Source organism: Phalacrocorax carbo, chromosome Z (assembly GCF_963921805.1).
Source record: "Phalacrocorax carbo chromosome Z, bPhaCar2.1, whole genome shotgun sequence".
In the NCBI taxonomy this organism is placed as follows: domain Eukaryota; kingdom Metazoa; phylum Chordata; class Aves; order Suliformes; family Phalacrocoracidae; genus Phalacrocorax; species Phalacrocorax carbo.
Window position 1 is genome coordinate 44359216 of NC_087548.1, and position 121896 is coordinate 44481111.

The 121896-nt window shown below is 39.9% G+C and overlaps 1 protein-coding gene across 4 annotated transcripts; it reads right to left on the reverse strand.

Annotated features, from left to right (window-relative positions):
* Positions 1-55345: 55345 nt before the first annotated feature.
* AGTPBP1 (ATP/GTP binding carboxypeptidase 1) lies at positions 55346-120281 on the reverse strand. Of its 4 annotated transcripts, none has more exons than XM_064437959.1 (27): positions 120107-120281; positions 110069-110202; positions 108971-109041; positions 102145-102275; positions 101527-101594; positions 101048-101111; positions 100586-100732; positions 100184-100315; positions 98190-98283; positions 96620-96657; positions 94922-95130; positions 94250-94427; positions 89423-89520; positions 88313-88429; positions 86988-87697; positions 83422-83505; positions 83053-83139; positions 82814-82962; positions 81197-81284; positions 80351-80495; positions 77770-77923; positions 76830-77010; positions 75200-75329; positions 74702-74833; positions 72924-73100; positions 67727-67884; positions 55346-56072 (listed from the first exon to the last, which is right to left on the reverse strand). In XM_064437959.1, exons 3-27 carry the CDS (start codon positions 109000-109002, stop codon positions 55895-55897), a joined length of 3681 nt encoding a protein of 1226 aa, XP_064294029.1. In that variant the 5' UTR covers positions 109003-109041; positions 110069-110202; positions 120107-120281; the 3' UTR covers positions 55346-55894. The 4 variants fall into 4 exon arrangements, 2 of the variants coding, with proteins under 2 accessions (XP_064294029.1, XP_064294028.1); XM_064437958.1 differs by having other exon boundaries at positions 110069-110206; XR_010370510.1 differs by lacking the exon at positions 55346-56072 and adding an exon at positions 69382-69524 and having other exon boundaries at positions 67781-67884; positions 110069-110206.
* Between the last annotated feature and the right edge of the window lie 1615 nt (positions 120282-121896).

Sequence of the window (121896 nt, forward strand, 5' to 3'; positions counted from 1 at the left end):
TACAGTACAGACACCGAGGGAGGGAGGGAAGGAGGGAGGGAGGGAGGGAGGGAGGGAGGAAGGAAGGAAGGAAGGAAGGAAGGAAGGAAGGAAGGAAGGAAGGAAGGAAGGAAGGAAGGAAGGAAGGAAGGAAGGAAGGAAGGAAGGAAGGAAGGAAGGAAGGAAGGAAGGAAGGAGGGAAGGAGGGAAGGAGGGAAGGAAGGAAGGAAGGAAGGAAGGAAGGGAGGAAGGGAGCGAGGGAGCGAGGGAGCGAGGGAGCGAGGGAGGGAGCGAGGGAGCGAGGGAGCGAGGGAGCGAGGGAGGGAGAAGTAGGGCCAGTCCATGAACGGCAGTGCTGTGCCAGGCAGAAAATAAATATCAAGTACTGCCTTAAGACATCGTACCTATTTCCCTCCCACTATCTATTCTTACTCTCAAGGGACTCTGAATAACAGAGGCTCCCCCTGTCCTGAACTACAAACATTTTCATGCATTTCCACCACCGCCTTTCCTCTTCTTCCTTTTCAGGAATCCTTTAGACAGCAATCAAAGCTACAAAACAGCAGAGCTCTATCCAAGCAGAAGAACAATATTTAAAATGAATTAAGAAAACATTATTAGGCAGATTATGAACCCCTGGTTGTGCAAAGCCATCACTCCCTATCCATACCTTTTCCAGGCAGCAGCAGTAGCTTGTGTGGCCAGGGCTGCCGGCAGCACGGGAGAGCACTGCCACCAAGTGCAATCCCAGCTCCTCCACATCCTCCATGCAGGGGAAACAATTTTTAAAAGTCCATATTCAAACCCTCTCTTCACTCCCTCACCTTAATGAAACTGCCACAAGTCCCACAGGTTGTTGCATTCCTTTTTTTGGACTTTTCAGGCTATAATTACTCCACCTCTTTGTCATTTTTACTCTGTGAATTAATATTTCAACCTGTTATTTCACCTTCTTTTTAATCACCATTTTCTAAAGTAATTCTGTGTAGACAAAAGCTGCTAATATCAGAGACCTTTTAACAGCTGTTTGAATTAACTTTGTGATGGCAGGACATGAAGCAATCTGTGAAGTGCAGCAATAAGAAATCTCCCAGTGGCACTGAGAAGAGATGGTAGAATACAGCTTCAAGACTTAGAAAACAAAATTAGGTTCTCCCAATATGGGGATGCTGAAGAAAGATAAGCTGAGCTAATTCAGGGTGTGAATTTAAACTGGATCAGGTAAACCACATTACATTCCAAAGTGAAGTAAAAGAAACAGAATTAAGGCCTATTTTAAATCAAAACAAAAATGTCACTAGAGTGAAGTAATCCAATTTAACCAATATATTTAAAAGTTAATTTCATTAGCTTTCCTGCAGGTACTGTTCTTGCACAGACTACCCATGGATCACAATGCAGACACAACCAGAAGTGATTGGAAAATGGTAATATTCCCTCCTGTGGTGCTTTCTGTCACTAGCTTGCTGAAATTAATTTTGTTCTGCTCCACTCCCCTATCAAGGAAAGTAGTCTGGCCCCTGCTTCAGTTACCTGAACACTAGACAAACAGGCACAGTCTCTGTTTTCTGTTTACTCACCTGCAGAATGGGGATGCTACTGTTTTTTACAAAGACTAAATAATGAAGAAAATGCTTATGAATTACTCTTGTGTGTTCATCACTAAAAGACTAAAAAACAGAAAAAAACATGTTAAGTTGTCTAAGTAAGGGAGAGGTAATTTAGTTCTTCCACTTTCCTTTCCTCATTATGCTATTAAGAGTGATATAAATGTTTGTGCTTAGCATTACATATTTGTACTGTCAATGACATCAAGGAATCCAAGCAAAATTCCCAATAAACCAATGGAGAATCCAGGTACTTGTTTTCAGAATCAGGCAATATTTAGGAACTACAACTTAACTTTGCTCAAACACAGTCTCCTAAATCATCTTGTTCCTTCTTCAGTCCTCTGGATGCCAGCAAAACTGTGCAGAATTGCCATCAGCGGTATACTTAGCAAGAGTAATAATCAGTTCCATCCCAGCTTAGTTTCACTTCATGGTTAAAGGTAAGGGAAATAAAACAAATGAAATGTTAAAGGCTGTTAGCAGATGTTGCAGCTTGCTCCCAGCTTCATAACAGCAGAGTGGACTCTACAACGATATGCTATCATCTGTTTCTTGGCCATCAGCTGTACAAAGTCAGGCTGCTACCTATCTTTAATAAATGTATTCCCAGTAGTGTTTTTCATAATTTACATATGATACGTCAATGAAAACAAAATTTCTGAAACTATTTTCTCTGCTTCTTCCTTTTGTTCTTCCTCCCCACCTTAGCAAAAATTAAATGGCGGGGGGGGGGGGGGGGGGGGGGGGAATCACTGAGAACACAGACAGACAATAAGCTGGCAAACCCCTTGCCTAATTGAGAAAGAAGTGGCCTGGCCAAGCAGTTACACACCAAAATGGGCAAAGCAGGAAATTTCTCACAGGCTTGCTCTGACATAGCCACACGTGGCCCTGCCATGCGCAAACTCTGCGAAGCATCTGCGCCTCGCTCTGTGCCTGCAAACCGTGGCACCACCTCGTTGTGAAGGCATTGTCAGCATTAATCACAGCCAAGATATTTCTTGTGTGTTTCATGTGAAGAGCCTGGGTCAGACAGGGACAATGCTGCTGGGGCTGAGCAGGCACCATGGAGAAAGCGGGCTTGGGTCTTTTAGGTGCCCTGCCCTGGGGAGACTCTGCAAAGGCCAAATAGCCTGGATGGTTTTCAGAGAAAATAGTGTGGGACAAGTACCTGAGGCACATGTTTTCAGCTCAAGTCATCAGGAGGGTTTTCAAATCTAGATAGGATCTCCAAGGTAGGAGCTGCAAAGAAAGGCAGGAAGAGATGGACAGCGTCTGACTTTAAGCCACTTTCTGAATAAATCTTGGCTGAGTTTTAACACTAAGCCTGTCAGTGCCGGGAAGTGAGGGAGCGGGCCAGGCAGACAAACTGAGGACACGGTACTCCCAAGCAGGTGGTGAAGCACAGCAGCCTTGCAGGGGAGATCTGGGGTAAAGGACCCATCCCAAAAGGGAGGCCAAAGGCTGGGAAGTACTTCTTGCCCTGCTACAAAGATTCAGAGAAGAGGACAATACTTCCAGATGCTGGCTTTTGGGAGGGAAAGGAAAATACAGCAAAGGACATTGTGCAGCTGTAGGGAAATACCAAACACCGTTTTTAGTACAAAATTAATGATGTCAGGGGAAAGATCCTGATTAAATCTGATTTTCTAAACATATTTCTAGCCTGAAAAATAATTCAGTGGCAAAGCAAAAATAAAGAGAAAGCCAGCTCACACAGAACATTTACATTAGCTGGGATAAGCCCTTGCAAATGTGCAGTAGGGATTAATTGCACTTTGGCAGAGATGGACGAGATGACCTACCGTAACAGTTCTGGAGGTAGCTAACAGCCAGAATAACTCATCTTGAAAATGCAGTAGGGAAGCTTAGTGTTGCAAAGATTCACAGCAGAAATGGCTGTGTTCTTCTGCATGATAATCAGAAAAAGAAGAAAGGGGTGAATTAAGGACACAAGATTGGTTTTGCATTTTAATTTCCTGGATTTTGTCAGGTTATGTTATAACTTAAACATTCCTAAGAGGTACAGCAGTTTTGTTGATGGTGAAATTTGTATCTGTTTTATTTTTGCTATTCATTTTCTCCTAAGTAGGAGGGGGAAATATCTTATGACAGGTTATTAAATCCTAAATGGCTGATGAACCTTGGCAATAGGCATTTTTACAGGGAAGAATGTATGGAATTAAGTATGTTTGGTGTGTGCACTACATGGTTATACAACAATTATTTATTCAGGTAATCATATATTTTAAATAAAAAAACCCAGTCTCTATTTAAACATGATTTATTTACCCTAGAGACTGGAAAAGCTCTCAGGCAAATGTATATTTAGACATCTCCAAAAAGTGACTTATTTACCCAGTCCAATATATTAAATCTGGAGATTAGATGATTCACCTGACAGATATCAAGGCCTCCTCTGAAACTGTTTCATTCTGATAAGCAAACTGCATTTCATGCCTGCTTACCAGGGAAAAATTACTATATTTGCACAATATCGTGTAATGACTCTAAAGAAGTGTTTAAACATCACTAGCATTTTCAACCCCCTACACAAAAAACAAACAAACACAGTCAATATTGTCTTTATACAGTAGTGTATTCAGCTATGCTGGGGCTTTGATTCAGGGGTGGTGAACATTTACATCTCTGAGACATCTGCTGTCTTCAGACAGGCAGTCATCTTGTCTTCAGTTTGGAGCCGGCAGCAGAGAGTCTACAAAGAAAACACGCTTCTTAAAAATGTAGTTGAGTCCTTTCTTGTTTAGGGTATTCTGACTGAAAGTGCATGGCTGCTATTCATGTAAAGGAAAGCAATCTTTCTACTAAAGACAGAGTTGTTTATATAGGAAGAATGCTATTCCAGGCTGCCTTTTCAAGGTGGCTTGAAAAAACTATGTGAATCGCGAAAATCAATGTCTTTGTTTAGCATGGGAAGCTAGATTGCCCCTAGAGCCAGAGCTTATATTTTTCCCAGATGATTTTATTCCCCCGATGACAAACTCAGAATTGATTTTTTTCCCAGCTCTCTAGAATTTAGATGGGAAAGAAAGAAAAGAAAAAAAGAAGTGTGACAAAAAGTCATACAAACCACCATGGTTCTCTTTTTTCTCTTCGTGTGCAAAAGGGAGGGTAGCATGCCATGTAGCCAGTCCAGGTTTTACCATGTAGACCTAATGTCACCCACCAAACACAGACTTGCTTTCAAGGTTGGCAGTGGACACTTTTGCCAGGAGAATGGCATAGCATGCCATCTTCTGATGGGCTGAACCAGATGGATGTACCCTGGAGCAGGAGTTTGATAAGAATAGTTCCTCAGTGGACAACAGCTCATAGGCCTTATATATTAAACATCTACTCTGGCCAGCAGAAAGGTGAATGCCAATGGTTTGGGCACCTCCAGTGGGAAGGTCAGGAGTCCCAGGGCATTTGAGTGGAAGAGTGTGGAGCCTGATTTCAGAGGAATATGAGATACTTTTGTAAGTAGAAACAGGGTGGCAATTTGCATAAGAGACTGACGATAATATTGGTGCTGTCACTTTCTGGAAAAGGCAAACCATTTTTAGAATTCTAAGTGGAAACTATTCAATTTTTACTGAGAACATTATGGGATATTCAGAGTAGAGGCTGGAAAGAGAAAGCAGCAGGAAAATCAGAGGAGTACAAATAGGGGGGACCAAAACCAAAAAGCAAAGTAAGGATGAAAAGGATCTGTTGCTATCAAATCTTCTACTCTACAAGGCTTCTCATTTGGGACCCCTCTAGGGTCCCATAGAAAATGGTTTCAAAGAAACCACTTCACACACTGGAAAAACAGTGGCAGTGGTATGGGGAAAAGCCAGATTTTCAGCCCAAGTTGAAACACAATGAAAATGGGATAAAATAACGTGCTATCGCTCCCTTGGCTTTATGAGTACAGTAGGTAAAAGCTTTACTCCATAAGAGGAGCTCTGAATTACTCTGGTTACAGACTTACATATCCTCTGTTCCAGCATACCTCCTCTCCCAGTGAACCCTTCCTCTTCTTCCTCTGCCTCCTTCTCAGTCCACACAACCAACTTTCAACAGTGTGGATGCCCTCTTTCAAACTTCTCAGTGCTGGTGGTTGGAGTCTTCATCTCCAGTTTTGCCACCATCAATACTGCAGATGTCCAAACATCAAATATGGAGGAGAAAGAAAATCCCTCCACTGAATTATGTTTTCCAGTAGTGTAATCATAGTATTTTGCTCCTACAAAATGTAACACTTTTCATTCAAATACATCTGATCTTCTAATTGATTACTTAATTAAGTCACAAAATGTTCCTGTGATCTAGGAAAGTATTGAAATGGGTGAGTAAACTAGTATAGATGAGTAAAGTCATTAGTCAAGATGACTAACAGAGATGAGAAATGTACTAATAGAAGGTAGTTGCGGTAGAAGAAAATGAGCTTCAGATGGGTTAGCAGAGTGATTTTTAGAGAATATTTCTGAACACCTACACTCTTTCATAGCCAGCAGAAGCTGTGAAGGCTCAGGAATATCTAAAAACCAGACTAGGTCTGACTTACCGAGGGACACTGACAAGGAAAACCAAGACATTTCTGAAACAAAAGTGTGTATGTGGCATAGAAACACAGGGCTGAACAGAACCACCTGGGCTACTGAGTCCACTCACTCACCTACATGGCCAACCACAGAAATGATGTTCAGTCTAGGAGTCCCTACACGACCATACATTACTCACCACTTGTCTCAAACGTCAGTTGTCATTTTAGACGCTACTGGCCCAGAAGTCTCCCCTGAGTGGATCTCACCATCACCTGGCTCTGGTGGATGATACTGAGATTGCCTGCCTGTATGGACTTCTTTACCAAGACTGTGTGGGCAGGGTGCATTTTGACCAAGACAAACATTGTTCTATGCAGTCATCCCATGGTCGGTCTCCCTGCACGCTGTGGCCCACCAGCACCTTCTCCAGAAGTAACAAGGGAGAGGAGCAGAGAGAGACGGTATCATTTATTTTCCCCGTCGAGTAGTGAGGGTACCAAAGGGCTGGTGGATGTGGAGTAATGCTTAGGTAAGATTGACAACTATTTCCTCCTGCTTCATACACATAACCAGCACCCACCTGTTTTCCTCCCACCCAGAGATATTTTTGAAAGCTTCTTCTAGCAAATTTCTGCACCAAAATTAAACCCATCTAGCAGTCAGCCTTACTGCCGTGTTCCCACGTCAGCTGTGTGTCATAACAACAGATGATAGAAATGCTGCTATTCAGGCTTCATGGTGCGTGTTTCTTTTCTTTTTTTTTTTTTTTTTTTTAATTTTAATAGCTTTAAAAAGAGCTCTGAACAAAAGTGCTTGCTCCGTGATGCAGTGCTGAGCTAAGGCACGCAGGGCAGGTATACCTGCCCACACGCCAGTGGGCAAAAATAGGTAGAGTGGGTGAGGTTTCCTGTGGCACTGTGGGGGCTGAGGGAGAAACACTTCAAGGATAAAAAGAGATGGCAAGAGAAGGGAAGATGGAGGGAAAGGAGAGGCAGAAGCAGAAGTGCTTCCCCTTCCCTGCACATCAGGGCCCTGCATCCCTCCTCTGCAGGGTTTCAGCAGTGGGGCAGCCCTGTACCCCCCTACATGAGCATCCCTGTCCTGTCCTGTGTCCTAAAGCAGGTGAGACCACCCCGCCTTGGGGTGCTGACCCAGGTAAGCAGAGGCCTCGTGGAGACCCCAGTGGAAACCGGGAGGTTCAACCTTCAGCATCTACCAGCTGCTCAGGGACAGATCCTGTGCTCTGGAGGACAGGGCTCCATGTCCATCACCACTTGAGTTCACATGTGGTGCAAGTGCCACAAGCCACCTAAGGACCATGAGCATTAGTTTAGGACCAATAAGCCACAGCTGGGCTTTCACTGCACTGTTATCCACCCTCATAAATCTCACCTGTGGTCCAACAGGTCAAGAGATCTAAGGGTAGGTTAAGCTTCTGTTTTACCACCATTGTGATTTTATAAGAAAGAGCTATCACATGCAGAAGCAAAACTGTGAAAAATAGGACAGCTAACGTAGATTAGTAGATTCTTCATGCTAAATGTTTCATTTGCCCCATGCTATGTAAGCAGAAGTATTGACTGGCTTTCTTTGGAACAAAACCTGTCCTGAAAGTTCAATGTCAGCAGTAAGGAAGCCTGAGACATGCAATTTTAAACACAGACTGTGTTAGGGTTCCTCTCAGCCCTTCTGAATGAAATGAGAGGATAGATACCTGTGTAACACTCTTAAGGTAAAAAACCTTTACAATTTCTGGCACTCAAAGGTTTCAGCCTAAGCAGCTAAGACAGATAAAGCACAACACAAGTTAAAAAACAGCACTGAGAAGCAAAGCGCCTTGTCCAAGGTCTCACAGAAAAGCAGTAGCAGAGGCTGAGACAGGGAGTAGATTTGCAAACCAATTTGACTGTGCAAAATACTTTCCCACCTAGCTGGTTAATGAGAAAGCAGTCATCTTGTAACACTATGTATTTATTTTCTACCAGTCAAATTGGTGAAGATGGATTTAATTTTGAATTTGTTTTAAAGTTATTCTTTTCAAACCTTCTCTCATACCATACTCCTATGAAATGCAAAAGGCAACCATAAAAATCCCCCAACAAAACCCACAAACCACTTTATAACCCAATGGACAAAAATTAAAGGACAAAATAATTATTAAAAAAAAAAGATTATGAGAAGCAGAATAGCAGATCCCAGGAGAAATCCTCTTTCAAGTATCATCTTAATAAGCAGAAGTACCTGATCTCACTCACCCAGTGTAAGTCCCTTTGCATGCATCCTGGACAAGTGGTCTCTCAACTGGTTTTGCTATCAGTTTCAAGAAAGGGAAGTTTGAATTTCCAGGCAGGAAAGTCTTGCTCTGCAGACATCAGCTCAGTTACTCTGTGGGTGCAGAGCACTACTGAATGAAAGCCTCCTCCCATGAAACAGTGTTATTCTCACAAGACATAATTTCTCCCAGGGCAGACCTGCAGATACTCCTTTCTACTCAACAGCTGAACTAAAAATTTTGTATGTGTGCCTTTTTCTTTTTTATGCACCACTAGGTCCTCAAGGAAGAAAAAGAAATAAGCCCAATAAAAGCATGGTCCCTGTTACTTTGGGACCAGGCTACGCCAGGACAGTCAGAAGCTCAGAGAGGGCATCTCCAGCTGAAATTGCTGCAGTTCACAGCTCACACCTCAGTAATCATCACACTTGTTTCTGTTTCACAGCACCATAAAAGACCGCAAGCAAGCCCTGAGCCAAGCAAGAATTTAAATACATCTTTGAGGCCTTTCCCATTTAGAAAATCGCTTGTGCCTATGCTTGATACTAAGGGCTGTTCCCAAATATAAATGCTTCCCTGAATCAGGGCTACACTAGTATCAGAAGCTTACATCAAAGAGCTGATCTGTCGAAATGAGACATTAGAGGCATGATAAAATGCTGCAGATCTTCCGTTTAATGAAACTTAGTTTATGAAACCCTTTAATAAAGCTGCAGTGAGTATATCTACATTCCCAAAAGAGAAAAGCTCTCCCCTGAAACAGGAAAAAATTACCACAATTAATAATACCCTGATATTCTTCATAATGCTACTAGATTGCACGTTTTTTGTTGAGCTGTTCATCATTTTGAATTTCCATGCATCTCTTTATTCCACATCCACATCTACACCCGCTGGGGCAGTTTAAGAACTAAAATTCATTGCTGTATATTAAAAATAGCAAATTAATCTCATGATTTCTTTTGTATCTCCCCAGTTTATTCAGCATACAAAAGACAAAATCAATGGCATCCTGCCTGAGGAATAAGGTTATTTTTATTTTTGTATTTTTTTAGACTGCTGCAGGTTTTTGGCTTTGCTCTTGAAACTGTGGTGTGCTGCACCATTATATTTTCATTCTATGAGTTTTCGGATCATCTGCATTTTGCTGTGCTAATCCCGGATATTTAATATCAAGCAAAATAGTATTTATATCCCATTCATCTTTTTCTCCACCATCTCCTGTGTATCTGCGTGTTCCTTTTCCATTGCCAAGAGTCTGAGTTGAAATATTCAGAAATTATTTTCTTCTCAAGGGCACAGATCCAAGTAAGCTCTTACACCTCAGCTTACATATCACTGAAGGTAAACTTGGGCTTGAGAGGCTGAGGTGCTTCCTTAAGCTGAAAGGGACAGAGGGTAAAGGAGGGAGGGGGTGTCTCTATGGGCTCTACCCTTTGGGGAGAGCTGGGACCCATAGACACAGCATGGGTGTTGCTAGAACTGGTCTGCTTTCTGTTTTAGAAAAGCAGTGTGATATTTCCTTTCGTTTCCTTCCATCTTTCAGCACTTCCACAGTTGCCCATGATTTTCAAATATTTTTAAGTGACAGAAAATTATTCAGGAAACTGTATCTTTAACACCTAAGGATGTATGTCATCCAGGTGACCTGTATGTGCTCAGATTTCCGATATCTTGTTTCACCTCTTTTTTTAATTTATTTTAGTAGGTTATTCCCTTTTGCATTTACTGATTTTTTCCATCCACTTTGTCTGTTATTTTTCTTCAGATGAATGCAAGAGCAAGTTCAGTGTTTCAACAACGCTAAGTGTCTCTTAATTTAATCTCCATTCCGATTTATTAACAGATGGACCATCTACCAAGTACTTCTATTTCTCCAGCATACTGATAAAACCCTATTTGTCCTCATGTATCTGATGGAGGCAATTCACTTTGCTTTAACTGTCCTCTTTTCTCTGAAATCATCAGCTGCCTAATTTCTCTATCTACGTGGGTTCCTGCATTTCCCAACTACCATTTAGGAGTTTGGGTTATTTGATTTTATTATTCTTGATCCTGAACCATAGGACTTTCCATTTTATGACAGAATTCTTTTGAGTGTAACTTTTTGGACATGTTTTATTGTTTGCTTTAGTTTTAAGGCAGAACAGAAAATACAAAGAATATACTTTTTCCCGTCTTTCACCTCTTTGGTACCATTTCTTCTGGGACTTTTCCCTGAAATGTGAACAGGCTTTTCCAGTAAAGCAAAACAGATGTTTTGCAACTGTTTTCACGGCTAGAAGTCCCTGACAAGCTATATATAGTCCACGTGTCCTGTGTTGCAAGCGTTGTATGAATACCTTTACTTATAACCAGACTCAATTAAATTAATAGGAATATGTACCCCAGTAAATTAATTTCCTTCCTGTTTGGGAGAAAATAAAATTCTCTTTGCATTTCCATATATATTTCCCCCTTTAGCAAACTGATTACAATAAAACCATATACCTACTTAAAGTGCATCTTGTGATGGAATTTGCAAGGACTTGGGTTTTATTTCTTTGTTTTCTACCTCCTAACTTATGGCTCGGGTAGCTAAGAGATGTGCCTAAAGCCTACCTAAATGCTCATGAATTTGGACAAAAGTGGAGGCCTAATATGAACTGGTCCTGAATCTCTCTCAAGTGTACTTCAGATGCAGTTCTTATTTGGATCCCACCCGGTGTACCTGAAAAGCAGTCATCCTTGAAAGACAACCTCTCGACTTCTTCTTCCTTTAGAAAGCATAGACATTTTCAGTTCACTTCTGCTCCCTTTTTCCTGCCACTGAAGCAATATTTGTTCCCTCTATAAAATGGAGCCAAACAATGCGATTACATGAGTCATCAGAAAGGAGGAACAGCAGTAGACGGTTGCCGATGGTGATCAGCCTGAATTACTTACTGCCCCCTGCCAATCCCTTACAGACTTTGGCATTTGGAGGACAACTGAGACTTGTCTGGGGAGCAGCCTTGGTGCCCATGAGGCAATAGGCAAAGCCAATTTTCTCTGAGAGCTGAGTTCGTGTTCCCAAAACATTGCAAGTCTAACATTATAGACTATTGCCTTAGCTGATTACAACACATTGAATGCTAGCAACAGAAAGTGGAGGTATTCCCTCCTAAGCATAATAGAGGACACATGCCTACCTAGGTGTGAATACACCTATATTGCTATATGTTAAAAGAGATGTCACACTGCCACATAAAAATGCATTCTGTTGTCCTTAAGTTGATAGTTCAATCAACCTGTCATCAAATAGTATAAGTATCCTTCCTGCTTCCATCTCATAATGAAAGGAAAAAAAGAACGGATACATGTGGCATTAATTCTCATATCCCATGACATTTTCTTGGTATGAAGAAATAACATATTATCAAAGCAGAGGTGGGCAAAGAGAACAGGAAAAGAAAGTTCAGCCTGTTTGAGATTTTGCTATGAAGAAAAATTCTTCTTGTTTGCCTGCAACACTTCCAAACTGCCCTCTGAGTCAGAACTTCACATCACTGTGCAGTTGGGCATCTGGCAATAGTTGGAGTAAAAAGATTTTGGACACACGTCATCGACATGTATATAAAAATGTGAAAGCCTAGACAATTCCAAACAGCACAAGGAAATTACTGAAATTAAAAATTATTGGGAAATATGTTCCCTTTCTTTCATCTAATGACAATACAAAAGAAATTCAGCAGACCTCAGCGGTTTAGGCTAGAGAAAACTTATCATTCACCAATGTATTCTGTAGTTTCTTTTAGTCAGTGACAGAGTTTTGTTCATTCTGGATCACAATATTTAAGCACTTTTAGGTTCTAAACAGAAATTAAACACAGTGGTAGAGGTAAATTAGCGGTATTTAATGCACCCGAGAAGCCATAAGAGGGAACTTCATTCATCCTGCTACCAGACACGACGCAGGCAGAGGGTGGCAGCTGATGCTCCCTGCTGGAGGGTTTATAAAGGAGGAGCGGCAGAGGGAGGCGGTCGGCGGGGAGCGGCGCCCGGGAGGCAGCTTCCCGGCAAGGAGCGCGGCCGCGGAGCAGCGCGGCGGCTGCTGCGGGACCCGACCCAGCCCAGCCCTTCGCCCCGCCGGGCCACGGGGGCTCGGAGGTCCGCCTCCAGGAGACCCCCGAGGCCGCCCCTCACCCCCGCCGAGCGGTGCTTAATTACACTCCCGTTTAGGGAGGGTGGGAAAGTGCCTGTGAACTGGATGATTTTGCAGCGTGCTCTGATCTCCCGGGGGTTTTGGCTGGGTCGCATCTCCTCGAGGAGCTTCGGCCACAGATGAGCGCCCTCAGCCAAGAACATTTTGTCTCCGCGTCTCACATGCTTCCCTCTTTTCTTCATTGCCGGGCGGTCCCCGGGGGGCAGTGCTGCCTCGGGGCATTGCAGAGGGGCTGGCGGCTTCCCTGGTGGTCGGGTCCCGACCCGTGGGGAGTGTGAGGACAAAAGCCCAAGGCAAAGGGATGGGGGCAGGTCCAGATGACACAGGCAGTGGCCAAGCTCAGTGCAGCTAGCCTGCCAGTGGCTTCAAGGCCTAATAAAGAGCAGCTCTGGGAAGCAAGAGAGATTCCTGGCAATTCCCACTATCAGAGGCAAAAGCTCCAGTGCAAAAATACCAAGCACAGGATAAAGGGGCTGGCCAGAGGTTTTAGCTGAAATTTGGACCTGTTGCAGTCAAAGCGATGAATTCTGGGGGAATAGAAAGGTCTCCAGCTAAAGTCACCCCTTGGTGCAGCCCCGCACCCCTCATCAATGTAGGTACCTACAGAAGCCATAGGTATCTCGCACCTCCACGCCTGGGGGTCAGGGAGGCCCCCACCCGATGCATGCCAGGCAGCACCATTTGGCAGTTTGTGGTAGCCAGCAGAGCTGTCATCTGTGCTGGTGACGGGCAATCAACTTTTGTTGGAAGTCCCCAAGCCCACAGCGGCACTTTGGCCACACACACACACACACGCCAAGCTGTACCCTCAGTCCCAAATGCCCATCTCCTGGAGATACTGCAGCACCAGAAGCATCCCCAATGGATTCACCCGCACTGAAAGGATTGATGAGAGGGAGGCAAGGGGTGAGAGTGGGTCTATACCTCACAGTACCAGCTGGACTCAGCGCTGCTCTCTGCCAGGGCCAGCAAGGGGGAGGGGAAAGGCAGAGGTTGGCACCACAGTCACCCCACCCTGCTCATCCCCAACCCACAGCTCACACCAAGGCAGGGGGTGTGGGTCGGGCCTCCTATGGGCACCAGTAGTCTGGGAAAAGCGGCTTTTGGATGCAAACGGAAGAGCCTGTAGAACAAAGGCTATTATTAATTCCCATCTGCTGAAAGGAGGCTGCAGCTGTTTTGAGAGGTTTTCCTGCAAGCTATGCAGATCTGCTCAGAATTTTAATGGTTGTTTACCAACCAAAGTGTGCCATTGAAAGAGCAAGATGATTCCAAGCAAACAAGGTGTGAACGTCATTTTAGCCTGGAAATAAACCTCTTCTTTCTTGTGAATGTTTTTCTGGGTGTGCAAAGATGTTTTTGTATTCGACTGTATTCAGCTGTTCTTTTTTAACTCATCCTCTCTCATCTAAGAAGCATAAAGAAGAATAAATTCCTTGAAATATGCAATGCAATTTTACACAGGCAAAAAGCCTTTTTACGGGGGGAAAAAAAAACCCAAAGATACTCTCTGTGTGGTCTCTAAATTACTAAAAGAAAAGGGTAGCCCCACAGAACAGTGGTCTGCTGTTGAAGTAGCACACACATAAAACGGGTATATGACCAAAGAGCCTAGCAAGCTCTGAAGAAAAACACAGCATACAAAAGATTAAAGAAGGGAAAAAAAGAAGAGGCTTTGTTATATCTGGGGAATGACAAGACACACGACAGGCATTTTATCTTACGTTTTCTGCAGTGGCCATAAACTTCAAGAGGATTGTTATTGCTAAGAAATTAACATGTCTTTAGCCAAACTCTCTAGTGCATGTTATTTATATCAGGAATTAAGTCTCTGCAGCCATGCCTGTGCTTTATGGCTGTGTATAACTATAACTATAAGCCCTGCTTCTGTGATATTAATACATGCAGTTTTGTACATAGCTGAAAGGAGTACTAGAGAAACACCTCAGATAGACAGAAATAAACACAGATTTTTCACTTCATTGCATTTGCAATCCAAGCTCTTTTTCTTTATCCCAGTAGACTGAACTGCCTGACCTGCAGGGCATATTTACGGCTGAAATGACAGTCCCCGAACTCAGCCTAGCATTCCAGGTACCAGCGCTGCAGCTGGGAGAGGGGAAGGATCCACTAGCATCCACCATTTAGCCAAAAAGTTATGAGCATCCTGCATTTAGAGAGGACTGTGCCTGAGAAACTGAAAGGACAAGAGAGTTAAGTGACGTATAAATGGTGGCCAGGAAATGACCAGAAAATGTATATAACATTAAGGCGATGCTAAGGAGAGGGTTGGACTGCCTGCTGCTATTCCATTGGGTCATGCAACTGAAAATGTGACAGAAAATTAAACTATTCATCATTTACTAAGACAGAAAGGAAGAGTGATCTGGACAGTCTGACCTTCTAATCTGAGTTAAGTCAACACATAAACGGTAAAAATGGACTAATATTTCAAGGAATTTCTTTTTAATGACTGTAGCAGTTCAAGTTACCATGAGATATTTTCCTGTAATATAGTAGAATCCCACTAAATGGTCGTTATTTTACTTGTGGTAATGGAGACACCAAGGCTGTCTGTGTGTTGTGTGTTTCTATTACATGAGCCCAGAAGGTAGATTAGGCTACTGAGATGGCTTTCACCCTACAGACGTGAATTTATTAGCTCTTAATAAGTGGTAACCTTCAGCTTTGTATAGTGGTGGTGCAAAGAGAATTTTTACTTCATGCTAGTTAATTCATGGCAAGTAACTTCTAAGACAGCATGTGACTGCAAACAGCTGTGGACTGTTAAATATTAGGGATGATTAAATAAAGTTTTTTAGAAATATAACACTTGCCCATTCCTTACAAATACTTTTTCTGCTCTGCAGTTCAGCCTACAGCATAGGACAAACAATGACTGAAACAAGTGTTAAAAAAAAAAAGATGGAAATCAGGGAAGTGATAAACATGATAAAGTTAATGTCATGGTCAAAAATGGCTGAGTAAGTCAAGGGGAGAAATCACCTCTCACTGCAGTGTTTTCCTTATTAAGAGAGTCAATGCTCTCCCATCTTATAGAAGTTTTAAATAGGATTTATCTATATAATCCAGCCACCCCCAATCTTCTTTATGCATGCTGTCATTCATGGACATGGTCTCAAAGAATCTAGGCACTTTGATTTACTATGAGGCAGTATCAAGAAAACACACTACCTGAAAATAACATTGATTTGATACACCACACAACTTTGCCAATGCTCTGTCTGCATATATGTACAGGTGGAGAAAGAAATCACAGAATCACAGAATAGTTTGGGTTGGAAGGGACCTTTAGAGATCATCTAGTCCAACCCCCTGCAATGAACAAGGACATCTTCAACTAGATCACATTGCTCAGAGCTCTGCCCAACCTGACCTTGAATGTTTTAAGGGATGGGGCATCTACCACCTCGCTGGGCAACCTGGTTCAGTGTTTCAACACCTCCACCATAAAAAATTTCTTCCTTGTATCTAGCCTAAATCTACCCTCTTTTAGTTTAAAACCATTTCCTCTTGTCTTATCACAACAGTGCCTACTAAAGTCTGTCCCCATCTTTCTTATAAGCAGGCTTTAAGAGTTGAAAGGCTGCAATAAGGTCTCCCCAGAGCCTTCTCTTCTCCAGGATGAACAACCCCAACTCTTTCAGCCTTTCCTCATAGGAGGTGCTCCCTCTCTCTGATCATACTTGTGGCCCTCCTCTGGACCCACTCCAACAACTCCATGTCTTTCTTGTGTTGATGGCTCCAGAGCTGGATGCAGTACTCCAGATGGGGTCTCACCAGAGTGGAGTAGAGGGGCAGAATCACCTCTCTTAACCTGCTGGCCACAATTCTTCTGATGTGGCACAGGATATGGTTGGCTGTCTGGGCTGCAAGTGCACATTGCTGGCTCCTGTCCGGCTTCTCATCCCCAAGTCCTCCTCTGCAGGGCTGCTCTCGATCCCTTCATCTCCCCAGCCTGTATTGATACTGGGAGTTGCGCCAACCTCACTGCAGGACCTTGCACTTGGCCTTGTTCAACCTCATTAGGTTCACACAGGCCCACTTCTTGAGCTTGTCCAGGTCCCTCTGGATGACATCTTGTCTCTCAGGTACGTCAGCTGCACCGCTCAGCTTGGTGTCACACGCAAACTTGCTGAGGGTGCACTCAATCCCACTCTCTATGTCATTGATGAAGACTAAACAGTACTGATCCCGGTACAGACCGCTGAGGGACAGCACTCAAAACTGACCTCCGTCTGAATATTGAGCTGTTGACCACTACCCTCTGGATGTGACCATTGAACCAACTCCTCATGCACCAAACAGTCCACCCATCAAATCCACATCTCTCCAATTCACAGAGAAGGATGCTGTGGGGGACCATGTCAGAGGCCTTACAGACGTCCAAATATACGATATCCATAGCTCTTCCCTTGTCCACTGATGCAGTCAGTCCATCATGGGCTTGCTTTCACAAGGAAGTTCTCCCCTTCAGTTCCTAACAGCCAGTGCTCTGCAGCCCAGTGTGGTGGTGGTAGACTCTCAGTGCTGTGGGAATGGGTATGTAGCAGTGAGCTGGTTATCCATATCATCCCACTGAACAAACTCCTCACTTTCTTACAGAAAACTGGGCCATAAACCAGGGCTGAACAGGTTTCTAAACAAGTGTGAACCACAGGAACACTAGGAAATCTCCTTATGTCCCATTTTGGATCAACATCCTTTCCAGATGTGAGAGCTCACTGCCTGACTGTTGCAATGCCCTGGAAAATAGTCTGCCTCTCACTGCTTCTGGACCTGTCTCCACTACCTCAAAATGCTAAGCACTCACTGAGTTTCCACATCCTCTTGTTAGTTCCAAACCATACCATCTAATCTGTACATGCCACCCAAAATACGGCTCATGCACCTTGTCACTGCTGCCTCTTGGGACAAAACAATGCACCAGCATGATTCGCAGCTGTAGGGCTTTCGGACACACAAGACAGGTCATGACATGGAGAACCAGGGACTTCCAGCAATAGCTGTAGCAGTTTTACATGTGGAGCAAAGACAGTGTGACCTAAGATGTACGAGACTAGCACCCTTTGGGTCTGAAAACAAATTCTCATGCACAGTTGAGGGATTTTGTGCTCAAGAAGGGTTATAGGCCAGCACCGCCACAGCCAACCCAAAAAGAAGTGTAAGTCTCTCTACCAAATGTATTGGCAAGAGTTGGCAGAGGGGGGCTGCAGGGTTGGCTTCTGTGATGAGAGGTTAGGGGATGCCCCGTGCTGGACATGACCAGTTCCAATCAGCACTAATACGGACCCACCGCTGGCCAGAACTGTAAGCAGTCCATCGGTCAAGCTGATGGTTCCTCTGGGAAAATGCATTTAAGAAAGGGTAAAAAACATCTCCCACCAGTTTTGAGAGAGAGGAGTGAGAAAAATGTGAGAGAAACAACTTTGCAGGTATCAAGGTAAGTGAAGAAGAGGGGGAGGAGGTGCTCCAGTTACTGGAGCAGAGGTTCCCCTGCAGCCTGTGGTGAAGACCATGGGGAAGCAAGTTGTCCCCTTGCAACCCACAGATGACCATCCTGGAACAGATATCCACACTGCAAGCCATGGATATCCTACTGCAGCTGGAGCAGATATCCACTCAGTAGGTGGACATGCCCTGAAGGAAGTTGCAGCCTGTGTGGAAGAGTCAACACAGGAGCAGGTTTTCTGGCAGCACCGGTGAAGCCATGGGGGACCCACAGCAGAATAGACTGTTTCCTGAAGGACTGTACCGCATGGGAAGGGCCCCATGCTGGAGCGGGGGAACAGTGTGAGGAGGAAGGACCAGCAGAGAGGAACTGTTAGGGACTGACCACAAATGCAGTTCCTCATCCTCCTGTGCTGCTTGGGAGAAGGAGGTAGAAGAGTAAAGAATGAGGAGAGACGTTGAGCCTGTGGGGATGGATGGGAAGATGTTTTAGTTTTTGTCTTTGTTTCTCACCATCCTGCTCTACTTTTAATTGGCAATAAATTAATTTTCCCCAAGTCAAGTCTGCTTTGCATGTGTATGTGGTTGGTAGGGGGTCTCCCTGTCCTTATCTCAATGCACAGGCTTTTCCATCTTATTCTTTCTTGTGATGTCAACCCATCACAGCCAATAATTACACCTTGCATGAACCACCAGAAAAATACCTTTGGTGTTTAGATACGGGGGTGGCAACGCAGCTTTTTTCTGTTGTTCAGAGAAATCCATGTACAACTTCCAACTCTGTCTTTCAGAAATCCCTTGCAAAAGTGTCAGCAAGCAAAGATTCCTAACTTGGCTAAACCTTCAATGTCCTGTACTAGCCTGTAGATTTGTATTACTATACAGAGAGCCATATAGAGCAATTTTCTTCTCCTGTTGCCACAACAGAAATGCATGACCGTATTTCATTGAAAGAGTGTGGATTTTATGTCATACGATGATGAAAATCAGATGCTTCTATATTTCTACTGCTCATCTGACCATTAAAATCGATCACTTAAGGTAAAGCTAATCAGAATAAACTTGATTTTACAGACCATGAAAAAGGTTAGAAAATTTCCTTAGTGAAGGCAACTTATCTCCAACATTTCTTAAAGAAGGTGGTACTGAAATTACTGCAGCAATAATCTCAGCAAGGGTACAGCACTACCTAATGAGCACCAGGCAATATGACACAATTAGTTCATACACCACCCCTCTGTTTCCAGTGTATTCTGCAAGCCTGTGTCAATGTATAGGTCACTGTAAACATGCAGAAATCCTGCAGAAGTCAAAAATATAGATTACATCTTGCTGTTCTTATTTGGACACTTACACACTCAGAGTGAGATGCTCACGGGAGTAGAGTGTGATTGTCCGCATGAGTTGTGGTTTATTAGATGTTCTCAAAGGCCCTTAAGGGCCAGATTACATCTCCCGTGATGTCCCTGCAGTCAGAAGGCAAAGGGCTGTCAGCTGGGGGAAGGAAAACACTACACCATGAGAGCTGAAAAGAGTGCGATTCCCATCCTAATTTAATTAATAGGAAAGAAATACTTGGGGTTGTTTGAACAAACCAGAAATTATGAAGCCACTTGGGATGACCCTGTGTGAAACACCAATATGCTCTATCTCAGACAAATGGAAAGCTTCCTGATGCAATGGTTGTTTTTTTTTTTTGTGGAAACTGCACTTTCTATTATAAAACCATTTTAAAAATCCTGACCAGCTTCTTTGGCCAAGAAGGATACATCAGTTTCTTGCTCATGACTCTATATTTCAAATGCTATAAACATCAACTTTGCTTTGGAAGATAATACCACTTTAAAATTCTAATTAAAGCCAACAAGAGCTGAGAGTACTCAGCATAGCCTTTTCAATTTTAGATTAGCCAAGTCATCAATTTGAAACAGGAACAGACCAAATAAATATGACAAAGTAGAAGTGAAAAATTGTCTTTTAGAAATACTCTGCTATTTATTCAAAACAGACCAAGCAGAACACCTGGCTCCTTAATATAGAACAGTAGTTGGGGCAGCTCCATTAGGGGAAATTGATTTCAGCAGAGATGGTCTTGGAAAAAAAAGTTATTTCCAAAACCAACAAGTCATATGGAACCACTTGTTATTCCCTCCTCTTCCTTTTCAAATCTGCTTCAGAAAAAATCTTTCAGGAGCAAAAGCTTAAACATAGCTTCCTTGTGTCTGCTTACAACAGAATTTTTCATGCTCTACTTCTGATTAAAGGATCTGTTCTCATCAGGTGTACACAAACACCGCATTTCATGGTTTCCAGATTCTAGCTCTAATTCCTTTGACTACTATTGCTCTCCTTGTTATACTTCACCTCCTGTAAAGGAAATTACTACCTCACATGAACCACTTACTTAATGTGCAAATTCAGTTAAAAGAATTGCACCAGGAATCCTTACTAAAGGCTAGAGCTCCACTGGTGCCCTTTATATGTAGCTGCTTCTGTCAATGCAAAGGTGTTACAGCTGGGTTTTTTAACCATGGAGTCTGGTTCTGTAAAGAGCAATGACAAACGTTTTCTTATTCATTAATATTTACACCACCGATGAATTAAGTTTCAATTTCAGTGGCTGGTAAGGTAGTCCAGCATCTTGCAAGGTCAAATGTTTTCTTGGTCACAAAAGGAAGGACGAATTTGGGTAGGAAACCAAAACTGAAAGTAGGATGGTGAAAGTTCTACTCAGACAGAAAACAAAATCTCCAGCTCAGGAAAACAGAATCAAGCTGATTGCTGCCATGACATTTCAAGAAATCCAAGTTCACATCTTAGAATTGCTTGGGCTTTGTGTAGCAGCCTTCAGTAAATCATTACATTTGTCAGTAAATAAAAAAGAACTGAAGCTACACATCATTCACCCTTTTTCTGCCTTGCCTTCTTGTCTGTCTTGCCTCTATACATCATATTCTTGTTAGGAGGGACAAAGCTAATTTGTTTTCTCTGTAAGTTTCACAGAATTATAGAATGCTTGAGATTGGAAAGCACGTCTGGAGGTCATCCGGTCCAACTACCCTGCTCAAACAAGGCCACCTAGAGCAGTTTGCCCATGACCATGTCCAGACAGCTTTTGAAAATCACCAAGATGGAGATTCCACCACCTCTCTGGGCAACCTGTGCCACTGCACAGTCAGAATATATACAAACTTTATAAATGTTTTATAAGCTTCTTATGTAAGCTTATACAAAATTTATACATTGCCTAGCACAAAGAGCCCTCTTCTTGTCTGGTAGGTGGAAGCTACCTAAAATAAGAACAAGAAGAGCACAAGAGTTTGTAAACATGGGAGTATTTGGGATCCAGGGGCAACTAACAAAACACTTCAGTACAAAACTATGCATGTAATCATATTGTCATACATGAGGAGTTAAAGACAGTTTTATCTGCTTAATGCTCTTTGAAGAACTTCAGTCACTCCTGAAACTGCATGAAAATGGTCAGTGGTAGGATGGAGAGTTCTGTGCCTGCCTAATGAAGAAGGTCTTGAGAAACACTATTCCAACACTGTGCAAGGAAACTCAATATTACTCATATGAGATGGTGCATACCACGTTGCACTGTTGTATCACGTACAGATTATGCGTTGCCTCGGAGACATCCATGTTAGCTCTAAGTTTGGCTGAAAATCAGGGTGTATTTTGGCCAGGCAGAGGTCAGCAGGAAGGCAGCTCTTCTTTTGGAATACTGGGCTTTGCTCCTAGCAGCAGTGGAAAAGTCACTACTTCTTTCTAAACCTGTTTCCTTCACACATTTGCCTGTTTGGATTGCAGGTAACCTGGGGCTGAGTTTGCCTCACAGTCCAGGTGATAGCTTTTAGCAACAGTGTTGGCTGTAATCTCTCCTTTCTAATTCAAACAGGTTTTTTATGTGATTCACAAAGCACAAAGCTTTTCCAAAAGACTGAGACTTTGGTTTTGCCTCAACAAAAACAATCAATCGGGCAAGCAAACACCATTAACTGGTGGATTTGGGATAGAGGGAACAAAAACTGGCATAAATTTAGAGATTGCATTCATTTAGTTAGTCTGGGATTAACTTGTCATGGACTACCCCCAGCTGACAGTATCTCTAAGTATATATCTGCGTGTGTCTGTGTGTGTGTGTACCACTAAACAGCTACAAAGAACAAATGAGTGTCATATTAAATGATGATCATTTAATCGGTTTATATTCTGCTGGCATGCCAGTTATTCAGCTCCAATTCATTATCAGCATTATCGCAAATAGCGGGAAACTTTTGCTGGGCGGTGGCTTCTTGCTAAGGGTAGCAGAACTCCTGAAAACTAGCTTTAAGAGAACATCTGTTTGTTGGTTTTTGGTTTGGTTTGGGTTTTTTTTAACTTCAATTCAATAACTTGATCATAATCTGCTGAATATGAAACACATGCAATAAATCACGCACTGTAAACATTTGGGAGGTGCAAAACACTTAGCAGAGCTACAGTGTCCTGGCTCGGTGACTCAGAAACCTACCATGTCCCTACAGGGGTTTCTTGGTGTCATCATCATTTGCCCACCCAGGCAATACAGATGTCTCACACTTTTGCAGTGTTTCTCCAATGCACATCCAAATTAACGCTGCATTACTGAGCAAGTTCATTCTCTCTATCCAGCCCTGTAACCTCCACTCACTTTTCTCTTCTAATGGCTTCCTGCTGAGTAATCCACCCTAAAAGAGATAACATGAGAACAACAAATACCTCTTTCTCATTTGCCGGACAGGTAAAAAATGGCAAAATGCAAGTACATTTAGATGCTTCTACTTGGCCTAAATTGAAAATTATTCTGAACCTAGTCACCAATTTCATAAATGAAATGTTGAGTCACTGAACTATGCTCTTGTACAAAATCCAGTCAGCTTTGTATCATTCATATAAGCCAAATCTTTATTGATTTTCAAAAATAAGACAAGGCTAAAATAATTTTCTTGCTACCACATTTCACAATAGAAGTATGTCCACCTTTCAGTCACTGGCTATGAAACGTAATGCTTGGCACTCTCAAATGGTGAAGATAGTTTCATGAACAAAGGAAAATTTTTGAAACTATGGGAAATCATCTGCAGAAACACTTTTGCCAAGGTGAAGTTCTCAGTTCTAGAATTCTTCCTATGGAAGAAGCATTCTGACCCACAATGTGGCCTTCTAACACCATTTCCTTAAAAAATCCTCTAACTCTGTCCAAACTACTTCCAAGACAGTGTCGTTGCAGTACTTATTGCACCTTATCATCCTCAACCAAAACCAAAATACTCAGGAAATTTCTACCTTTTGTTAGACCAACATAAACCCACAGGAGAATAAAATCAGTGGTTTTTTACATCATCAGAGGTTCAGGTTATTCAGATCATGCTACCCATCACTAGCATACACATCCCATGAGTGTTTGTGACCGTATTGTTACGCAGCTAAAAGAAAAGTTTCAGAGAATGAACCTTTCTCCTGCCACTCTACATTTCGTATATACTGTCTTTCAACTATATTGCCAGAACACATATGCAAAGAAAAACAAAGCAGACAGAACTCTGATCAGGGAATGTTTTACATGCTTGGAGTTGTAATTTGCAGTCTTAGGGAGGCTTCAGAAGGAAGTAAAAGTTTTAAGAAGGAAGCATCAATATAGACTTTTCATTTTTACTTCAGAAAAAAATGCTGGCAACAAAATCAGCACAGTTCTCTGGAAATATTTAACTGTTGCCCACCTTTTTTTCAGCATAAGCACCACAAAGAAAGGCATTTTTTAATATTTTATTTTGGCTTATCTTCTTATTATTTGCAAAATATTCTGACACAAGATGGATGAACATCAAAAGAGCTGATGACAGGTATTGATCCAGTTATACAGATTCAAGTTAATGCAAAGTAACTCACATCGACACTTCACAGGACAAGTGCACAGACAGGGCAAAACCACAAAGTTGCCATTTACAGAGTTTTCAGGCAAGCTGTTTGTATCTTTATTAATGTGATAACCTTCTCTAACCAGAGAAGTATTTCCTGTGAAATATTTTATAAGTACCATAAGAAATACCTTCCTTCAGATTTAATTTACTAAGTAAAGTCCATTGTACTGCTCAAAACACACAGCTTTCCATATAAATTTAAGGTGATTTTTTTCAGCCTTTTAAATCAGTGCTGGGGAAGGAGATCACCTCTGATTTAGTCTATAATAATCCTCATTCATGGCACAGCAGCACTGAATTTTAACCCAAACCAGGTGAGGCTGTATTCTATTTTTAGATGCAGACATTTGTGTCCAATGAACTCAAGAGGTGTGTGCTTGTATCCAAGGGCAGGTTTTGGCTTTTAGACAAAAATTTTTCTTCTCATTTTGAGTCCAAATCAGATAAAGCTGGTTTTCTGTGACTTTACTTCAGTCGTTTGAAGGGAGAAAGTATTATGTCACCTTTGTGCTAAAATTAGATATTTTCTTGTATCATAGGCAGAGAGCGCACTCTCTGTCATTAAGCAATTGATAATTAACAAGTAAATGAATATCAGATTAAAGATTTAAGCCTTTTCTTGTAAACCTATAAACACCTCCTTGCCTTTTTTTGGGTAATTTTAATTTAAGTGACCTTGTGCTTATGCTTTGGTAAGGTTAGCACCGAAGTTAAAACAGCAGCAAGAAGATTTTTGGAACCTTGGACAACAGTTCTAACTTTGTGTATTTTTAGTAAGGAGACTGATTAGCCATCCAGACATGAACAAAGCATATGAAGTCCTTCTGGAATGTTGGCGAATCATGATTAAAAACATTGCTATGGTTGGAACTCCTGAAAAGATGGCTTTCAAAGGTTCATTTTTGCTAAATCACAGCTATCTTTCACTGAGACAATCAGGAGTGCTTATTATACTCATTAAGTCCTTTCTTAGAATCACAGATTCAGACTTTGGCCTCATGTGGCTTTGGCACTACCAGATGTTCACATAAAATCCCCTCATTTGCTCATTTTTGTTCATCTAGGGCTCTTCCTCCTTCCTGTCATCTCACATTTCAGCATTGTGTAGCTATTCTTTTTTCTCCTCAAACTTTCAAAAACAGTTCCACCTCAGGCAAAACCCACACTCACAGCTTCAGGCTGGTAGAGTAAGAGAAAGTTAGGAGTGAGTCACGCCAGAGACATGTGGATGAGTGACTGGAAGGCTCTGGCTAGGGTTGTGCATCAAGCTTCCCAAGTGCTTTTCCTCTGTAGATCTCACAGAAGTTCACAGATGCTAGAAATGATTAGTCATGCTGAAAGACTTGATACACGTTAGATGCATGTTGAATGTCCTTCCCAAGACCTCATAGTAAGCTGCAGCTTTACAAAGAGTTGAAGCCAGGCCATACGATTTCCAGTGCCAGGCATTTCTCTCCAGCATGTCATTGCCCTTCAATACACTGCTGCTGATTGGTTTTGAGCAGCGTAAATATTGTGTAGCGTGCAAGGATTGTGACATCCAAGACTCCTGAAGTCAGGCTTTGAAATTCATTTAATGCTATGCTTAAATAAATAGCTACACTTGTGAATACTCTACAGTAGGCAAATGCTGCCATGGACATCAGTGGAGCAGCCTTCCCACTCCCTTCTAGGTGAAACAAAAGTCACCAATAAAAGCCACTTTCTCTAACAATAATTATTTTTCTTTCTCCACTCATCCTCTTCCTTCATCACATCAGTTTCATGCTTCTTATGCTTTCCTTTAACTACTTTACTACCACATAAGCCCTTACAACTTCAGTGGTGGTATTTTGCCCTTCCATTTATAAAGGCACCAGTCCAAAATTACTTCTTCCTACCTGCAGCGACCTTGATGCTTTCTAGCTGCCCTGTGCTTTGAATACCTGCTTTAAATTGTGTTCCTTTTAGACTAAAGGAGAAGGGTCTTACCAATATGCTCTTAAACCCCTTTTCTAGGCTTATATCTGACTTGGGGCAAGATTAAATCAGTTTTCAACAGTGAGCTAGAGACTCCAGACTGGATGGCTGTTCTCCTCTTCAAACTTGAAGTCACTCCTCCTTTCTGCTGGTTTTCATTTAGTTAAATCACAAGGAAGGATTCATACTGCCTATGGATGGCATCTACAAGGTCTGTGTTTCTACCTCACTGTGACTAACTCTGCTGACCACTGGAAACAGTTAACTTCCCACGGACGTGCATACATGAGAAAAGGGGAGAGGAGAGCAGGTCTGAGTCACTCTCCAGGTACTTAACCAGCTGGGTCAGATATCCTCTGACTGGATCTGTTATGATGCCCCTAAGGATTATGTTCAGCAAAGGTCTGTGACAGCACTCTGCCAAAAGTACTCTTTGGTGTATAATAACAGAGACATGGTGAGGATGAGATAGTACAGAGCCCCTTACAGATGTTCTTCCTATTGGCAGCTCTCTCCACATGAGCAGTTCACCCAGGCATTGCATCCTGCAGATTATCATTTTCATGACCCTGCTCCCCCGGGGGAAAAAAAACAACCAGAAGGCATCTTCCCTGTGCTAAAGGAAAGGTTATAAAAACAAGGGCTTACAGTGCTTTTAGTCTTCATTAAAGTATACAAGAGGATGTGTCAGCTGCAGGGCAGACATGGGATGCAAACACAACATGGGACTGTTTTGTGTTTATATATACTTATGCAGGCTTTCCTGAAGGGCTTGGAAGTCTCTTTCATATACAAGCAAAGACAGTTTATTGTTTACAAATATTAACTTTAAAAAAACCAAGTTTTCTGTATGGCTTTTCACACATATCTAAAGCAGATATTGCTTTCCATAGCAACAAGTTCTGAAATGAAAAAGAAAGTGAAAAGAGCTCTCTCCTTCCTGTTTTCAACAATATTTGTAATATCTTGGCTGCTCTGTAAACATCGTTTATTCACTGGCATGTTCAGAAAAAAAGAATAAAAACATCCATTTGTTAAAATGGGGCAAGATCAGCTCTCATCCACTAAGGTATCACTCTCTAGCACCTGTTCTACAATGTGAGAGTATCACATTTGTGTATATATCACTGATTAAAATCATGCTAAAATTTCATCTATTAGACAAATATTTCATCTAAGGGTCTAGACAGAGAGAGAAGATGCAGACAACACCGTTCTACTACTTCAGTAAATTTTACAGGTGAAAAAGCTGAAATACAAAGATACCCACTTTACTCTTGCTCACAGAAGTCAGAGGAAGTGCCCCAAGGAGCTGGAAGTCTCCTCTTTTTCCATCCCCCTGAGACTGAAAGCTCTGTTTTGCCTCTTTCTCAGATGTTTTGATCCAGTCTTTTGTCTCATCCTTGAGGAAAAAGAAAAAGAGAAACAGGTAAGGTAGATGGTAAGGCCCGGCTTAATTAATCCTCAGTGCAAAAATATGTCTTAGTGGTATAAGAAACTTCAGACAGAGGAGAAACAGAGGGAAATGGAAATATTAACTTGGAAACTAGAGATCTAGTGGATCTTTATCCAGTGCAACCACGTTTAAAAAATACTGTAATAGCAGTAACTATTCTGTGCTGCGCAAATATTATTTTACCTTCAGAAGTGCTCAGCAGAGGGCTTTTCTTCCCCCTTGGTCAGCTGAAGACATTCATATTATTAGGAAAGAGTGTCAGGAAACGAATATAAATGTTATTGTGAGAGGAAACCTGTTTCAACTCCCATGACTACAGTTTAACACAGCTGCACCCCAAGAGAACAATAGTGAGATTTATTTCTTTTATAAGTCTCAATTTTATAAAGAATAAAAAAGTCCTGTTAAAGAAAGCTGTGAGCACAAGAACTGTCAGGGAGGATGTGAACACAAAAGAAAGAGAGGAAGAGAGAGCACAAGAAAGAAGGGATGCAGATGTACTTATGAAAGGGGAAACAAACGTGTTTCCATCTAATGTGCCATAGGATAAGAAACTTTGAGTGGCTACCTGCTCATGTCATGCTGGCTGCATGCTCATGGGGCAGGTACACATGCCTCAGCACCTCAGCTCACCCCTGAGGCATGGGTGTATGCTCAGATCAGTGGCCGAGGGTGCTGAAGTGGGGCTCAAGAATCCTGTGATGTGTTTTGTGTCTTGCCAGTCAGTACCTGGGAAAGGCTCAGGAATTCTTTCTGTCTCTTCCGCCTTTTGTGTAAAGTCTTCTATGTAAAGCCCTTCTGAACTGGTGGACTTCCTCTTACTGCAGGTGTCTCCCCAGAATGGGCCTCCTTCCTATTTACAACTGCTGGTGCTACCAGGCTGCTGGTTGTGAAGGGCTGCTGTTCCCTACCAGTGACCCAGCGCTCAGACCTCCGCCACTCATCGGCACACTGCCTTTGCAGCCAACCCAGAAAGGTTCCTATGCCTGGGGAGGAGATTAGCTGACGGGAAATCACATTCAATGCAGTGACCATGTCAAATGTGCAAGAAACCTCCTATCCCCAGTTCACTGCTTTGCAGCTGAGACCAGCAAGTCTGCTTCTCAGCTGAGAAAACAGAACAGCCATTCATGTGCATTATGAAAAATAAAAGTTGCGGAAACAGAAACAATAAAAAGCAAAGCCCAACCATCAGAAACAACCACTAAGCAGACAGTATAGCCTACCAGGAGAGATCATCCCTGCATTTGTTTCACTAATACATAACTAAATATTGTATATTTAAGGTCTGCAAAGATTGTTTCAGGTGGGTGTGTGTGTGGAGAAATTATGTTATTTTAGGAGAAATAGATAAAAAGAACTGCTCAGCTACCTTCTCAAATACTGCATTGGAAGTCAAAATTCATTCCAGCTCCTTTCATGTAGTAAATGTTTTTTCCAGAAAGTGTAGCATTTCTTCATTGCCTTCCCTAAACTACCAGTATCACAGTTTTCTCTGACAATGGTTTCTACATGTCATTTCAGACACACCAGCATTCAAAAATGGGAAAAGTTATATGTTTGGTTATAACAGAATGCTCAGTCAGGAAATTTAAGTTTTATTTCCAGATCTGCTGTGGATATAAATCCCTCTGGCAAATCCTTTGACCCTTCCGTGTTTCAGTTTCCCTGTCTATAAACAAAGAATCAGCTATTTTTAAATTGCTGTGAGAAGCCAAGATGTACTTTTCTGCGGACAAACAAAAATATTGTTTTTTGAAATGTGATCAGCTATCACCCTCCATTAAAGACTACATATTATGGTTTGAAAGACACAGATGTCTGTGTGCTTCTGATTAAATGTAAAATCGGCACTATCATAATGTTAATTTTTATATGAGACATCTGAAAAGAAACTCATATTTCAGAAAGAAGGTAGAGCATTTGAAAACACATGGTAGCCATACTGTACCTCCTAACAGTTCCCCCCGTCTTTCTTTCTATTCCTACATATATATATAAACAGAATAAAGGAAGAGGAGAAAAAAAAGACAAGCATTATGAAGGAAATTGGTACACAACTAAAATCAAGAAAGTTTCCCATTTATTTTCACAAAATCAGTTTATGACATTTTAGGTTTAATGAGAACCATTTTGCTCTAAAAGCCAAGAGAAAAAAAATCACAATTAAACATTTCAGAACCAAGTTTACTTTCTCAAACAAAGGAGCGAGTGATTTGGATTTATTACAAAGACATAATCTTATTTTCATAGCAATTTTGAAAAAAAGAAGTATCTGACTTATTCTTTGCATTATTGTCACTGTCATCTCTTCCTTTTAAATAGGCAGGTTGTATTCCACTTCATGTCATTACTAACAAACATCCAGCAATGAGTTGAAGTCAATATTTCCAAATGGAGAAAAACATATCTCATAATTTAACTTTTTCATCTCTACTTGTTTGCCACCAGTTTTCAGAGAATGAAAAAAAGAGATGATCGCAGTGTTGGCTTTGTTTCTATTAAACATCCATTCTCAGATGCTTGGCCCTCTGATTCTTTAATGTATGCAGTAGTAAGGCACTTCTCCCATAAAGCTGGAAACCATTGCAAATCTCTGGGAAAATGTTTGGTCTATGAACTTGCCACTAACAATAGTATCATAAAAAGACTACAGAATAAAATTGTCTCAGCCGTAATTCAAAGGGATAGCAATGAAATTAAATTAGGAATGGGTTTGGCTCCAGAAATTAGACCAGTCTGTTCCTAATGGATCCTGTAACAAACCCAATATCCCGATTTCCTTGTTTGGAGCAGATGTTTTCCATTCCTTTGCATACAGGGCAGCAATAAATATGATGCAATTTTTTAGACAATCTACATCAACAACACTTATATGAGCTAAGGATGCATCAGTAAGCCTGGCTACTAAATGCTCACATCTGTTTTAAAAGGTCAGTGCAAGGATCACCCACTTACACAGTGAAAAGGGTGGGCTCTGCTATCTCCATAAGACCATTCTTCTCCTTTCCCTGTACCAAGACTGTGCCTCAGACCTTAACCTGAACAAAGGTTTCCTCCACCATGGGCACACCACATGAAGCCAGGCTGAGCCCCCCTCAGTGCAGCCCTCATGGAGCTGTGAGCAAGGAAATGTGCAATCAATTTTGCCCTAAGACAGTGGCAGAGAGGATGCCAGGACGGATACCTCCAGCTGCTTCTCAGTCAGCAAGATGGCAGCTCTAGGTGTAAAAATTCTGAGGGATTTTCTGTGAGGGAATATTCTCCCTTCAGGGAATGTCCCTTATTTAGCTACCAGGCTCTCATAGGTTTTACTGAGAGAAAAACTGCCCACAATTTATTCTGTGGGGTTTGCAAAACCAAAATGAAACTTAGAGCTTAAACAACCAAAAGGGTCAAAAGCTTCTTTAAAAAAGAAAAAAAAAAAGTCAGAGCAGAAAGCCAGAAATTGGTACAGAATTATCTCTTACCAGTGGAAGATGTCTGACCTTTGCTATTTCCAGAGCACCCGGAAGAGTGACTTTTTTCCTTCATCTCCAGTCCTTCCAGTTTAGGTATCTGTATCTTTCTGGCAGAAATCACCTCCAAAAGGAGAGGAAGGAAGGAGCAGAGAAGGAAATTTCTCACACCCTACACATGCTGCAGTCAGAAACCAACTTTCCCTTCCCAATAATTCGTGGTTTGCCTCACTCTGGATAGTTTTCAACTGCCACCATAGTTTTAAAATATTTGTGCTGATTTACAAATTTAGAATGTGAAATTGTCCTATTTTCTTCTTTTGTGAGTGCTGCTACCAGCCCCAACAGAGAGAATGCTGGTGGTAACAACCACTACTTAACTGCCAGCAGCCAGCCTTTGGAAGGACTGATAACCCCTAGATAGGAAAGATTACTCCAGTTCTTTGCAGTCAAAGGAAAAAACAGACCTGCTACCATATGAACCACCATCCTCCTGCCTGCTGGAGGAATTATTCTGAGAGGTGCCAGCTATAAACTTTTTTTGGACAGAAGAGATGGCTGGTATCACACTATATAGTATCCTTGCTAAATATATAAGCATGCATAATTAGCTGCTCCATTAACTAGTTATTAACAACTTTGTTGTTAGGCACCCCTTATCAAGAACACAGAGTACCATAGAAACTGGGACAGAGACCCTCTGTTTGCCATGGTGCAATTTGGGAAGCAAGGCATGCAGAGGACAGGTATCCTGCTGTCAGAGAGAGGCCAACTGCTGTACGGGGAGAAGGTGTAGGAAGAAAAGGAGCAAGAAATGGAAGATGGCTGATGATATAGCTGATGAGGAAGGATGGAAATCCTGACTTTTGCTAAGCAATAAGTTCTACTGGGCCAAACCAAAGGTGGTCTGTAATATTCCCCAAGGAGTACTCTGATTTGTGTATTGGGTTGGATCACTGTGGGGCTGGTGATGGTATAAGAACCACAACCCCTAAAATGCAGGTTTTCTGCTGATCTCACACAAGGAACACCATGGTCAGGAGAGTTAAATTCTGATTTCATTTAGGGGTAACCACTTATGAACTATTGCTAGCCAGCTCAGAACTATGCTGCTCCACACATCACAAGTGACTCAGTGTCATGATAGCTTGAACAAATAAACAAATAACAGTTGAGGAGACAAATCAAAGGCACAGTGGAGTAATGAAAGCCATAATTCTCATTGTTTTTCATACAAATCATCAGATGCTAAACCCATCAGCCTAAAAATGGACAAAAACTTTTCTTCTCCAGGGCTTGGATTAACTTTTGTGTGGTTTGCTAATTATGCTTCTTTTAGTCTTTATTTGGTTTTTTAATTGCTTGCTATAAGCAGAAAGCAAAGAAAACATTTTGATTTTGCAAGTTATTTTCCTTTGAAGGCAAAGAAGCTGGGGGCACTTTGCAGTTGACATTGTCTTTTCTTTCTAGGACCTTTCTTTCTAACTCAGCACTGCTTGCTTTCACAACAACTTTACTCCTTGGGTGGCTTTGAGATTGCAACAGATGAAGAAACATTTCCTTCAAAAAATCATTTTGACAAGAAACATGAAGGTATATTCACTCTGCATACTAATTTGGAAACTCCCCTTTTGAATTTGGGGTGGAAGAAAACAAAGCAAAGGTCGATTTAAAGAAATATTTGCCCTAAAGCAGGTCCAGCCTGTTCAGGCAGCCTTATAGAACTATCAAGTCAGTGAAAAGGTGGTGTCAACAGAGTAAAAAGCAAGCACAGCTTACCCACATTCCTTCTTCCAACATGTACGTGGGGATTTTTACTGCAATACCACTAGCAGGAAAACAAAAATGAAGCATGTGCTGCAGTTATTGCCATATTTCTCATAGAAAATTAGCCACACCACTGGCATTCACACCAAATAGAAAGTTCCTCTGTGTGTAGCACTGTAGCAATATAGCTTGAAGTATTAGGCTGCAAATAACAACTTTTTCAAAAGCCCAGAGATAAACAGGTTGCATTAGCAAATTCAGGCCCACTTACCCCCCCATTAGTCAATACAAACTACAGGGTGAATGGATAAGGATGCAGGTTTTGCTTTGATGGACGATTTACAGTGAAAGGGGCTTTATTGTTAGCATTTCCTTTCACAGCTGGAACAATTTTAAAAATGTTTTTGTGACACAGGAAAAGTGTCGAACATTTGGGAAAGAAAATAATTTTATTCTTCATTTTGGGTAAAAGCAGCCACAGAACCCACTGAAAACTTGTCACTCGCCTCTAGGTTAATAAAGCATAGAAAAGGGTTGGAACAATCAGTTCACCAGAGATATGGTTAAGCAGGCCAAGAAGTTTATTGCCTATTTGGTGAAGGCTAGTTCATTGACTATCCTGTTGAAAACTGCATTAGACCTCCAACTTCTAAAGCAAATAGTTTTGCCTGGCAACAAGACCCTTAAGATGTACTTTTTGCTAACCAGATGCATTAGATTCAAATCCCAGGCTCCCCCTTAAGACATCTGAAACCAGGCTGCAACTTCTCTTGCATACATCTAGCCTAAAAACAAGAGGGGTCATCCACAGGTTTCTGCAGCAGACACAAGAATCCCTTCATCCTTCTGGGAAGGGAAGATAAAACATCCACAGAGCCAGCGCTCCGGGTGGATAATAATATCACCTGGGATCAGAAACAGGAGTATAACGTAAGTGTTTAAGAACATGCGATTTCCAGCAGAGATGGACATGAGAACCAATTACCTTATTTAATTCCCTATCATATTCCAAGGGATTTCTTTGTGGTCATTCTGAGTGGGATATGCAGACATTTATAATTCTAAATCTATAATTTCTTCTCTGAGTTCCCCAGGAATGTCATATAGTGCTACATGAGGACTGCATTATTGCTGAACCTGCAATGACCACAACAAACAGAATTTATTGAACTGCTTTCATTATAAACCTTTACTTTCAGTTATACTGAACTTCCTACAGTTTTTTACCTTTCAGGTAGAAATTTTGCAGGCTTGTCTTTTGGATTAGTATTACATACTTAGAACGTTTGTTGGGAGGAGGTGAGTAAAACAAAATCCTTCAACATACTTTGGAACAAATGGGAAGTAGCAAGCCATGCGCTTTCCTCAATCATGTGCAACAGTCATGGATTCATTTTACACAACTTGTGAGAAGGTTAAAAAAAAGAAAAGAAAGAAAAGAGAAAACCAAAAAAGTCTAAAAGGACAAAAGTCAACATTTAGCAGGGAGGAGGTTAAATAAATGGTACCGTCCATTTGAACACTGGGTGAACATTAGTTTAGTTTTATGATAAAAACCAAACACTCAAACCTCTGGAGCACCGTATTTCAGGCATAAGATGTATCCCTGCTTCCTCTATCATGCCTCAGCAGAGTAAGGCAGAGCATATCCCAGCTCCTTCAGCTCCCACACTGCCCCAGCTGGCCCCAGGAACATGTCACAGCACCTTCCCAGCGGACTCTTGGCCTTGCTCAGGTCCCACTTTGCTTTCCTTTCCTACAGACCGCGCAGTTTTGCTAGTGCTGCCATGCAGTAGTTATAACTTCAAGTGCAGCCCTGTTGGTAGCAGCTCCCCAGGAAATGAGGCACCAACAGCCAATTTTTATGGGGGTCCCCTCATGAAACAGGTAGGTCTCCTGGGTAGCTTACAGCTCTGCTCGCTAAAGGTGCCAGGGTATTGCAGCTTGTCTGGTGGATTTTGTTACCGCAGCCCTTCTCACTGGCATTTGGCTTGAGATTACCAATTTGCTTCCCAGCAAGGGATCACAAACAAGCCAACAGGTTATATCAACTCTTCATAAACGTTGAAAATAGCCAGCTGTCCAAACCAATGAACTGCATAAAAAGGATATCTAGTCCATTAACAATTCCCTAACTACCCAGACAGCTTATTTTGGTATACCTAAGCTAATAGAAAGGCGACACAGCTCACGTAACAGTGAGATATTGTTGATCTGTAATTCTGCTGTGCATAGATGCATACAGCTTGTTTGCATAAGAAAAACAGTAGCCAGTTTACTGCACTGACAAACAACTTTTCTTGGCCTAAAAAGCTACTCAGTATTACATTGGAGAAGGCTAGCAGTGAGGCTAGCCTTAACTAGCAATTAAGTAAAATAATTAGTAAAATAAAAGCTGGACCAAATCTTCTCTCCAAACCACACCTGAATCAAACTTCTTCCTTCAGCTAAGAAATACCTACATGGTATCCCACAAGTTGCCACTTGTTATTTGCAGTTCCTGCTGTTCAGAGATGATCCGAAATTTACTAGCGGTACTTTTTGCCATCAGAAGTGATCAATTGTTTAAAACGGCAACATTTTACAGGAGTATTCAGTTCTGACACCAGTTCTTCTAAAGAAAAAAGGGGAAAGAATTTCCTTTTACATTCTTTTGGAGAACTCCAGAACGGAGTAATTTGGGTTTTCTTTTTGAAAACGACTTTTATATTAGCCTCACTTTAAAAATTTGCTTGCAGAGCGTTGACATCTTGTTTTGATTACCACAAAGGACTTTTTTAATGACAGTTATTTTCAAAACTTTTAGTTAAACTTGTAAAATTTGCCACCAAACAGGAAGTCTGGTTCCTGTACAGTCACTGTCACCAAGTCTATTTTCTGTTGTACAAGATCTGTCTCATGAAGGACTGAACTGACTGTCAGTCCATGGCTAGGAAACACAAAGATTAAGTAACATAAATATTCTACAAACATTGTATTCATGTGACAACACAATTACTTTCACATTAGATGCAAACTCCTGTGAATCTGATTTTTTTCCCCTTTATTAATAAAGTCCTGCAAAGATGTTATTTTTGGCTATATCTCGTTGTATCGAATTAGTATGTTGGTTTGTGCCTGTGAGTCATCTCAGCGACTTAAAATTATGCTGCTTCTGTGAATGTTCTTGAAGAACAGAATAATAGGAGCCTGCAGGGAAACCTCATGTCCATAAAAACCTCAAAGTCAAAGAAATGAACTGGCAGGCACATCTTAAAGTACTTCTCAGCAGCATTTAAAAGCACAGTATTCGCACAGAAGGATGCCTTTTATTCATTGATTTGGCAAAACAGGCTAAATCATCTCAGAAGGAGCTGGTGAAGAGAGTCACACAGTTGCAGTACAAGGGGTATCAGCCTCTGTTTACAGTTATGGTTTTATTTTCTTTCTGGTTTCTCTTGCATATACAGTCATCAGTCTTAAAATTAGACATATTTACTTTGATAAATTAATACATAATTCACTACTTCCATTTACTTCAAATAGCTAGTGATGAATGCATGATATTAACTAAAAAGAGAAAAAAAAAGGGAGGCATCTGGCAGAAAAAGAGGTTATATGACAGGTGCTCTGTGTGGTTTCACACTAGTGAATGTGTTAGGTAGATTGCTAGCCAGCTGCACCTGGGATCTCAGACCTCCTCATTTGTTTTAGTGGCCAGACCCTCTTTTTATTGTCTTTCCTCACACCTGCACAGATGTTCCACCTCACCCATCCAAAAATGAGATTGCAGGCATTTCTGAAGCCTTTCCTGGTTGCCAAGATCTACAGTCCTGAGACAGAGCAAGGTTAGTGTTTGTATCTGAACCCAACAATAACAACATTTACAATCCTTTGGTTTGGGGGATATTCTCAGTGCAGAATCATAATCAGAGCAGAAGATTAATGAACTGCAGTGTACTTTTGCCAAGAAGTGCTGTCCATCCATCCCCTGGTTATCAAAAAGCCAAACAGAATGAGAAAGTAACCCGTAACAGCCATAATCTGACCTCAGGTGGAGCAGTGTATGCCATAGACAGATCAAGGTGGTGCTCTCAGGAAAATTTAAAGGCTACAGCCTCTTGAATTTACCTGTGTGGACACAGAGAGCACCTGTAGCTCCTCTTGGTCTCTGCAGGAGTTGCTTATCATCACATATGCGCAAACTACAGGCAGTTCTGCCATTTTTTTCCCAAGTTTTTGAGAGAATGTTTGGCTTCCATTTACCATAAAACAAACAAAATAATTCTAGGGAGAATTTTTGACTCACAGTAGGCTATATTTATTGCCACACAAATTTTAACCCTCTCTAACAAACCCAGCCTTGCAGTTTTTTTCAGTTGGGTTTACATATCTAAGAAGGGTGACTCACTGGGTTCAGCCCATGAGCTGACAGGTCAACATCAAAAAGGGATAGTGATTTATCTAAATGTCAGATGGTAATCAAGACTGTAATTGCATTGTCAGTTTTAGACTGAACGGATCACATGCTTCACTGGATTGTACATCTGCTTTGAAATCCTGCAAATGGTCAGGTGGAACAGCCAGCCTTTGCTTCCAAACCTGTTTGTGAATCCCTCCTTCCTGGCATCAGATATGATTTGCTCTGGAATCCCCTGCCCCAAGGGTGATATTAGAGTAGCTGCTAAATGAAGGACAGAGCCTTTCCACCCACTCACATTATCCATCACAGATAATTACAATGGTGTCTGAAAATGAGTGAGGTTTCTCTCTTTTTCATTGCTCTCCCAAACGCTTAGAGCTGCAAAGGCAAAACCAGCATCTGTGACTTTCTTATATTTACTATTAAATTAGAAGACTAATCCTGCATCTGTCAGTCAGGAGAAGAAACATTATAAAAAAGAATTTTAAATGCGTGTAGCAGGAATGATAAGAAAGAAAAGACAGGGAATTTAATGAGGATATACGTGTCTTAAGTGTTTGAAAGTATATATGCATGGTTTATGGAGCTGTGTGAAATACAGAAAATCAGATTCTATAGACCTACAAAAACTGCGGTAACCTTTATAATACTTTTCAAAATACAAATGCTTTCAGCAAGTCCTGAAAAATATTTTATTAGTGAGTCTGGAGCAAACTGAAGCAATTCTAATTTTGCAGTATGTTGCAAATAACCAATGCTGTTTTCCTTGCTGTATGCAGTTGTTTTATGAATTATGACTCAGATGGTATAGTGTCTATTAAATGATAGAAAAAAAAATTCTGCTCCCATGACAAAGCTTAATGTAGCACGGCAGGATTACAGGATATTGCTCAGGCCCAGGGCATATTCTATTATGAATATAATCATCCCTAAACCTCCAAATTTCTTCACATGCATTATTATCAAGCATTTGCAATTGAGTTTATGTCTCAGATAGCAGGTCTGGCAGTTTACTAGATTAACCAAAGTCTGCTGTTTCCTTTCTAGTCAGTCAGAGACACTGAAATTCCTATTATCTGCTCTTGTCTCAGGTCATGGTATTGCTCACATGTCAAGTGTGCACAGGTTTCACTGTGCTGTTCTCCCCATTACAATGCTAAATCCAAAAATAAGTAAACAAGAGAGTGTTTCAAGAATTGAAACAAGTAGGTACGAGGGTGTAAATTGAAAAAAAATTAAAATAATTAAAGGCCAGTCCCAAGTGCCTGCACCCATCCAGGAGGACTCAGGAACTGTGTGCCTCCTGCCAGAGCACCCCAGCTGCAGCAGCACCAGACTGTGCTCTGGAGCCACCTTCCTCCTCCTCTGCATGCCCACCTCCAGCCTCCCCAACAGCAACGCCAGGGTATTGCTAGTAATGACAGACTAAGAAGCGGTCTGTAGTTTTCATAATTCTTGAGAAATAATTAGAGTAATGCTGAGAGCCTCCAAGCACCCTTGGGGCCTGGCATGTGCCCCACTTTCTGGCCCGGCCTTGTTTTGCCAGCTCCTGGGGTGCCCTCCTAGTGCCGCCGTTTGGGTGGTTTCTTGCATGGCGGTGAAGAAGCCTGGGAGCTGCTGGCCTTCCTCTTTGCAGGGCACCGGGACCCCCTGCATAAGCAGTGCCTGCCCCGGCTGGGAGAGGAAGGAGCTGCAGCCCTCTCCGCCAGCTCCTTGTGGGGCTCCTCACGGGGGTTGCCACAAAGGGCAGCAGCCGAGGTGCTGGGGAGCTCATCCATGGCGGGACCAGGCCGGCTGCCTGAGGAGACCATGCTGGAGATGGGAGCACTCTCCGGGGAGGCAGGAGGGCTGGGGGCCACCAAAGGCTGGCCCTCCTGCCCCCTGGTAGCGTGGAAGTCCTCCAGGTGCAACAATCGGCGGGCCTCCTCGCTGCACCGAAGTGCAATAACGTTGATGAGCCAGGGGACAAACAGTTCTGCGTAGCCTCGCAGGGAGTGCTCCAGCAGCCGGACCAGTGCCTCCTCATTCAGCCCGAAGATGTGCAGGCTGGACAACGTGAGATCCTCCGCCACAGTTGTCTCCCAGCGCTCAGCCCCAAGGAGCAGCTCCAGCTCCCGGCGCAGCCAGGGCCACACGGGTTCAAGGATCTCCGGGTGGTCTCGGAAAATGGACGCCCAGATGGAGGGCCTGAGGCCACCCACAGCAGCCCTGGGCACTGGCTGCGCAGCCCGTGTTTGGGCAGCCGTGGGCCAATGGGGAATGCGGGCGTCCATGTATCCATGAGCTCTCCCTGCCTGCTGGCCGATGACCGATGGCTCTGCGGTGGGTGTGATGACAACCTCTGAGAACTCATCATCTGCTCCCACTGAGTGCACGATGGAGCTGACACACCTCTTGCAGAGGGGGCAGTTAGCTTTGCTCTCCATCCAGTGCAGGATGCAACTGAAACAGAACTGGTGGAGGCATGGCATTGTGTAGGCGACATTGTCCCAGGTGTCAAGGCAAATAGGGCAGTAGCTGTTGAACTCTCTGTCCATGCTCATGGTGCACTCAGGTGGGCTGGGGAGAGCTTGAGATGAGGAGCCTCTCGGCCTAACCAGCACTGCAGAGGCAGGTGTTACACTGCAAAAGGAAGAGAGTCCACAGTCATTTGCTGGCCCAGGAAGGGAGGAAAGCATCTCTCTGGGCTCCTCCATGGCTCGGGCATTTCAAGTTCACCCCAGGAAAAGACCAGGCTCTGGCCATGTTGAAGGCAGCTACCCAAGCCCCAGTGGCCACCCCACAACTACTCCCGAGCTGAGGCGTCCCCGCATAGTTCACCTCTGCTGCTGCAATGGAGCCTCCTGGCTGCCCTGGCTGCCCAAACCGGGCAGGGGTGGAGAAAATCCTACGATCGTCCTGAGGACAGGCACCGAGATCTGCTGTCAGTGTCTCCCAGAGCACAACCCCAGCACCAAGCCAAAGACTTGCTGTACCCTCCAGGCCTCGCAGACACGCTCAGCTGGAGTGACTGCGTGAGACACTGCTGCCACACAGATAAAAGCAGCAAAGGCTGCGTGGTCAGTCCGTTGCTTGGCAATGTCATAGGCCACTCCGTGAGGACATCACAATGGGCTGTCCTCACCCCAAGCACTTGCCGGCAGTGCTCCCGCCCCAGCACACACGTCTTTGGCCACTGCAGTGCCACTGCCCACTCCATCCCCCACATCTTTTACTTTGTGCTCACATCAGCATTTCATGCCACTCACTGAGGCCTCGGCCATGACTTCCCTGGGCCTCATCAGGCCACTCTGGCCATGGCACACTTCTCCAGGCAACTATGGCAAGGGGGTTCATTTGATAATGCCACATGCCTCCCTTGGAGGCTGCAGGACAAAATCCTATGGGCTTGCCCCACAGCCCAACACTGCTGGCCAGCCCTCTGGGCTCCCCTGGCCTCTGCCACAGTGGTCGAAAGCAGAACTCTGCCTGCTCTTGGGGATTTTCTCCTGCTTGCAGTGTAATGAAACAATACAGCTACTGCCCACCCCAAGACCTGGGTCTCCATTTGCTGAAGGGGTTTGCACCCTGCACAGAGGCACCACAGGCAACAGTCACTTTTCAGTCTGGTTTTGGTGCTTGGTTCCTGCACGTTGCTTGACTTGGGGTGGACAAAGCACTCATGACCCAGCTGAGCTGTAAGGCTGAATGGGGATCAGTGTCCACTCCTCAGTGTCTGCAGGGTGATGGGGTGATTCCTTGTCAAGTCTCTGTTCTATGAACTTATGGACAGGAACTATTGCCAGTGCCTTTATAGGACAGGAAAGAAGATGCTTACCCATGTCGGTCCCTGCAAGAAACTCCCATAAAGATGTTTTACTTGCTACAAGCAACCCAGAAGAAAACAAAATCCAGTAATGATGTCCTTTGTAAGGACTATCTGATGAGCTAAGTGAGGAAACTATTTCTGGTGTATATTGTCCATTAAGGAGACTTAAACTCCCTTTCAATATACTGTAATATATTTAAAATGTCTCAGGTGTTCTCTGGAAAAATTTTCTGGTAGTAAGGAACTGCAAAAATAAATACCTTGTGTTCTGTAACTCAAGGGTGTTGAATATAGAATAAAACACATCTATCTAGTACACCTGAACCCAAATGGCTTCTGGTCAAATATCTACTAGAAATACATGTATATGTCAGCATATATGCTTATATATATCAGAAATTAGGTCCGGTATGTTATCAGCCAGATGGGTATTTAAGCAGAACATAAGACATTCCACTAACATGACGCTGTCAGTGGTGCACCCTGGCAGCAGTGAAAGCTACCCACATACAGGGCTGCATTAGTAAGACTGGCAAAAGTTGAGGGAAGTGATTGTTAGGTTTGGCGTTTCTCTTGCAAAAGAGAGTTTGGCAAACTGGAAAAAATGCAATGGAGGCCATTCACGTCATAAGAGGGATAGAGTGTACAGCATATCATGTATTAATGGTGCCCAGGTAGAAAAGTTATCAAACTTTCTAGCTTATACAAATGGGTAACATGAAAAGTCTGCCGAGGGAAAAGTTCCAGAGGACTAAAGCACTCTAAATCTGCTATTGCCTCAAGGACATCATCAGAGGTCCCAGCAGTATGCTGTAGGGCAAGCTGAAACAGTTATTGTAGTGAAATGAGCCCACGTGTATTTGGAAGCTGTTACAAAGGCATTGGGTGGCACAAAAATTCTGTTTCCTGTATCCAAAAATCTATTAGGCAACAGCTGTATTAAAATTAATTTGAAAGGTGCCCTGTGAATTTTGTGCCTCTGGCATAATTTCTGTAGTTCTAATCTGACTATTTGCTTGTTCTGTTTTGCTTTCCAAACCAATTTCTGCAGGCAGAAATTACATACATGTTTGGTGGACTGCTTAGATCTAACAGAGGAAGGGTGGTAAAAGTCACAAAAGCGATTCAGGTTGAACTATACCATCATTTGGTACTTGGCTGGGATTTACTTGGTCTTTCCCACAAAACTGAGAGGGAAACTGGTAAAAAAAACCTCAACCAAACAAAAAAAACCCAAACCAGAGGAAAATAAAAGGGGAGACAACCCCTACCCTCAAAACCAAGTCATTGGTTTGTGTCAGACTGCTGAAGCAGATTGCATGAGAGCGAATATGAATTCTTCCTGAGCCTGAGGAGTGCGGAAAGATCCAATGATACCCCCCTGAAGGTGGCTGCTCTCATGCATTGTGTGGTCTCCAGAGACAGCTTGTGTCTTGCAGCTGGGTCCTCCTCCCAGGGCAGAACTCTGTGCAGCCCAGAGCAGTGGCGCCTGGCCTGCTCTCTGCTTTCTGCCTGCCTTCCTGGCCACAAAGGCTCACCCCGCTGCACTTCTCCCCAGGTTCCTGCTGTGTGCCTGAGGCAGGTGGGATCACCTGAGGTCCTGGCATTGGACCTCACCATCTCCAAAGTCCCTATCACAGCTGCCCAGGATGAGTTTTCCCAACACTTCTCTCTCTCCACACCGCCCATCTTGCTGTGCGTAGGACCTGACTGTGGGCAGGCAGCATTTGCCCTCCCTGCCATGCCCTACACATCACGGCCCCACTGTTGCTGTTTCCTCTCCTAAAAGGAATGCCATCTGTCAGCAGGAGTATGGCACTGGGCTCAGCATGACCCCCCTGGGGTGCTGGACGGCTTCTCTTGGAGCATCCTCGGTGTGAGAGGACAAAGAAGACAGCTTTGCACTGTGAAAACCAGCTCAGAGAGTGACTGACATCCCTCAACCAAGGGAATATGCTTCCTTCCTCTTTTTCTTTTCTTCTTTTCTTTTTTCTTTTCTCTAAGAGAGTACTAAATCAAATATCTTAAAGGAGGGAACTTGGTCAAGGGAACATTTAACATGTGAAAAACAGGCTAAGCACTTTACAAGTTTCATTATTTCAATTCTTACTTTCTGTACTGGGTAGTTTGTAACATAATCCATTATGTCTCAGAAGACCTCAAGAGTAAAACAAGAGCTATTTCTTAACACAGAATTTTAAAAGTTCTGGCCAGGACCTAAATTCAGGGCAGGCAGTTTATTCTGCTTTTGCTCAGAACACCATTAAGAAGATGTGTCCTCTGCAAAACTGGGAAAAGTTGAGGACAGCAACTGTTGAGTGTTTTTTTACAAAGCCACAAACTATCTCAGTCTTGGTTTTTAGACAAGCTGAATTGCCAAAAAACTGTGTTTCATGTTTGTATATCTTTGGTATTTCTCTGGTATTTTTAGCAATTTCTGTAGGGAAAAATAGATGGAATATAAGAATTTCATTTTGCATGTTCACATTATAAACATCCCAAGCTTAATTCTTTCTGTGTTCCATTTCTATGTTAATGAGGCCTAGAATAACCTTTTTTTTTTTTACCATTTGTGACATTCCAGAGAGCTACTTGATCTTTCATAACCTCAGTTATGATGCCAAAAAACAAAAACAAACTTCAAGCTCTCAATCCTCCTTTTACATTCTGGAACTTTGTATCTTCCAAGGTCTGTGGAAAGAAAGACTGATTAACCTTTTTTGCTTTGACATGAAAAGCAAACAAGCATATGAATAACAGCCCATATTAAAACCTTTAAAATAAAAGCAATTTATGTTCAGAGCAAGTGAGGGATTTAACATTGGAGGTAAGTTTTCTTTTGGCAAGTTACTATTTTTTATTCTGCTTTAAACATAATTATTTTGCCTACTTTCCTTTGAAAATAAGCACAACATACAAACAGGTGTTTGAATTCTTGCATGGGGATATTTAGGGAACTTTGAGCTTTTTTATTATGTAAATAAACTAATAATATTTTACAGTTACTCCATCAAAATGTCTACGTGCTCTACATATGTTACTACAAAGATAAAAAAGTTCTTGTCAGATTTTTGTTCTTTTTCAACACATATAACTTGATCAAATCATTTGAAGACAGTGAGATTGAAACAGCATTTACTGGTTGCTGGAGTGCAGTGGAAGACCTAACTGTATGCTCCCTATAAAACCGCATTGATGTAGTAATAAAGCTGCATTCAAGAACTCCTAAGTTGCCTGTACAGACTCCATTCAGCCCCTATATGCTTATAAATTATCATGCAATATTCGGGTATAAAATTTGTTTTTTCCTTGCATTTGTGCCTCATTCACTGCATGAAAAACACTGTACCTGCAGTGAGCAACTATTTGATATGCTGTTTCATTACTTTTTTTCAGTGCAGGACCTCCTGCCTTAATAACTTCACACTATTCAAAGTATTCTGAAACCAAAATCCTCAGGTTCCCTGCAGGACTCTCAGAAACAGATTTTTTTAAAATACAGTGATGCTCATCACTGTATTTCTATTTAGCAAACTCAAAATGTTAAGTAAGAGAGTGGGGTTTTTCCTCCATGTTTTTAGCTAGGACCTTGAGCGTTGAGAGTGTAGGATGCAAAACAAATACAAGTGCTCAGTGCCCTATGAGAAATGTGAAGCATTACACTACACTTCATATATTCAGAACCAGCTCCCACCGGTTTCAGCAAGTGTTCTTGTGGTCTCAAGTCAGGCATTCAGAACTGACACTTGCCAGCTGCTGAGAAGCCAGGAGCAGGGACCTGGCTAACTGCACGAGGCAGAGGCAGCAGTGGATGTGAAATCTAGATCTTCAGTCTGGCAACAAGAATTCCAGTTTTCCTGGTGATTGATCTGTACTTTATTTGCCACACACGCCCCATGGCTAACAGAGAGGAGTCCTTCCTGCCTACATCAGGCTTGCTTATGACATACTCTTTTCCACGTCACTACTCCATAGTTTTCACAGGCATTAAATATTAAAATAAGTTTGAGTCAAATTTTTAAATTGCTTCTACAATCTGCTTAAATTTAGATTGTCAAAAGTTTACATTGAATTTTAAACAGGCATATTGTGAAATGGAAAATTATGCTCAGTGAATTTTTTAAATTTCATCTAAATTAAAACTCTGCATGTAAGTCTACCTTTTGCAGGAATAGAGGGCATGTTCTCCAAGATGAGACTGCTTACCTGCTGAACACAGAGTAAATTGCAAGACTAGCTGGAGCTCACAAGTTCTCCTGAACAGAAGTTTAAGGTCAGACATCCGAAAACCAAAAACTATTCTGGAATAGTAACTATAGTTTTGGAGGACAATAACACAGGCAAACAGGTTCGAGTCAGGGCAGATAAACTATGTGAACTTTCAGCACAGAGACCATGATGTACTTGGAGGTATGGCCAGGAGAAGGCTTAGCAGAAGCAGAAATACTGGTACACCACTGCTGGCAGCATCAGGGAATCTGTGGGTGCAGTGGATGGCTACTGTAGAGTCTCTGATGACCACTGCTGAACAGGAGCTGGTGACCCAGGGGGTGCTCAGAAAAAGCTATGAGAATGAATCCATGTTTAGGAAGATGATTTACAGGAAAACAGGCTGATTAAGTGCAGTCCATTCACTTCATCAAAGAAAAGATTGAAGGATGACTGCCTTGTAGTGATTTCTGAACTGTAAGCAGGCAAAGGCAAAGTGAGATCAAGAACCAGATAACAACAGATAGGTACACTAAAACTAGAAAATGGGGTTTTTCCTTGTCAATCGTCAGAAGTAATTAGTAATTTAAGAAGTTTCCTCAGAATTCAGCAGTTGTCAGAGTCTAATTCAGAGCTGACGTACAAATACTGCTCACAGCCACCACTGACCAGCCTGACAGGAGCTGCCTGATGACCCCTTAAGCAGTATTAATGAAAGTAAGGTGTAATGGTGCCTCTTGTCCTGAAAATCGATAAAGTCTCTGCTAATATGAAAGCAAATAATATTAATTATATTCAAAAGCAGGTTCATGACCAGCTTCTTTGAAAATTTACTGCATTATCTCATGCCATTGTTCCAAAAGTTACAAAAAATGGAGTAATGCCAATCTTTCCGGCTTCACAAAAATTGGAAACTTGCAGAACATTCAGGCATTTGAAGAGAAAGGAGAGAAGGGCAGGACGGATTTGTGGTGTTAGGTGTCATTTCTTTCCATGAGAACATTACTGCCAGCTTGGAGGTCAGACTATTCAAGTGCTCCTGTCCTGTTCTTCCATTGTTTGACCTGCTTAAATTCCTACCTCTTAACTCAATTCAGAGTGACAGTTTAATGGCATCATTAGCACACCTCTTAAGTCTTAACAGACATCCTGCATTTTCAGTGGATTGTGACTGTAGCTATTTCCACCTAGAAATACAAGGTGGGGACTGTGGCCATCTATGGTCTCAGACAGAGCAAACAGGGAACATTCAATAGGACAGAAAAACTGTAGCACAAGACTCTTACAGGGATGAAGCTGATACAGCTCTTCATTTAAATGAAGATACTAAGCAATATTGAAAATAATGACATCTGCATACACAGGATAAGCATGGTCTGTTAATAAAGTGGAAAAAAACCCTGCTCTTTTGCTGCAGGGTTTTAAACAATCTCTGGCTGCTAGGGGTAATTGTTCTGGCTAGATTAGTCAACAAATAGCTCCTGACATCTTTCTCAGAGCTGTGGCTGATGGCAGACATGGCGTTACAAACACTTTCCTTGTTCAGTAGCACAGGTCCTATGTCTCTTCCAGTCTGTGAGGAAAGAAAATTGTTAACTTGGAAATTGTGCCAGGATATAGGAACATACTGGATATTTTTTCTTCTAGTATCACCTTGTTCATAGGTTAAACACTGAGTATTCAACAGATAAAAGACAACAGCATAAATTAAAACAAACCAGAGGATGAAGGTACAGGGAAATATTATTTTAATGATTGCTGGTAGCATTTCATGGTCAATACCTATTGAAGGGCATCACCTTCCTCATTAGAGGCACCCACTTCAAAAAGAGTGGTCACCAGGGAAACACAGTATAAATATGACCTTCAGTTGCCACTCACAGGACTGCCTGGAAAGGCTCCTGCCCACAAACAAGGAGTGATATTTGCTTTTCTCCTCCAACACTTCCACGGTTATGGTGTACAATTTTCTGCTCTTTACTTGGTTTTAAGATATTAACTGGCAGCCAGATGTGTACGGTGAAAATAATGGAATTTAAGATGCATAAACAGGAACTCTGTGTAAAAATAAGATACAGCTCCTTCTCTGAACAGTCTTGCAGCTTTGAAACATGCTACACTCTGCTGAATGCCATATGGACTGCTTTTTCAATTCTTTACAAGCTTTCTCAAGGGATTATTCTAATAACTGGCATCATGTGGGGATGTGAATCTTTTACATATGTGATACTATCGGGCAAGGCATTCTAAGTGTACTACCAGTCATCATAAGCTTTTATTACAGCAATCAATATTTTATACCCGTACATGATGTAACATAACTGCCCTTGCCAATTTGCAAACCTTGGGCTGGAAAACGGTATCTTTCTTCCACAGTATTGACCGACATTATGGATGAAGCTTTAAAGAACATGACTAAAAAGAAGTGGGAATGGGCTTGGGTTTGTGCTATATGTGGCTGTAGCCCTGATGTGGCAGGTGGTCTTTTGTGGGAAACAGTACTGCCTCTTCTGTCAGTATACCAAGAAAAATTTCTTTCCTATCAAGACAATACTAAAAATTAATTATCTTAAAAATTAATTTGAGAATCTGAATTTTAGAAATTCAGAGCTTTAGTGATTGCAGAAATAACAGTGAATTTGTCGCACCTAAACTTTGTCACATCCCCCTCTCCCCTTTTTGTCTTTTGCCATCTCCTTAACTTGCAATACCACAACCTCTTCTCTTCATCTTTTGGCAGTTTAAATCCTTAGCACTTAGAGGCATATAGAGCCTTTCAGTTGGGAATAAGAAAATGCCTTTCCAACTTTCCTGAGAGTTACTCAGCCTCCAGCAGACACATTTGGCTTAAATGTCTCTTCCTGCAAACCCCAGAGCTCAATCAACACATAAGGCTTCCCACATGTAAGGCCGGGGTCTCAGACACATTCTTTCCACCCTCAAACGTGACAAATACTTCTAAAGTTTTGTTGAAGTACTCCATTTATATTATTCCGTTCACATAAGCACCTGCTAAGGGTAAATGTAAAACCTTGTGAAGTAAATCACTAAATTTAACAGGGATAACTTTATAGGTGGATCCTGGGTTTAAGGTGATGATTTTAAGTTATAAGGGAATACTTATGTCCCACTATTGTGGAACAAAATTGTTTTCTCAGATTGAGATATGATACAGATGGCAATAATTAAAGATCCGTGTGAATATAGGAGGGAGGATGGTAGAAACTAAACATGCAAGCCATATCCTAGAAATAGGCAATTACTTGGGATCCCTGGCCCTCCTGCTATGGAACCATATGCCCAAGGATCCTGTGGATGCAAGGTTCCTGAAGGGCCAAAATTTTGTATAATTCACCCAAGTGGGTTGATCAATGATTATAAGACATGTTAGGACCCTTTTTTTTCCCACACATCTTATTCTGGGAACAAAGAGATGCTGCAAGCAGGACTTACACAACATAAAAGAATAAAGCAATTACTCACTGGCTGGCAGCTGGGATTTAGTGAGCTGATAGGCAAAGCACCAGCATGCTGACCACCCCAACAAGGCTCTGCGGGCCAGGTAGGCATTGGTCCCACAGGCAGGGTGGCCTCCTGTGGGATGCTCAGCCCCACAGAGAGGCACCTCCCACCCACGCAGTGGCACTGGAAGTTCAGCCCAGTCACTCCCACCTAGCTGCCCTCTGGTTTTCCCCTAAGATTTCTAAGCTGGTGTTTTCTTCCTTGAATCCTTGACCCATCAATGATCTCATCTCAACTACCCTGCTCTTGCCTCCAGCAGGAGCCTTTGTATTGCTGTGGGGATGCTCCCACAGGTGTGCCAGTAGCCTGGCCACCAGTCAGGCAGGAGCGCTCCCTCAGGGCCCCCAGCCCTCTGCCAGCCCTCGCCATGACATGAGGGGAAGCTTACGGCAGGGATTTCAGAGAGGGAGTTCCACAGGCAGCCAAGGAGTTCCTCAGGCCCCATTTGCCTCTACTGTCCACTGTCGAGAAACAAAGGAACTCTTTCCCATGCCTACCTTTTTCCATTTTCTTTCACTGCCAGTAGGTCCATTGCTCATAACCACCTTGCTCTGGTGAACAAGTCATGGATGAGCACTAGCCTTTGTGACCCTTAAGATCAGCAAGTTGTAATTTATCCTTCTCTTCCTGTCCCCATACCACAGCTTAAAGGTAGAGGAAAATTTGCCCATAAATCTCTAAGGTCTCTGAGACAGATGAAGCCAGGTGAATGATATTAAAGTGAAGACTTGTTCCTCTGCTGCAAATGACAGCAGTTGCTCCTTAACAGAGGAAGCTGTATGAGAGGGAATGCCAAGTGACTGGGCTTCCTTATAGAATTAGCTGACCAGGAGCCACCCCTGCCTGAGTACATCAGATTTGATCTACTTCCCTGTTAAAATTTGGGTCCAGGTGCTTAGCATAAAGGGATTTGTATCGTTAATATCCTCCTGAATTCACTCATTCCAGTAGCATAGATCTGAAAAATTATTCCGTTACTTCTAGAAGAACAGAATTACTTCTGTTCTAGACATTAAGTCTTTGGACAAAAGGAACAAGTACCTGACATTCTGAGTAATGAGCTACTGTCTTTAAATAGGTTATTTGGGAACACACTCAAGGTGTACATTTGATAACAGCACAGTTTTCAAGCAGTTCTGACTGATGGGATTCATAACAGAAAGCTTTTGTCAACAGCAAGGTCAACTTAAGCTAAAGAACTGGTTTGACCAGACGGGATGCTTTAGAAGAACAAGGTAACCCAGAGCAGATGTGGACTGAATTGAATTCGTGTACAGGTGTATGCAAGCACAAGATCTCTGTAAATTGAACTTGTCCCTTTTGTGATAATACACGAGCTGTAATGGCAGGATGACCGCTGCCCAGAATCTGCAAACTTTGCAACAGCCTTCACAGGATAAAAAAAAACGCCCAGGCATACGTTATTTTGGAATACCGTCTGATCCAGTTTAGGACTTTTCATTTGGCAGTGAACTGTACTAAATTAAATTAAGTGGGATGTTGGATCAAAGCCAAGTATTACGGCAGAATGTTGGCTGAGGGTTTGTGTGAGACACCTCGCTCCAGTTTGTCTTCACAAAATGTACAACTGAGCCATTTTAATCTGTGGGGTCAGCTGGACTGTTTGTATCATTCATAAGGTTTATGTAAATATGGTACAATTACGCAAACAGTATACAAAATATTAAAGATCATCTGTCTTCCTGACTCTGTGCTTCATGTCTTGTTTATGCTGAAACATTTTCATGTTCATTTTCTTTTGGGAATGAAGTGAGGACGAATACAATGCTGTCATCTGAGAGTGGTTTATGTTGCTTTAATAATTAGCCAGAGAAGACAACAGTTCTGATTTAAGCCTGAAAGGCTAAGTGAGGCTTGCTAAAGAGAGCAGTCTGCAACCAATCAAGTGATGAAAGACCACCCCAGTGCAAAGCAATTCAACTCCAAAAGTCAATGGCCTCCCAGAGCTGTTTCAGGTGCTAGGGTTAAACAGCGGAAGACTACAAGCTGTAAATAAAACATGGGCTTGGTGGCTTGGGTTTTGGCTTTGGCCTGCATCCCCCTTCCCAGCTGCCTGGAAGGCAAATAACCTTTGTTTCACTTTCAAGTTTGAAGGGATGCAAGACTGTGTTCTGTAAAAGCTAACCCCGTCTTGGCCATTCCTCGGCTGTGGACCTACGTGTTCTGGGGCAAACCTCATTATGACATTGACAGCTTTTCTAATATGTTTAGAACTTACCTTAAATTGAGACATCTTATGCAGATTAAGCTGTATAAAGACTTCTACAATAGCATTACGTAATTTTTAGACTCCTGTTGCCTTTTTCAAGGAGAAAAAAGAAAATTGAATAGTAGAGTGAGTTATTCTCTAAATACACAGCAAGCAAATCTAGACCTTTTTCTTTTGAAGTGAGTAGCAAAAAAGGTAAGGGTAGGCTGGGGTTTGGAAAAAAGTTCTTATTCTCTACTAAATTGTGGTGATTCTTTCACGCATTTATTATCTTACATTTGTAAGTCTGGAGGGACAGTACAAAGAAGAGTCCTATTTCAGGGCATCATATGTCAATCCCCCCACTCCATGTTAACAGCAGTGTTTCATGTATGGAAGTACCACTGTGGAATTTTGTTAGTCAGGTTCTTTTGTTATTTAACATTCAGCCCAGTGAAAATTTACAGTAGCGCTATGTGGTGCTGCTAGTTTAAGTATGTATTCTTCCAATCTACCATGAAAAATAGTGCATGTTAAATAACCCTATTCCAAGAAAGAAGGCAACACACTAAACACAAACATCTTGTGGCAAGAATGCTGCATAGGCAGCAGCAGCTGGTTGGTATTTGGTAACCACGTAATTTGGATCAACAAATCCTATGGTGTGCTGTTTCCTTTGCTGCTAAACCAATAATTTTCAGCGATGATTCTTTTTGATTTGCATTTCAAATGCTGCACTAACAATATTATGCTTTTTACCAAAAAAAAAAAAAAAGGCACCAAACTGTTTCTAATAACATAAGAATTAAGAGGTTGTTTCATAGTTATGAAGTATTTTACAGGGACTAAACAAATTATCTGTATTTTACAAACACAGCCAAGACATCCATAATCTTAAGATCATGTATTCTTTACAAGGTGTCAAACCTGTTTAGCATTTCATATGCAGAAGCCCTTCTTCCAAAGCAGTCTACAGTTTATGTAAGCAAACAAGATGCAAGGTCCCATCTCAAATGCTTTACATCCTCATGACTTTAAAAACATTAAGATCAAAGACAGATATCCTTTGACTAATTTAAGAGTCATTGTGACTCTTCTACACCTTACAAAAGTTTGGAGAACAGAGCCTGTAAAGGAAGTTGTTCAACTTAAATAAACAAGACAGCTGTAGTTAAGTAAACTGCATGTGTATTTGCAAAAGTGACATTGATAATTCCTAGTAACCTCTTGCTCTTTTCAGACAGCTCCATACAACTAGATCAGCTTTTACCTTAACCTCCAAAAATTGTCTCAAATGTTAAAATTACTACTGCAAAAATAAAAATAGTGAAAATAAGTTAGTCCTCTACTGCAGTCTGAGTTGAATTGTAAAAGGATGACTTCCTGAGGAATAAACTTGTGCCTTTCCTAACAGATGAAGTCTGTTAGCAGTGTAGGAGGGAAAGACTCTCACCAAAAGACTCTCCTCTTCTGTGTGCTCTGCAATGGCCTTCATTGTGGTTCATCCAAAGTGTTCATAAGTTGTACATACTTTGATGAATATTAAGCTTTTTAAGAGTTATAATTCAATGCATTAATATGCAAATGGTACTCAAAGCCTGCAGCACACTGACTTTAACTTGACAGAGAACAAAAACAACCTCCTTTTTGAAAAGCTAAGCACACCCCAATTCTTACAGGTAGGTACACTGCTGCAAATGCTATGATGAGAAATCCTTTAAACATTTCTAACCAATAATAGGGAAGCAAAATTATTGTAATTAATTCTTTATTATATATTTTATTAAGAATTATTGTTACTTGGGGCATGCATAATAACACTGCAACAATTATATCTATCACAGCATTACAATAGAAACTATCTGAAATCTTGAGTTTTTGCATTTTGTGAACAGTGTTTACTGCTACTGCAGTTTTATTTGAGATTCAAACCAGTTCTCCCTGATAAGTCAGGCTAATAAGGCAACCCACCTCCAAAAGCGACCAGGCAAGATTTTGGCAAAAACTGCAGTCTTCCCTGTAAGTTACATTTTACCCCGGGATGTCACCAATGAAGACACAATACCAAAATTTGTGCTGCAACTTGAACTATACCTGGAAAGGGAATAAAGTAATTCAGCATCCAGCAATTATTTAGAAGCAAGGCAGTAACACAGATGTAATTATTGTTTATAACCTTATTTGTTGTTATTACTGGAAAAAGATATATCTTCTTTTCCTATACAGAATCAGTCACGCTTATAGCAAAGAGAATCATTTAAAACCAGAAACACATTGGAATGCCAATGCATAAAATAAAGAGTCAATTGTCTGGGACAGGCCATGCTAGATGACTGATTTGTGACAGTTAAAGAAGCTGCCATTCTTTGCTATCCATTTGACCATTTATTTGGGGTGAATGCCCTAGTAACAGAATGGAGCATGTGCCCAAGCCTCAGCTATCCCATTTTCAGCTAAATACCAAACTTCCGAAAGAGATAAAAACGGATACCGGCCTGTGTCTGCCAACACTGCTGCAACAATGGCAACATGGAGTAGGGAAGGGACAAACAGTGTGAAGCAGCTACCCTCGCAGCAGTTCTTCCCATGACCTGGCATGCCTGTGAGCACGAATGGAGACTCTGCCTTCCAGAAGGCACGTTAAGAAGTGCCACAAAACGTGTGAGAGGTAATGGCCTTTGCATTTTCAACACAGTGTAAAATAAGGACAAAGTTTCACTCTTGCATAGGAACCGCACTAGCAGAAGTTCAGACCCACAAGTGCCAGACTGACATCTCATCTAATCAAATGCATACATCTATTCTAATGCATACATCTACTCTAATGCGTAAGTGCATTTGAATCTAACATAAATGCAACATTATTGTTTTAGGAAAGTGCCTGTTATCCTGAGCCACTATGTAAGTCACTCTTAATTTCTTTGCACAGGCCAAAAGCTATAGAAGACATGAGAACATATATGCATATTTATTCAGGATGAAAAGATGATTTTGTACTATTAAGCCACAATTCTTTCTAAATGGATGAAGTGTAGTTCTAGTCTTGCCTCTATTATGAAAAGTGTTCCAGGATTAATACAGATTCATATGAAAACTAACAAAAATGCACAATGGGATTAACTAACATGTTAGTTAGGCATCCTGCACCCCCCTGAAATTTAAGTAAAAATTATTTATGTAAGGTACTGAAGTATGAGTCCATAAGGTTGAAAAATCTATTTATGCAGATAACAAGTATAAAATGGACACAGTAATATGAGCATCCTGCACTGCTCCCACTGGGCTAACTTAAGGATTGTTCAAATTCTGTGGCAAGGTTAATCCTTCCGTTTGGCAGATTCTCAAATTTTTCTACAGTTCCAGTGCAGAGGGCTCCTCTTCAACAGGGTATTAAATAAACTTTCTCAGTTACAGTATGTAGTTCTCAGAACATGAGGAATGATAATTTTTGCTAGAGAGATTTATAAAGGGACAAGAATGTAAATGTTTCAATTATACCCTTACATCTCAGAACTGTGTGATTATTAATATAAATTTAAGCCTTTAAAGAAAAATTCAGTAGCATACCACCAGGTATCAAAAACCCTTCTCCAGTTTCAGTATCAGAATGGTACGGAGAGGTATCACTGAACAATGCTGCATTTGAAACTGCAGATCCTGGTGAACACCCGTATCATGACCAAGAATCATTGATACAGTTAATTCTCTTCCATTTTTTTAATCCTTTTACAAAAGGCACCCTTCCTGTCCAAAATAGTTTTATTTGCAACAGTAAACATACACAGAGTTCTCATCAGTTAAAAGCCTGCTGAAACTTAGAAATGTTATTCTTCATGCTCTTAAAGCCCTTGCACATGCAGAAGAAAATGAATGCCACAATCGAGTCACATCAAGTAAAAATCATTTTCAAAAAAAAATTTTCACTGCAAAACACGTCAGTTCTGTAAACAACAGGGTAAAACTTCACTTCTCTACTAGATCTTATTCTAAGCAGAGGCGAGAGGCAGTAAGAATTAGCAGATGGCAGGATTAGATGAAGTGTAAATCCCATGCCTGACAGCTTGACTTCGAAGAACACAGAATCACAGACTAATTACTCTGGCTGGAAGATACCTCAGGAAGTTATAGTCCAATCTCTTTCTCAGAGCAGGGTTAACACTTGACTGAGACCAAGTAGATGATGTTTAAACCAAAATCCACCTTCCCTCTTAAAGCGTTTGAATTGGATATGTAGTTAATTTGCCTTCAGTAAAGTCTCTTTTTAACTACACGCCTACTGGACAAGAAAAATTGATCAACTGGGTAGCTGAACATACAGTGTACATATCTAATGACTTCTTGTGGTCATGTACACTTAAAAAAACCATCTCCATATTAAACCATTCCTCTTTTATGGGAAAGAGTTTTATACGTTTTATACAAGTGTATAGTTCTTGTAAGCAGAGGCTGCACTGGTCACTGCAAAATCCCTGAACTGTGAACAGACATTATGTATTCTCACATAGTACTGTGGCAGAACAATATAATCCTCAGAAACAAGAAACAAGTGCAACAATTCATACATTACTTTTTAATTTTTAATTCAGTAATTATTCAATGGTTCCAGAGCAGGCACTACATTACTTCAAACACAGTCAAGTTTCTTTGAAATAATGTTGAAAAATAACCTCTTCACCTCAGTATACACACGCGCATATACACACACATACACATATTAATTTAGAAAATCTGTACATATATATTTTTCAGGAAGCAACTCAAAGAATCATAACACAAAGAATTAGTTTCTGTACTCTTACACACGACAAATTATAATCCATTTTTCTGAAGACAGGGTTTAAGGACACAAAATGCCATGCGGTGCTATTTAGTAGAAAATGAACCAGTAAATAAATTTATCTATTTAGTGCTAGAAGAAAACACAAAACTCCTTAAATAAAACAAATGCCAATTTATCAGAAATCAGAAATATTTATTGTCCTTAGGCTAGGCAAGCCCCAGTTATTTGTGTTTTCTTAAGCATATCCCCTTAGTAGACAAGAATGAGGAAGTATTTGAGTATGAAAATCCAGGATACTTGATTTCTTATTACTGGCTGCAAAGACGGTTCATGAAAGGAGTATCCTTGTTGAATCTGAGTCTGAAAGTCCATCTTCTTGATTAGATGCTTCATAATCACCCACATTATCAGCTAATTCAATGTCTTGATCATCATTACTCTCTGCGCTGTAATCAACTTCTTCAAGGAAGCGAGGCTCGTCTTCATCCAATACATATGTAGTGGGGCTATAATGAAGAAGTTGCATGAATCATGTCAAATGTTTTACCAGAAACAATACATTCAGATCATGCCCTGTCCCTATCCTGACATTAAATAATCCAAAAATTACCTCAGGAAAGGGGCAGTTTACCTGAAATATTATCAATTTTTTAATTGCACATAAAACAACTGAAGCCAAACCCACTTTTGTAAGACCCTGAACTAATTAGTCAGTCATACACAACTATTTATCCAAATGTGCCATAACAAATTAGCTACACATTATAGACCTATACTAATGGCCTGTAAGAACTTCATATAATTATAGCAGTATCAGTTGTTGCAGAAGGATTGCACTGGGTTTGCAGGCAAGGTTTTGGTAGCAGGGGGCCTGCAGGGGTGGCTTCTGTTAGAAGCTGCCAGAAGCTTCCCCTCTGTCTGAGAGCCGATGCCAGCTGGCTCCAAGGTGGACCTGCTTCTGGCCAAGGCTGAGCCCATCAGCAATGGTGGTGGTGCCTCTGGGATAACCTATTTAAGAAGAGTTAAAAACTGCTGGGCAACAGCCACCATAGGGGAAAAGTAAAAATATGTGAAAGGAACAACTCTGCAGACACCCAGCTCAGCGAAGAAGGAGGGGGGAGGAGGTGCTCCAGGCACCGGAGCAGAGATTCCCTTGCAGCCCACAGTGAAGACCATGGTGAGGCAGGCTGTCCTCCTGCAGCCCATGGAGGTCCATGGTAGAGCAGATATCCACCTGCAGACTGTGGAGGAACCCATGCCACAGCAGGTGGATACCCAAAGGAAATTGTGACCCCATGGAGACCCTGTGCTGAAGCAGGCTCCTGGCAAGACCTGTGGAGAGAGGAGCCCACGCTTGAGCAGGTTTGCTGGCTGGACTTTTGAGCCCGGGGGAAACCCACGCTGGAGCAGTTCATGAAGAACTGCAGCCCGTGGGAAGGACCCATGTTGGAGGAGTCTGTGGAGCACTGTCTCCCATGGGAGGGACCCCACACTGGAGCAGGGGAAGAGTGTGAGGAGTCTTTCCCCTGAGGAGGGAAAAGCAGGAGAGACAACATATGATGAACTCACCACAAGCCCTATTCCCCATCCCCCTGTGCTGCTGGAGGGGAAGAGGCAGAGAAATCAGGCATAAAGTTAAGCCTGGGAAGAAGGGAGGGGTGGGGTGTTTTCCAGATCCTGTTTTACTAACCTCCCTTGGGACATAAACTGCTATCTGCTTAAAAGCACTAAGTATTCCTAAATATTTAATAAGTAATTTTATATTCAGATGAAATCCTAAGAAGGTTTTGTAATGCATTTTATCTAATGATCAAATCATACGGAATTCATACAAAACGTTGAGAATGTTCTTATCGAGAAAGATCACAGGGTACTTGTAGAAAGGTTTGCGTATTAGTTTTGACTAATTTTCTCTTAAGGCACACAACACCCTAGCTTGGCTGTGGCTTTATAATTAAAAGGATTAATCACTGCTTCTTTCTAGAGGTCTTTTAGGAGCTTCAGTGGACCACCTGAAATCTGCAATGCAATCTCTAGTCAACAAAAATAAATCTCACAGTATTCTTCCTCTACCTGTAGCCTCAATGACATGCTGCACTGTCATGTTTTGTGCTGTTGACAGTTAGTTCAAATACTGGGAGAAGAACAAATGCAAAGAATTATTAGTGCTAGCTTAGAAAGAAAAAAAAGGGCAAAAGACCTAAAATACTACAAAAATAAATTATCAAAATTCAATTCAGTCATGGTTTCTGGATTTACATTTAAAACAGTCTGTATCATAGCTCACTAAACAGTCTTACAGTCATTATGCCATGCAAAATGGAATGCTCCACAAAACTAAACACTTTTTAAGCTGTAAGTAGGGCAACAACCCACTATATTGGTTAATGAAGTGGATGTTTAAAACAATTTTGTTTCCATTTAGGAGAGACAGAGTGAGGAAAATAACCAGTATCTTTGCCAAGATGCCTCTTTCATTTTACAGGTGGGGAACGCAACATACCATCAGGATACATGTTTTGCATGAGGAACCTGTGGTAGAATGAGCAAAGAAATACAATTTGTCTATACTTCCATCCTGTGACACTTTCTGCCCTAGGAAGTCACTACTACCAATATTGCTTCTGCGGGAAAAAAATATCGGGGCTGGGGTGTGGAAGTTTAAATGTTTAATTTATTTAAAGAACAAAATGAAAGGAACTTCAAAGTATCACATTCCAATAAGTGCACAGCTTTTTTGCAACTTCTGCTTCTAATCACTTAACACAGATATTAATTTGTTAGCTTTTGTACACAAGGAATCCACACTGCAATTGCAGGATAGACTGTAATTCAGTTCACAGTAAATGGAGTCATTAAACCTGAATGCTGGCCCACTATTAACTTGTAAGTCCGAATACTGAAACAAAAAACTACAATGAGCTATGTCAATGACAAGTATTTTATAAACCACTGACAATGAGACCATAATGCATTACAGTAGGCACTTACAAAAATTCATATTAGTGAGGTATCATACAGGTACTTGCTGAAGGTGCACTCAATCCTTCTACGTCACTGATGAACATATTAAAAAATACTAGTCCCAGTATGGACCCCTGAGGGACACTACTCGTCACCGATCTCTATCTGGACACCTAGCTATTGACCACTACCCTCTGGATGTGACTATCCAACCAATTCCTTATCCACCAAACAGTCCACCAACCAAATCCATATCTCCTCACCTTAGAGAGAAGGATGCTGTGGGTGACCGTGTCTGTGAGGGATTTTAGATTATGGTCTGTGTAGGGCCACAACGGAAAAATTACAAGCTGAACACAGCTGTGAGAACACAACCTTGAAGAAGTACTGACTAGATGTTGCCGCATGCATGGCCAGCACGTGCAACAAGGCCTGCCAGGTGCGTGCTCTGCTGACTAACAGCAGCTCCCGGACTGCAACAACATATTGTTCAATAACAATCCTCCCAGTTCCTTTCTTTAGTCTTCGCTCCTCACAAAATGGTACCTGAGTACTTTCTACATTCAAAGGAAATATTTGTGACACATACAACTCACATACATTTGCTTTCCCATGGCATGTTTTCTTCTGATGTACCAAATGCTAACCTTGGATATTTAACTTCCTGGCAATCTTTATTTTATAGGTTAGCATGAATCTACAGAGTGTAATTATTACTCCACTGTTTTACTGAGGCTGGGTCACAAGACATACAGACATCAAAACACCTGAAAAAATTTCTTGCTGCTTAATCAAATTCTTTATGTGCCTCCCTGCCGCTCCCCACCCTCAGCATATCTTGTGACAACATATTTTTAGCTGCTGTCATGCTGATTCTATGGGTTTTAATTTCCTAACTTTTCCCTTGGGCTGTTTCTAATTAACTTGCCCAATAATCCCTCTTCCCCTACCCCCACACCTCCCTCTTTTCCTTTTAAAAGGAAACCATTATTTTTCTCAGGTTAGCTGAGGTAGTTTATCACACAACTACAGTTCCGTAATGTAAGGGATGCCATAATCAGTATATTTAATTTGAAGTCATGGCAGTTAAAAGAGAATACTATAAGTTTTGCAGGTTTTACTTAAACAACATTTGACAGGTAAAAAGATGAACTTTTAGATACCTGATTAATGTACCTCATAAAATACTGTGGTCTTCATGTTTATGGAGAACTTTAAAAATATCCTTTTCATTTATAAAAGGGTATTTTGTACATCACCTGCCGTGGAATACACCAAATTTAGGAATGAATACAACTTCTTTCTAGAACATATTTTTATTCTTATTTTTTAATTCCTATACAATACTATGTTTTTTCTTATTTACTTAGTGCTCCAAACATTAAAAAATAAACCTATTCACTAAAATGGTATATTTTTTGAACTAAAATTTTATCTGTGCCTCAAAAGATACACTTGGATTTTTCATTATATATATGACTCAATTACAGAGAAATTAATCCACAAGCCAGACACAACCATTACCAATTTCAATCCCATGGAGATCAGCAGTTTTCTGAGACTACAGGGGAAGCACATACATTTTAAAACTTTGGAAGAAATAATTATGAAATATTCCCTGCCAAACTATGGAGAGTTGCAGCTACCTGGGGAGCTGGGATAGGAAGGAGAGAAAAATCTGAAGAACTAATGATTCCTTTTAAAACTGCATTGCCATGGGAGGGAAGATTTTAGGGGAGTAAGACAGTCAGGAAGTACCACAAAGGAATCATTTCTCCATACTTTTAATTTCCCTTTAGGGTCTATATTCTTTTCTAGGGAACAGCAAAGCTGCTACAGTAGGCAAAGTCACACATGCAGCTACATGTGCTGTCCCCTTCAGGAGCTCTTCACCCGCGTGTTTTCCCAAGTAGCGAGGACATTTCCTCAAGGGAGTTTCTGAGGCTAAAGCGAACACGTTTAACTCTTTTCTAAGCCATGAAGAGCTGGGTATCCAAACCCCATTAAGTCTTGTTTTTAAATATCCCCACTTCTAGAGTTAAAAGATTTCACTCCACAGCTTAATAAAAAGTAATCTCAACGATTCCTTTGTGCTGTCACCCTGAAATATATTTTGTGAAACTCAAACCTGAAGTAAATTAGTTGGATTCAGCAACCATTAACTGTAGCCCACACTAATATTTGGACCATAATACCAGGCGTAGGAGAAAAGCCTGAAAAATGGTATTAAGAATATATTACCTGCTCATCACAGTGGGTTTTTTTTTTCCTCTTTTTTTTCTTCCCCTCTGAATTACTAGTTTCCTTATTTTGCCCTAGAGAAGACAAACACTACGCTGGCGCTACAGTCCACCCAGAATTAAAAGCAATCACTTCCACTTAGGCCAGAAGAGGGCATGGGCACTGCCACCAGGTCCACCAGTGAAATTCTGGGTCTCATCTTTTAACAGCTTTTTGTTCCAACCTTCTGAAAGAGACAGACCGCATAAAAACAGCGGCATAAGACGCCTTCTTTTTCACTAAGTTGTACTCCTAAGGTACTGGAAAAAAAAAAACCACTAAGAAAAGCTCAAATACTGCAGAAGAATGGGAAGGAAAAAACTTTTACTCCCAGATGAAGATGATCAGAAGTATGCAAATGTCTGGGCGAAGTTTAAAAGTTATTAAAGGGGAGGGAAATAAAGTAGGACAAATCCAGTTTCCTCTGGCAGGCTAGAGAAAGACCCTCTGCAAGGTCTTGGACACTCTTACTGCATGTACCCCTCACTCCTTGCTCCACCAGTCTGATGCCTTTTCTCAAGTGTAAGACTAAGTGCAGGAAATGGATTTTGCATCACGTTTTTTCCTTTCCCGCGGCTCCTTTTGGCATTCTACTTTTTCTACCCTTTTCTAGACATGCTGCGCCCCAAAAGCTCAGTCTGCTTCTCTGCTATAATCAAATCAAATTAACAAAAATACACCATGTTCTAGAACACATCAATGAGCCTCAAAACAATCAATGAAACCACTAGAATTTCTAAAAAGAGGTCAAGTTATTGTGCAAAAGATAATTCCAGTAAGTCCTAACAGTTATGACTGCAGCCATGTGTTTCCATTTAATTGCATACAGACCCTATCAAACCTGTCAGCATAACAACTATAATTCTTACTACAAGATCAGTATTACATTTAGTCTAATCTTTTTCCCTTTGGAACTGGGGGGAAAACATTGGCAAATGGGTTAGAAATAATTAAAGAAAAATAAAGTGTTTAATTCATCACTTAAAATGTTAAAGTGCACTGCCCAAAGGGAAATAAATCTACCTGCTGCTTTATTTTTCTTAAGTCAAATATGTCTCAGACAAGGTCCAGAATGAACTCATGGAAACTGAGCCTATGTGTAATGAAATACTGGAGGTGTATTTTAAAATATTAACATTTACTTGGTCATTTTAAGTACAACCAGTAAAACCAAAAAGAATTTGAGAAACCCTCAAAATAATTCATAAAAAGCAAAAGCAGTGCTTCTGTGTGCTTAGAATTCAATGTTTAAATTTGCCTGCTTACCTTCCAAAGCACTGAAATCGTATTTCTGTAGAAAGTAAAACCAGTAACATCCAAAAATATAAAGGAAATAACTACAATCTTATTCATTGCTCTACTCTAACATTACAGGGACATTACAGCTGTGTAAAACCGACTCTTTTATACTTCTTACTAATGAATTTTTTACCTGCATTTTCTGTAGGTAGCTTCTCATTCATGTCTAATGGTAAGTAATGAGCCAGTAATCATGTAAGTACAAGGAAAGCATAAGCACTACTTTTATTATAATAGAATAATGGGAATGGAAGTCTCGGCATATAAAGCAAAGAATTGTGTGACTCTTCTGACCCATGACTGCCTCTAAAGAGGAAGAGAAATTAGCTTTATAAATTTTACTCAATAGAGGCTCTTTGTATATTTTCAGCACTCAAATGAATAGATACCTCAGCTGATAGATATTTTTAATATCTTGTCTAGAACTATATAGAAACACTAAAACTTCAGCACTTCAGATACAAGGATTGAATCAAAGGACAAATGGACAATGTATTTCACAGATTTGGCATACAGGTTTCAAGAGGTTTTTATTAAAACTGTTTTATAACGCACCAAGAAAAAAAGAAGTTAAATTAAAATCTATTTCCTGTTCATTACAAAGGAAAGAGACTTCTGCTACACAGAAAAGGAGCTCGGTCCTTAATGGGGGCAGGGGGAGAAAGAAAAACCTACTAAGCAAACTTTTCCTCCAAACAGGTGAGGTCTCATACAGCTAGGGGGCCCAACTACCATGTGCTTCAGCGGTAACAGGCCCTAGAAATACCAGCCACAGGCTTCTCTACATTTCATTACCATTGGACTGGGAAGTGGGAAAATGAGAGCTCATGATTTTGCTGAGCTTTTTTAGAGGTGTCACTAGGAGCTGGTACTCATCATATCTGTGGAAATTAGTTGTAGCCTTCTAGCTAAATGTTCTGGAGTGCCTCTTACTACCAGGGTAAAATCCATGCTGAACCACACTTTCCTTTGGCTGTTAAAAATCTGATTTTTTTTTTTGTCTTTTTGTAAAAAGGAGGAAAAGATCTCATCAATACCTATCTACTGTGTCCTCATCTGGTACTTCCTGAGACAGTACAAAGTAAATTTCAATAGAATTCATTAAAAAATACTAGTACATTAAAATTAATTTTAAATAATGTCCAGTCTAGAGGAACATGGTATCTCCATTACCCCATAAAAAAGCTGACCTTAACAACAACCTGTTCCACAGTATGTGTTTCAGTTCCAAATATAAGCCAGTCCCTAAAAATAAGTAACATGAGACTTCCCCCTTGAGTATCACCATTGATAAACACTGCAGGTTTTTTAACTTTCTGCTGAGATATGCAGTGAGTGCTACCAAAGATAGGAAGCTTGGACCCCAAGGATGTCTGGCCCAGTTGTCCTATAGGCATATTTTTTGGGGAGCAGAACAAAATTCTTCTGCTCTAGACAGGCTTTTCCAAGTAATTGAGGCAAAAATTCTGATGGCCTAAAGTATACAGCATAGCTTGCCTTCTGAGCCTCTGGAAACAAGAATCTGACCATCTCTTAATTCCGCCTATAGTAGTACTAATCCCTTTAGCAAAGAATGAAAGATTATAATGTCAAACAAATTATTATAAGGCACTTTTATCGCTAATAGTGGTGGTACTGTGAACAAAACTATAGTTTATTGCTTATTGAAAAATGATGCACATACATGGCTTCTGTGGCACACAGCACAGCTATCAAAAAAAAGGAGTCAACCCAGTTACCCAGATAGCAAATTCCTATTATCATGCATAAAGATGGCTCATTCCTGTCTCAGAAGGATACTAGAACTATAATTTAAGAAAAAAAATTCTAGTCATATTGTTCTGGATTTACTAGAGGAGCTTTTTGCCAGGCTAAGTATTATCCACTTAAATATTTTTTCAATGTTTTTAATTACAGATCATTGCTTAGGTAGCTTTGGTTAAACAAATCTGTTTGATGATACATCAGCAGGTACAGACAAATGAGTGGCTGTACATAAGGCTGCTGCGGTTATACGTAAAGTTTAAGAAAATTCTCACTTGAAAAAAACAGCGTGATTTTAGGTCAATAGTCCAATAGTGACACAGACAGCGGTACAGTTTGCACTTTTCTCTGAAAAACATTCCCTGTTAAGTGTCTTGATTCCACTCCCACTTTTTAAAGAAAAAGCATTTCTACTGAATTCAATGAAATAAACCTCTGTATAAATAATTATTATTATCAAATCACTTTTAATATGGGGTAAGACCATATAGAGAGTGAGGTACAAATACACAACATATTTCAGTCTTAATGTCACATTTTAAAGAAAAGTTGTTGGAATTTACACACTTAAGTTTTTGCATCACAGATTCTCACATAGAGTATTGCTAAACAAGCACGGAGAGGAAAGTACCTATTTTCTCACGTCATGCTATTCTTCTATTTTAGTGTTACTTAAGTAGATTTACATTTAATAGATTCACTTTTAATATATTTAAGAAAAAAAATCCGATGTTAGAAAAATCTAAACAGTTGTTAACAGATTTCTCCAATAAATTTCAACACTTATGTCAACGTTCATTATCTGATTAAAATTGTGACTCTGATATGCACAGAATCTGATTTTTTCCCACTATCTTAATTTCTTTAGTGCAGAAGCATTTGGTTACTTTTCACCATCTGTATCTCTGTGAAACCCAAAGGTCAGGATTAGGGGAATTTTGGTTTTTGTATATACAAATTCAGTTCCAAAGCATTGAATGAAGCTATTCAATGATGTGTCTCCAACTTAAAATTTTGTCTTTCCATACAATTACTTTTGTGATTTTCATTACCTGGTCATTTGGGATGGAAACTGAATCTTCCTGTTTTTTGAAGTTCCTGAGTACTAGTCGCCTCCCTCACAGAACATGATTATAAACATTTCCATGTACAGTCTCAATAATATTAACCTTATTATGAGCCTCATGTTATTTTTCATCTATGCTCGTATGTACCAAGCCAACTGCATTGCATCTTTGCAGTAGTAAGTCTTTTATTAGTGCTTTCAGTATAAAACAGTCCTCATGCCCCTCCCTTCCACCAGCAAAATATAAATCAAATCAGAGGCAGTTTTGCCCCTGCCCCCAGCATGGTCATATTTTACATGCAATTCATTTTGGTACAGAACAGTTTTTCTAGAGCTAGCTGGTTTAATAAAGTATTTTAGCTGGAGAAGGGATTCAAACTATGCATGTCTATTCATATCCCTCCCTCTGGGATTTGCTTTATTTTGTAACATCAAAACAACCCACCTTCTCATCTGTTCCTTGTCTCTTCTAGCATTACTCAAGTTTGCTACCAAACAAAGCAGTAACAACCTTTTACTCACTGAAGGCACTTTCACACCCATCATAAACAACGTGCTTTAAAAGTCCAGAAGAGAAGAACTGTTAAGTTGAAAGACTATGTTTATGCGTGTACATACTTTCAAAGCAGCTGATCAACTTGTGTATAGACTAACCACAGAAATCCTGTTCCAGAATCAGGACTATAACCATGACCTTTACCGTAAAGTTTAGTTTCACTGAAATGAGAAAATCTCTCTAAATAAATGATTGTGCTGATTTCTTGATAGTTTCAGAAATATGAGAAGGCAGTAATCATGTTCTTAGTTTAAGGTAACATCTAGCACCAACATTTAATCCAGACACAGTTTTCTACTTCTTCACTACAACCGCATCTAATTGTCTACTGTTTGTGGATCAGTTAAAACCTTAACCAGAGTGGTAAACCATAATCAATTGCTTCTCCCCCCACTACTCTGGTAAGAAGATCAAGCACTATAGTTACATTTTTTTTATTCACTTCCTTCAAATATCTTTAGAACTGGATTTTATGTGCATGTGTTCATGCAGAGCGATATGTTAGAAGGCTGGCTCTCACCCTTTTTTATCCCATCCTGATACTAAAGTGTTGCTGACGTGTCTTTAGCGCTCTGGCAGATACTATGGGGAGTGACTCATGTATGACATTCCCCATTTCAACAGGTGCTGTTTTAAGGCCACTCCATCATGAGTAACATTAACAAACTGAGAAATCCAGCACATATTTTTTTTCCAAAGCACAATGACTAACTACCTGTGAACTGGGATGCTGACTTTCTCCAGAGAGACAATATAAAATACAGATTCTGTATCTGAGGCAGCTATTAATATAAAATTATGTGGCAATCTGGGGCTGTTTTTCAATGCCACCCTGATATTAATTACTCAAAACCACATCTTGATTCAAAATGCTGTAAACTAAGGTTTAATATTTCAAAGAATCACAGAATCATAGAATGTCCTGAGTTGGAAGGACCCACAAGGACCATCAAGCCCAACTCCTGCCCCCGCACAGGACAACCCCAAATTTACACTATGTCTCTGACGATGTCCTGAATAGCATCAGGCTTGGTGCCATCACTACCTCCCTAGGTAGTGTTCCAGTGCTCCACCACGCTCTGAGTGAAGAACCTTTTCCTAATACCCAACCTAACCCTCCCCAGCACATCTTCCTGCCATTCCCTCGGGTCCTGTCATTGGTCACCAGAGAGAAGAGATCAGCACCTGCCCCTCCTCCTCCCCTTGTGAGGAAGCTGTAAACCGCCATTAGGTCTCCCCTCAGACTCCTCTTCTCCAGCTTGAACATCCAAGTGATTTTAGCCACTTCTCATATGGCTTCCCCTCTAAACCCTTCCCCAATTTTGCGGCCCTCCTCTGGACACTCTCTAGTACCTTTATATCCCTAATGTACTGTGGCGCCCACAACTGCACACAGTACTCGAGGTGAGGCCCCACCAGCGCAGAGCGGAGCGGGACAATCCCCTCCCTCACCCGGCGGCAATGCAGCGCTTGATGCACCCCAGGACACGGCTGGCCCTCTTGGCTGCCAGGGCATGCTGTTGGCTCACGTTCAACTTGCCATTGACCAGAACCCCAGGTCCCTCTCTGCAGAGCTGCTCTCCAGCCTCTCGTTCCCCAGCCTGTGTGTACATCTAGGGTTGCCACGCCCCAGGTGTAATATCCAGCACTTGCCATTCTTAAACATGATACGGTTAGTGATTGCCCAGCTCTCCAGTCTGTCCAGATCCCTCTGCAGGACCTCTCTGCCCTTGAAAGTGTCAACAGCTCCTCCCAGTTTTGTGTCATTGGCAAACTTGATTAATATGCTTTCAAGTCCTGCATCCAAGTCATTAACAAAGAGATTAAAGACTACCGGCCCTAAGATGGAACTGTGGAACTCCACTAGTGACTGGCCAGCAGCCTGACGTAACCCCATTTACTATGACCCTTTGAGCCTCACCCAACAGCCAATTGCTCACCCACTGCATTACCTGTTTATCCAGCTGTGTGCTGGACATGTTGTCCAGGAGGATACTGTGAGAGACAGTATCAAAAGCTTTACTGAAATCCAAAAAGATCACAATGACTGGCTTTCCTTGGTCAACTAGATGAGTGACCTTGTCATAGAAGGAAATCAAGAAGGAAAGGTAGAAATATAGAAAGATAGAAATCATAGAAGGAAATCAACATTTTTGAGAGAATCTTTACATCACTTGAGAAACTGGAATTTTTGCTGAAAAAACTAAGTAAATATAATAAATGTGTAGTACCTTGTCACTTTACAGCTTGACTCAATCAGTTCATTTTCAATATCCAGGTTAGAAGGCCGATTGTATTCCAAAGGTGAGGCCATTCTTTTTAAACGCAGTAAGCCAACACAGAACTTTGCTCCCATCTCCTCCAGTTCTCTTGTCCCTATCTGCAGTCCCTAATTTAAAAATAAGATTTAAAAATACAAAATAGGTACATGCAGATGGTTCCACACATACTGCAGAACTACTATTTAAAACACATTCATTATTTTATTTGATACACTCTCTTGCTCTAAAGACAGAACAAATAAGAACTGTAGAGTAAACACTTAGCAAGAGTATCAGAGAAAATTCAGAGAATAACTACATGATTCCACTAAGGCTGAACAGACATTTCTGGACAAATCCACATTTCTTTGGAGCTTTCTAGTCTATACTTCTAGCACATCGATATTAACAGGACTTTACACAGTGGCATTGGAAGAGAGATGGAGATCATATCTAAGTTTACAATTACAAATTATTTTTAAAACCTCAGACAAAACTTATAAAAACAAATTTTAAATACTAAGATTTCAAATACAAGATTCTTCAACAGAAGTTCCATCAGAATTAAAAAAACATGAGTAAAATAACATTGTAGCTCTGATCAAGTTCATTGCTACGTTCTGATACATAAATAAGACTAAGGCAACAGTTACCCCTTGACACAAGCATCTCTTCCCCTCCTATAAATCAGAGGCTACATGTGTTAATTCTGAAAGCATTTATTCACACATTTATTAACTAAAACCAACAAAGTATCAAAAGCCATAGCTGTTTTCTAACTCGAATTATATACCAAGGCATTTTCCCCTGCAAAGAGTATTTAGGAGGTAGAACTTGCATAATATTCTCCAAGTTTACATATGTGATAAAGCCTCCCATCAGATAATTCCACACTTTTAATTTAGCCAGCAGTGCAGTATGCAGGGACAGAACCTCTGACCTCAGCTACTTTATGAAAAGAGAAAGGTATTCCAGAGTAACCCTCAACAATTATGAAATTGGTTACTACTGACTGTTTATCCACTGAAAAATTCAATGTCACAACCCAGCTCAGTCTCCCCTTTTGCAACTTCTGTATCTCAGGAGAATTTAATATTACTCTAGTTTGGATCTTCTAAATCTCTTAAGGTAAAGGGTAGTTAAAAAGGAGCTTTGACAAAACAAGCAGGGAAGCAGAAGAACCAGGAATTGGTGGTAAGCTAAGTCATCAAGTAGGAAAATACATGAAGCAAGAAGAATGGAGTATGAAATTTTTTACCAAAAGCTAAAACACACACACAGAGGCTTTGTGTATGTTGCCATATGAACCCCATATTTTAAAATGTGGGATTTAAAAGAAAGTGTTGTGATGCTCCAGAAATGGTACAGTCCACACATTCTTCATGTACTTCTGTTTTGAACATACGCACACTCAATAAAATCAAACTTTCCATTTATTTTTCTTGCGAGTTCTTCTTTTTTCCTCAGCAATCTTCATAAACAAGGTGCTTTTTAGTAACAAGAAAGCTAAAGCTGTATTCACTATTCTAAACAGTGCCATACTCCAGCCAAATGGTACAGAAACCTGTTAGCAGTGAATAAGAGTTGGGTATTTGAGTATTATTCTTAATAGTAATACTACTTACCTCTTTTATAATGCTTTTGTGCTGTAGGTTTCAAAGCACTTTATTAATAAAGGAAGAATTATCCTCACTTTACTGATGGAGAAATGGAGGCAGAGAGGGTTGAAGCCATTTGCACAGTGTCTCACAGCATGTCACTGACCCCGCTGGGAACAGAAATCAGTTCTCCTCACTCCCAGTGCAGTACCTTATCCACAGAGGCCAATTTTTTGTTTTTGTTTTGTGTTTGTTTGCACGTCAGTAACATTCGAAGACCCCAATCATACCTGGGGCTCCACTACGCTAATCACAGGAAGACACAGTCCCTGCCCCAAAGAGATTAAAATAACATTAAGGACAAGAGGCAACAAGTATGCAGAAGAGGAAGGAGAAGGGTAACAGTAATCTCACTGTTACACATTACTAACGTGCACAACTTGATGGTTCAGAAACTTTTCTGATCATTGTCTACATCTGTTGCTGAAGAAGTTATCGTTAGTTGGCAGATTCCTTATAGACAGCATAATAGGAGTGGCTCTAGGTTGAAAAAGGACAAGAGTACGGTATGAAAGAAGGTGCAAAGAAATTGTTAGAAAGATAAATAGCGTGTGCATGTTCCGTGGCTGCTATTTTCAGCACAGCAGAAAGAGGATATAACTAAAGAGAGACCTAAATGGATGAGATTGGAGCTGGCTAAATGTGAAACGCTTGATGATAAAGTTTGAACTTAGTATACTGAAGGGTCTACATACTTGCAGTAAAAGGCCATGCCAACGTCTAGATTTGCTTCTGTCATTTCTTTAAATCATAATGGAGAATGCGATTCCACAATAGCTGCCAAATACCAATTCTTCCATCAGCCAAATCTCTTGATTTCCATGAAACAAATGGTACAAAGTCTGTTTCAGGAAATAATAATAAACAGATGCCTTAACTAAGGGAACTGAGGTCATGGTCAATTTCACTGAAGCTTTGATTACACTCCTCTTCTTGATCTTCTAATCATCTTCAACTGTTGTTCTAGTACCTTTAAATGTGGCCTCTTGAAGTTCCTTAAGTGTTACAAGTATTGCTTTTAAACACAAGCCACCTGAAAGTAGCTGCTTTGCTTTTTAAAAAAAAAAAAAAAAAAAAAATGCACTGAATTTCATTCCCTTTTCTTTACATTTTATACAACTGTCTTTCTTCAAGACTAAAATCTTAGATGGCTGGTTGAAGACTTCCTTACTATGCACGTCACGAAAGTACCTTCACATGAACAGAATAGTGTGTCAGTAACAGATTTTGCTACCTGAAAGCAACGATGTAAAATGAAGGCACAATGGACTGTGGCCACAAGATAAGAAGAAGGTTCTTGTAATATGTACTTGATAAACTGAAAACAACCATACTAAGATTTGGAGAAGTCAGTTGGACAGTAAAACATCATTCTTCTGCTTTCTTATTCAGAAAAGGCTACAAAGATGTGATCATTTTTGTGAACTCAAAATCTGGACACTGAAATATCACGGTAACTGACAAAGTTTTTTGACTGAATCCTTATCACCTGAAGTCTTCTTTCTATGTGCATCATAAAATTTCCAGGTAACAAAATCTTTTTGATTAACTTAGAAGTCCCAAAGTTATTAAACTCCAGTCAGGAAGGGATTCACTTTAATTATCCTCCATAGTAGATCCTGGAGCATCTTTTCACCTGAACATTTGCTCTTCAATATCTTGAATTGCAGATGACTGAGCAATATTTGCAGCACTAATTCTCAACATACTACACAGACCTCACACAAGCAGTTCAAACAAGATTGCTTCCACAGATAACTCTGTCACCAGGGATCCTAAATTCAGGTAAGAATTTCTAACTTCAGTTCAACAGCTTCTGGATGGAAATAGACTAGCATCACCATTATCTGAGTAAAATTAAAAAAAAAAAAACAAAAAGAGAAATTATCCAGCTTTGGCACTCCACCAAAAAAAAAAAAGAAGAAGAAAAAAGGAAAAGACTGAGCCTTTTCATCTCTTTTTTATTGGAGAAATATTGCTCTTTTCTTGTTCTGTTATGTTGCCTTGGCCTTTTAGACACATTTTCTTAAAAAGTTTGAGCATTATTATAGTGAAGAAAAACCAAAGAATCTTCCAAGGATGACTAAAGACCTCACAAGCTGTTTTATTCCAAATAAAATGAATGACAGAACAGCAATTTGATCTCATCAGCTAGTTTATATTATAAAATGAATGCTCTTCGTTTTTGAATAAATGAGTTTTTTCCACAGAATTCAGCCACTTTTTTCCTCCTTTAGTGAAGAAGGGCTTTGCAGGTTAAGCATCTTTAAAGTTTGTCCACAAAGAATCTTCAATTCGGTCTTAAGAATTTTCTGTACCAGCACTTCTAAAGCCATGGATGTTAACATTTGCAAGAATATTCAGGAAGTTTCAAAATAAGCAAGTTGGATGAGTTATCATTTTTTAAATCTCCATAACGACGTCATCTGAGGAATAATGGAATATTCTGACAATAGCAGGAATGCTTCTGTTGTTAACTGACAAAATTCACCCATTCATTTAGTAGTTACAGACTTACTGAAATTCCTGCAAAAGTATCTGTCTTCTTTCTGCCTAAGGAGGTAAGCATGGGTGTTGGAGCATACATTAATACCTTGTTCCAAAATTCCTTTTTTTTTTTGTTCCTACTCTCCACCCTTCATCCCAACCTTCGGATCCTGTTTTTGTCAAGCACCTTATTTCAGGCTTACGTTCATTTTCTTGATTAGCATTCCTAAGCTCTATTTTCAAGCAGAGGAAACTGACTTCTTCCGTGAATGTCATTTTAAAAACTTGCTTCAATTTGTAGCTAAATTTAACCCAGTAACAGAAGTTGAAGATCAGACGTTAGTGTGGTGGTTCTCCTTTTTTTTCCTACGAATATTTTATACAGAGTAAGTTTTCTACTAGTGAGAAACTATGAATGCATTTTGTTTTCAAATATCCAGCCCTGTTAACCCTTCTGAAGGACACAAATTGAAAACCAGTTTTAAGTCAAGGAGTCAAACAACTATGGTTAGTTCAGAGATGTGTCATTTGTAGTTCTGATAACCTGATATGAAAGCCTGTTTCTGGAGCTACACAGGAAAATTCTGTAAGGGACATGACTAAATATCTGTTGAAGAACCACGAATTGCCATGGTGAAGCCTGAAATTGCCATGTGTAAAGGAATTTTTTATTCTAGTATTGGCATTTATTATTACCCCATTTTAATAATCTACTGGAAAGATCAGTTCTGATTTTTTTGAATACATGCATATATATGTGTTACAAGCCATAATTTAATGTTAATCGTGTGAAAACAGCCAATAAGCATAACATCCGGGGGGGGGGGGTGTTAAGTGCCAGATGAAGACTGTTATGCAATCTATAATATTGTAAAGTTATGTAATTTCACTAACATTAGTGTACACAGAGAACGAGTTTTAGAAGTTTAAAGCAAACAAGCAAGTGGAGTTATAGAACAAGATACCAATGCAAAATGAAGAAATTACAAAGCGAGGACATTTTAACCGATATATTTTCTTACCTTATATTTGCCCTGGTCACATCCACATAAGGTGCTTTCCATTGTGTAGCTCCTTTGTACTCCTATCTCTCTCCAGACAACAACTCGTGCTGTTGATTCCTTGGACTTTTCTACTACAAAGCTGCAGCTGCCCATGCAGAATGCTGGGGCAGTTTGGCTCAGGATCTTAGGGAGTGCCTGCAGGACAGCAATTTGAAAAACACAGTGATTATTTCATTTCACTTATGGAAGCAGGAGGGAGAGGAATATTCAATCACATACTGTTGTCAGAAAATTTTGCTGTAATCTGAATTAAAAGAACAAGAATGGAAACGTTTCTCCACCTTGAGTTTTCAAAACCCAGTGTATTCAAGTGACAACAGGTTTGCCATTTCCTACTTATTAAAATGCTCTTTTTCCAATTTAATCGCTAAAATTAAGTGTTAGTCATGTGGATAAGAATCAGGATACAAAAGAATTCTTCAGGTGATCACCATCTCCTCCTAAAACACTGAGCTAACTTTGCTCAAATTAAGTGTACTACATACCCCATATAATTAAATTTAGTTTCAAACTTTCAACAATCTAATTTGCAGACCTAACACAGGCAGTATTTTATTAATACATAAAATTCATTCATACTCAAAGCACTGGGTGCATATTTAACTTCAAGAACATGAATCAAACTTCAATATAACTATTTACATGACAGTTTTGGAAAAAGACAAGAAACAGTTATGCAAATGTATGTATTTTACTGATGCTAAATGACTACATTCTTTCCACATTTTATTTGTATTAGTTAAGCCAAAACATGTGACAACTCTGAATTTACTATTTCAGTAGGATGTATACCATTATTAGTATAAACTTGCCCAAACATTTCAGTGCATCTTTTTTAAACCAAAAGGCTTTTTCCCACAACCCTTATTGACTATTCTCTTTTGTGTGCTATGGTAGTACAGGCAGAAGTGACAAAACCCCATATAAATGTGTTGGGCAGCAGACACGAATGGCATCGGACTCAGCATCCAGGAAATCACAGAAGAAAATCAAGGAGCAGCAGAAATTTTATTTTTTTTTTTAAGAGAGGGAGAGTTGAGAAAAAAAATCTGAAAGCATCTGTACTCATTTACCCTCACAGATAAATAACAAGCATTTTAATGTGCACTCACACACTTTTCAAGCTTAACTCTTCATCTCCTTGAAAAAACACAGTGTTTGGACACATTAGGTTGCACAGATTTGCAGCTGCCACAAGACGGCAGTGGAGTTACACAGAAGAAACAGGTAATGCGTAATTCTTCAACTCTTTTCGAAGTGCTGAAAGCTTATACAATGCAGTAGATGTTGTCTGTCCGAGTTTATTACATATATGTATTAGGGGCATGTGCCTTAACTACACATCTTTGTAAGCAGAACCTTGCCTATTTCTGTACACAAAAAGGAGTATTTCTCACAGCAATTCAGTATTTTTATTTTCTTGTTGCTAGAATATTGTCTGCCATGCACGTAAGTACACACTGTAATGGTAACATCGAACAAAGAAAGCACGTATTGGTACAAAGACCCCAAAAAATAAAGCACTCTAATAACACTAAATTCTTAGCTGTATTAGTGTACAACATTTAAAGCTCTCAAAATACTTTGAAGTACACTCACGACCTAAAAAGAGATCATTCTAAATAAGTCCGCTTATGCTATAAAGTCACTATGTGCACAGAATAATATTAGGAAGTTATTTGAAAAGTATAGTCCAAACTCATGCCAATCAAAAAAGGTACAAACGTCAAACTTACCCTGTAACCAGGGTCCTCCATCAGGTCACAAGAGGCAGCGTTAACATTTGTGTGCCACATTGTCTCTTTGATGCTGCAGCCATACATAAACACATTCTTTTTACGAGAGTGACCATGATAATCGCAGTAGACCTACAACAAATCATTTGGCAAAATAAAGCCAAGGTATATGGAATTAACATTTTATAAAAGTAACTGAAGGACAAATAAAAATTTTTATTTGTACTGTTGAAAATTCCAAAGAATTAGGAAACTCAACTCCTTATATAATTAACTTGTGCATTAAGACAAAAAACGTAGGATTCTTCTAAGGAAGGTTTAACCTTCTACCCTAGCAAAGGAAATTGGTTTAGATCTAAGGGCTTGCAGAAGACCAGTTCTCCAAATTGAATTTAAGCGTGACACAGTTTACAAGACTGTATTAACGTGTTTACTTTACAGACTAGCTACATAGACAAGGTTAAAAGGATTCAGAATTGCTTACGCACACATACTCACCAAAGGTAAACGTTTTATAGCAGCCAGATATTGCAGTAACCCTTTAGCATGGTAAATAGTGGGATGCAGATCTGGATTTGGATTTTGCCACTGCCTGTTTAAATCTTCTCCACTTAAAGAGCAACGGTGGCTATTGTGGGGGGGTGGAAAAACGCATGATGTAGTCTGTATTATCATACTTTTACATAAGCCTCCCCCCCACCTCGAGTTTTCCTCATCACCACTGCTTCTTTGGAAGGAGTCTGGTAAGACACAAACTTCAGTTTTCTAACATGCCAAATAATAGAAGTGTTTGGGATTTTTTTAAGATATGTTACAGAAAACCTAAAAATAAATTAGAAGTAGCTTCTTATATGGAGTCAATTGTAACCTTGCTGATTTGTGGTTGAAACTGAAGGCTTGCGATTCTATTCAAATGCTAGTTCAAAATAAGTAGTTTCAAATACATGGTCTGTTTACAGTTTGGCATCTTGACTTCTGTAATACAAAGACTAATGTCAACCAGAAATCTAAGACTTGAAACATGAAGTTGTTAGGAGACAAGTAGCTGTGAGAAAAACAAGAAAGGAAAAAAAAAACTAACCAAAAAATGGAGTGAATAAATAAAGATCATCTCTCTATCCAGTCAACTATCAGCAAGATGTTTTAAACGTGCAGAAATTCATGTTCATACAGTCATCTTCAGTACATCTGCCTTTAGATTTTTGTCTGCTAGGACAGATTTCTTAATTGTCCCTGTATTAAACTTTCACTTATATTCTGAATGTTTTAATTCCAGTTGTTCTGCTATATACGTGCTTTTACATATATAAAGACAGGGTTCTACTCAAATCCGTAATTTGTTTGATTTTTATTATTTTGTTCACAGAGCCTTTTAAAATACTACCCATAACTCGGCAAAAAGGGACTGTAGATTCACCATACTGAAATCTCTTATTTCATACCAATTCCCTGTAACCAAGTCAGCACAGACTGCTGAATGCTTACTCATAGCAGTATCAAAGGGTTCTGAAAAATCCCTTAAATTTATTAAGAAAACGGGAAGTGAAATAATTACTAATAACAACTTAAATCAGGATATTCTCTTACCCTTTCTCTTGCACACCTGTTAGCCTTCCCCCTTTCAATAGCATTTGACAACAGCCAATTCCACAACATCCTTCTAAAAACTATAATAAAAAAAAGATAAAAACTACACATAAAGCTTTCTTAGATACGACTGTTCTTTTTCATGAGAACTACAAACTTGTTTAGCTTTTCCTAAAAGCAGCTGTATTCTCATATATACACTCTATATACCTATGAAGACTGTAGTTCAGAGAGACAATTAAAATGCCATGTCACAGAAAATAGAAATTATCATCATCCATGAACAACTGAAAATGGAACAATGCATCTACCTTTAAAAAGCAAAAAATTGGAAAAGTCCTAGCGATTTTCTGAGTGGTTTTTCTTCACACTAAGGATTGCATTTGTATGTTTCCAGGATTAGTTTAGGTTTGTTTTGGGGTGTTTTTTTTTGGGGGGGTGGGTTTGTTTTGGTTTTTTTTTTGTGGGTGTTTGTTTTAACATAATAGATGTAAAGACTTAGTAGTACAGGTTACATAATTGTGAGCAAACTTATGCTTACTTTCCGCTGATGACACCATCTGGATTAAGCATGGGAATAATTTTGAAAATATAAGATTCTCGTAAACATTGGGCACTTGGATTATTGCTCATAAGGTATTCCAGTGTTCCCTTCATAACCCAGCTTGCATTAGTCTCTCCAGGATGTACACGAGCAGACAGGAAAACATAAGGCCGATTCCCTAAAAGAAGTGTGCATAGAAGTTGCAAAATATGATTCAAGCCAAGTAAACAGTTTGTTAATTGAAAAACAGGCAATAGCCAGCTTCACTTATTACAAATTACAAAATACAGTATTTGGGAGTTGAGTATTATTGCGTATCAGTATTATTGATAAAGCTAGCTAGAATATTGTTATAAGGACTGCTAATTACAGAACTCTCACAATGGAGCTTTAAAATCAACCAGACAATTTTACAGCCACAACTAGTTTGAGCTGGCAATTATGATATGATGACTTTCATGGCTTTTTTTTTTTCCAATAGCCAGGAAAAATACTGGGATGGAAGAACTGTCAGGCTGTTCCATTACGACAGGAAGGCTGACATAACTAAATCGCAGTAGCTTAGATATTGACCTTATGAAAGACTTTTTGCCAAGCAAATAACCTGAGCAATTGGAGAAAAACTCAGAAGTCAGGTATTCTTTTCCAAGAAATGTTGTGTGCTAAATGTAACATACAAAAATATCTAGCAACTGATTTAAAATATATTAATATATATACTCTTATATATCCAGATTTAAATATCCTTGACTACCACAAATTAATGCTATTAAATACAAAGCAAATTCTGAATACTGACACTTCTTAATCTCATTAAATTCATTAACTTCATTTTACATTGCTAGTTTACAATGCACAACAGTTAATACTAAATATTTTTCACAAAGAGCTAGTTTTACATTATTTTCAGTTTATAAGAAAGAAAACTCATACTTACTGAACTGACAGATATGTTCATAGTAATTGGATTCTGGCATGGCTGTAATAGTGACTAAGGGACAACTGTTGCCAGCCAGGGTCTCACAGAGAACATTTTGTCGAAAATATATCTGTTGAGGATTGTGCATAGATTCCAGCTTCTGAAGATGCATCTTCATCCCAAAAATAAGGAAAAAATACTTCAAAGCTTCTGCAGTCATGTATCACAGCATATTCCACAGGTACTACTTAATCAATCTTCCATTTTGTTGTTCTAAACAATGTTTCCATCACCATTTTGACCATGAAATACCATTCTCTACATCTCTGACTGAACACTTTTTATAAAGCCTGTTTCTCCAACTGCTTTGAAGAAGATGGAAGGCACAGAGATGACACTAGTTTCTACCAGATGATACTGTAAACCCTTACGGGTATGTGGAAGCTAAGAACCTCTGCTTCATTAAGGTTATCTGATCAGGGACCTTGTCAGTGCAAAAAATGATAACAAGTAAAGGGAGACGCAATAAACAGAACAGAGGGAAATAATTCTGGTAGATGAGACAGAACAAAAACAATGGCAAAGACCAAAGTCTACAGTCTCTAACTGATGGGCCATTAAGAATCTACAGGCAAAGCTTTGGACAGGACCACCTGAGGGACAAAGAGGAAACAAGATGAACATGAGGATTTGGGATATTCAAGGAGGACCTGTGGAACTATACAAAGCTTATGTACCTGATCCCTACAGTTTGCCCTTTGCTATCTCACTGTGTAGCCTCCCTCACACTCTATCCTGTGCATGCAAGTGCTGTGTGGACCAGGTGCAACTAACAAGAGAGGTGTGAGTGGATTTGGAGTCAGCAACTTGAGTGAACAAGGGTCTAAGCATCAGTAGTTGGAGACGCCACACCTCTTGGGACCATCTCTGTGGGCACCACAGGCTTTGTCTCCAAAGTGCCAGCTACTGTTGGGATTGAAGCAAGCAGCCTTGATGCCAGTAGCTGGAGCTGTAGGCAGTGTAGGCACCCTTCAGTCTGTGGTGTCAACAACAGAATCAAGAAGGGGGGGTCTCAGTGCCAGCTACTGGACTTGGTAAGCATCTTAGTGTCCAGCCACTGGGGTAAGAACAGTGTGTGTCCCAAAAAACAGCTAGTGGGTGATAAGGGTGGATGAAGCAAGGGCGGTGTCTCAGTGCCAGCGCCTAGAGTAGGAACATGAGTTATGAGACCATGTGCCTGGTGCCAGCTCCTGGGGGCAAGTGGCAAGCATACGCACCTTCCCCAAAGCTAGCGTGCATGGCACAGTGCATGTGCCATTTGCTAGCAACCTTCAAGGTGGACTACCCAGTGAGTATGAGGCCCAAGATCGAGGCAGGGGTATTGGGTGGGCAGACAGTCCATTCTGGCGTCTGGGGGAACCACAAGTGCAGAGTGCCTGCAAGATAAGCATGCGAGTCCACAAATCTGATGGCTTGTGAGCATCAGGCTGGACTACCCTGCAAGTTGGAGGCCTGCACAGCAGGTAAGAGATCGGGATCCAGGCAGGGGTACAGCACAGATGGGCCATGCCAGTCATCCACCAATGTGGGTATGCTTGTGATTCTAGAGAGTGTGTGGGTGTGTACTTTTACTAGCGAACAGCAATCCTTACCAGCCGGAGAGATGGGAAGAGACTCAGGTGTCTGTAGATATCTTTTAAGCAAGCCCTGGTAGTGTTACCCACAGGTGCTCTTGGATGCAGCACCTTGTCTGTGCCAGTCTGTGTAGCCAGCCGTGCTGGGGTGGAGGGATAGGGGATTGCGCAAGTGTGTGTGTGTGTGTGTTCATCTCTCCCACCCTTTTTGGGATACACTCAGACTTGCTAGTGGCTGAACATACAAGCAAACAGGAAAGCAGCAGCCACATCCATCAGCCTGGAACAGAGACGCCCAGGTCCCTTGGCTGGGCTCCAGCAGCCAGCCAGGTGGAACCACCAGACCCCAGAGCTGTTGGATGTTATAAGCAGCGGCTTATAACATCCCTTAACAGGTACTTCTTCCAAAAGCAAGTACGGCTTACTAAAAGGTTTCATTCAGCGCTGTTACACACTGGCTACTGAATCCCCAAGTTCACTTTTATAGCTGTGACAGAAGCAACCAACAGACATTCTAGCCAAGACTTTTGCTTAGTACTAAAAGCTTCACAACACTTATTTAGCCAATTCATTATCCTAAAACGGTCTCTAATTACCTTAAACATAGTAACTTGAATAGGTCAGTTATTAAGAGGTATATGTAGAACAGCAGGGTATGAGACATTTGACACAAACACAAATACTTCATCCAATTAGCACATTTCCAGTCAATTATGAATTATGATTCCCAGAAAACCCATTTAGCCTGCAAGTAAGTATCAATTTTGTTTTTCCAGGGACTGTTCTTTAGAACAACCTACATTCTTCACCAATCTAAACACTGCTGTCTTATGAAAATTATTCCTTTCGAGGAACATTTTGAACTTTATAAAAAGAAAGAAAAAGAATTCACTCATGAACACTTATGTTTCATTTTGTCCAAAAGTAGAAATATTTATCTATGTAACAGATCATAATCTTCTCACCTTTAAAGTTGAGTATGTATATGGATAATGGTAAGCAAAGTAGCAGACATCATCTTTATGCTGGAAAGTCACTGTGAACGTAATTGTATAGTAAGATTTTCCTTTCTGTCCTCCAGCAGCAATTGAACTTCTTGAAAAGTGATTCCTAAGAGTAAAATGAAGGTAATAAACATATTAGAATAATTTTTTTTTTTCATATCATTGATTATTCCGGAACACATATTCTAAGAGCCAGGAAGATTTTTAGTGATGGTAATCATCTTCTGTGTACATCCAGGTTAAATACACTGATACCCACCATCTGTAAAGACACTTTATTATAGCAGTGATACACATTCATTCATATGCGGAAAAGGCGAGTAAACAAAAACAAGTAACGAAACAAAACAAAAAGAAGCGGCAAACAGTTGTCAAACACGAAGTGTAATACATGGATATTCTGCACCATCTCATCCTGTGTTCCAGGACTGATCTACATTGATTGCACAATAGAATACAGGCACCTAATCACAAGCACCACATGATCAGTATTACTGGAAGTTACTATTAAGATTTCAAGTCAGTATGCATATATACGTTCCAATAAAAGCTCCTCTGGAATAGTATGAAATTTCTGACAAAAGTATAAAAGATAAACAGCTTAAATACTGGCAGCATGCTAACAAAATCATATATATTTTGATCACTTCTGTTACTTTTCATAGTAACTCAAGAAGGAAACTCTGTTCACAACAGAACTACTAAAATAGAATTATCAGAGTCAGAAGCAAATATTTCTCCTCAAAAATTGTATCTCATACTAATCTTCAGTGTAAGATGGGCTGTATGTTTGATTGGTGTACTTACTTATAGTAACAAATATCTGTCCCAACACGAGTCCAACACGGTCGAGAATTTAATGCTTCTTGAACAGAATACATGAGGGGCTGCATACCTTAAGAAAAAATGCATCTCACTTTAATATTTAACATTCAACATCAAGATCTTAGCAGTAGTGGACCACATCAACACTTATACGTGAGTCTCCAAACTACCTGTACTCATTTACTATCATAGAGCGTACTTGCATGAATGCCTGGGTATTGTACACTCTTTCAACCAGGTGACAAAAGATTCTTTACCCTCTCCCCTCATCATGTCCTAATTTTCAGAAAACAACGAATTAAAGAAAAAAATGAATCAGACCTATGGAAGACCAAAATGAAATGTTTAAATGAAAGCTGTGGTTTGCATGAATGGTAATCTACAAGTCATCTTGGGTCTCACACCATCCAACTCACCATTACGAAAAGACTTCAAAGAGAATACAAACCAAATTACAATATCATCCATCCACCTAGATTAGCTGGAAAATAACTGACGTTGCAGGACAAATTTTTTTTTTCAAAGTTCATGTTTTTTGGAGCGTATACTTAAGTTGAATACTTAATATGAAGTTAGAATAGAAAATAATACATATTAATTGAACGTTATTAACTAGTTAGACAATTAGCCAAATACACTGACCAATTCAGGCAGTGTACTTTAAAAAAAAAGTAACTATCATACTTGCATAAGTATATGCAAATATGAGTTAAGATATAAGGTAACTGACAAATATTAGTAAATAACTTGAAATCATCATATTACTGGTCAAACTACCTGGTATGCTTGGATTCATCAGTGTGAATTGTACAGTTATGACAGAGAAGAATACTATATTACTCTGTCCCAAGGGTTTGAGGTTGGGGCAGGGAGAGGGGAGCTCCTCCTCCTCCTCCTCAAAAGATTCATTTCAGAAAAACCACCAGGAAAAAAAAAACCCTCACTAAACAAATGCTTTTAAGCTGAATGGCACCACCCTCCCACCCCAGACAAGTGGAAGAAACGCATCTTCACTAAGCCAGTACCTTTTGGACGAGGTACAAGCAGCAAACACAACTCACTGGAGACTGTAAGGGTCACCTATGAAGCCCAGCATTTCAAAGACAACTTACTTTTCCCTCTCAAGTATGTGCCTCTCTTCCCACCAATAAGACAAAAACTGTGTAAGAATTTCTCCGCTTACTTTCCCATTTGAAAATATACCTCTATTCAGAAAGGGATTAATGATGACAGCTGTCATTCTTTTTGCACCTCTGTAGATCAACAGGCTTTGGTGTTGTCCCCCCCAGATGCTCTTAGGACAAACTGTAGCTGCAGAAACCAGTACATTTATTCTGCTTTGGCCTCGCTTACAACAAAACTTCATTTTAAAAACTGAGAGCCCATGTTTTAAGATACCTTTTTTTCTTTTTAATTGAAACTTGTCAAAAAATTTTCTAGTAATACTGTTAAAAAAGAATCTGATCTGACAACAATCTGATCTGACAACATGAATACAATACTGATCCCAGGACAGGGGGAAGAAAAAAGCTGAGCTGTCTAGAAAAGGTATTTTTCTACATATTTCTTCTCAAAGCATGGGAAATGTATGTATCTTACCGTAGTTAAACTGACTGTTTGACTTTTCACAGTTGATGATGTTAAACCGGTAACCAATGCCAGTTTTCATTCCACTGACTTCAAAGTAAAACCATTGATGGTAATGATTGCTATTTATATCCGAGTTCAGAATTAGATCATACTCGTTTCTAAAGATTAAAAAAACCCAAATCAATCTTTTTTTTAAGAAGCAAAAGTAAAAGGCCTTACGTGTGAAAAGAAGAGTTGAAATATCTTACTTTCTGATCTGAATAACTTTGCGCAGGTTTCCAGATTCGAATTTTGAATTAAACTTCAAAACATCTGCTTCCTCTGGTACTGAACAACTATGAGTAGAAAAAGAAGAGACAACAAAATTAATATAACAAATTTAACTAAAACAAACTCATTAAGTTTATTTTAGCCCTCACTTAGTAATTCAGAAATTATTATGAACCTTCCTCTAAATACAGCCTGGGTAGCAGAAACAGTGTTACATCAGATGCAACATTCATTGAAGTCTGTCATAATAGCAGTACTGCTTTAAATATCTCAAATCATATCACAGAAAAAGTAGAACGGGCTTAGAGTATTTGCTGAATATTCTTTTCAGAAGGGTAAAAACTCACCTCAAATTATCAAGGTCATACACAACTCTGTCTATAATGTCATTTGGATGAATCAGTCTTTCAATATCTTGAGAGATTTTTGTCCTAAAATAAAAAGCAGAATTCTCATTTAAACTGTTGCATACTATTTCCAATTACAAAGGAGGAATTACCTCATACAATGACAAAAACTAACAAAAGTTGACATGAAGACAGCAGCACAGATTTTCAGAGAGACCTCCGCCTCCCCCGTATTTATGTGCACAAACTGTAAGTGTACTTAAGTTTAAACACCTGCATTCACAGCTGACTGAGTCCAATATTTGTATGTGAGGGAGCTGATTTTTCATGCAGACAACCCACTGGGTTTTATCTTATGGAAAAAAAAATGCACCATTTCATACTTTATAGTAGAAGCAGGAATTACTCAAACACTACTTGTTAATGTTTTAATCCAGGACAGCACTTGCTAACATTAGTAATTTACATGAGTCCTACCATAACTAAAATTAAACTGTTTTAGAGTAGGTCGTGCAGTGAGTGTGTTAGTGCACTAGCTTTTCACCTCTGGAGATTTAGGTTCATTTATCGACTACGTAACAAATAAGAATGAATTTGGTGATGTCAGCCAAATGTCAGGTGTATGTTTATCCAGATCATAAAACCATTGCACAACTGGCAGTATCTAGGTCCTGGTCTGGAAAAGTAAGTATGTGTTGCAGTTCAAGAATGAAATATAGTGGCAGAGCTGTGTGGAAAAGCTTGCACAGCACCTGCAATAAGAAGAAAAGGAGGCAGATTAACAATGAAGAATACAGGAACAGAGTGGTAAAGTATGTTCAGGCTGGGCACTCTCCATTTAATTAAAATAGATATTGTTAACAAATGAGAAAAAGAAGGTAAGTGCAGAACTCTAGCGCCTCTTATTAAATTAAAACTAACTGAAAACAAAAACAAGTCACAAGTCCAGTGCACTGACAAAATTGTAAAAAGGCTGACCCACCACAATTTATCTATTCAGATTCAGCTCAGGGCAGAACTGTAGATTTTTGATCTTACACTTTATCTTACACAACTCCTTAGATCAACAGAAGCCTTAGCTCTAAAAGGCCACAATATCTCCCATCATCACAGGATTTTTGCCAAAACAATATCCATTAATGAATATCAGACATTCAAATACCATAGCGATAACCAAATTAGACAAAATGAAAGACGACATGGTATTCAGATGTACACAGAAAGGAAAAGTAGTAGTGGATGATTTCAGGTTCCAAAAAAATCAAGAGGAAGAGAGAAACTGTTTTAAGATAATGAAAGTAAAACAATATAAATACAACATCGTTGGTGCGGAGCTCTGTATTTATAGGTCAGTTCTCTGTGGATCCCAATTTACCTGATGATCACTTCTAAGCGTCAGATGACTAGAAAATGCTAAAGTGATTAGAAAATACTAAAGTGTACACCAAAAAACAAGCTAAAATTTTAAGGAATGGAAAAAAGTAGGAATTTAAACCCAAATTTATAGGATATTGAATTATATCATAATTTTCTTCCCTAAATGGTAGAATAGAAAACACTAATTCTCAATTACATTTTTCCAAACAATAATAATTTGGTGAGAGATTTGGTGAAAATTACATGTTACTAAATGTAAAATAAAAAGCAAAAGCACTCCAAAGCACAAATTCAAAAAGGTCTCCTGGCACCTTGCAAGACTAAAAAAAAAACTCCCCCAAAACTCCACGACATGCCTAATAAAAGCAAAAAAACCAAAACAAAACAAAAAATCCATTAACTCTCCACCTCAGCCCCCTGTAACATTTTCTTAAATTACAAGGATGGATTATGGCAACCATTTGTTTTGTAAAGAAGACTTCGGTGATGAGCAGTGACTGCTTACATTAAGGAGAACATAAATCCCACTGAATGCCAAAGGAGTTCAGACACAGCTTTGTAGAAGACTTAAAAGCTTCTCCATGTCCCTTCCCAAACTAATTTTCACCACCTTCCTATAAACTATAAATTCCTAAAAAGATTAAGCCCTTTTTAAACAAGTTTGTTATGTTGCAGTAATATGACTGAGTCATTTGTAGAAAACTGAATGCTTAGAACGGTATACCTTAAAAAGGTGATGCAGGATTTTTGGTTTAAGTTTAGCAATGTTACCTGCTATTTCATTCTTGTTTCACACAAGACCTAAAAAAGTTACTTTCAACACAGAAATTCAATAAAATTAAAAACTTTTAAAGCTAAAATAAAATATATTCTATAATTACTTTCATGGTTTAGAAATCAGCTTTAGGTGTAACTACACATAACCAACATGGTATGTTAAATGTCAGAGTTACAGTGCTTTACACCCAAGAAGAACAAGAACTGGAATGACAAATTTTACCTGACTTCACTCAATTTTACTCAGGAAAATCAGAATTATTAAGTACTATGAAAACATACATGAAGATTTGCAAGATTTTCATATGATGAGGTCTTAGGTGATTTCTGACTCACAAGAATCTTCCTTCTAAATCAGATGAATCTATCTAAAAAAATAAGCTTATAGGGAAGATTAGTCTCTCAACACTGAACCCTGCTTTCTAGTAACAGTATATTCATTACGTCACTACTGTTTCAACACTCGGTCATTTCACTAGAAAGATCACTTTTTTGCAACACGTGAAGCGGCTGAAGGATTTTAATTATACAACCTAGAGACACTTAATCTCTTAATCATCTTAATAACTAAATGTAAGTATGACGAGCCTACGAAGCTGGTTAAAGCTACAAGTATAAAGCTGAAAGCATTCCATCTCACAATTAAGCAAGTGGCAAGGTCTTACACCTGCTATTACATGTTCTGCCAACACACTTATTTGTCACATCACCCTTCATCATCTTCTACTATCTCTCAGTGAAGAAATAAACGCGCATGTTTATGCATTGGTTTGTTTTATTTTTAATTCTGTGTTTATTGGGTATCACTCTGCAGGACCTAACAAACTGCATTCTCGGCATTTGTTACCTCTAAATTCTGTTATACTGCAAACACTGAAAACAAACACTTAAGTATATTAATTTTTTCATTTTTCCCACTACGCTGTCTTGAAAGATAGCTTTGCTAGCACAGCCAAGAGAACAGTTGAAGTATCTTTAAACTATTAACTGGCCTACCTACCTTTGCTAAGACCTGAAGGGAGTATCCAGGTGGGGTTTGTTTGTTTGTTGGGTTATTTTGTAGGTTGTTTTGGTTTTAGGTTTTCCTGTTGGTGGTGGTGGGGTTTTTTGTTTTTGTTGTTTTATTTTTGTTTTGTTTTACAAACTACAAGATTTAGATGTGGGACAGTGGGAAGGCAGAAAGGGAGACTATAAATTAAACTCAGTATATCAAACTTAATTACAGAATCAGATTGCGTTCTTGTTTATGGCTCTGCATTGATCAACGCCTACTCATCTACCTGCAAACTGCTTTTCACAGAAAACAGTTTTAGATGCCAAAGTAAACTTGTATGTGTGCCCATTAATCTCATCATAAAGATTATTTCTCAAGGGAATCAAAACAACAACAAAAAAAGAGTATGGTAACTCACCTCTGCACCCCATACGGCCTTTCCAGAATCGGCTCCTTAAACGGCGGTGGAATATGGCCAAAATAATCTGGATAGGCCACTTCTGAATATTCAGGAATAGATTTTGTGTTTTTTACCATTTCAATATAAAGATCACAGTCATGAACTGGTGATACATCAGAAACCTCAAGCATGACTTGTTCTCCTGATGAACTAGATTTGGAATCTTCCTCCTCCGAATCCACTCCAGCACAGCAGAGTTTTCCCAGCTGGACAGATGATCCTTCGAAGAGGCTACTACCAAAGGGTGAAACATGTTCGCAAGGTTTACTACAAGGAAGTGTGGTAAGGCTAGTTTTGCTTTCCTTCTTTATTACACACCCTGTACCATAATACTGATCATTTTTTGCACTGTTCTGCAGACTGATTCTGTCCAAGCCTTTCACAATTTCTTGGCTTAGACACTGGCATGATGGAAGCAGGTTTCTTTGATCATTTTGCTGATGTAAACTACTGTCTTTGATACTATCTTTCTTTGGTAGTTCCAGAAAGGCTGGCCTCCTGTTGTATTCTTCTGTCAACAAAGGATTGCTCTCCTTCAAAGCAACTCCTTTTGTTGACTGGTCTGCTTCAGCAGAGTGCTCCTCTCCTGCCGTAGGAACAACAATAGGTCCACCCAGATTTGCATCAGGTACAAAAGGCTTTGGTTCCTGGGAAACTAAGTCACATTCCTTAAAAAATAAAAGTGAAAAAAGAATAAAAAGGCTTATTAAAAAAATGAAAACAGTTCCTAAAGTTTCATTATATTAGAAACCTCTCTCTTTCATGTTTTGCAATAGTCCAAAATAAGCATAATTTAAAAGATTACAGTTATTAGGTTTTAAACTTACATAAAGATAGTGATGAAGTTTTAGCTTTTACAAGAAGAAAGTGTCAAAGCAATAAATAAGTAGTTCATCAGTAACAGATTATCAGGTCAATGCAACTCCCCAGATACTTTAACCAACTACTTTAAAGAGGTACACAGCATTTAAGGAAATCCCTAATGCAATGAATCTTTGTCAGAAATCTCACGTCTCTTACTGTTTTACTTTCTACTGTGTGCAATAATCAGACATCAGAAAACAGTTTTCCCTTATATCTGCCCACAGTCCCCTTCTCAGTAAGATTAAAGCAATCCATAACATTTAACCAGATAACTCACTATATAGCACTCTCATATGTAGCTCTAGAACTGCACACTCATTTTTTGGCTAGAGGAACTATCCACCCAAAAAAGAATGTTGAAGTTTATTGCAGAGTCAGCCCATCATTACAAGGAATGCAATGGGAATCACACATTTTACCTGAAAGTTTTCTGAAAGTTCTGGGAAAAATTGCTCATACATTTTCAGTTCTTCTATGGGTCTTCCCAATTCCTGTCTAGGTTTCAGTTTATTAATATCAGTCTCAATATCATCATTCTGAAAGAACACCAGAACAAATCAACCTTGCATCCAGAATGAACGAACTTTTAAAATAATTACATTCACCTTTTACTTCTGACACAGCCATGCTTTAAAAGCTGAATATCACTATTAAAATTAGCTGAACTGCGCCTTTCACCACATAGGTTTAAGCAGCTCAGTTTTATTAGTATGCCAAAGCCTCAGTTTCAACAGAATTATTACAAACATCTCGATTTTCCTGCTTTCATCCAAATATATTATGCACAGATATGAGACCACACTTTACATGAGATCTGGGCATAATCCAAGTATTGCAACCTGGAATGTGGAGATTTCCTCTGACTGCAGTGACAAACAAATAACTCCTTCTATGGAAAATACTCCCTTCAATAGCGCTAATGAGAGCCTTGAAAAAAATTTGTCATTCCAATCTGTGGACAGACAATTCAGTTAACTCCTGAATATTTGTAACATAAAAATACGGAATAAGGCAGCTCTGACCACATGTCCTTCCATGTCCTGACTGGCAGCTGCAGTGCAGAACAAGACCTTCCCAAAGTGGGAGGTCTGATATCTACCTCTACAGTTGGCAGAACCTCAAAAGTTACCTTGTTGAAACACTGACCTAGTCAATCCCAGTCCAGAATGATGGAAGAAGTTAGAGCAGCTCCCACACACTGAGCACCATAGGTGGGAAGAGAGGGCTGAGAGAAACACAAGTTGGGAACAGAATACTGCTGAAAGAATTTGCAGTTCTGCTCCACTGTACTCTGGACAAATCATGTGCAAAGCAAACAGGTTTTGATAAAAATCTTGAGGCAACAAAGTTTGGTATTTTCAAGCAGTACCCACCTTCCTTAAATTTCAGGAGCTTTTCAGTCTTAGAAATCACCCTGAAAACCTCTTCGAAATCCTTTTAACACTTTAACATATGGATGCATATATGGTTCAAGCAACTTAAAAACTGCTCTGCCTGATTTTTGCCTGCTAATTTTGTCTCATACGAACCTTAAAATGTTGGTCCTTGTCATCATCATTTTCGGTTTCAATTTCTGATTCTGTTTCAGCATCATCGTTATCATCACTTTCATCTACTACATCATCCACTATGACACAAAAAAGTTTTGTAAGGCAGATTATACCTTTAATCCAATACATACACTAAAAAAATTTCTGTGTTCTGAGTTTGTTTTCCTTTTTACTTATCACCTGAAAAAATTGTGAAAACCAACTAGTAAACACTGATTGTTACTACCAGATATACAAAACAAAATGCCTGTTTGACAATACTGCAGACTCAATTTATTACATTTGCATCCAGTTTTAAGTCAAAACAAAGATCTCTGGTTTAAACAACACAAAATAAAACCAAAAACCACCCAACACCTCTGCCCCCTAAAAAATCGCAGCAAGACAGCAGATGGCCATTAGAAATACTTTACAATATGAACGTACCAAGAACAGCTCAGCATGGCTTGAGGTCAGCACAAAATGAGATGGCTCTGACACCTTTTCCCAAAGTAAGTAATAATGGCCCCATCCAAAAAAAAACCACCCAAACAAACAATTGAGGTCTCAGCAGCTTTTAGTCATTTAGTATTGACTAAATTTAGTATAGTCATTTAGGGAAGAGTGGGACAAAGCACCCTCTTAACCTTTTTCATCTTTTCTTAAATAGGGCCTAACAATACAAAAAGAGTCAGAGAGGTATCACTGAAGATTCAGCCAGTGAGGAAAATACTCAAGGAGAGCAGTCACTGCAACTGCTTGGCATGGACAGGTTGGCAACTAAATTTTACCCCTGAAACACACAGCAAGGTGTTATTTTTTTGACATGTGGAACTATTTGGACACTAATGATTAAGTTCTATTTGAGTTAGAGACCCAGTACATTGAAGGATCTAGGACTTCCTCCATTTTTAACACAGAAAAAGAAGGGGAAGCAAACTAAATGTTTACATACAACTAACGAAGTGGGCACTAACTGTTTATTCTGGCAAATGATCTGCTTACTAGTGGCAAATTTTATCCCTTTCTAGAAATCTCATGCAGTTTGAGTGCTGGATTTTTTTGTAATGTTTTCTAAAAAAGTGCTTTCCATACAGGAAATTTGCTGATTGACAGTAAAAGGCTTAGAGGTTTACAAATTAAACTGTTTCTCTAGCGCATTCAGAATGATTACACGTATTGCTTTTAAAACACTGACTATACTAGATTATGCTTTCAATAAACTCAGACCTGTACCCACCCCAACGTTCTATATATCTTTTATAGTTTTTCCTTAAAAATAAGATTCTATGTATCCTGTCTCCTTAGGTTTTTTACTTTTTTTTTTTTTAATAGATAACAAAGCTATTAAAAAAACCCAACTATCAGTAGTCTACTTCAACAGAACAGGAAGTTTCTAAATAGGCATACCAAAAATACTGTATTAAGTAGAGGTTTAATTTCTGTGGATTTTGGAACACAGTTCGAAATCTATCTCCTACTTTGAAGATAATACATAAACAAGATCTAAACTCCTGCAGTTTGAGTCTAGGTGACCAAGAAAATATTGAATATTCTATGGCCGACAAAGAATTAATAAAAGAAATGGGGGGGGTGGGTTCCCTCAGAGGATGGGCCCATTCGAGTGATGGTCGAATACTAATTCCTGCCAAACAGATATAAAGAGAAACATAATAGAACACACTGGGGGGCAGACTCCCTGCATAACTTTTTAAATCAGAAAGTAATAAGGAGAAATTTATATACTACACTCCAGCAGGTGACTCAGCAATGTGAAATATGTTTGAAAAATAATCCTAATACAGGCAACCAGGTACAACTGGGGAATATTGGGAAGGGAAATATACTGGTGGATCATTGGCAAATTGATTTCTCAGAACTTCCAAGAGAAGGAGGGTATAGCTGCCTATTGCTACTCACAGACACCTTTTCCAGATGGCCAGAAGCGTTTTCTTGTAGAACAAATAAAGCAACGGAGGTTACTAAGGTACTATTCAATGAAAAAATAACCCGATTTGGGGTACCTACGATAATTTGATCAGACAGGGGTACACATTTTTGTGCAGAAGTAGTGCAGCAGGTCAGCAAGCTATTGGGAGTCAATTGGCAATTACATACACCTTACAGACCACAAGCCAGCGGACAAGTAGAAAAAATGAATCACATTACAAAACAACAAATAGCAAAGATAGGCCAGGAAGCAAGCCTCTATTGGTACCAAGTGCTATCTATTGCACTACTTTGAATACATGTAAAACCTAGGGCTCAAGAAAATTTGAGCCCTTTTGAGGTACTATATGGAAGACCATATCAGGCTAAGTACCAAGGGGAGGATTTGAACCAGTTGGGAGATCATTACTTACAAAATTATGTTATATCCTTAGGAAAACAATTGGAAAAAGATACATAAATATGTTTTGGGAACCAGGGCCAAAGGGTTAGGCGCTTCAAGACAAGAAGCGAAGCACCTGAACAAAATTTACCACGCAGATGAACAGAACCATAGAGATAAGGACACTGCAGAACTACCAAACTCCTGTCTGAAAACCACCCCGTGATCCCTGAGGTTCCACTCAGAAGCACCCAGGACAAACACACAACAGTCTCACGACTGCCACTGTTGTAAGGGGCCTCAGGCAAGAATGCACTCAAGGACATAATCTTCGCAAGCCTGATGGGGAACGTCCTGGTGGGACGCAAACAACTGGCAGCAGGCAGCAATCGAAACCAAGACCAAAGGAACTAAGGGCATCTCCATTTAGATAAGAGTCAGAACACCAGTTGAGACCAACACACCTTGCAATACACTGTGACAAGATTACTTGATGGGCCAACTCAGGACCGTATGTGGAAGAAGGTACTTAAAACGCATGGGTAATTAAGATGCAAGTATTATAATTAGTTCCAGGAAATCTAATGCATATGTAAATAACTGAGCAATATAAGCTTTGTCCATCATGACTTGCGGGATGCATATTAGGAGGAGTGTTCCCATGCGTCCAGCACTGCAATAAAGAATACCTGCTTAATAGTCGTTCAGACTATTGAGTGCTGATTTCAGCTTTTCACTGCATCAATTTGGCACCCCAGACCCGCTCGGCTGCAGGACCTGCTGAGAACAGGACTCCCTAGGGTACCCCCAGGATTTCCCAGAGGGACTCCTCACCTCAATCTGATCACTGCGCAAGCAGACAAAGACCACCTAAAGAAATAGTTATTCTTTACATTTTTTGGTTTTCAGTTTTGGAATTTGGGACCGGTCATTTGGGGTTCTCGTAAGCCGTAGGAGACGTCCTACGCAGAGCACCATATCGAGGCTACTAGTGCCCGAGGGATGCGTTTGGTGGTGCACGCTCATTCTGGGTAATATACTTTGGTTGTTCGGTATTGGGTACAAAGCTTTTGTAAGTGTTCATACTTTTGGTCTGTGCACGTACTCTGGTATTTAGTACATGGGCATGGGTTAAGCTTCGTACTTTTGCAGTAACATACTTTTGGTATTGGTACACTTGTGTAACCCGCCTAAGTTTTGTACTTCTGGTGGTACCAATTTATTGATACTGAACTCGGATACTGGCTTGTTGACGTTGAATTTGGATATTCCCATCAGGCACTGTAAAACTGATAACCAAGTATAAATGAGTTAACTCTAGTGTGACTGGTGAATGAATGAGTGAGTGAGACGCAGCATATCTGCCAAGACAGTGTGGAGTTCTGACCCGTGGTTCCACTATCCCGCATGGGGTACAACTGGAACAAAGAGATTGTAATAAAGGTAACAGAAGAATATTGTGCTATCTATGTACACATCACATCCTGTGTGCCTCATAAATAAGAAAAAGGAATGGTGGGGAATCAGGGCAGTGAAATTCCAGAGAAGAGTCCCCTAGGATGTATCCTAGCACATTGGAAAGTTATAGGGGGACCGCCAGGTGGGAATGTAAATAAGGAAGCACTAACTAAATACTGTAACCAATGGTGACCTCTGTACAAACTAGGAGATGGTGAGAAATGGCCCTTTAACACATCTTTGGATTATAATACTGTTTTAGAGTTAATATTGTTCTTGCAGAGAGAAGGAAAATGGGATGAGGTTATGTACACAAATATGTTTTCCACTTTGTGGAATCATCTGGAGTAGCAGAGAGATTGCAGTATTAATATTCTACCAGAAGATGCCCTGGTTTTACCTTTAGAAAAAGAAAAGTGGAAAGAAGGCACAGGAGAAAATAAGGAGATGCTGCTCAGCCTGTAGTATTGGGCAGCAGTGTTTGAAACAATAAACTCTAGAAAGAAGTGAGAGGAGATAGAGGATCAGCCTGAAGATTTGGGATTACCCCTGATGTCATGAGTCCTGATTTCAAATTTTCACTGCATCAGCATATTAATCTAAATTCACTACATCAGTTCATCAGAGTAACTGAAAGAAATCAAGGAATACACGCTCCTGTAAAACAGGGTGTACACTACATTACATTTCACATAGGAGAATATTTATGAAAATAAGTTAAAAGGAGAGCCCATTTAAATCTGTAGACCAGTACGTACAGCCTGTGCTTTACACTTCAGAGTTTGGTGAGCATCACATTTTAGTTCCTGTTTTATTATTTATATTTCAGAAACATAGCCACATATTTGCACACAAGACTTTCATCAGTTAACATTACAAATTGGTGCTCCAGAGTAACAGTCACAGGCCTTTTGCTAGCTGAGAAGAGCCTCAGAGCCCAAGTTTTAATGGAAAACACAAGTAACTGCAATTGATTCTACATTACATAAAGCAGTGTTAGACACACTCAAAGACAAAATATTACAAAATTACCATACCATCAGGAGGCAAATTGTACAGCTGAGCCACAGGACCACTGGCAGGAATAACTGGGAGTTGGAAATGGAAAGTGCTTTTGATAGTTGGTAAAGGGAGACGATTTTTAGGAAAACATTTTCTCATTATTAGGCTGGAAGTGTTGACAAGGGGATCAAGAGTTCTTACTGCAAGGCACTCCTGTTAACAGGAAAATAATGGAGACAAGAGAAAAATCATCTCTCAAGCCAATAGTCAAACTACATTTGTTTTACAAATTTCTAGAATTAATTAGTAGCAAAGTATTTTGTTTACAATAGATTTTGCTAATGTCTCCTTTGAAAAAGGAATTCTACCAACTCAAATTCACCTTTTTCTAAAAACCCAAACTACAGAATTAAGACCCCCCCCCTTTTTTTTAAATTAAGTTCAACAGCCCATCCCAGTGACAGTCAGAGCCAAATAGCAGCAAATATGAATGTAATTCTGTACTCTCTCATTCCACTTTAGTCAAGTACAGAAAATAATTCTTACACCCGTAATCAGGAGTGACCATGAATGTCATAAAAGGATGACAAATTTGAAGTCGGAATATGTTTTTAAAGCATAAGAGACAAAAACACCACCACCACCACAAAACATGACAAAAAACCACGACCAAACCACAAAACCAACCAAAGCTGAGGTAAACTTACTTGCGAAGTGTTGTAAAGTATTTTCATCCCATTGGCATCAATGAATGCTTTTCTTCCCAGTTTGATGTTTGTAGCATTTTTAATGCACTGTAAAACTCCTTTACGTATCAGCATGTATCTATGTCGACTATCATGACTGTGCCAATCAACATAAATCGTTAAAAGCACCTGCACATATCCTCTGTCTACTGCTCTCCTGGCATTTGTTTCTTTATAAAAACAGTTAGGAAAGAATATTAAAAAATGCTCAACGACTTTGATATTATTTTCAAATCAACATTAAAATTATTCTTTTTACCCAAGTAACTGAATTGTTTAATTTAAAGTAGTATTTTAGCCACACTTAGCAGAGTTTTATATCAACCTAAACAGCAATGACTGAATAACTGAGGCCAGTAGCCTACACTTCCATCCTTCACTGTGTGTCATTTTCATGGTTTACCAGAACAGTGTGCATAACACTTAAAGTTAATTGTAAGATACTGTCAGCTAGGAGATTTAAAAAGGTGTTTATATAAAGCACATCTATCTGTATCCACACACAGTGTGGATACAAGATTTGAAACAAACTTCTTACCACTTTCAATCCATACAATTTTGCAGCAACTATCACTCAGATTTGATAAACTCAAAATATCTATCCCAAATACTGAGTAATCAGTATGACAATGGGACTCTACACACCAGAGATTAGGGTTTTTATGAAAAGATTTACTTATCTAAAGTATAGGAAGTTACAATATCAAAACCCCTTAGGACCGAATAAGGCATCTCAAAATAAATGCGTAAGACCTCCTGTTTTAAAAACACACCTTTTCAACACATAGTTTCTTTCCCCAGCATTTAACTGCCGGTTCACAGAACAGAATACTGACAATAATTCAGAAATATTTCTTTCCCTAAATTTCCCAAGGAGAAATTCCAAAATTAGTAAATATACAAATCTGTAAGACCAAGTTACCACCCTGATCAAAAATGAGCAGACTCAGCACACTGTAATAGTTGGTACAGAAGTTTCCTGTCATTCGACTGGTTTCCATCAAATCTAATCATGCCTCAGCTCTTATCCAACTACTAGGAATGCCATAGTTTTTATACAACTGTTTGGAGAGAATGAGCTTTTAATTCTCTGGTGCAAAATCTGCAGAGATTACATTTGTCAGGATCCATTGCTGCCAGCCGAGATAGCCAGTGTCTGGGAACAGACCACCGTTTCGTTGCCCTCGGTTCTACTTCATGAGCATCACTGACAGACTTGCCATTAGGACCCAAGACCTAATTACTCAGAAAAGTACCTGAAGAAACCCTCTATTTTCCCCTGCCATCCAACCAGGATTTTCAGATGTATGTATAAAGAAGATGCATAGGAGTTAAGCTATAGATATCCATTACTGAAGGGCTGAGGCGAGTGACTAAAAGGCAATTTCTCCACTTTGGATCCAGGTCAGTTCTGCAGAAGCAGTGCAGCCTTTCTGCTGCATAACTGAAGAGGCAGTACCTAATTATTAAACATATATACACATATAGAGGCCACACCAATATTAAAGCACCAGAGACTGCAGATAAAACTGTAGCCTTATTTCTAAATTTCCTAGCCCTGATTTATTCGTTTAGACCACAATATTAGTTTACTGTGTATATATACACACAAACCCGTATGTATTTTAACTACACAAACAGTTTCTTGTAGTCACTTACTTGATTTTAGCAATGCAGCAAGTGTGTCTAAAGCAACCCTGTCAACATAACAAAAAAAGTCAAAACAACAACCAACAAGTAAGCTTAACCTACAAGGCTGTAAAATTATATAAAATATTTCTAACAACAGATTTATTTAATATCTATCCTCAGGTTTTCCTGGTTGCACTGTATCACCGACTTTGTGTGATATTTTAGTAAAATCAAATTTTAAACGCATCTCTGCTATATTTGAAGTCTGATGATGAAATTTTAAAATAATCAATGCAATGGCTATACAAACATTCAGCCTTTGCAAAAGAACACTGTAAGCAACAATGTAATTTTTGTGAACCATACTCAATGGATGAGATAAAGACATGAGTTTCAGAAGTACGGTAGCAGCAGACCAAGTACTTCCACAACGCAAAGGATGCTATCACAGAAAACTGTAGGTCAAAACTCACACTGTATTAATATACTGAGGCATAATCCTAATCAGTCTGTACTACAATACAAGATCATCAGTGTAGTATTTTTCTTGTACACAAAGATCTTGCCTCACTTAACTCAAGATATACAACCAGAAAACATACATATTTATTTTTACTCTCTTGTAAAAATAGACTTCACACATCTGATCTTAGACCATAAACAAGGATATCATGATTACTCACATCATGGAATAGTAAGTTCATGTGTCTAATTTTAGCCAGGTCTTAAAGCGGCAGGGCATTTTTTTAAAAGATACTCCAGTGACCACAAATACCACATAACATAGATATGTTAATATCAAGATAACATAGATAACATAACACTCGTTTGTTTGTACTGAAGTTAGGCTATGAACAACATGACATTATTATTTTGCTAACCGTATGAAAAATTCAGTTTTCCACAGATATGTAATTCAAAAAGGTGGCAGTATATAATGAAAGGGCTGTTTCCAGTTAGAGCCACTTATCTATTTTTACCCTAAATTCTCTTTAAAAAAGAAAAAAACAAAAATAAAAAGAAAGAAAAATAAACCAAGGGAGGAATTTAACATCACCACTTCATGGTATACAGTGAGTTGGTTTTGGTTTTGTTTTTCTTTTAAACACAGTAGTCTATCAGAAAGATATTGCTAGTGCTTCCTACTCCATGTTTTATGTTTTTGCTGAGTCTATAATTGCTTTGAAGTAAAACAGAAAGAAAATTCTATTACAAAATAAAACAGACACTGTCACTCTAAAAACACAAAGAAGATGTGGGAGCCAATTCAACAAATTGAAAAGTGATGGGATTGTCTTCATCTGTTTGTCCTGATTTGGGGATAAACACTGTACAGTTTCCATGCAGGAATATTAGAGACACAAAAAAATAACATTTATATTTTTGCACCAGTACTGTAACTAGACATTCAAATATTTTGTGCTACTCTACCGGGTAAAATTGAACTGTCAGATTTGTTTTTCTCCTTCCCACCTCCCTTCACTTTAACTTTCAAATGAGTTACTTTAATTTGTCTAATACTGTTTTTCATTTACAAGTAAGTTTTGAAGTGTATCTAAGGTTCTTCCATATGCTCTATTAAAGAGACATTACTTACTTCATAAGGCTAGTGTTCTTTTTACTAAAAGGCCCAATGATCTTAAACATCAGTTCTACTACTCCATTCTTTCCCAAGGACACTGCGTTTACAGCTGGAAGAATTAGAAACAATTTGTTTTAAGACAATGTAATAAGAAAGGCAAAAGAAAAAAAAAATCAATACACTCAAACTAAAATCCATGCGAGTTAATTTTGAAGTACAAAACAAGTTAGACATGTTTGTGCTTTAAGACATACAACAACCAGACACTACTCTGCACATAATTAGTGTGATAAACCAATTCTGATATATCTTGGAAAAGAAAAAATTTAGTTATTACTTTACAAATAAAATAATGTACAACTTCCAATGCATGCTTCTGCTTTCTTTGTCAAGATACCTCTTAAAAAGAATTTTCTTCCAAAAAACCTCAGAGTTTATCAAGACAGCAGGGTTTCTAAAAATTCAAGTCTAACAAGTTCTATGACTTGCTATTATCCTTCAGTATCAGGATAAGACAGGTATGTCCACCAGGATTGAAAGCCAAGCGTTTGCTGTAAAATTTAGAAATGCCAATCAGTACAGGCTTTCCTGAGCTACATTTTATGCATACAGGTTCTCAGAAAAAAAATTATAATCTATTTGAAAGGGAGCAAGTTAAAAGAAATTACACTAAGACCTACATTCAAGAAATGCACGCTGGATGTATACATGGCTAAAGCCCAAGGCCACTGAAAATACAAACCGCTGAAACAGGCAAAGAAATTCAATTGCCAACTGAGGTTAGCAATATACACTCCTAACAATGTAGGAAGAGAGCAACTAAGAATTTACTTCACCATAACGAATGCTTTTAGCACTTGAACCCAAGTTGCAATTTCATCATCATTAGCAGCAACATACCACTAGAATCTAAGAAAAATTAGGACTCTATTCTGGCAGCAACTGTACACAAACTTTAAACGTGATCAGAATAGAATGAACTATTACTTTTTCTGGTAATAAGGAGTGGGAAATACAGAAAGATAGAACTGATCTAAGCATTATCCAAATTAGAGACTCAGTTCAATTTCCCATTTTCAGGATGAAGCAAGTTTTCAGCTACGCGATACAAATACCTGTATTAAACTCTTCCATTTAGAGACATTTTACCTCATTATCAGACAGCTCAACAGAAATAAAGCTTCCACATTTTAAAAGTATTGGGACTTTATCAATTATAGGTGCTCTTGTGAATGTCCTGAAAAGATAATCTTGTAGATCATCAAATTAATTATCTTGGAAGCATGTGTTTAAGTTTTCAATCTCTCGCACTTATTTAGGATGTTTAATGGTCATTTTGAGCTCAGCAGGAAAACTTAAGAGCGTCTAGCAGAGAGTAGAGATACAGAAAGAACCACACTATTTTCATCAACTTCCTACTGCCTGCCCAAACAACGAATTAGGCTCTTGTGGAAGAATATTAGTCCAGTAGTAGGGAACTTCAACACAAGGAACAAGGGAACAGTTAAATAAAGAAATAAAATATTTCCTGTGTGAACCAAGTTTTAAATTAGCAATCATGGATTAAATAAAATAAGAAAAAAAAAGAACATGTATAATTAAGAGAGTAATAGTTTAATTTGAAGTGCTTCTGCAAGCACAATGTTAGCATTTCTGTTTTAGATCTTAAAGGATCAGCATTTATGAAAATTACACAACTCCAAATTCCATACATCCAATAGCACTGGTTAAACTCCCCCCAACTATTTATACATATATATATTTGTACACACACATACACACGCTCCCTCTCTCTCCACACACATACACACACTGGACAACAAAAAGATACACAAGAAGTACAAACATGCTTCACAGCAATTTAACAATATAAAAATGAAATCCTAATATAAAAATAATTATTTTTAAAATCTATCATTAAACAAGCATTTAGATCAGATATTTCAATCATATCTATGTTAAAAATGTTATATCATATGGGAAAGAAAAGAATTATCTGCCATACTTACAGTTGGTTGAGTAAACTCTTAATACTTGAAGACATGGCAATATTAGCTTGTGGTTCTGCAAATTCTGCTTCACTAAATTCAATGATATGTTTAGGGCACCATTAATTCTTGCTTTCATGCCAATCTTTTTGTCTGACAAAGAAATACAAGATCAATCACACTAATTTTGAAATTATTATTAAAAAATGTTAAATGAACTGTGAATTCCTTCTAATGATGTCAACTCTGTATGTCTGTTTTTCACCATTCTTCCCTCCCCTCTATTTTGGTCTTCTTTTTGTTCTCCTCTACCAATTCTGAGTACATGGATGCTTATACAATAATAGAGAAAAGCTTCTTCTTAAGTTTCAATTATAAAACTGTAAAGTATTAAGCCATATTACTTAAGTATGTCATTATCACCTTTTGGACCAATTTTTGCAAGAAGAGTATGAAGAAGCACCATTAATTCTTCATTTGGTGGAGAGTCTTTGCTGGCAGTCAAAAGCAGCTGCAATAAGATCTGTGTCCCTCCTTTAGTGACTAAGACGCTTGCTCTCCGACCACCACCTAGAAATTAAAACTTAACTTGTAACCAGAAGCCAAAGAACAATTAAGTATTTAAGCTACAGTTATCATAAAGAAAGTCTTTAGAACAGCAATAGTTTCTCATTATATGACTGTACTATGCAAGAATATGCTGGACTTAGACTTATAACAACATCTTTTATTTGTGTATGATTATCTGAAATGTGACTTCACTCTTATGTTCTTTTTATTGTGCTTTAGTGAACAAAAAAAGGGAGAAAAAGAAAACACCAACAACAGAAGTCTGCAGAAGAATACAGGAATATAATCACAAATTACACCTTAATGAAAACTTACCAACCGAGACTACCTCAATGAGAATATTCAATATATTTAGAATAGTTTGAGGATCTTTTGTATTCTGCAATTAAAAAAAAAAAAAAAAGAGGTATTTTTGCTTAACGTAGAAGTGTAATACAGTGGTTTAGGTACTTAAAGCTTGGAGAAATTCCTGCCACTGAATCAAACAGAACTTGAGATGTAACCACCCGGCTAACCATCCCACTATGCAGCCTATTATTTTTAATCATAAAAATAATTAAAATCTAGTTTGTAGTACGGCATATTAATTAGAGCTGATAGTTGACAAATAATTTCTTAGAATATTTAAAAATAAGAGAGAGACATTCTTAACAAGGTACTTAAAGACTGTATCTAATCATTATAGTCCTACACAAGTTTTGGAGACTAGCTCGAATAACAACATAGTTAATAATACAGAGACCAATGATAAAATGAAAACTTGCTATGTACCCATAACCACACAGAGGTTTTACCTCTAGGGTTGACAGGACAACTTCTATTCCAGTGGAGCCCTTAGAAGTCATCTCCTTCCTGGTTTTTTCTGCCAGTGAGAAAAAGATTCAATATACTGGCTTGCAGGAAAATAAAAATGTGATCACATACAGATTTATCAGAATCTCTATACTGCAAATAATGAAACCTATTAAAAACTGCATATAGGTATATAAAACTAATTAAAATAAATACTCAAGTGATTTTAAAACTCATTTTTGCTTTCACTTGTTCAAGAGACTTGTCATGCCCTAAAAATAACTGTAAAGAAAAAAAATCTGTAAGAAAGCTCTCTTCCAGGTGCTTCTCACATATAAGCATACACACACACACATATATATATTGTGACTTACTCTTAAATTATAGGTGTTTGAGAATACAAAATGCACTCAGTGTAACCAGTACTATAGCAGATGGTATTAAACACAGCTTAAGCAGGTGCTTTCAACAAACACTGTTGATTGATTTGATCACAAGTGACAAAAATGATGCATACTCAAATTCACCAGACAGAACCAAGGAATTTCTTCCGGCAAGGAAGAAATACAAGAAGAGAGGCTCAGAAGGAACGCTACTCAAACCACAAAACAGATACTTACCTTGACTCTGAACCAGATGAAGGATCTTCGAGGTAACATATCTGGCATTGTCTGCTTCTCCTAATACAGAGTCCAAATTTATCTTCTCCAGCTGTGACAGCAGCGACATAGTCCGAGAACTGGTAGAAACACTACAGGAAAGGGGGTTTTTTTTAACATTCACTTTTCCATGTAGATCAGGAGAAGAAAACCCACTAACAACAGAAATCCCATGTCAGAATAAGCAGTGTGGCTAATTCACCTTCACCTTCCTGATTGGAACACAGTTTTAATTCTCCTTAATTCTGGCAAATTTACAGATTTTGCAAAGCTTGCATTGCAGCACACTTGTTATATATAACAGCATCTCCAAAAGGAACTGTGAACAGGGAAATTGCTTACAGCAAATAAAATCCAGATATAGGTACAAATGTTGTTTATCTGTGTCAATTAGAGTAACTTGCATCTAATACAGTTTAAGTGCCAGGATACTGTATCAAACCTGCCATTCAAGGGAAAACTGGCTACAAACAATCCCAAGATCTGTTTGTCTTAGACGCTGGTGTTTCAGAAGTGAAAGAAAAGATGATCACTCATGAAGTGAGCAAACCAGCACGCACCAGCTGAAGAAAAAGAACACCATTTTGAAGAAAAAACTTTGGAAGGTATCCAAAGCTATCATCAGAGTTTGGATTCATTTTGAACACAAGGGTACTTTGGCCTGGCAGCACAAAATTGCCTTGAAAATATATTTTAATGTAAGAAACAATTCCAAACCAGGCATTCATATAGATAGGTAGATTACAGAGAAAGAATGAATGTAAATATTTATAGTATTCAAAATACAGCCAGTCTAGAAATTGTTTTATTTGCTCACTGGTTTTAGATCATAACAATTATTCAGAACAGTTTTGAGATTCATATTCCCACATGAAAGTAGTTTTTAGACAAATGTTTAATATTTGAATTATAGTAATGTAATTAACTACAGGAAATTATTATTTCAAAGGATTAACTATCTTGACTTTTAACTTTTGTAACATTAGATGTAGGGGATGAATTTGCAAGTACATGTCCTTGAACTGAAGCAACGCAGCAGTAAAAAACAGAGACAACAGTGTGGGAATGCCAAGAAAGATTTAAGTAAGCAAAAACAAATGAGCGCAAATAGAACAGCCTATTAGAATGTAGCATAAGGTGCGTCCTTAGAGCTAGCTGACGAATAACAAACTTTGTGCGTGTGATCATATGAGGAATGTGTCAAAAAGATATATAAGCAGTGAAAAGCTGACAATAAAGGTCTTCTGCAGAACATCTGTCACGAGTCCGTGACATTCATCCCTGCAATTAGAGTCCTGCAGTAATTGACAGTAATTCATTTTACACCCACACTGTTCTGACTATCTGCAATAAAACTAAAGTATGTAACATGAGCTTTATAAATACCATCAGTTTTCTCTATAACAACAAGGAATTATTACTCCTTGATTTGTATTTTACATCTGTGATATGGTTTCATGCTTACAGTTAACTCTGCTAAACCAGTTATTTTTGTCCACATATAAACTCTTAAAAAACAAAAGGCAGCTGACAGCAAAGGTTGTACTGCTGTGAAAGCAAACTGATGTAACAGCTGCTGGGGAAAGTGCTTCTACCACTTTCACTTTTCCACACTGACATCTAAATGAGAAACATCACCAAAAGACGATTTCAGATTACAGACGATACTTACAAGCTGTTAACATCAGTAGTAAGTAATGATTATACTAATTACAGAGCTTAAATTGAAATAAATTTATATTGTGAAGTAAGCATACCACCTTCTCAGTTATTTGCTAGACTTTCATTTAAAAGTTTTCTTTGGCCTAAAATAAATTTGTCTTGGTTGCTGAAATATTCTTTTCCTTGTATAAGTAAAGCATAATCCCTCCAATCCCTTCTCATCATCCAAAACCAGGTTGAACAGTATAAAGCCGTTACTATGTGCCCAAGCTTTGTTTTGTTAATTTCTGCTCCTCTTTTTATCCACTGAAGTTGAACGACTACAAAACAAACCCAAGATTTTAATGAAATCCACAAGCTCTGTTGATCTGGTATACTGACAGACTTCCAAAGCATGGTATCTTCACTAGCTACACAATCAAAACAAGAGTGGCAATGTATAAGAGAACTGCTGCTTCAGCTTGTGAGCGTGTGTGTCTGCGTGTATAAATGTAATTTCCATTGCGGTACATCATTGGTCTCAAAATGAAATAAGTGTAGTTTGAAAGCTGGAAATAACCAAAAGCAAAGACGATCCTTAGGAACAAACACACAAACAAAAAAAACCAAACAAGTTTTCATACTGAAAAAAATTAATTTATAGGTATTAATATTTCAGAGCAAACCTGATTTTTTACTGCTGCAGCCTGCAAAATTCAAGAAACACTGGCACATGGAAGTAATACACCACATACAGAAAGTTTGCATCTAACACAATTTCTCAATGCTTACTAAAATCTTTAAAAGGTTGAGGAAGGGTAAGTCATTCCCACTAACTGGGTGGTATAACAATTTTAAGTCCTACAATTTAGAGGTATAATCTCCTCCTGGGGCTAGAGTTTCTACCAAGAGCAACACACACTCATTGTAACAGTTAAAGAGATATCTCTATAATGGTTTTAGGCCATTCATCTTGCAAGTAGTTTTCCAACAGAAATACAGCCCAATAAACTTCACTGCACCCAATAAAGCGTTCTTGAAAACACCACCAGCCCAGATACTATGCTGAAGTATAAAGTCCTGATTTCTTCTTAGCTGTAACTGAGTTTCCTTAAAACAAGAATTGTACTCTTACTTATTAATATTCTACACTAATATGCATGGTGGCTACAATGCTGTGACAGCTTTCAATGTCTGCATGGTAAATCAAAAAGGCTGTAGGACAGGAATTATGGCAGACAGCCTAACTGATAGTGCCACTGCACGTAATACTGCTGTGACAACCCATTTAACCTATGAACAAAATGGAAGCCCAATTTGCAATAGGACTCCTTCTGGTATGTCATGCAAATACATACATTTTGACCAACAAACTATTCAGGATCCAAGAAGATACCTCTCCAAAATACAGAGGTACCATGGAATCCAGTATTTTTAATCCAACAGCTAGGTAAACCAAGGAAGTAGTCAGAATGGCACAATAAAAACTGTGTCCTGTCGGAGCTAAACTTCCTCTTAAGCTGCTGAAATTGCAGAACCTCATGAATATCAAACACTGTGGCCAGCCATTCGTAGAAGACTTGCTTTCTCACAGTGTGAAGAACCCTTCTTGTTAGTGAAAAGAGATTATTTTTACCCCACCCATTCTAAAGCCTTCTCACAAGGGCACTCTGTAGTCATTGAGGGTTACACAGAGTATCTACTATCTTTTGTCATAAAAATCATGACTAAGGAGCACCAGAAGAAACTTCATACGGTCCTCTAAACTAGTATCTTCCAAGTTGGTTGAACACCACAGCTGCTCTTCCTGACAGACACATACTCAATCAGTCCTTAACACCCTGCAAATATGGCGATTCAGTAACCAAAGGCAACTTCATTCTAACACTTTGCACCCCTCCCTTTGAAAGCTTTTCTCCCTGAAGTTTAATCTTACTGTTTCTGGCTCGCCTCACTACAACTGTGACTTGTCCTTCAACCATTCCAGTGGTATACCTCTCTAAGCACTGTACCTTGCACATATTTCTATCAAATATTCTTAACCATTTTCTGCATTTCACAACAGTATTTTGAAATAATTTGGTCCTCCAATATTTATGCACATCTTTCAAGCTTCAAGTTGTCTGCAATTTTAACAAGAATTCTTTCCTCTCTTTTAGATCACTAGTTGAAGCTCAAAATATTTTCAGTCATTAACTGCAACCAGGAAGAGAAAGAGAGAGCATATCCAGAAACAAACTGTGCACTGTTCCCTTCTGACAGTAATTAACTACCACTGCTCTGGTATCCAGTCAGTGCTCTAGTCCAGAGGACTTGTATGGAGCACTTGCCTTAGCTTCCTGATAGCTGTCAAAGGCAATGGTTATTTTAGTAAAGCTTTGAACATATATATGGTATTTTAATGCCACTTTTCTGCTCATGGGACCTGCTCCTCTCTCACACATGAAAAATCAGATGTACTTAAGAACAATTCAAACCACCTTTGGCTGTTTGCAGCCTTACCCATTTGGTTAGTTCTGTGCGAAAGGACAGCTGATGTACAGCTACTCGATTTCTGCTCCCTGACTCTCACAGACAAAACCACCAGGCTTGCCGTCTCTGTCTTTCACTACTTAACCCAAATGCCATGAGTTCTGAAGACAACCAATAATTATTATTCTGGGGTGGATTTAGACCTTCTTTAAGCATCCTGAGGTGAAGTTTACCAGGCTTATTTGATCCTGTACACTGCATGTCTCCATAGGCAGGAAACTCCTCCTCCATCCCACGTTCAAATGCCACAGCTCGAAGTGCCCCTCACAGCACCGTCTTACAGAAAAGAAGCATAAACAACCTTGCCATCATCTCAACTGTTGCCAAAGTGTACAGCATGATTTTAGCTAACTAGAGAGCTTTGTGGATTTCCTCCTCCTCTGGTTAGGTAAGCTACAAGTAGATATAGAGGAAGCAACTGCCCGGACAGGGAGGAACAGAGGACTTCAGGGGTTCACATTTGAAAGAGAACTCCCTCAACAAAGAGACATCTTCTCAATGGAAGTCCATCACTGCAGGGACACTTCTTCCAGTCCCACCAATTCCCGAAGGGTTTAAGCATTCTTACTATGATTACGAGGAAGTGCTAGATTCACAGCTCTTCATCATTCCTTGTACAGTACTTTCACTATGCAAATGCTAAAACACATCACTACACCTTTCTAAGTCTGCTCATGATGAGAAAGATAATTGTAATGGATGTCATGGCAGCTTATAAAAACTCAGTTATCTTAGAATGGTTTTTGGCTACTCACCTTGCAAGAAGCCTTCCAAAAGAAAATAGTAAAATTAAGGAAGTCATCAGAAACCTTCAGTTTCCCAACTGTACCTACTTCCTCTGAAACTGCTGTTTGCAGTCAGCTTGCACACTGACATATTGGGGAGTGCCTTCTTCCCCCACAGCAAACAAGTCTTCTGCATTTCAGCATATTACAGTGAGCCTCTAAGAAACTGTTCTAGAGTAGGTAGGCTTCTCATTAGTTTGTTTTCATTTTATTCCAATGCAAACCATTTCCAATGTGTTTTTTTCTCAACCACCTCCACAGTTATCTGATAATCTTTAGTGAGCTGATACGTCTGATTAGTTCACAGCTATCTCTGTACAATAAATTCACCATAATTTATTCATGACTTAGGAAACAACTGTTTTGAATTGCAAGAGTGGAGACTTCCATTTTAACTCAATAACTAAAGACGAATAAATGGCATTTAAGTAGCCACTCTGCAAAAATCTTTTTGTAATAGTATACTTTTTTTAATAATTAGTAGGATTTCCAAGAACACCCAACGAGAGTTTGATTTTGCTCAATATAATGCCTCAGAAACTAATATACTGTAAGTAGAAAACATAGCTTCTTTACTATTTGTTTTGATCCATCTGTCACACAAACAGGAACAACCAGTCTCTGATATCAAGACACTCCCCTGTTGAAGTCAGCAAAAGCAAAGATGATTTTACATACAAGCATTTAAATTCAAATTTTAAATCCACTCCAAGATATAAAACTAATCCACAGTAGAGCATGTCCTTCATGCAAATATACATTCATTTACAAAATAACAGGTATTTCAGAGAACTAGGACTGAAGCCAAAATTCCCTATTTTGCCGCCTTTAGAATTTTTTTTTGTAAATCTGATTAGATGGTTTGATTTAATGAGGTGGTTTAGCCTGTGCTAGCTTACAAAAAGACTAAGACTGAAAGCCTTTCAATAGTTACCTGATGCTTAACAGACATATTGCCTTCCATATACTATCTCGTAACTTTTTCAAATATTTGCTAAAACAAGTTATTATGAAAGTAACAAACACAACTTTAACTCTTGAAGTATTCTGTAATCTCACTCTTGTTTGCCCTAGCTGTGATATACATCTTATGACAAATTCATGGCTTCTTAGACAGTATCATAAACTTGTCCTTTAATTCCTTCAGTAGAAATCATTTTGTTTTGCCAATATTTGTATGAAATTATTGTTTCAATGAAATTTAATGAAGAAAGGCTGAGAGAGTTGGGTTGTTCAGCCCAGAGAAGAGAAGGCTGTGGGAGACCTTCCTGCAGCCTTCTAGTACTTAAAGGGGGACTATAGGAAGGATGGGGACAACCTCTTCCGCAAAGCCTGTTGTGACAGGACATGGGGTAATGGTTTTAAACTAAAAGAGGGTAGATTTAGACTGGATATAAGGGAAAAATTTTTTGCTATGAGGGTGGTGAAACACTGGCACAGGTTGCCCATAGAGGTTGTGGAGGCCCCACCCCTAGAGACATTCAAGGTCAGGTTGGACGGGGCTCTGAGCAACCTGATCTAGTTGAAGATGCCCCTGCTCACTGAAGGGGGGTTGGGATAGATGACTTCTAAAGGTCCCTTCTATGATTCTATGAATGTGTGTTTTAAACTTCAACTTGTCTAACAATCTGAACATTTTAAAAAGTTTTATTAAATGTGACGCTCCTTAACGCTAATAAATATTGACTCCCTCAGCCTTTCAGGACATCAACTTACACATTTCACTAGGGTCCCATAATGTATATTTATCTTATTATTAAGGTAAAGACTGCTTTTTCACAAATCTCAAATAGTTTGATGTTGAGAAGTCGCTATGGTTTTAAATTTACCTTTTTTCAGATGATGTTTTTACTTTGTTCATATCGGAAACCTGATTCTTCAAATCACCATCTCTGATAACCTGTAAGATATTAAACAACTACAAATGATCAACATCTTTTGCTCTTTAATGATGAAATGCTACCACCATGTTGGACAACTCTGCACTATAAATGTTAAGTAAGTTAATTTGCACTAACTGTATTTCTCCACACTGTCACAAGGTCTCCTCTTCAATATATTTCATCCAGCTTTTAAAATAAACTATTGCAATATAAGTATGGAGCATGGTTCTGCATTACAACTCAGTCCTACCAAGCTCAGAATGTCTGATTATAATGAAACAGAAATTTTTATCAGTTGCTTTTCAGACAGCATTTTCATGTCCATGACGGAATTTTATTGAACAAAGCTTTTGCCGAAGCCAGTAAATATACTCCTTTAAACTTACTTAACAATGTTATGAGATGCCACAACATACTTTTTCTCTGACTACCATTTCATGTACGTACAGGATAACTAGGACTAAAGGCACAGTGAGAAACATGGAGTGTTTGGTGTTCTTATTTAAGCAAGACCTGAATACATTTCTTGGACAGAAACCATATCGTGCCAAGGACTCAATTTTCCTATCCTTTTAAGGGCATAGTGTCCTCAGGGTACACTGCTTCCTCAAATGGTGCCTCCAGGCAATTAAGGTTGCAGCCTACAGGACAGACCACTAGCTGAACCTCAGTAGTTCCATTTGAGACCTAATATGAATGGCAAATACTCCCACTGTGAAAAAACCCCAGTGTACTCAAAGGGCACAGTGGTTGGTTTTAAGGTATAGGACAGAATAAAGGAAAAAGGATGTTCAAAGATCTGGGTGGTGAGAATGAAGAAGATAAAGCACTTGTTCTCTCGGGAAACACAGGCAAGAAATTCAGTCAAGCACATGTACACACACACACAAAACCCACCCCAAAGAGAAATTTTTAAGACTTCTCAAAAATCCTTGTTGCTTAGCACATATAATAATCAGGTTTTTATTAATGGTAAATTCCACTCTGCAATTGCTAAAAGCCTAAAGCAGATGAAGTATGAGGCAAGCTTATTTCCAGACTTACCTGAAAGCAGAATTTTTTTTTTTCCCCAGCAGCCAGGAAGCAAATGCTCAGCTTTTCACAAGAATTCCAGCTTCACCCAAGTTAACAGGTGTCCTAGACTTGTCCAAGTACCCTTCAAGTGCAAACTGCCTTGACTTCCTTTAAAGAAAATTAATAGTTACAAGAGAATAGCTGTGTCCACCACAATGCAGACAATTTTACAAATTATAAGGTCTGGATTATTCAAATCAGGTTGCAGGTCTTACTGGGGAGAAAATATTAGATTCTTGAATTCAAGTAGCCAAGTGCCGGTTTGCTTACAGCGTTGACCTGCTGTCAGACAGATGATGAACAGTCTGCCAGTGCCAATACTGTCTACATATTATAGTGTACTGAACTGCTGTATGAGTAGAGCCAGCTACAGAGCTGAACTATCTTGAACTGCAAGGTCTTAATTTGTTTTGCTTTAAGTTCACCACAAAGTGTTTCAGTAAGCACTAATTTGCACTAAGTACAAATGCTCCAGGTCAAGGGGAAAAGACAAGCAGGTAAGAAAAAGCACAAGAACATCTGCAAAAAACACAGTGAAATGGAGCACGCAGAAAAAGAGAGAAAAATGCACATATCAGCAATGCAGAGAGTTGCGGTGGAACATTTATGCATACTAAACCAGCAAAATCTCTCTTCAACATTTTACTAGGTGATACAAAAAAGACACTTCCAAACTCTCTCAAAAACTTTTAATATTATGCTTATTTTGAATAAAGGATTGATAGAAAGGTAAAGGCAGAAGAAGTCTCAATTTAAACATATTTTTAAACACATTTAATGTCACTTGCCTGCCAGTGGTAGCAGAACAGAGGGTAAATTAGCATCAGTTCTTCTGCGTTTAAAAGAACAACAACAACAATTTAAAAAAGAAAAAGCCTGAAGTTGGAGGGGAACAGAAGAGAGCAGGGAGCGTTGACTAATTAATTTTAAAATTAATATACGCTGGATTCTGTGCAACCTCCCTCTGCCTTTTCACAATTTCTGTGGGACGTTACCCCCTCCATCTTTCCACCTGCACCAGGGAAAAAGGCAGCTTCTTCAGAGGACATTTCTCCAAGCAGATAAAGTTCCAAATCAAAAAGTTGCACTCATTGTAATAATGCTACCCACACTAAGATAAATTAAATGGACTGCAAGAAGTTATATATGATTTTCACCTTTTCCTTTCTCCACCAAAAAACAAAGACATCCCTTATGTGACATGTACTTGCCTCCCTCCTAGGTGAATTCTTTGTCACTGGGCCACTGACACACCTTCTCCACTGATCCACCTTTTCGGCCCTATGAAACTTCACCACTCACTGGCAAAGCACATGCCAAAGGGCAGAGGATACCGCCCCTCAAACATTTACCTTTCATGTAAGCTTTGCCATGTGCTGAAACATAACAGAGTAACATGGAACCCAGACTCCTACTTCTTGGATAAATAACCTGAAGAAATGGCTGAAGAAATGAACCGGCACCATTTCACTCATACCTCACATTCAGGTGTGTCTATTAGGCATTACTGGAAGTGCCTGTTAGATTACAGAGGACTCATAAGGACACCATCTTCCTGAATACAAAGTTGATTTACATGTATTAGAAGAACACTAAGATGCTCAGTCTCTTCAAGCCAGCAATAATTCTGGTCAGACCTTGTAACAGGATTCAGAGGAAATTTTACTGATACAAGTTTGGTAGCAACCTGCACAGGAGTGAAAAGGGGAATTAGTAATTCTGGTACTGCGCTCTTAATGTTCGACACCAATACCAATACCATTCTGCTAGCACAGGTGATAGGGCTTCTGCAAGAAAACACAAAGGCATTATGACCAGGGTCACAGAATTTAGATGTTGATATTCTCTTTTACAAATAGCCTCAGTTCTTCTCCTGCAGATGAAGAAACCTCTAGATTTGGGCTTTTCTTTGCCAACTGCCAGGTTCAAGGCTTCCTCCCTTACTGCAGCCCCTGAAGATCACAAGTCAAGTACTCATTATGTTTCCTGTCCAAACTCTTCACCAGGGACACCAAACAAAGACCTCTTTTCCTTCACCTCTCGCTCATCTGTTTCTGGTGGACAGTCAAAACTGGCTCCTGATTCTTCCAGAAAGGAGTGTCTTATTCCCATTTTAGGCATTCATTTCCTTTCCCCTAAAGCCACTGCTCTGGGGGAAGAGAAATCTGAAATTCCATCTGTTTCAAAAAATAAGCAAATAAATAAAAGTCCCCTTCACTAAAATCACACCAGTGCCTGTCCCAATGTTTGTCTTCTCTCTTAGAGGAATCCTTTTTCATTTTCATGTAAATATCAAGAAGTTCATGCCACGGTAGAAAGACACCTAATCATTAAATTTACTCTCCATCATCTACCTAGTAATGAAAACAGGGAATTAAAAAAAGTAAATGCTACTAACCAAATACTTTGTATGCACTGTCACATAGCTCTTCTTGCATCTTCTTTAAGATTCTGGTACTTAAACCAATGCATGTATTTCAGGGGAACTGAGTGCACCCCTTATCTGTTGCAAGCCATCCAGGTGGAATTTCTACATGCTCTGAACAGCCCTCTTCAAATAAAACTGAAGAGATCTAATTAAACTCAGTACAGTAATGCATGGCTCAACTGCACCAGAACTTGCAGTTATGTGTACTGACCATAAATTGTTTTCCCTTTTATCTTCCATTGATCACTAATGGATTGTGAAAAGTCAGACATAAAACCAAACTCCAATCCTTACTCTAACTTACAATAAGAAAAAATACATAGTCACCGTTACAATATGTCAGTGCTCAGCACTTTCATTGTCATTTTGATAACATCGCATCTGAAAGAAATTTTCCTATGTTAAACGCACAGTAACCTCACATCTGTGGCTCAAAACTTTTATTTTAACAAACAGCAGCTCTCTGCTTTCATAGTTGCTTTTTTTTCTTCCTTTTTTATTTTTCACTGAATCAGGACATTCTTTATATACACATTTAAAATAGATACCTATATTTGGGAATTATACCAGACTGTCTTGCCATCAAGCCCATTTTCTTGCAATGGAAAATCTCTCCAAAAACTGTGTTTTCAGACAATTGCCCTGGAAGACGGATCTATTGGTATCCATCAAGCTAATGATAAGCAAAAGGAGCAGTACTAGTCAGACAGGAAAAAGTGACCCTGCCACAAAAAAAGATGTGCTCAGAATCAACACATACAGAGCATGCCACATTAAGCCTGCCTCTTAAGACCACAGAGGCTGAAAAAAAACCCCAGTTTTCACACTAAAATCCTATTATCTTTGCTTTCTGTAAGAGAGAGTTCTGTCTCCTACTGAAGCTGGAGGACATTCTGAGTTTACATAAATAGCATTCACATGCTTCAATTGACCAAAATACTTTAACGTGGAACATGCCTGTTTTGAAAGGATAAATATAACTAAAAAAATCTGAAGCATCTATTTTCTTTTCTTAAAACCCAACCCCCTCTCCCCCTGCAAAAACATACCACACAACCACACACAAGAAAAACAAACAAAAAACCCAGAAGACAAACCCTTTAAAAAAGCCAGAGACCTCTGAAACTTACTCTGGTTAACACTAGGACTTTTCTGCAAAGTGCTTTCTAACTACATTCAAAAGAAGGGTTTTTTTTAATCAAAAGAAACTAGAAAAATCAAAACAAGTATGGATATGCATAGCTTATTGATACTATTAAATCTGTTCTACTTACAGTATATTCCATTTTCTGTGGTTTTATTTTCCAGAAATGCATTTTCTAACAAGCATACTTTATACAGAAAGAAAGGCCTATTTTTTGAGTATGTTTACTACATATTTATGATAACAAAATATCTTCTTTCAATGAGTTGCAAAAATGGCATATCAAATCATATTCATAGACAAAACAAGTCTTCAGTTCTACTGTGTACATCTAGCATAATAAGACTGCAATACCTGTAAGATTGTTCATCAATCTATATTCCTATCTTTTGCTTTGTATTCAAAGCTAGGCACATCCCAAAGTATATTTAAAGTCAGAGCTCAGACTTCACTTAGGTTCATCATGGAGCTATTGATTTGAAAGGTTACAAAAAGTAACCATGAACACACTTGCTTCCACTGCTGCGCACAGCAAACAAGTCATTGCATTGCTGCGTACTTATCCATCAGATAATGGAAGCAAGTAGCTGGCAAAATCTTCATAAATGCTACAGTATTAAAAAAAACCAAACTAATATGCAAAAGAGGAAGGAATACAAAACTTTAGAGGACAGAATTGTGTCAAAAAGCAATGAATTAAAAAATTAAATAGAGAAATCCTGAGTATGAACTGAGAAAACACGTAGTGATTTAAAATTCCATAAATACTTTGCAGAGAGGGAAAAAAAACCCCAAACAAAAAAAAAACCACACAAACAAATCAAAACCCTCCACCAGATCAGGTGATTGCACTCTGGGGTATGCTTCCAAAAGACACTGATTCTGCCTCTCACTGAAGTACACGTGGGTCTCCCCAGTCCCAGTGCAGATTAAACCAGAAGCAAACTGGCCTTTGACAGTATGTCATTTCACACAGCCCAAAGTCTCAGAAGCTGTTCATAGGTTGAAATATTCTTTTTCCAGACGCTGAAAAAGTCTGTTTAAAATACAACCACATAAAAATATTACTGCATTCTTTGTGCTCTAAGCAACCTTAATTCCAAAATACTACTTGTGGTTTCTTTAAATCTTTCTTTTTTTTACTTCTTTAAACATAGAAGTAAATTGTTTGCAGGAACAGACTATTTGCCTAAGTAAATTTACACTTGCAGAAATAGGCCCTATGTTGAAGATTTAGGATGAGCAGCAACACATGCCAGCAAGAGTCACCAACTCAGTACCAAAAAGCAAACTACCCAGAATGCTTGTAGACAGCAGGTCAACACCGTGATAACCTGCATCCTAAATATGGTAAAACCCCATAAATATCCCTGCACAATATGGAAAGCTGTAGTGTGTTACTTGAGATTACACAAGAAACATCCACCAGGACAGCCCAGTGTTCTTCCTCTGGCAGCACTAAGAACTGCCCACGGCTAGTAATACAGTGGTGCTGCCTCTGCCATCTCATCCTCTTGTACCATAAGACGGCTTGCCCCTTTGCAAAGGGCTTAGAAATTATACCTTAAATAACCCCTCTGGCCATTTAATCATTTCCTCATTCACATGACATTCTTTCCCAATGCAGCACCTCAAGTGACAGCTTCCACAACTATATTTTTGAAAAACTGTTTTTTTGACAGAAAACACTTCTATTCTAAAGCCATACAACCTAGTGAAGTTACTGGATGTGAACAATTTCCTTAACAATAACATGAGACCTAATGTTAGATTAAAACTCTCACAGACTCTTTTGAAATGCCACTGTCATTTTGTAAACAGCTTTGCATCCCGAAAGCTCGGTCCACAGTACAATACATAAAGGTTTTGGTTACCTATAATCCAACTTTAAATTCTATCAACTCAAAACCTGGGGAAATCCTTCAAGCTTCACAACTAAGTTTCAAGTTGGCAAATCCTACACGGTACTCAACCACAATCTAGTAAACAGAACACATATACATAAAGAGTGATAACTAACATGGCAGTGACAATCTGTTTTCTGAAGCTGCATATTCCTAGCTCAATTCCTGAGCTGCCTTCTGCAAGGCCTGTGAAACAAAAACATAGACTTCCCACTGCATCTCCCATCTCTACATTGGAGAAGTCTCATACAAATTAAGGCCCTAGTCAATAGCCCAGAGAGAGAATTTTCAGGACCAGCTGTTTCTTAAATTAAATTAAATAGTGAATTAGGACAGAATGACTTAGAGTACACACTAAACAGTATCCCTTCCTAATACTTTAATATGCAGCACCACAAAAAAGGTTTTAGTGACATAAAAAATTGTAATGTACCTAAGGATACAGTAAAAGTATTTATTCCATGAGAAAAAGTTTGTTCAAGATACTAGAAAAACTAGAGATACAATTACATCTGGAAGAAGAGTAAGGCTTCATGTGGAAAGGGCTGAAAAAAAACCCTTGATCTGATGACTGAAGCTAACCAACTCCTTTAAGTAGCAAGAAAAATCTCAAGTTTTTGGTGGAAGAGAGTCTAATTTTCAAATCCAAAATAAAGTGAAAAGTTTAACAATGTTTACTAGTCAAAGAAAAAAATACTTCTGAAAATCAGCTACTGCCTTTTCCTCGTATCCTTTGCTATAAATATTTATAGTAAGAAACAAGAGAGTCAGCTGATTACTTTACTCATTGCTGCATTATAGCAAAGTGCTGACTTTTTGACATGACTAGAGAAATTGCAGTGTATAATCAGACATTCAAAATTACATACATAAAGCTTCACAGAAGCCTGCAGCACCAAAGCCCTGTACAGCAGCTTGCCAACTATGTCATGCAGGTGATTACTACCAGTCCACTTAACTGTAAAAACAAAGTCTGATATGTGTAGCCAAAAAAAGCTGTAGATACCTAATAGTGACTCCCTAAAAAAAAAAAAAAGCAACATTTATCAGGAAAAGAGCAAAACAATAAAACTGTGCTTTGTTTCTTGCCTGGAAAAAAGCTCCTAGAAAGTTACCAGCAAGGCAAGCGTAAGGTTACTCCTCAAGACACGACAAACTTGCTATCATCAGGCTCACAGAGTATCATATTCAAAGCCTGCATGATTTAAGTTGACAGAAACATTGCAAAAGTCAGCTACTTCTTGCCCAGCTAGCATAACCCTTTCATCACATAGGTGAATGGCACAGGGAGGCAGAGGGGGGCAATAAAAATATCCAGGAGGGAAAGGACAATCATAGCAGAAACAAAGCTTTTCCCTACACCAAAAACTGAACAAGAACTGGAAACCCAGTAACTTTCCCGAGCTCCTGAAAATGCCCCACTGATACAGTGCTAAGTGTCAGAGGTGCTTTCCAGCCCCTAACCCAATGACTGCTCTTTTGGCTTCCACTTGTCTCAATGGCTAAGGTCGGTCTGTAAAGAAATCAATCCAAACATCTAAACCTGCTGTTTCACCAGCTGAATTAATGCAAATCTTTGAGCCTGGTCTTAATCCAGAAGAAAAAAAAAAAAAAAAGAGAAAAAATCTGTGGCTCCATGTTGCAGATTTATCATCTACTCAAATACACTTCTAGCCCTTCAGCCTCATTAGTACGCAGAAACACAATCATCTCACAATCCATAAAACTCTCAGCAACATTCTCACTTTCAAAATACTGACTTGTTCCATTCAGCTCATGCATTATACTTGAAGCCATTAAAACAGTATTACCTACCTCCAGTACGCAAAACCCTGAACAACCTGCTTCTCATAAATTGTAAGGTTTTTTAAGAGATGTAGTGCAAGTTTATATGTGCCTTTTAATACATTAAACTTAGGATGACAGTTTCAGGACTTTCATCTCTGCAGCTATTGCAAAAGAAAGGAAGGATGTTTAGGTGCTCCCCTTCTCCCCAACCCCACCCCTCCCCCACTTTCAGTCTCTCTATGTTTAAATGTTACAAAACAGTATTTCCAAACGTAAACCATGCTGACTCGCCCCTGTATCCAGGACACACACCGAACAATTCATAATCTTCTTGATGCTTGGCACTGGATATTGGACAGTTAAGCTGTGGATAGTGGCAGGGCTTGAAAACATACCCAGCGATATGCTGCCATTACAAATCCCTCCTAAGCACTCATCCGAGCAGCTGCCTTGCTCAGCACTCTCACACTCACTTCAGAAAACCTGACTTCCCCTCCTTAGAGAGAAGTCCCTTGCTTAGGGGAGTTTAAACACTTCAACTACTGCAGTTATACTCAGGCCCAGGGTGACTACAGCAGCATTCAGACCTTTCAGACACTGGCAATTCATATCACAGGGGCAATCTCCTAACAGCAAGCAGCTCACAGATACTGGAATTCAAAGAGAAGTTTCAACTAACATATCAAGAGGCAAAAAACAGGTGGTTCCCAGATATGTCCAGCAGCGTACCACCATGAATTTTAAAGACCACAAAGTCGCTCCTCATCAGACACATTGCTGACAAGTTGCTGAATAAGAAGCTGAACATCTTCCCTAGACTAAAACCTAAACATGAGGTAAAACAGCACGCTCCTGTAAGCCAACAGGACTTCAGAGAACCTTCTCCCAAGTTTTTTCCCTCTCTGACTGTAGCTTCTCATGCATAATTTCAGGGAATTTGCTCCCAGCAGCAGTAAGTTAACTAATATTAACCAGCTGTGTTTTACAATCTACTATCAAGGCAACTCAATATTTTTCGAGTTCAAAAGCTTCCATTTGGAAGACAATTTGTGACTTTCTTGAATATGAAAACTTAAGTATGAGTACGGCCACCTCTAAAACCTGAACTGAAAGCTAAGCCTGAGATCAGGTATCACTTCACACAAACACAGATCAGGTATCACTTCACAGGATAACACTACTCTTGGTGAGGGATCCTTTCCTCCCTCTCTGGGAAAAATAATAGGATACACTTACTTTTATGAAGCTTTAAAAGCAAACAGAAAAAGTACTTGCCTTAATTTACACTGGCATAAAAAAAATCACAGTAGTGAATGAAGACATCAGAACCTAACAATGAAAATTTGTTCTGCTGAACTAGAGACGTGATAAAATTATCTTGATGTTAAATAGGAAAGTCTCCAGAAAATGATATTATCTTGCCACTCCCCAGCCCCCAAAACGAAAAGATATTCCAGCAGAGACTTGCACTTGCACTCACAATGCATGTCATACGGTATTATTTCCAGAAAAACTCTTCGGTCCTAAGTATGATTTCACTGAAGGATTAACCAGAAGGTGGGGCTATCCCACCAGCACCGTCCTCTCACTCGTCATACACTGCTGAGAAACACACTGAATGCTACCTGCAAAACAGGGAAGCCTTTTCGTGAAATATAACTTCTAAAGGTAGTTCACACACATATTTCTCTAAGAGAACATCATTAGTATGCATACGCTCGTTTGAGACCTAATGCCCTCATGGTGGAAAAAATAAATACACAAAAATCAGCATTCATACCACAAGGCTATACAGAAGTTCTGGTGTTTTTACACCATACAGATACACAGAAGAGTCTCACCTCTGCCTTTAACGTACCACGGAATGCTTACAATTTTAAGTGTACACAATAGAAGTTCATCCAGGTCAGGATCCCTAAACATCTAACAAATCTCAGTGTCTGAAAACAGTTTATGCTGAAGAAAAAACACTTCCCCACCCCCCACATACAGCTTATTTCCCAGATTCTCTCTGGGAAATTCAATTTCAACCCATTTCAGCTGACACCTAGAAAAATACTTGCTACAGTGGATTTCCACAACTGTAAAAGGAGTCAGGGGAAAAAAAAAAAAAAACAAACCACCCCAAATATTAATAAACCTCAAGGACCATTAAGCTGAAGAGAGGCTGGGCAGGCGCTGTCGCATGGCACCTTCAGCCAGCGCGACTCCAGCCGCCGTGCTCCCCACGCAATCCCCGCAATGGGTCACGCCGCCCGGCAGGGCAGGGGGGGCGCGAAGCCACGGTGCGTGGGGGTGCGGGGGTCACCCACAGCCTCTCCGCCTCGCAGGGCGCCCGAGCTTTGCCGTAACACCGCCCCGCGCAGCCGTGTCTGAACGGGCCACGCACCGCCCCGCACCGCACCAGAACCGCACCCCGCGGCCGCCGGGGGCCGCCGCTGCCCCCCGCCCAGGCCCCGCGCCCGGCCCCGCTCCCACCGCCGGCCGGCCACCGCTACCGTCTCCGCAAGTGGGCACACGCAGGGGTCGGCTCCCGGAGGGAGCTGCCGTGGCCGTGCGTACCCGCCGCTCCCCGAGCGGAACGGGCCCGCCGCCCGGCGCGGGAGAGCCGGCACGGGAACACCCGGTTCCCCGCCCCACCCCGGTCCCTCCCCGCGGTCAACCTCGCCTCGCCTCACCCCGGCCCTGCCCCACGGCAGCCAGGCCCGCGCCGCCGAGGGCGATGCGCGCCCGCAGGGCTTCACCTTGGCAGCAGCCGCCGTCCCGAGCGCTGTGGCTGCCCCGCAGCCTCCCCAAGGGACGGGCGCGGCGGCAGGAGGGGCGCCCCTCACCCCGCAGCCCCGCGGCGGCGGCTCCGCGCTGCGCCCCCGCCGTCTTCATGCGACCGGCGGCGGCAGGAACCTGCCCGCACCGCAGCGCGTCACGGCCCCGCCGCCCCGCCCCGCCCCGCCGCGCCCCGGCCTTGCGCAGGCGCCCGCCGCCAACGGGGTGGGTGGAGCTGGCGGTGCCCGGCCTGTGCGGCAGCGCTGCCCGGCCCTGCCGCCGCCGCCCGGAGGGAGGGTGGGAGAGCGGAGCGGAGCGGGGCTGGCGGGGGCGCCAGCGGAGGCTGCGAGGGGGAACCGGGGAGGTCTTCGCCTGGCCGCCGGCAGCATCCTCCCGGCCCGCCTCGGGAGTCGCGCTGCTGCTGCTGCGAGCCTTCCCCGCCGCCGCCACGGCGATGGTCAGGGCCGGGCGGCGCGGCGGCACCACGGGCGCAGAGGCAGCACGACAAGCAGCCTGGATCCCCCTTCGCGCCGGCCGCTCCCTCCGAGCTTCCCCTTTTCCCCGGGCGCGCTCCCCCCGGCCCAGCGGGCCTTCCGCACCCCATTTTCGGCGGCAGGTAAGCGCACCCCGACCGCAGTGAGGCCGTGGATGATCCCTGCTGACCAGGGCGCCGGGGAAGCACTGGCGCAAGAACACTCAGATCGGTGATCTGTAAAAGCCAAAAAGGTACCCCCCAATTCTTTCCCCTCCAGATCCTCACAGAAGGGAAGTACTACTTCATACACTTAAAAACCCTTACGTTTTACGGGAAATTAACCTCTGCGTGCCCTGTTTTGAGCCACTCACTATCACTGATGACATCTGAACACGGGCAATGTGGTCTCCCACCCTGACACTTTTTTCATCCATAACAACCAAGATGTAACATTTACTTTTTCATTAAGTTCCTCAAATGGAGAAAGGAAACTGCTAATAATTCTGGGGTAGGGTCATTGTACTGATAGTTTACAAACAAGAAGCAGCCCTTCAGTGAAGGCTGGGAAACTGAAATACAGTTCAAATCTCATTTTTACCAATGACAGTTACTGATAAAGGCCCCAATAAAAATATGCAAGGTTCATTTCCCAATAACATTGTGTAACCGTGGAGTTACCCATTCTAATTCTTAGTAAAAAGCAGACTTCAGATCCTTTAAATTGTATACATTTTTGTTCATCTTGCCTTTCAAAATATGTAACACCCGGATACAGGTGGCAACTACTGTCTTATGCATCGTAATTTATCCCACTTACAAAGACAGGAATAAAGATACCCAAGATACCAAGACTTCTCTACTGTCTAGGAAGCAGCTGTGCATTTTGGGTGACAGCTGGCAGCATTTCCTTCGGGCTGAGTCACCTGAAGAACCTTTTATGGTTACTGCTTCTTACTGCCTTGATGGTGTCACAGGGTTCGAAAGGCAAGTTCTGGTTATCACCGTGCAATGGCCTGGAGGTGGTCTGCACAGGGAACATACACATGTATACATTCTGGACACACAGCAAAGCTGCTTTACTGGCCAGTCAGGAGACACCCCACAGATTAGAAGCAGGGGGCTACTTTTGTACAGCTGCAAGGGAGGGGAGATGCCTGTCCTGTCTGGGTCTGGCTAAATGCAGTGGGTTGAGCGAACTGGCGTCAGCCAATTTCCACCCATTAAATCAGGAAAGTCAGCTAGAGTTTTGGTGGAGTTAATTCAAGTTTAAAGTGGTATAGCAGATTCCCCATTGTC

What these genes read in the sequence shown, in the direction of transcription:
- AGTPBP1 (XM_064437959.1), bottom strand. Translation starts at nt 109,002, where the DNA reads ATGAACAAAGTAAAAACATCATCTGAAAAAAG. An exon ending in AAACAGTCAGTTTAACTACG is followed by an intron (nt 81,285 to 82,813) that starts GTAAGATACATA and finishes TTTTTTCTTAAG; the next exon opens with GTATGCAGCCCCTCATGTAT. An exon ending in ACAGATATTTGTTACTATAA is followed by an intron (nt 80,496 to 81,196) that starts GTAAGTACACCA and finishes TTTTACTCTTAG; the next exon opens with GAATCACTTTTCAAGAAGTT.